Source organism: Oryctolagus cuniculus, chromosome Y (genome assembly GCF_051225735.1).
Source record: "Oryctolagus cuniculus isolate XC-2025 breed Fujian yellow rabbit chromosome Y, ASM5122573v1, whole genome shotgun sequence".
Classification (NCBI taxonomy): Eukaryota; Metazoa; Chordata; class Mammalia; order Lagomorpha; family Leporidae; genus Oryctolagus; species Oryctolagus cuniculus.
The window spans coordinates 22,267,987-22,412,165 of NC_142889.1; the positions used below are offsets into that span (position 1 = coordinate 22,267,987).

A 144,179-nucleotide genomic window follows, 5' to 3' on the forward strand; every position below is an offset into this window, starting at 1 on the left:
GTGATGCTGGCTTCACAGAGAGAATTTGGGAAGATTCCCTCTTCTTCGATTGTTCTGAATAGTTTGAGAAGAATTGGAGTTAGTTCTTCTTTAAATGTCTGGTAGAATTCAGGAGTGGATCCATCTGGTCCTGGGCTTTTCTTTGTTGGGAGGGCCTTTATTACTGTTTCAATTTCTGTCTCAGTTATGGGTCTGTTTAGGTTTTCTATGTCTTCCTGGTTCAATTTAGGTAGATTGCATGTGTCCAGGAATCTATCCATTTCTGATAGGTTTCCCTGTTTGCTGGCATACAAGTCCTTGTAGTAATTTCTGATGATTCTTTTTATTTCTGTGGTGTCTGTTGTTACGTTTCCTTTTTCATTTCTGATTTTATTGATTTGGTTCTTTTCTTTTTTTAGTCAGTTGGGCCAATGGGGTGTCAATTTTGTTTATTTTTTCAAAAAAACAGCTCCTCGTTTGGCTGATTTTTTGTAATTTTTTTTGGATTCAATCCTTTTAATTTCTTCTCTGATTTTAATGATTTCTCTTCTCCTACTAGATTTGGGTCTGGTTTGCTGTAGGTTTTCTAGATCCTTGAGGTGAATTGAAAGCTCATCTGTTTGGTGCCTTTCCAATTTCTTGATGTAGGCACCTATTGATATAAACTTTCCTCTTAACACTGCTTCTGCTGCGTCCCATAAGTTTTGGTATGTTGTGCTGTTATCCTCATTTACTTCCAGAAAATTTTTGATTTCTCGTTTAATTTCTTCTATGATCCATTGTTCATTCAGGAGCATGTTGTTCAATCTCCATGTGTTTGCGTATGCTCTAGGGGTTCCTGAGTTACTAATTTCCAACTTCATTCCTTTATGGTCTGAGAAGCTGCATGGTATGATTCTAATTCTTTTGAATTTGCTGAGACTTGCTTTATGGCCTAGTATGTGTTCAATCCTAGAGAAGGTTCCATGTACTGCTGAGAAGAATGTAAAATCTTTAGCTGTAGGATTGAAAGTTCTGTAGATATCTGTTAGATCCATTATGGCTATAGTGTCATTTAAATCTACTGTATCCTTGTTGATCTTCTGTCCTGTTGATCTGTCTATTTCTGAGAGTGGAGTATTGAAGTCCCCCAGTACTATTGTATTGGGGTCTAAGTCTCCCTTTAAGTCCATTAACAAATCTTTGAGATAAACCAGTGCCCTGTAGTTAGGTGCATATACATATAGAATTGTTATATCTTCTTGTTGTATTGATCCCTAATCATTATATAGTGTCCCTCTTTGTCTCTCTTAACAGTTTTTGTGGTGAAGTTTATGTTGTCTGATATTAAGATGGCTACACCGCTCTTTTTTCATTTCTGTTGGCATGGTATATCTTTTTCCAGCCTTTCACTTTCAGTCTGTATGGATCTTTGTTGGAAAGATGCATTTCTTGTAAGCAGGAAATAGATGGGTTTTGTTCTTTAACCTAATCAGCCAATCTGTGTCTTTTAACTGGACAGTTCAGGCCATTCACGTTCAATGTGACTAATGATAAGTAGTAGCTTTGCCCTGCCATGTGCCAAAGATAAGTTCTAATATATGCTTTGAATTCCCTGTGTTCTTTTGCTGTGAGGCTTCCCTCCTTTACCTTCTTTCATATTGATGATCGTGTTTCTGTGTTTCTGTGTGTAACACATCTTTAAGCATCTTTTGCAGGGCTGGATGAGTGGTGACAAATTCTTTCAATTTCTGTTTGCTATGAAAAGTCTTTATTTCACCTTCATTCACAAATGATAGCTTTGCAGGATATAATATTCTGGGCTGGCAGTTGTTCTCTCTTAGTACCTGGGCTATATCTCGCCATTCCCTCCTAGCTTGTAGGGTTTCTGATGAGAAGTCAGCTGTGAGTCTGATTGGAGATCCTCTGAGAGTAATCTGACGTTTCTCTCTTGCACCTTTTAGGATCTTTTCTTTATGTTTCACAGTGGAGAGTTTAATTACAACGTGTCGTGGTGAGGATCTCTTTTGGTCGTGTTTATTAGGGGTTCTGTGAGCTTCCTGTACTAGGATTTCTCTGTCCTTCTCCAAACCTGGGAAATTTTCTGATACTATCTCACTAAAAAGGCCTTCTAATCCTTTCTCCCTCTCCATGCCTTCAGGAACTCCTAGAACCTGAATGTTGGTTTTTTTAATAGTATCCTGCAGATTCCCAACAATATGTTTTAGATTTCTAATTTCCTCTTCTTTTCTTTGGTTTGACTGTATCCTTTCCTGTTCTCTGTCTTCTAAGTCTGATATTCTCTCTTCTGCTTCACCCATTCTGTTTGTAAGGCTCTCTATTTTGTTTTTCTTTTGATCTATTGAATTCTTCACTTCATTATGATTTCTCGTCACTATCACAGTTTCCTGTTGTACTAGTTGTTTCATTTCATTTTGATTCCTCGTTAATATTTCATTTTCATGAGAGAGATTTTCTATTTTGTCCATTAAGGATTTCTGTAGTTCAAGAATTTGTTTTTGAGAACTTCTTAATGTTCTTATCAATTTTTTGAGATCTGTTTCTTGCATTTCTTCTAACTCATCATCTTCATAATCTTGAATTGGGGTGTCTTTTTCATTTGGGGGCGTCATGGTGACTTCCTTGTTTTTATTACCTCGGTTTTTGCGTTTGTTATTTGGCATATTGGAGATATTTGGTTTCTTCACTGTGGTGCTTTTTCTTGTTATACTAAGACTCTAGATTAAGTGGACTGTTTTTGATGGAGCCTTAGAGGCTTGAGATGGGTGTGGCCTGAGAGCTCTGTTTGGTGTGCCAAAGGTGACACTCCCAGGTTAGGCGTGGTAGATCTCCCTCTCTCTCTCTCTTTCTTTTTTTGATTCAAAAGGGAAGTAATTCCACACAGCTGAATTAAGTTGGAGGTAGTTAACAGGCAAATGATATACCCACAGGAGCCAGAGATTGGAAGCTCTTTCCCAAGGACCACACAGGGAATCTGTTCTTCCTTCAGAGTGGGCTCAGATTCTCCTTCAGTCTCCCACTGGGTTGCCAAAGTTACGGAATTGTAGTGTCTCTGGAGAGTACTCAGGTGAATTCCGTGAGTTCTCTCCCCCACCGTCTCTTTTTTCACAGTCTCAGTTCAGTAGCACCACAAATTTACTAGATCCTAATCTCCTGTTAATTCGCCCCGGCCAGAGTCAGGTTTTTCTGCTAGGCTCAGGGCCGATGCAGACCTGAGGTCGCTCTGCTTATGATGTATGTCCAAGATGGAGCCTGCTTTTTGTCTTGTTCGCCCTTGAGAGGTGAGCGGAGAGAGAGAAGCCCGTGTCCATACCAGTCACCTTTTTTCTCTCTCTCTCTATCTCTCTCCCAGTTCGCCTGGTGAATTTTCCCCCCTGGGGTTGTTCCCTCTAGTCTCCTCTCTCCGCTTGCCTGCCGGTGTCTCAGGCTATTGAGGTTTGGCTCACCTTGCGTTCCAGCGCTGGTGTGTTGAGTCTGCCGCTGGTGTCCCGAACTGTGGGCTCCCATGCTCTCCAGGCAGGTCCACTGTGAATCACGCGTTCTGGAAGAGTTTCTTCTGCTGTTTCCTCCCCTACTCTTCCTTGAATCTGCAGTATCTCCACTTTTATTAAACTGTCTCTCCCTGGACTATCAGTGTACTCCCTTCCTATTCCGCCATCTTCTCCCGTATCGTGATTTTTATTTTGATGAAAATCCACAAAGATTGTCTATTCTAAATTAAAGGAGTGGTGAGTAATTTGTCCCAGAGACAAACACTAAATCTTTTGCATCTTGCACTTTGCATTTAGAAATATTTATTCTGTATGGTAAAACTAACTTTATTTCAACATTGAGTAAAGTGACACACTGTAAGATGTTTTCAGAAGAACACACCAAAATTTTAATTTAACATTGTAGTATGTTTAAATACAGCTTAGATTTGTTGTATGATAAGATTAAAGACATGGACAGGAACAATTGTGTAAAATAAATTTTAGTGATTTTTTTAAACAATAATAATGGATGCTTCTGTTGATGCTGTTTGTCGATGAAAGTTCTGCAGGGAGCCAGTGTTGTGGTGCAGTGAGTTAACAATGCCAACATCCCATATGGACACTGCTAGCTCCTCTTCCCATCCTGCTCACTGCTAGTGCACCTGGGAAATCAGCAGAAGATGATTCAAGTAGTTGGCTACTTTCATGCAAGTGGGAGATCCAGATGGAGTCCCACACTCCTAGATTAGGTAAGCCCCAGCCTGGCCATTGAAGCCATTTGAGGAGTGAATCAGTGGATGAAAGATTTCTCTATCTCTTCCTCTGTCTCCATAATTCTGTCTTCAAATAAATAAATAATTTTACAATTTTCTTGTGTAAATGATATACTTACTGATGATTTCACTAGATTTTGCACATATGCTTAGTAATTTATATATATAAAATTATCTTCTGTCATGATTATGAGTAAACATGCTCATGAAAACATTCAAGGAGTTCATCCATTGCAGTTTTATAAGATAAAGTGTGAATTATAAATGGCCAATCTTCTCCAATCCCCATCCCCTACACATAAACAGTGCTTAGTAGTGCCATTGACATGGGAGACCCTGAATTGCTTCCTGATTTTATTCATCTTAACTTATTTTGTGAAAATAATTCACCTGTGAATGCCCATCTACATTAGTTACACATTTCTTGCATATTCATCATTTACAAAAAATGAGGAGATTAAGAACATTCTTATAGGTAAAAGGATCCTTTTCAATGGCACATTTGTTCTTTTATTTTCATGGATAGAAGCTAATATGATTGATTTGAAATTTTAGTGACTTACATAGTAGAAACACCAGGTTTATCCTGTGTGAATATTGAAAAAGGCAGAATCAACTGACTAATGAATGTTTTCAGGAAAGAAAAACATGGGAGACATTTTAAATAGATTCAGTATAGGAAAAATTTGGATCGGTTCATAACCTAAAGTCCTTAAGTGACCAAGGATCCATCCAGACATCATTAGTAAAGGGATGCAGGAGACTGAGTGAATATAAGAAATTATCTTAATACAAAGCCTGTTACTCTCCTACTAGGAGAAGCTTGGGCTACTGTCACACCCCCTGGAAAGGGGGGAAGATGTTCTGGAATGCAGATATTAGACAAATAAAAACCTGTCTGTTAGCTGATATGGACAGTTTCAGTTCATTTCAACTTTTATTGTTCTATAAAATTATGAACTTATACGGCTTTGTAATTCTTGTCAGTCATCTACAATTCAATGATATTTGTCATTAAGCAAACTGAAATGGTGTGAATCTGATAAAATTTATTAAATATTAGTAAATCTCAGGACTTACATTCATGTTCTATGAAAGAGCAATATAAACTTTTAATTATGAAATTTGAACATTTATTTTCAAATACAAAATCATTTTAACATATCAATGGGCTGCATGCCCTGAACTGATAGATAAATTTGCAGAAAATGGCTAATATGGCCTTATCAGTTTCTATCATCCTCCTATTCCCTTTTCCTGGGCCCACAATCCTTCAGTTCTGCCACCTTTTTTTTCTATTTCTTATTTTAGAAATATATTAATGCATTTATTGCCAATCTGTGAATGACATGATTTCACTATTTTTGAAGAGTTAGTTGAGGTACCAACAATAAGCTACATATATTAAAGTACAGAACGTTATACTTTTTAATGTACAAATGCAGTAAAAATAGTTTACTGAAATTATTCATGTTCCCATTACTATTTCCTAAGTTTTACTTATTTGATTTGAAAGTCAGTTTATAGAAGATGGAGGCAGTGGAATGAGAGAGGGCAAGGGAGAGGGGGAGAGAGAAAGAGAGTTATCTTCCATCTGCTGATTCACTAACAGATGGCCAAGTTCAGGCCAGGCCAAAGTCAGGAGCTATATCCAGGTCTCCCACATGGGTAGCAGGGCTCTCAAATACTTGGGCCATCTTCCACAGCTATCCCAGATACATTAGCAGGTAGCTAAATTGGAAGCAGAGCAGCTGAGACTTGATTCAGCACCCATATTGGAACCTGGCATCATAGTCAACAGCTTAGCCTGCTCTACCACAATGCCCTCACCCATTAGAAGTATCTGCTCATTTCTTTTTTTTTTTTTTTTGATACAGCCTTCAGGGACTTGAATTTCATTTCTTGGGCATTCTTTGCCTTTCACAGTTAGTTATATGATATAGCTGTCCATCCAGAAATAATTTAATTTGCCAAAAGCCTATTTAAATACGAAGTACCAAACAATAGAGAAAAGCAGAGAAATCAAAAGGTGGTTATTTGTAAAGGTCAATAAGATGGAAAGGTTTTTGGTAGAATAATGCAGACAAAAACAGACACATCACTAATGAAGAAATGTAAAGGGCATGTTACACTAGTCTTACAGAAGTTTAAAAGGTTATAAACAGGGTCCAGCACTGTGGTAAGTAGATTAAGACACCATCTGCATTGTTGGCATTCCATAGAGGCACCAACTGTTCCAATTCTGATCCAGCTGCCTACTAATGCCCCCAGGGAAAGCAGCAGAGGTTTCCCATGAGGGAAACCTGGAAGAAGCTCCTGGCTCCAGGGTTTGGCCTGGTGCCCAGCCCTAGTCATTCTAGCCACTTGGGGAATGAACCAGCAGATGGAGGGTCTCTTTCTCTCTCTCTCCTTTTCTCTCTCTGTAACTCTGCCATTCAAATAAATAAATAAAATCTTTTGTTAAACTTATTATAAACAAATACTGTGAACCATTGTAAGTCAACAGATTAGACAATTTAGATGAAATACATATATTGCTAGAAAAGTATAAACTATCACACTTACTTAAGAAACTAAAAATGTTAGTATCCTAAAATAATAACAATAAAATAACAATAAACTGTTTCGATAATTTAAAAAATTACTCAAAGTCCAGACCCATATATTTTCCTTAGTGAATTCTACCAAGCATTTAAAAAATAATACCAATATCTTGTAATCTCTCCCAAAGTATAAAAAATATTTATGGACTCATTTTTTGAGGTCAATATCATACAGATACCACAGTTATAAACAGATACATGAAAAAGAAAGCTACAGCTCCAGGAAATATGGTGATGCACTAAGTTAAGCTCCCACTTGGTATGACCACATACTGTATTCGAGTGCCTGGTTAAAGCCCTGACTACTCTGTACTTCTGATCCAGTTTCAGATTAATGCATCTGGGAGACAGTAGATGATAGCCCAAGTGCTTGTGTTCCTGCCTTCCATATGGGAAATCCAGATGGAATTTCTGGCTCTTGGCTTTGGCCTGGCCCAACACCAGCTATTGCAGGCATTTGTTGAGTGACTAAAAAGATTTCCTTCCTCCATTCCGATCACTCTGAAACAAATAAATCTTTGAAAAAAACTACAGAGAACTTTCTCTCATGAATATGGAAACAATCCTCAAATAATGCTGGCAAACTAAATTCAACCATATGAGGTGTATGCTTACAATGGACTGCAAAGTTATCAGGTCCTAATACCTGCAGTTTGTAAATGTTATATTACTGAGGAAAAGAGATGTCTGCATATGTGATTAAATAAAAGGTTTTAGGGGCCAGAATCATGGCAAGTGGGTAAAGCCACCACCTGTGACACCAGCATCCCATATGGGCAATGGTTCAAGTTCCAGCTGTTCCACCTCTGATTCAGCCTCCTGTTAATGTGTCTAGGAAGTCAGTGGAGTACAGTCCAAATGCTTGGATCCCTGCACCCATGTGGGAGACCGGGAACAATCTCCTGGCTCTTGGTTTTGGCCTTGCCCAGCCCCATCCATTGTGGGCCATTTGGAGAGTGAATTAGCAGATGTGAGATTCTCTCTCTCTCTCTCTTTCTCTCTCTCTCTAGCAATTCTGAATTTCAAATAAATAAAATAAATCTTAAAAAATAAAATTTTAAAAAAGGCTGTAGGCTGTACAGATCATCTTGGATTCATGTGTTCCCTAAAACCCACCATTGTTTGCTATGGAGTAAACTCAAGAGGTAGACTCAATGAAAACAGAAGAGAAAGGATTGTGAATCCAGAGAAGAAAGATTTGTGCAGATCTTGGCCCTGAAGGTTGTGGAGCTGTGACCAAGAGCCCAGTAATGCCAGACGCCACCAGAAGTCAGAAGCACCAGAGAATGGTGGCTGCACTAGAACCTTGGATAGCCTTGATTTTCACAGTGATACTGATTTTGGACTTTTGACCTCTAGAACTGTAAGAACAAATTTCCTATTATAAGCCATCAAACTCTGTTCCAGCAGCCACAGAAAACAAATACAACATATAAACATAATTGTATGAATAACAGAGAATAACTGCATAAGCTATCACAGAAATGCAAGTTTATCTTACACTAAAGAACCAATGAACATCAATAAATTCTGTAACAGTCAAAAGACTCACAATCATATGAATGAATACAGAAAAAAAAAACATTTGACAAAGTCTAACATTCCTGATACAAAATTTGGATTGAAGGAAACTTCCTCACCATGATAAATTACATACATGTGGCCCTGTAGGTAACACCATGCTTGCTACTATGGGTAAGCACCAGATGGAAGGCTAACATCAGAAACAGGGCAATGGGCTATACTCTCACTGTTTCTGAACAAAATTGTACTTGGTGCTCCAGGCAGTAAAATCAGCTAGACGGCAGTGGACACAAAGTTGCTGAGGGATCCAGGGCCAAGCTGAAGTTGCTGTATACAGGGCAGGACAGGTTGTCTGGAGGCCTGGAGGAGGGGCAGGGGCTAGATCTCACCAAACAGGTGCAGGAAACAAAAAGAGAGCTGCCCCAATATCAGACAAGCGTCCCCCAATTCCAGAGCTGACCATGAGGAAGTCCACATCACCCTACAGCCAGGTCCAGCAGTTCAGCCAGCTCCATCTCCCCTTTCTTGCTACACCCAGCCCCACAGACTCACCATTTTTCAGCTTCTCAGGTGTTTGGCTTCCTCGTCCCAGAGCAGCAAAGGATGAATAATCTGAGCAGATCATCTCTGCAGCCTGGATACGACTGTGATGTGAAGATCCTGTGGGATTACACAATCTTGCCACCAGCATGCCTGATTGGACAGTTTGCAAAGCCAGTGAACTCCCACAGATGTAGCCAATCGGTATCCTCCATAGCAGGGGATGTGCTCGCTTGTGATTGTACCAAGTTTACAGATTGAAAGTCCTGGCTGGGGCTCGAGTCTGAATGCTCACGGTCCATGGCCCTGGCTCTCCCAGCAGCAGTGGTGGCAGACACCTTCGTGTTCCTGCTGGGATCCTGTGATCCACAGCTTGTGGTAGCCCACTTCTGGTGAGTTAATTTACTGATTGTTTATTGACTCCTGGGCCTTCGTTTTTCTTTGTTATTCTCAGGACATTTCTCTGTTGGGTCTTTTCTAAAAATATGTGGAAAATGTTTAAGATATTAAGTAATTTTATCATTTTTGATTCATTTCTCTTGTAAATATGTTTTTCTTTGTCTTTGGTACATCAGTATTTTCTGTTTGTTTATTAGCAGTCAAATCCAGTTAATTATCTTCTACCCAGAGGCCTCACTAAATTAACTTATCAGTTTGTTTTTTGCTTTTTGATTATGCTGAATTATCTCTGTATGTAATAGTGTCAGCCACATATGCTGACAGATGTACTGCTTAGAAGTTGAGGCTTACACTTGGTACTCACACATTTGTAATTGTTTCCCTGGCACATCTCCAGGAGAAAATCAGAGGAGATAGCATTGTCTGTGTGAGATTCCAGGGAAATATATTTCTGTGATCCTGCATTAAGTAGTTTTTTGTAGGTGTTTTCAGATAATTTTGATATATGTAAGAAAATCATTTTTAATCATTTTTCTGACAATTGATTTTATTATGGCTGGATCCTACATTTTATTAAATATTTTTATTACATTTTATGTAAATTATCATACAGTTTCTTGCATTTTTCATTTATGTATATGATTTGCTTGAGAATATTAAAAATACCCTGGCCGGTGCCGCGGCTCACTAGGCTAATCCTCCGCCTAGCGGCGCTGCCACACCCAGTTCTAGTCCCGGTTGGGGCGCCGGATTCTGTCCTGGTTGCCCCTCTTCCAGGCCAGCTTTCTGCTATGGCCCGGGAGTGCAGTGGAGGATGGCCCAAGTGCTTGGGCCCTGCACCGCATGGGAGACCAGGAGAAGCACCTGGCTCCTGCCATCGGATCAGCATGGTGCGCCGGCTGCAGCACACCGGCCATAGCGTGCCTGCCACGGTGGCCATTGGAGGGTGAACCAACGGCAAAGGAAGACCTTTCTCTCTGTCTCTCTCACTGTCCACTCTGCCTGTAAAAAAAAAAAAAAATACCCACATTTGTAGTGTATCTTGGTTCACACTGATCTAGTAGGGTTTTATATGTGGTTTAATTCATATAAAGGTATTTTGTTTAGAATAATTATAGGTTTATGACAGATTCTTTTAGTTTAATTTTTTTAATATCCTGCTCCAATTTTCTTAATCTCAGTCATACTGCCTTCCAAAAATGAACTTTAAAATTCATTTGATTTCTACTTGGAATGAGTGTGAGAACTTTAAAATTGGACTTGAAATAATTCTTTTTTATTTTTTTATTTTCCTTTTTTATTTTATTTTCCTTGTGGAGTTTCCTTCTTTGGCTTGCTTGGTTTTACAAAAATTAGCTCAAATTATTTGCCTATTTTTTCTATTTTATGGTGTATTTGTATTTGGAGAAAATAGTTTTCAAAATGAGATGGACTTTGATCTATGTAGCCAAGTTTTATTTCTAAGAATTCTACAAAATCCTCTTGGTCTCTGGAGAAGACTATAAGCTTTGTAGAGAACGGTTGTTTCAATTTCTTGAAATTTGTGTTACTTTCCCTTGTCCTCAATCACTTTTACTAATGGAATATTAGTTGTCTTTTTTTAAAACTTTTATTTAATGAATATAATTTTCCAAAGTACAGCTTATGGAGTACAATGTCTCCCCCCCCAAACATAACTTTCCTCCCACCTGCAACGCTCCCCTTTCCCACTCTCTCTCCCCTTCCATTCACATCAAGATTCATTTTCAATTATATTTATATACAGAAGATCAGTTTAGCATATATTAAGTAAAGATTTCAACAGTTTGCACCCACATAGAAACACAAAGTGAAAAATACTGTTTTTGAGTACTAGTTATAGCATCAAATCAGAATGTATAGCACATTAAGGACAGAGATCCTACATGAGGAGTAAGTGCACAGTGACTCCTGTTGTTGACTTAACAAATTGACATTCTTGTTTATGGCATCAGTAATCACCCTAGGCTCTTGTCATGAGTTGCCAAGACTATGGAAGCCTTTTGAGTTCACCAACTCTGATCATATTTAGACAAGGTCATAGTCAGAGTGGAAGTTCTCTCCTCCTTTCAGAGAAAGGTACCTCCTTCTTTGATGACCTGTTCTTGCCACTGGGATCTCACTCACGGAGATCTTTCATTTAGGTCATTTTTTTTTCCAGAGTGTTTTGGCTTTCCATGCCTAAAATACTCTTATGGGCTTTTCAGCCAGATCCGCGTGCCTTAAGGGCCGATTCTGAGGCCAGAGTGCTGTTTAGGACATCTACCATTCTATGGGCCTGCTGTGTATCTCACTTCCCATGTTGGATTGTTCTCTCCCTTTTTGATTCTATCAGCTAGTATTAGCAGACACTATTCTTGTTTATGTGATCCCTTTGGCTCTTAGTCCTATCATTATGATCAATTGTGAGCAGAAATTGATCACTTGGACTAGTGAGATGGCATTGGTACATGCCACCTTGATGGGATTGAATTCGAATCCCCTGGTATGTTTATAACTCAACCATTTGGGGCAAGTCAGCTTGAGCATGTCCCAAATTGCACATCTCCTCCCTCTCTTATTCTGCTCTTATATTTGACAGCAATCACTTTTCAGTTAAGTTTCAACACTTAAGAATAACTGTGTATTGATTACAGTATTCAACCAAAAGTATTAAGTAGAACAGACAAAAAAATACTAAGAGGGATAATGTATTAAGTTGTTCATCAACAGTCAGGGCCAGGGCTGATCAAGTCACCGTTTCTCATAGTGTTCATTTCACTTTAACAGGTTTCCTTTTTGGTGCTCGGTTAGTTGTCACAGATCAGGGAGAACATATGATATTTGTTCCTTTGGGACTGGCTTATTTCACTCAGCATAATGTTTTCCAAATTCCTAACAGGGATCACTTTTCAGTTAAAATTTAAACACCTAAGAATAATTGTGTGTTAATTACAGAGTTCAACCAATAGTACTAGAACAAAAAACTACTAAAATGGATACAGTATTACATTGTACATCAACAGTCAGGACAAGAGCTGGTCAAGTCACTGTTTCTCATAGTGTCCATTTCACTTCAACAGGTTTCCCCTTTGGTGCTTAGTTAGTTGTCACCAATTAGGGAGAACATATGATATTTGTCCCTTTGGGACTGGCTTAATTCACTCAGCATGATGTTTTCCAGATTCCTCCATCTTGTTGCAAATGACTGGATTTCATTGTTTTTGACTGCTGTATAGTATTCTATAGAGTACATATCCCATAATTTCTTTATCCAGTCTACTGTTGATGGGCATTTGGGTTGGTTCCAGGTCTTAGCTATTGTGAATTGAGCTGCATGTTTTAACATCCATTTTATCCTTCTTTATTTCCTTCTGGGGCACTCCTGTTACTACCAGCATTTCATTGATTTCTGCTGTTATGTTTTCTTCCAGCTTTTTCATGTTTAAGAAGCCAAAATGATTGTCTTCAATATTATAAAATTTTAACCTAAGTGTGTAAATTCTCTCCAAGCACTGATTTGTCTTCATTCCCTTTATTCCCTTGTGCATTTCCAAACTCTTTATTTTCAGGCCCTGGCTGCCCCATATATTGACAGATAGGTGAGAAATAAATGTAAATGTTCCTGCAGCCACTTCAGTCTTCATGTTTTCCCTCATAAGTTGTAGTTTGTAAAATCTCTGTCATCCATGTCAACTTTCAATGTCTAGTCCTTGCACCTGCAGCATGTGCCAGCTTCGTAAGTCTCCAGTCCTGTGTCTCTGCCAAATTTTTCTTTAAATGTCTTCCTTGTACCTGCATCCCATGGCAATTTCCATATTCTGAAGCTCCTCTGCACCAGGCCTGATCTCCTCTCAAGTGTCTGCATCCCTTGTCCAGAGTGATTTTGTTGCTACCTGGAGTGATGTGGTTACAGGTGTTTCTGGTTCATGAGAGCCTTTGGGTATTTCTCTGCCCTTTGTTTGAGGTTCCATCTTCCCTCAGGTGTTTCCATACCCTTTACTGTAACCATTGTCTTTCTTATGCCTCTAGAACCCCTTTGACTGCAGTCCAAGCTTTTTTTGTTTTTATTTTTTTTGACAGACAGAGTGGACAGTGAGAGAGACAGAGAGAAAGGTCTTCCTTTTGCAGTTGGTTCACCCTCCAATGGCCGCCGTGGCAGGCACACTATGGCCGGTGTGCTGCAGCCGGTGCACCACGCTGATCCAATGGCAGGAGCCAGGTGCTTCTCCTGGTCTCCCATGGGGTGCAGGGCCCAAGCACTTGGGCCATCCTCCACTGCACTCCCTGGCTACAGCAGAGAGCTGGCCTGGAAGAGGGGCAACCAGGACAGAATCCGGTGCCCCGACCGGGACTAGAACCTGGTGTGCCAGTGCCGCAAGGCAGAGGATTAGCCTAGTGAGCTGCGGCACTGGCCCAGTCCAAGTTTTTTTTTTATTCTCTCTCTCTCTCATTGCAAATAAAAATATATTTCCTCCGAACCACCTACCACAGAATATATAATTATATTATATCTATATGGATTGTTTTCTTTTGGACACTTCATGTAAATGGACACATATAATGTAGTTCTTTGTGAATGGTTTCTTTCACTTACTGTATCTGCCACATTCTCATGTTATATCATATATCAGTACTTCATTTCTTTTGACTTGAAATATTCCACTGTATGGATATCAGTTTTGTTCATTCACTGGTTAACAAAAATTTGAATGCAAGCAGCTGAGTAGATTTATTTTAGTGTCTATTGGTTTTTTATGTAAGAATAGAACTGCTGGATATGCTAAATCTATATTTAACTTTTAGAGAACTGTCAGACTGTTTTCCAAAATGTATACAGCATTTTACAGTCCCACCAGTACTGCATGAGGGCTCCAATTTCTATCCCTCCTCACCAACACTTTGTGTGTGTGTGTGTGTGTGTGTGTGTGTGTATGAAGTGGTACTTTACTCTGGTTTTGATCTTCATTTGTTGGTGGCTAATTTGTTGAGCAACTTTTCATATATTTATTTGCCATGTGTATATCTTCTTTGAAAAAGTATTCAAATCTTTGTTCATTTTAAATTGTTTTATATCATGAATTCCATTTAAGCCCATTACCAAATAAATAATTTACAAATATATTCTCCTATTTTACTTAGCAGACTTTATTTTTTGAGCAATTTTGTGCTTATAACAAAACTAAAGAAAATTATTCCCTTATATCTCTTCCTTCCAGACACATATCCTGTACCATGTGATACACTAGATATAACTGATAGACTGCACTGGGATAGTCCACATTTGGGTGGACATGCCCCACAATTTGATCATCACACAGAATAGTTTCTCTGCCCTACGAATTGTTCTCTTCCTATTAATTCCTCCAACCCTCACCTATTGAGAATCATTGGTCTTTTTACTGTTCGCATACTTCCCTCTCCTTCTTCCTCCTTGTCCTCTTCTTTAGCTATTTGAATAAATGTACAGTAATTTCACATTGTGGACTTAATTTGAGTCTTTGTGATTATTAATGATGTTAAAAACTTTTTATACACTTAGTTGTTTACCAGAAACCATATGCTTTATTTGCCAAAACATTTGTTCTTGTTTTTTTTGTGAAAGTGATTTCTAAAATTGGTTTTGCCAAAAACAAACAAACAAAAAAAAACAAAAAACAAAAAAGATTTGCTTCTCAAAGAGAGAGAAACAGAGGAAGATGCAGAGGTAAAAGGGGAGAGTGAGAAAAAAAGAGAGAGAGAGACAGAGAGAGAGACTTTTCACCCACTGGGTTCACTACACAAATAGCGGCATGAGCATCAGCCAGGTCTGGGCCAGACAAAAGCAAGAAGCTAGGAACTCCATTCTGGTCTCCCACGTGGATTGCAAAGACCAAAGGGCCTGGACCACATTACTAAGGATCCATATTGGACATGAAGGAACCAGAACTCAAGCCAGGTTAATTCACCACATCACAATGCCAGACCACAAAACTATAACTTTAGGTCAAGTATCAGAGATTTGTTACTGGAATATAATCACTTTGGTAATTAGAAAACTGTTTTACTTATTTGTGATACATTGAAGTAAAAAATTATTTATAAAGAAATATGTACTTTTATACTTAAAGAGTTATTCTCTTAGTATATCATTATCTTAGACTCAAAACTATGTTTGCCTATAACATGGTATTTTCATCTTTCCATCTAAATGTGTAGTATCAATGAAAAAATACAATTTAGGTATATACTCAGTCATCAGATTGTTGGATCTTATGGCAAGTCTGTTTCTAGTTTTTGCTGTTGTTTGTTTTTAAGAAATCTCCACACTGGTGCTTGCTTTGGAAACACATGCACTAAATAAAGAAATCTCAACAATGTTTTCCACAGTGGCTTCACTAATTTACATTTCCACCAACAGTGTATAAGTGTTCTCCTTTGTACACATCCTCACCAGCATTTGGTACTCTCATTGTTTTGGATTTTAGCCCTTCTACATGGATGAGGTGCTTTTGATTTCCATTTCCCTGAAGGCAAGTGATACTACGCATTTTTCATACATTTGTTAGCCATGTGCATTTCTTCTTTTGAGAACTGTCTGCTGAAGTCCTTTGCTCATTTCACAACTGGTTTGGTTGTTTTTTGTTGTTGCTGTTGTTTAATTTTTTAAGTTGTGGATATATTCAGTATATTAATCCTTTGTCGGATAGGGGTTTGCAAATATTTTTTCCATTATATTGGGTGTCTCTTCAGTCTTGATCATTTCCCTTGCTGTGCAAAACTTCTAAGTTTAGTATAATCCCATTTATTTAGTTTTGCTTCGTTTGCCTGTATTTTGGGTATCTTGCCAAGAAACTATACCCTACACCAATGTCTTGGAGGGTTTACCTTACATTTTCCAAGCAACTTCCTAGTTTCAGGTCTTGAATTTAGGTCTTTGATCCACGTTGAATTGATTTTTGTGTGCAGTGAGAGGAGTGGATATAATATCACTATTCTACATATATCTCCAGTTTTGCCAATATCATTTCTTCAAGGGATTATCCTTACTCCAACATATGGTCTGAGCACTTTTGTCAACAGTCAGTTGTCTGTATGTATGTGAATTAATTTCTGGGCTGGGCTCTCTATTCTGTTCCATTGATCAATGTATCAGTTTTTATGCCAGCACAATGCTGTTTTAACTACTATAGCTCTGTAGCATGCTTTGAAGTCATAGATTGTGATGCCTTCAGCTTGATTTTTCTTGTTAAGCTTTGCTTTGGCTATTTTGGGTCTTTTGTGATTCCATATAAATTTTGATTGCTTTGTCTAGTTCTGTAATGAATATCATTGGATTTTTTGATAGGGATTCAATTGAATTTGCTGATTGCCTTAGGTAGCGTAGACATTTTGATAGTGTTTCTTCTGATCCATGAACAGGAACATCTTTCCATTTTTTGTGTCCTTGATGATTTTTTCATTAATGTTTGATAATTTTCATCATAAAGATCTTTCACTTCTTTGTTCAAATTTATTCCTAAACATTCAATTTTTTGTGGATGTTGTGAATGGGACTTCTGTCTTGATTTCCCTTTCTGTGAGTTCATCATTAGCATACAAAAATAAACCTATGGAGGTTTTTTTAATGTTTATTTAGTAATCTGTAACTTTATTGACTTGATTTCTCAATTCAAACAGTTCTTTGGTGGAATGTTTAGGTTTTTCCATCTACAACATCATGTCATCTTCAAACATGGAAAATTTGACCACATTTTTCTCATTTTGATGTACTTTATTTCTTTCTACTCCATAACTGATCTTGCTAAAACTTCCAGTACTACGCTAAAAAAGAATAGTGAAAGAGGACACCCTTGTCTCATTATAGATCTGAGGGGGAATAGGTTCAGGTTTTCCCCATTCTGTATGATACTGGCTGTTGATTTGCCATACATTGCTTTTATAATATTAAGGAACGTTCCTTCTATGCATCATTTATGGAGGGTCTTTATCACGAAGAGGTGTTGAATCTTACCAAATGCTTTATCTACATCTATTGAGATGACCATACACTTTTTGTTCTTCATTCTATTGATGTGAGAATGTTTATTGTTTTGTGAATGTTGAACCACCCTTGTGTTTCTGGGATAAATCCCAGTTGATCATGATGTATCATCCTTTTGATGTGATTTTTTATTTGATTTATTTTGTTGAGAATCTTTTGCATTTAGGTTTATTAAGGGTATAGGTCTGTAGATTTCATGTATTGTGTTTTGTTTTGATATAACCAATTTAAAAAGAGTGAAATCATACCATGTATCTTCTCAGACTATAAAGGAATAAAACTAGAAATCAATAATAAAAACAATAGAACACTCATAACTACTTAGAAATCAAACAACATGCCATTGAATGACCAACAGGTAGCTGAAAAAATTAAAAAGAAAATAAAAAACCTTCTTGAAATAAATGAAAATACTATATATCAAAACCTGTTGAATACAGCAAAAGCAGTATTAAGAGGGAAGTTTGCAGCATTAAATGCTTAAAAAAGGAAATGTTTCAAATTAAGGATCTAATGATGCATCTTGAAGACTTAGAAAAACAAGAAAACAAACTAAAATCAGGAGGTGAAAAACAATAAGAATCAGAGCAGAGATAAATGAAATTAAAACTATGAAAATAATATAAAAGATTGATAAAACATAGAGGATAAACAAAATAGAAATACCTTAGGCAGACTAACAAAGAAAAAAAGAAAACCAAATAAAGAAAATTAAAGATGAAGGAGGAGACATTGCAACCAACACTGCTGAAACACAAAGGATCGTAAGAAACTACTATGAAGAACTATATGCTAATGAACTGGAAAACCTTGATGTGATGAATACATTCCTGAATTCATATAACCTACTGAGATTAAAACCAGAAGATAAAGACAATTAAAACAGACCCAAAACAAGTAATGGTGTTGTAGCAGTAATCAAAAATTTTCTAACAAAGAAAAGTCCTGAATGGCTTCACTACTACATTCTACCAAACATTCAAAGAGGAAGTAACTCCAATACTCTGCAAACTATTACAAAATATCAAACAGGATATAACTCTGCCAAACACTTTCCATGAAGCCAGCATTACTTTGATACCAACATCTATAGTATATTAACTCTTAATTTATGCTGATAATACATTTATTCAAAATGGTATTTTTAAACTCCAAAATATGTGAGGTTTTGAATTATTTATAAATTTTATTTCCTTATTTGAATTGAATTATATGTCCTTATCTGAAAGTTATTCATAAAAATAATAGAGGTAGTAGTATGAAGCTGCATCCACAACAGAATTTATTTTCACCAAAATAAATTATTCATTCATTTATTTGAAAGTTAGAAACAGAGCAGAGCTTCCATCTGAAAGCTAGGTTCTCAAATGCCCACAATAGACTTAGTATTGTAAGGGCTAAATCTGAGAGCTTGGAACTTAATTCATGTCTCCCACATGGATGGCAAAGCCTCAATTACTTGAATAATCACAACTGTCTCCCAACATCTGCATTAACAGAAGCAATATTCAGGAGCTGAAGAAAGAAATGAAACCTAGGTACTCTAATGTGGGACTTGGGCATCTTAACCATGAAGCTAAATATTCATTCCCTAATTCCACTTTCTACAATCTTCTTGAAAGATGCTTGTACTTCTTTAACATAAAATAACTGATAAAACATTGATATTATATTTACAAAATGAATTAAAATTCTAGTTATTACACTATTGACATAATACATAATCTTAAGAGCACACAGAGCATTTAATTTATATTTTACTTCAGTGTGTCTGTTGTTTTCTTCATTCATTCACAAATCCATGCCTTCCATTTCAAAATGCTTTCATTTATTCATTCTAAAATGTTTATAATAGACTTACTAAGAACAATATATGGGTGCCAGCACTGTGGTCTACTAGGCTAAGCCTCCGCTTGCAGTGCCAGCATCTCATAGGATGCTGGTTTTTGTCCTAATTGCTCCTCTTTTGATCCAACCTATGACCAGAGAAAGCAGTAGAAGATGGCAAGGTCTTGGGCCCCTGCACTCCCATGGGATACTTAGAGGAAGTCCCCGGCTTTGGATCAGCCATGGTGACTATTTGGGGATTGAACCAGAAAATGGAAGACCTTTCTCTCTGTCTCTTCCTCTGTCTGTGGCTCTACCTCTCAAATAAATAAAATCTTTAAAAAAAAAACCCAGCAAAATGTGTTTTTATGAAATGCAGCAGATTCAATGATCACATAAGTATTCAATTTTATATTATAGAAGAAGTTCACAAAGAATTGTTCTGCATTCTATGAAATGTAAAACAAACTGAAATTATACAAAACCCAAACTAGTTTTTATGTGGAAATAAATTTAATGTATTTACCTACTCACCTTTTCCAACTCAAAATTTATTTAGGTTTTAAATCAAGCATGCTTTCTCAAAGAAATGCTAGTGTCAGAAAAATTATAATAGTTTATTGCTCACATTTAGAAAATAAAGGAAAAATGAAAATTTAAATTATATTCCCAAGAATAGGCAATATAAGATAATGTTTGAACCTAAATAGCTTAATCTCCAAGTAAGGTATATGATAAATGCTGTCAAGTTAATTACATTACTATGTCATAAATATCAATGTGATGTTTTTACATTTTCCTTATAAAGGAATTATTATCTCTGTCCTTTTAGATCAGGGATCTTCAGGATTTAGTTCATTTACTTGTTTCACATTTATAATTGATAAACATGGGGTGAATTAACACAAACTGAATTCATTCTGATGCTAAAAGTCAATTATCCACTTTTATTTCAATTCACATTGCCCAAATAAAATTTAAAAAACATCTAGCTGTTTGAATATACACAAGTAGTACACACTGAATTCCTATTCTAAATTGCTGAGATATAGTAATTTCTTATATTTTTTCTATGCCTTGCTTAAAGTTTATTGAAGACATTTGAAAGTTAAGTTATTGAAAAGCTTACATATATATTTAACTTACATAATATTTACCTGCCTATATTAATTATTTTACATAAAAAATTTGCAAGCTGAAAACAATTTGGAGAACATTGTTTGTGTGTAGAGACAATTTGTTTCAAAGTCATTAATATTATTAATTTATTTTATATAGAATTATATGTACTTTAAAAATATCTTTGATTAGTAATAATTTATTTGAAACCTCACACTTATATAAATAAAATTATTATAAGATTGTGCAGGGAGGGCTGCTTTACAATTTTATTATCTTTGTTTGATTTTTGCATTAAAATATTAGGTGTGATAATTGGTCTGAACTCATCAAATCCAAGTATGTTTATATCATCAGATTCCCAAGGGTCACAAATTTCTGTCAAATCATCCATAGATATAATTATAGATGTGGATATTAATTAGAAATATAGATGTTGGTAAATCCACCACCTCTGTAATTTACTATAGAAGCAGCCATTGGAGGGTGAACCAATGGAAAAGGAAGACCTTTCTCTCTGTCTCTCTCACTGTCCACTCTGCCTGTCAAAAAAAAAATAAAAGAAACACAATCAAATATTTTTCTTTGAAGTGAAGAAAAAAATCATACATGGTTGGGGAGCCATTAATTCTGGTAGGTAGTAAATTGCAGTTAACCAGTGAGAATGAATGAAAATACTTAAAAATCAATAATGCTATAAATTTAAAAGGCAAACCAAGAAGTGAAAATTTCTTCTTTGTTTTTTTTCTCAAAAATGTAGATTATAAATACATTCTTAAGATGTATTTTTCTTTATACACTCTCTCACTTCTTATTCTCAAGATAATAAACTATCACATTTTTATTGGGAAGTAGAGAAAAATATTTCACTCAGAATATTAACATGCACAATTTTTTGAATTAATAGTTTTGCTGAAAAAAAATTGTAATAGCTGAGCTTACATTTTTAAGCATAACTATGTTTTCTGTATAATGACTTATGGCAAAGATACTATTTTATAGATAGTGGGATGTTTGTGGCAAATGGTCCTAGGGATTGTATTCATTTTGTTTCCACTAGAGCAAAAAACTTTCCCATGGGGTATCTAAACTTAGAATGAGTTTGGTATCACAACATAATTGATAATGTCTGTAGGAAAAATAAAGGATTGTTTTCCTAGACTTCAAATCACAAAACAACAGTCCAATTGACTTGTGTTTGTCAGCGGTATATCTCTGTGTTTTATAAAACATGCAATCTAAGAAAAATAGATATTTGTACAAAAGCTCACATTTGTATCATCTTTTGCTTTTTTTGTTTTCTTTAGCACTGTGAGTCTGAAATTCTTCTAAAGCAAAAGCTTACTAAATATAAGTTCATATGTGTTGCCCACAGGAGTAAATATCTTTTTCTTTTAATAAAGACTGTTGTTTTATTTTTCCCAGAAGCATTTTATTAAGGTATACAAGCTTCATGCACTTCATAAATACAACTTTGGGAACATAGAAATCAATTTCTAATAGAGCAAAATTGTTTCACTACACATGCACAGAACCTTTTGAGGATAGGCAGGTCCCAATGTTTACTAGGGAGTATTGCCTTATTCTGTTGCAGAGAGGAGCTGTCTTCCTCAACCCACAATGCTGCTTGGTTTAATTAAGGCTACTGCATTTTCAACAAGCAAATCAGGAAGGATTTCATCTATATGCCACCTCACTTTCTAGGTGTACTTGAGCCACATGCTGGGTGGGGAGGTTGCAATTTCTTTTGATAGATTTAAGTGCTAGGCAGATAAGTCAATTCTAATTTGTCCGATTCTTTCCTAGTGTGATTTAATTCAATGGAGTTATGAAAATGTTTATCAAAAGAATTTTGGAACTAAAATATTGACTGAGTTAAAAATATTGACAACCAACCATGGTAGTCAAAGAGCATACCCTATGAGTGTTCTTCATATAGAACATGAAATATTATTCTTATTTATAAGCTAAAATTATATTAAAGTACATAAAAAAGGGTTCCTGATTGTGACCAAATTTAGTTCTAATTTTTCAGCTTCCTCTGTCTCACTATGCTGGAGCAGAGATTGGAGGCATATAATGTCATTTAACTTGCTTGATTTTATTTTGCCAGTATGGCAGCTTTTTGTTTGATAAATTGAGGTAGGCCTGCTTGTTCAAACAGTCACTTCTTATGAACTGCTGGTCACACATGGGAAGGCAAATTTCTTCTCCCCTGTGTGGGTTTACCGTGTCTGGACAGTTCATCAGAACACACAAAATATCTTTCACAATCTTTCCACCTACATCAAAAAGGCTTTTCTCCTTTATGTGTTCTCATGGGGGCCATCATATGAGATATATAGTAGAAATATATAGTAGAGATATAAAGTAGATCTTGCTACATCCTGGGAGGCTACATATGGGGCTTCTTATTCTGGATCAGTGAATTTGAGTAGTGACTTTGACTACTTAAGGGGAGACACAGGAGCAGGGAAAGTGGAGGAGATCTTGGTATCATTTGCTCTCATCATTGGCAGCTTTGGGCTCTACATAATGCCCTGGGCTACACCAACCATGACAACCTCTTTGAGCACCTGAGAGCTGCATGTAGAGATAGAAATATGGACTTGTTGTGGGGACATGGACTGACTGAGACCTACAGACACCTGTCTCTGAGGCGGGCATAGAAACCTTATGAAGGGCAGCACCCACTTTCTCATCAACATCTGCCACTGTTTTGCTCACATCTCAGTCTGTGTGATGACTCAGCTGCACAGGTATTTTTTCTTGCAGTCTCAGTATTCAGGTGGACTCTTTGAAAGAGGTTAGCTTGGTGTTGGAGATGCTAGCTGCTTTTTCTGGGGAGGATCTGTGGTTCAAAAGTAGACATCAGCTGTACAATGCAGCACACATGGCTTGAATGTTTTGGAATTTGGAGTGAGACACTGGGCTCTTTTCTTCCTCTGAATGGTGCAGAAGTGAGAAGCTTGAATATCTCTTGGAATGATTTTTAGTATTTGGTAGATGGCTTGGGCATGATTAACTTTACATTTGAGAGGGTACAAAGTCAGAGGGGCTGTAATGTGGAGGCAGCAAAACGTGGGGATGAAAATCAGCTGGGAAACAGGCTCTCTTCTGATGTATAAAATACTTATATAGGGAACTGTTTTCAAGGTATTTCTTAAAATAGGACTCCCAGTTGCAAGTCATTAAGTGCTCTAAAAGCACTATCTCTGCAGTTTCATTCCAGCAATACAAACTCTCTTCTGACTTTTCAGAAATTCTTTCCTCCATTGCTTGTTGGAGAGAAGCACCAAAGTTGAGCATGGTTGGCTGCCTGGTAACTTCTGGTGAGCTGACTTCCTGTTGGGCTGTGGGCTGCCTGGTTTCATAGGTGCTTCCTGAGTTATTGTTTGCCATTCCACCTACAGCTACACTGAGTGACATCTGCTCTCTCATTCTGGTAGCTGTTTCACTGTCCTGTGCTGTGGGTGAAGGCAGAGCCTGTGGCCAGCCAACCAGTGTCAAAGGTATGTGAAGTACTGGCCAATGAGTTGGTGCAGCTATGCATGGTCTTCAGCTACTAGGCAATGGGAATCTGTTATCAGTGGAGCATGTACATAGACTCAAGAGTCACATATCTGGGCTGGCCCTGTGGCTTAGCAGTTAAAGCTGTTGCCTGTAGTGCCAGCATCCCATATGGGTGCTGGTTCAAGACCTGTTGCTCCACTTCCTACCCAGCTCTCAGCTATGGACTGGGAAAGCAGTAAAAGATGGCCCAAATCCTTGGGTCCCTGCACCCACATGAGAGATCTGGAAGAAGCTCCAGGCTCCTGGCTTCAGATTGGCCCAGCTCTGGGTGTTGTGGCCACTTGGGGAGTGAACCAATGAATAAAAGACTTCTCTCTCTCTCTTGCTCTCTCTCTCTCTCTTTCTCCCTCTGCCTCTGCTTCTCTGTAACTCTGCCTTTCAAATAAATAAATAAGTCCTAAAAAATAAATAAGCCACATGTTCCATCAGCCTTGCCCAGGGGAACTTCCACAGTCACCTGATCCAGCAATACCCTGGCCCTTGCCCACTGCTCTCCACTTGTCCCCAACCCTGGGCTAGGGAACTCTGGTGTGGGCAGGCCCAGCATCAATGGTGAGCTGGGGTTTTGCAGACTCTCAGCCCCATATGTGGAAGGAACATAGCTAGATCCTATACTTCCACTCACAGTTTAGCTTTCAAGATGTGTGTACCTATGATTTGCTTTCTAATGAAAATAATGTGAAGCAGGCATTTTCGCCTAGTAGTTAAGATCAGCTGTTCAATTCCCACTCTCACCACTGCTATTCAATATAGTTCTGGAAGTTTTAGGCAGAGCTATTAGGCAAGAAAAAGAAATTAAAGGATACAAATTGGGAAGGAAGAACTCAAACTATCCCTCTTTGCAGATGTTATGATTCTTTATTTAGGGGATCAAAAGAACTCTACTAAGAGGCTATTGGAACTCATAGAAGAGTTTGGCAAAGTAGCAGGATATAAAATCAATGCACAAAAATCAAAAGCCTTTGTATACACAGACAATGCCATGGCTGAAGAAGAACTTCTAAGATCAATCCCACTCACAATAGCTATGAAAACTATCAAATACCTTGCAATAAACTTAACCAAGGACATTAAAGATCTCTACAATGAAAATTACAAAACCTTAAAGAAAGAAATAGAAATCCAAATGGCCAACAGACACATGAAAAAATGTTCAAGATCACTAGCAATCAGGGAAGTGCAAATCAAAACCACAATGAGGTTTCACCTCACCCTGGTTAGAATGGCTCTCATTCAGAAATCTACCAACAATAGATACTGGAAAGGTTTGGGGGAAAAAGGGACACTAACCCACTGCTGGTGGAATGCAAACTGGTTAAGCCACTATGGAAGTCAGTCTGGAGATTCCTCAGAAACCTGAAGATAACCCTACCATACAACCCAGCCATCCCACTCCTTGGAATTTACCCAAAGGAAATGCAATTGGCAAACAAACAAACTGTCTGCCCATTAATGTTTATTGCAGCTCAATTCACAATAGCTAAGACCTGGAACCAACCCAAATGCCCATCAACGGTAAACTGGATAAAGAAATTATGGGACATGTACTCTATAGAATACTATACAGCAGTAAAAAAAAATGAAATCCAGTCATTTGCAACAAGATGGAGGAATTTGGAAAACATTATGCTGAGTGAATTAAACCAGTCCCAGATGGACAAATATCATATGTTCTCCCTGATCAGTGACAACTAACTGAGCACCAAAGGGGAAACCTGTTGAAGTGAAATGGACACTATGAGAAACAGTGACTTGATCAGCTCTTGTCCCGACTGTTGATGTACAATGTAATACTGTATCCATTTTAGTATTTTTCTTTATTCTACCACTATTGGTTGAACTCTGTAATTAACACACAATTATTCTTAGGTGTTTAAATTTTAACTGAAAAGTGATCCCTGTTAAATATAAGAGTGGGAATAGGAGAGGGAGGAGATGTACAATTTGGAACATGCTCAATCGGACTTGCCCCAAATGGTGGAGTTAGAAACATGCCAGGGGATTCCAATTCAATCCCATCAAGGTGGCATGTACCAATGCCATCTCACTAGTCCAAGTGATCAATTTCAGTTCACAATTGATCACACTGATAGATCTAAGAGTCAAAGGGATCACACAAACAAGACTAGTGTCTGCTAATACTAACTGATAGAATCAAAAAGGGAGAGAATGATCCATCATGGGAAGCGGGATACACAGCAGACTCATAGAATGGCAGATATCCTAAACAGCACTCTGGCCTCAGAATCAGCCCTTAAGGCACGCGGATCTGGCTGAAGAGCTCATGAGAGTATTTTAGGCATGGAAAGCCAAGACACTCTGGCAAAAAAAAAAAAAAAAAGAAAGAAAGAAAGATCTCTGCGAGTGAGATCCCAGTAGCAAGATCAGGTCATCAAAGAAGGAGGTACTTTCTCTGAAGGGAGGAGAGAACTTCCACTTTGACTATGACCCTGTTGAAAAAAGATCAAAGTCAGTGAACTCAAAAGGCTTCCATAGCCTTGGCAACTCATGACTAGAGCCTGGAGAGATTACTGACGCCATAAACAAGAGTGTCAAATTGTTAAGTCAACAACAGGAGTCACTGTGTACTTACTTCTCAGTGGGATCTTTCCTTAATGTGTTGTCCATTGTGAAGTAATGCTATAACTAGTACTCAAACAGATTTTACACTTAGTGTTTCTGTGTGGGTGCAAACTGATGAAATCTTTACTTAATATATACTAAATCAATCTTCTGTATATAAATATAATTGAAAATGAATCTTGATGTGAATGGAATGGGAGAGGGAGCAGGAGATGGGAGTGGTGCGAGTGGGAGGGTAGTTATGGGGAGGAGAAAGCCATTGTAATCCATAAATTGTATTTTGGAAATTTATATTAACTAAATAAAAAAAGAGACAATATAGGATGTGAGAAGATGGTTAGTGAACAAGCAGGGCTGGTTGGATGTTTGTTGAGTGAAGACCAAATGACCTTCTGCATAACTGTCCAGCCCTAATAAATAAGCAAGGAAGACTGCCCTGAATACATAAGGTCTCCAGAGCATTCACAGAAAATACATATTATGAAAAAAATGCATGCATTTCAAACATTTTTGCACCAAAATAAGCTTACCTTTTTTTAAATTTTTCTAGGAAATTTTTGAAGTTCTCTCATATGAATTTTTCATCAGACTGGATTTTTCTCTTAAGCTGAATCTCTTAAGGTACAGAATATATCAAATAGGTTTCATAAATGATGAAGCAGCTCAACTACTCACCACCATTTATAAGACTGTTTTAGAACCAAATCCACTTGTAAAATAGTGAGTGCCTTGGTTTCAGAAGCAAAAGTTGAAAAACACTATAATAATAGAAAAAAAAATCAGCTGTTCTTTCCAGAGGGGCCTGCTGTTGGGACCAAGTTCATGCTTTTGACTATCTCTGCCCAGCATATATGGTGGCAAGAGTTGTGAGCTTATCTTACCTTAACAAATCCCCCTACCTCTGTAGATACACACCTAAGGCTCACTTCAGCTCTGGTGGAAAACTATCATGAGGTCAGTCCCCCACCATGCAGGTGCTGTTCTACCACAGATATGTCAAGAAGGTAGTTTGAAGGCAAGAAGCCAGCCTAGGGGAGGCTAATCTGGTGGCCTTGATGGTGTTTGGGGCCCTCACTGCTACCCTGGTCTCAGCCACCATGTTGTTCAGGATGAGTTGACCGTATGGAAGCAGATGATCATTTGGATGATCAGGGGTTAACATCCTACAGGAAATGCTGATCCCCTTTACCCTCAGTCCTGCAGACAGCACAGATCTGTCCTCATAGGTCCTCCACGGTTCTGTGCTGGAGGAGGCATTGCAAAGTTGCCTCCCACAGTGGATGAGGTGTATAATTCCTGATGTGTTCAAAACACTTCAAGGATTTAGGGAGAATCATTAGGAATTTGATAATTTGCTATTGATATAGTTACTGAACTATCATGGTAATCAGTTAAGTATAAAATTTCTGATTTCATCCAGTGCCAGCATCATTTTTCATTACATTTTATTTTTATTTCCAAAAAGATGCAAACATGACATTTTGATATAATGTTTTTTTCAGCATTAATCCATTCATTCATAAAACTTTTAATTCAAACGCAACAAATTGAGGCATTTAAGAATAAATATTCAGGGCCGGTGCTGTGGCACAGTAGGTTAATCCTCCACCTGTGACACCAGCATCCCATATGGGCTCCAGTTCTAGTCCTGGATGCTCCTCTTCCAATACAGCTCTCTGCTGTGGCCTGGGAAAGCAGTAGAAGATGGCCCAAGTGCTTGGGCCCCTGCACCCGTGTGAGAGACCAGGAAGAAGCTCCTAACTCCTGGCTTCAGATCAGCGCTGTTTCGGCCATTGTGGCCATTTGGGGAGTGAACCAATGGAAGGAAGACCTTTCTCTCTCTCTTTCACTGTCTGTAACTCTACCTGTCAAATAAATAATATAAAAATTTTTTAAAAAAAGAATAAATATTCAAAGCTATATGATTCCAGAAGAAAAAAATCAGCATCTGAAATCATTTCAGCCTATCTGTGAATTTTCTTACATAATATCTCAATAAATTAGATGTTAACATCAAGGAAGCTGGCACTGTAGCATAGCAGGAAAAGCCACCACCTGCAGGGCTGGCATCCCATATTGGCACTGGTTGGAGACCCAGCTAGCTGCTCTACTTCTGATCCAGCTCTCTGCTATGGCCTAGGAAAGCAGTACAAGACAGCCCAAGTCCTTAGGCCACTGCACCTGAGTGAGAGACCTGGAAGAATCTCTTGGCCCCTGGCTTTGGACCAGTGCAGCTCTGACCATTGTGGCCATCTGTAGAGTAAATCAACAGATAGAAGACCTCTTTCTCTGTCTCTGTCCCTCTGTAATTCCGCCTTTCAAATAATAAATAAATAAACATTTTTATAAAATCAAGAAACCTCTTGCAAAGCTGTCACTTTGCCAGGATGTGTAATTAATTCATTTTATAATTTTAAAAATAAAACATAAATTACATTGCTTAATAGAAAATGCCTCAAGAAATCCATCTTGTAAATAAAGAACTTAATGTGAAAGTCAATGTTATTGGATGAATGCAGGGCATCCGTCACCTGACTCTCTCTATATCTCAAGTGAGAGACACCAGTTATTGCAAAAGGAAAGAATTACTTATGTGGCCAAAATAATCCACTGCACTGTACAATGCCAGCCCTTCACCCAGACTATTTAAATTACAATATTGGCCAGAGGAGTCAGGTCAGAATATTTCCAAGGCTTCCAAGTTGAAATATAACATGTAGCCAGGGGTGAGAACTCAGGTCCTGGTCCTCTGTCTCATGCTGTTTTTTACCTCCACATTCAGTTAGCATAGTATTGCAGTAACAAGAACAATTAAAGAAACCACAATCTTGAAAGAACTAGAACTAGCACTCAGCAGTATCAGTCAAAGGCCCAAAATGTTGGGTTTGTTGTTGTTGTTGTTGAGTCTTTCTTTGCTAGTGTTCTGCAATGTTCATCCTGCCTCCTGTCCTTTCCCCTCTAGCCTCTTTAGAGCTCCTCAAAGTCTGAGTATTTGCAAAACCACTCAAATCACATTAATGTAAGTTAACATATGATTGCACTACTTGAAAATTATACAAATATACAGGCATAAATTAAATTTCCATCAGTAAGTTTATGGAAAACATGCATTTTTCCAATAAGTTCCTGAAGACTCATATCCTAAAAAAATATTACCTATACTATTAATATTACCAAAGTGTAATTCCTTGTTTCATTCAATACAATAAATATTTTTTGTTTTATATATGAAATGAAGAATTTGCACAATAACAAAATTGAGCTTTCGGTACCACATTTCTTATTAAGTTATTTTAAATAAATATCTGTACTTCATTTAAAAATTATTTCCTTTGAGGCTGGCCACATGGCATAGTTGTTAAAGCTGTTGTCTGCAGCTCTGGCATCCCATATGGGTGCTGATTTGAGATCCAGCTGCTCCACATCTGATCCAGCTTCTTGTTAATATGCCTAGGAAAGCAAGGAAGGATGGTCCAAGTACTTGGGAGACCTGGAAGGAGCTCCTGGCTCCTGGCTTTGGTCTGGTCCAGCCCTGGATATTGGAGCCATTTGGGGAGTGATCCAGGGAAGATCGATCTCTCTCTCTCTCCCTCAATCTGCCCTTCAAATAAATAAAAAGAATCTTTAAAAAATAAAAAAAATCCTCTAATTGAGAGGCAGAATAACAGAGAGAGAGTTATGTTTTGAAACTCTAAGGACTGGGATAGGTAAAAAGTAGGAGCCTGGAATTCCATCTGGGTTTTGGACACAGATGGCAAGGGCCTAGGCATATCTGCTGCCTCTTAAGCTGCATCATGAGAAAGCTGGATCAGAAAAAGAGCAGCTGAAACTCAAGACAGCACTACAACATGGGATTCAGTGTTCCCAAGTGGTGGCTTTACCTGCTGTGACATGTTTTACCCTTTTATATTCTTTTAGAATCAAAAATATACATCCCTTCCTTTTAGATTCCATTAAATTTACTGCTAGTGATAAGTCATGCATGGATATACAGGTAAATAAATTGATATTGTTCAGAAAGTTAGAAATCAGGCCGGTGCCGCGGCTCACTAGGCTAATCCTCCACCTAGCGGTGCCGGCACACCGGGTTCTAGTCCCAGTTGCCCCTCTTCCAGGCCAGCTCTCTGCTGTTGCCAGGGAGTGCAGTGGAGGATGGCCCAGGTGTTTGGGCCCTGCACCCCATGGGAGACCAGGAAAAGCACCTGGCTCCTGGCTCCTGCCATCGGATCAGCGCGGTGCGCCAGCCACAGCACGCCGGCTGCAGTGGCCATTGGAGGGTGAACCAATGGCAAAGGAAGACCTTTCTCTCTGTCTCTCTCACTGTCCACTCTGCCTGTCAAAAAAAAAGAAAGAAAGTTAGAAATCAAACTGCTTGCTACATAGATTTCATTTGAAAGATATAAATAATATAGTGTGAACTTATTTTGCCTGACAATTTTATTTATGGTAGAAAGTAAGCCCTACAAATGTATCAAAGATGATATTAATGCTAACCAAAATATGTTATTTCTATCTTAGAATCTAATTATTCCATTCTCCATTTTTTTTTGGACAGGCAGAGTTAGACAGTGAGAGAGAGACAGAGAGAAAAGTCTTCCTTCCATTGGTTCATGCCCCAAATGGCTGCTACAGCTAGTGCACTGCACCGATCCGAAGCCAGGAGCCAGGTGCTTCCTCCTGGTCTCCCATGCAGGTGCAGGGCCCAAGCACTTAGTCCATCCTCCACTGCCCTCCCGGGCCACAGCGGAGAGCTGGACTGGAAGAGGAGCAACCAGGACTAGAACCCGGGTTGCCAGCACCACAGGCAGAGGATTAGCTTAGTGAGCCGGCCCCATTCTCCATTTTTCTGACAAGTCACTATTCATGAATGTAGTGAGTCTCAGCAGGGGCGAGTGTTGCAATACCTCAGGGATACTGAAAACCTGGCAGTGACTGAGGAAACTGGCAGCACTAGATTCTCATTATCAGGCAGTGTTTCAGGACATTGCTGCTGTCACCAGTTATGCAAACTGAGTACCTTGAAGCAACACATTGATTTTCTTACAGTTCTGTAGGAGTCCAATAGAGAGCTCATGTGTTTAACATCGATGTGAGCATGACTGTTGCTGTTGATTTCTGAACAATGTTGCAGTGGATTCGTTTCTGAGAGGAGCAGCGTGGTGGGGGCAAGAGGCATGGAGTCACCACACAGACCCCGGGAGTCAGGTGAAAGCAGGCTTGAGGCGAGCAGCCCGCAGTCTCGTTTATTTCAGTTGGAACTACATCTTATATAGCCCAGACCAGCCAATCTGGTCAAGGGGTGGTCTATGTCCCAACCAATCACTGCCTGTTGCCAGGCAGTTTAAAAAGCCATCCAATAGCAGCCTGCTGCCAGGCAGTTTCAAATTCATCCAATCACAGCCTGTTATCAGGCAGTTTCCAAAGCCATCCAATCACAGCCTGTTGCCAGGCAGGCTCCATTGCCAGGTGGGTTTCAAAGCCATTCCTGAGTAACTGACACTCGCTTGCCAGTGGCCACCTTGGCATGGCCTTCTCATTCCACCACACATGACTACCTTTCTTCTCAGAGTTTCTGAGAGTGTCTAGGGGGAATATCTATTCCTTGCTTTTCCCAGCTCCCAGAAGATTCCTATATTATCTTGTTAGAGAGCATTTAATCTATTTTTTAAATATATTATTTGTTTACTTAAAAATCAGATTTATAGAGAGGCAGGGGCAGAGAGAGAGAGGGGCCTTCCATCTGCTGGTTCACTCCCCAATTGGCTACAATGGCCGAATTACACTGATCCAAAGCCAGGAGCCAGGAGCTTCTTCTAGGCTTACCACACAAATGTAGGGGCCCAAGCACTTGGGCCATTTTCTACTGCTTTCCCAGGCCATAACAGAGAGCTGGATTGGAAGTGGAGCAGCCAGGACTTGAACTGGTGCCCATATGGGATGCCGGTACTGCAGGTAGCAGCTTTACCTGCTACAGCTCCACCATTTTTGAAGGTAGAAAAATGATAACTTTCATTGTCCTTCTGTAGTCACAGAAGGGAAAGCCGTTAATGACACCCATAATTGGATTTGGTCCACCTACTTTATCCAGGCTAACCGCCTTTCTCCAAGGACTTCATGCAATCACATTTGCACTCTTTTTTTATGATTTATTTATTTACTTGAAAGAGTTACACAGAGAGAAGAGAGGCAGAGAGAGAGAGAGCGTGCAAGAGAGTTCTTCTATCCAATGGTTCACTCCCCAATTGGCTGCAACGGCCGGAACTGAGCCAGGAGCTTCTTCAAGGTCTCCCGCATGGGTGCAGGGGCCCAAGGACTTGGGGGCCATCTTGTACTGCTTTCCAAGGCTATAGCAGAGAGCTGGATCTTCTGGGTCTTGAACCGACACCCATATGGGATGCCAGTGCTTCAGGCCAGAGTGTTAACTCACTGTGCCACAGCAATGGGCCCTGCACTCTGTTTTGCCATGTACATTAACAGGTTTGGGGGATTTGGACATCTTTGGGGGGGACTGTCTGTTACATGTGCGAGGAAGAATTCTCCCACTTATTCAATAGCTCCTCCATTGAGGAACACTGCATTGCAGGCAGAATGTAGTGCCTCCAAGCCAAACTGATAATCATCAAGTTTTTTTTTTTTTTAAATCTGCACTCAATTCACTTACATAGCACTCAGGATTTCTTCACTATCTTTATTCACTTATTTTGTAGTTTCTGCCTGGAAGAAGCTAAAATGGCAACATTACAAGATGAATCATCATGACATTGGAGATGCTAGGACATAGATCTAGTGCTCTGAGCAGGCACATGATGTCTTCCATTTTCAATCCCTGAAGAGGTCTGCTGCTGCTGTAGTCTATCATCCATGATGCCCACTTGAGGTCATATTTATGGGTGCCTCCTAACTAACCATCTTTTTCTTTCCTTTCTCCTACCTATTTTTTAAATGTATATACAAGGCAGAGGCTGGTGCTGTGACACAGAAGGTTAATCCTCCACTTATGGTGCTGGCATCCCATGTGGGCACAGGTTCTAGTCCCGGTTGCTCCACTTCTGATCCAGCTCTCTGCTATGACCTTGGAAAGCAGTAGAAGTTGGCCCAAGTACTTGGGCCCCTGCACCTGTGTGAGAGACCCAGAAGAATCTCCTGGCTCCTGGCTTTGGATTGGCTCAGCACCTGCCATTGTGCCCATTTGAGGAGTGAACCAGCAGATGGAAGACCTTTCTCTCTGTCTGTCCCTCTCACTATCTGTAACTCTACCTCTCAAATAAATACAATCTTTAAAAAGAAGTATATATACAAACTAATAATAAGATTAGAAAAATAAATACAATCTTTAAAAAGAAGTATATATACAAACTAATAATAAGATTAGAAAAAAAGAGCACAACATATGAGACAGCTTGAAGATATAAAAAAGGTATCTTTTCCATTACTTACTTTGGTGATGAATTTGCACTTAATTCAGGAAACCTAACATGATTGCAATGTTCTCATCAGAAATTTCCTTAGTATCAGTGGCTTTCAGGATATTATCTACATACTGAAATGTAGTTCTTTGTATTTTTAAAGATTTATTTATTTATTTGAAAGAGTTACACAGAGAGAAAAGGAGAGGGAGAGAGAGAGAGAGAGAAATCTTCCATCTGCTGGTTCACTCCCCAATTGGCTGCAATGTCCAGAAATGTGCTGATTTGAGGCTGGGAGCTCAGAGCTTCTTCCGGGTCTCCCACATGGGTGCAGGGGCCCAAGGACCTGGGCCATCTTCTATTCTTTTCCAGGCCATAGCAGAGAGCTGGTTCAGAAAAGGAGCAGCCGGGACTCGAACCGGTGCCCATATGAGATGCCGGCACTGCAGGCAGTGGCTTTACCCATTATTCCACAGCATCAGCCCCAGTTCTGTGTATTTTACTTCTCTTAATGAAAAACCTAGGATTTCTTTGAAGATAGTAATTGTCAAACACTTTGGGTAAGACAGTCCAGCAGTACTATTGCTTCTGGTGGGAGTCTAGGTCCTCCCACTCTATAGCAAATTTCCTTTGGGATTCAGAATGTAAAAGGATGAACAAAAGTTTTCTTGTTAAATACAACATTGTATAGAACTCACTATCCTTGGGTAGATTTGCCAAAAAAGTGTAGGAATTAGGTACAAAAAGATGTATGTCAAGACCATATTGCTGAAATTCCAAAGATCTTGGATAGATCTTTCTTCTTGAATTTATGGATTATTTTAAAAGATTTTTTTATTTATCTGAGACAGAAAGTGACAGAGAAAGGAAGAGATCTTCCATCCTTTGTTTCACCCCTCCCCCCATTGGCCATGATCATTTGGGGTTGTCCCAGGCCAAACCCAAGAGTAAGGAATTCAATCTTGGTCTTCTCACATGGGTGCAAGGATACAAGTACTTGCGCCATCTACCACTGCTTTCCCAAGCACACTAGCAGGAAGCTGGATCAGAGGTAGAACAGCTGGGACTTGAACTAGCACTCCTAAATGAGGTCTAGTATTGCAGGTGGCAGTTTAACCCACTGTACTGCAATGCCAGCCAAGTTCTTGGATTTAAAAAAGCCTTTGAAATTAATTTTATTTGTGATAGATCTTCCATCTGCTGATTTACTCTCCAAATCCATACAATAGTGCAGTCTAGGCTAGTGCAAAGCTAGGAGCTGGGAACTCATCTTAGTCTCCTATATGAGTGGAAAGCACCTGACTACTTGAGCTATTACCTGCTGCCTCTCAGGAATCTGGAATTAGAAACAAAGCTGGAACTTGAACCCAGACACTCCCATATAGCTTGTAGGTACCCCAAGCAGCCTATTAACCACTATGCTAAAAGCCTCCCCTGTATTTTTATTTTATTTTTAATGATTTATTTTATTATTTATTTGAAAGGTGGAATTACAGAAAGGCAGAGAGAGAAGTCTTCCATCTGCTGGTTCACTCCCCAAGTGGCCATAACAACTGGGGCTGGGCCAATCTGGAGCCAGGAGCTTCTTTCAGGTCTCCCACATGGGTACATTTACTGCTTTCTCAGGACATAGCAGAGAGCTGGATTGGAAGTGGAAGACATGTGACTCAACCAGCACCCATATGGGATTCCAGCACTGCAAGAGGCGGTTTTAATGGCTACACCACAGCGCCGTTCCCAATCCATCTTTTTTAATTCTACTCTTACTGGAATGGAGCTGGCTACTCGTCACACAGCTTGTGCTCATACTTCCAAGTTAATTCTGCTCAGGATGCTTGGAGGAATCTCTTCCTGTTCAGAGACCAGTATATTCACAAAATAGACATGAACTGAAACCCTTAAGTTTTAGGGACTTGAATCTCAGTGCTATCCTAGTCCCAGTTTATTGAGTCCCCTAACTTAGATGATGTCTCTTTCTTAAAGAGAGCAGGAGCTTCCGGTGTATGCAGAAGGATGGCATTCATGTTTTTACCCTTATTTCCCTGGTAAAGACCTCCAGAAACCTGTTAGTCTCTCATTTTCCTGATAGTCTTTTTATATTATTTGTTTTATCACAGAGATATTCCTTTAGGGTATTTAACACTGCTAACATGGCACCAGTACTGAGCATAACTTTACCTTTGCTACCCACTAAATTTACATCGGATCCTCAGAGAAGGTGAGAATCTAGTGGTCTGGAGCCAACTGGAGAGTCCCAAAGCCCTGTCACATCTCTTTTCATTCAAAAGAAGTTGGCATGACTCAGTCCTACCTGATTCCTCACCTATTTGGGTGAGCATTTCAGTTCCCACTGTCTTTGTTTGCAATAAGCACCTGATTATCTCTCAACTTTTTAGTAGCCTTCCTTGTGATCCTTTGGTGGAGGCCATGGTCACTCACCCTGGCATCTCTTCTGTCTCTGTTATCTTCAATAGAATGGGGGCCACAGATAACAGGGCAGCATTCTTCTGTATTATCTTTTTGCCTTCTTTTTCTTCAGTCACACCTCAGTTGCTAAACACTAAAGAGCACCTCAACTGAGTAGGGTTATCATCAATCATTGAGGCTTTCTCCAGATGTGTGGGATACTCTGAGATACAAAATACATGTAAACATTGTGGCCAGTGTTGTGGTGCAATGGATAAAGCCATCACTTACTACACCAGCATCCCATATTGAAGTACTTGGTAGTCTTGGCTGTTCCACTTCTCTTCCAGATCCCTACTAATGTGTCTGAATCAACGGAATCTGCCCCAAGCACCCATGTAGGAGACCTAGATCAGTTCCAGATTCCTGGCTTCAGGCTGCTGTAGCCTTGATTATTGTAGCTGTCTGGAGAGTGATCAGAATATGGAAGATCTCTAACTCTGTTACTCTGCCTTTAAGATAAATAAATAAGTCTCTTTAAAAAGCCACTGCACTTTCCTGGACCTCAGATGCCTTCTCTGCATATGGTCTGAGGTGGTCCTTCAGGCTCTGTAAAAAGGTGAGGAGATTCTCTAGGGTGCAGCTGGACCTCTCTCAGCTGAGGCCAGTTGATGGGTGGGTGGGTGAGCAGCGACATTGCCTTCTGGTAGAGGACCCTAAAGTGTCCCAATTTTTCTTATTCCTTGGGTTTTATTTGGATCCCATTTAGAGTATGTCCCTGGCATGGCCTCCTTATTGAGTCTCTTAACTCCTAATTCCAGCTGGTATTTACCATCCACTTCATCTTTGGCTTTCAACAAAGCAGCCAATTTCTCTAAGCAAGGAAGAGAGGAGTCACCAGACTAGGAATATGTGTCCAGGTTGGATTGTGTGGGGAGAAAATTCCTTTGTTAGGTTTATAAATTTCTCTGGCTCTGTGCTTCACCCTAGATTGTGTATCTTTAAATTACATACTCAGTTATGGAGAGCATGACATCACCATTAATAAGTCTCCCTTCCACACCAGGCATCTGCCTCAGAGAGGGCAGTCCAGGATTATAGCTGGTTTCTAGTCAATTGACTTTTCCTCATACATTCATATTTTGATTTAAAATAATCACCAGTGACTTTTCCCTGGGTCTCTTTATTAGCAAATCTTAAAATATAAGTTATTTCTAAATAAATAATTCTGTCAAATATTCTTATGGGTTTCTTACTTTAACCAAAAGAAAACCCATGATTATCTTTGGGATCATCATTTTTTCAAGTGTCTTTGACATCTCAAAGTTCCTGGCTCTTTAAAGTAATCCAACATTTTTTCATAGTGTCTTTGGCAACAACAATGTTGGCACAGCCAAACACTCCACCTATCCATGATCCTCTCCTTTGATTATATGTTATCTTGACATTCTCATGCATTTATTCAGTTGCTTCAACTTCTTTTATTATCTCTATGAAGTAAATGTCAAAAAACTCATTTTAGATTTGCATTTTAAGATTAGTATTAAGATGTGTATTAGAGGCCATAAAAGGAAGTATGATGGCACATAAAAATCCCCATGAAAAACAGAAATGAGATACAAGTTTAAGGGAAATAATTTAATCTAGTATTTTGGAAATTTGCATCCCATAACAAAATGCCTCCATTCAAATCTCGTCTCGGATACCAATGTCAGATTCCTGACCATGTGCACCCTTGGAAGCAACAGGTGATGATTCAAGTTCTTTTTTAGCCAGGCTTAATCCAGCTGTTGTGGTGTTTGGGAAGTGAACAAGCAACTGGGATATTTGTCCCTCTTTCTCTTTTAAAAATATTATATATATGTATATATATATAATTTTATGTCATAAATAGTCCTTTCTCAATACGCACTTCATGGACTTTTTGAAGAATCCTCATATTAATTGATTTCAAAATTATGTTACACCACAATAAAATGTTCTTTTTGTTATTTAAAAGGCAGAGAGGTACAGATGTAGGACCAGGTAGAAATCTCCCACTCACTAGCTCAATGTGTAAATAACCAAAAATAACCAGGATTGGGCCAGACCAAAGAAGGAGCCTAAAATTCCACCCAGGTCTTCTATAGGGGTAGTAGGAGCTCAAACAATTCATCAACTGTGGCCTTTCAGAGTGCATTACCAAGGACTGGATCAGAAGCAGAATAGCTGAATATGATCTGGCATTCTGATAAGGGTTGCAGGCATCCCACATGATGGCTTAACCTGCTGTGTTCTAACATCTGCCCTTTTCTTTCAAGAATTTGGACATTTTGTCAAAATATATATAATATTTCACATCATTAGATCAAATATGAAAGTGCTTTACTGTATATTTTCATGAAGACTTTTTTTTTGGCAGGCAGAGTGGACAGTGAGAGAGAAAGACAGAGAGAAAGGTCTTCCTTTGCCATTGGTTCACCCTCCAATGGCCACCATGGCTGGTGCACTGCGGCTGGCGCACTGTGCTGATCTGAAGGCAGGAGCCAGGTGCTTCTCCTGGTCTCCCATGCAGGTGCAGGGCCCAAGGACTTGGGCCATCCTCCACTGCACTCCTGGGCCACAGCAGAGAACTGGCCTGGAAGAGGGGCAACTGGGACAGAATCTGGTGCCCCGACCGGGACTAGAATCCGGTGTGCCGGCACCGCTAGGTGGAGGATTTGCCTATTGAGCTGTGGCACCGGCCATGAAGACTCCTAAATCAAATGTTAAACCTCAATATTACACTCAAACACATACACATTGTCAAAATTCACATAATACAGTGTTCTGCTAACAGCTCGTCTTCTAAACACACACCACTGCTTCCTCAGATCCAACAATAAACAACTCTATCCCAATAATCCTTCTACATTTCAATGCCCAGCACACATGTATGACAGTTTTGCAAAATTGTGCCACACAGTAATGAGGTTTATGTTTCCTTATTTCAGACCATGCTTTCCTCATAGTCATGTCATTTGTGTACAATATTAGGTTTTGTTTTTTAAAATCTGAAGAGACTGAATATGCATTTACACTGAAATTTTGTGTGACTTTAACATGTTCATTTCCATATCCATGAACCAAAGCAATCACTATATTTTTTAAGATTTATTTGTTTATTTGAAAGTCAGAGTTACACAGAGAGAGGAGAGGCAGGGAGAGAAAGACAGAGAGGTCTCCCATCCGATGGTTTACTCCCCAATTGGCCACAAAGACTGGAGCTGTGCCTATCTGAAGCCAGGAGCCAGGAGTTTCTTTCAGGTCTCCCACATAGGTGCAAGAGCTGAAAGACTTGGACCATTTCTTACTACTTTCCCAAGCCATAGCAGAGAGCTGGATTGGAAGTGGAGCAGCTGGGTCTTGAACCGGCGCCCATGTGGGATGCCAGCACTTCAGGCCAGGGCATTAACCTGCTGTGCCACAGTGACGGCCTCCCAAAGCAATTACTCTTGACAAGTTTACATGAAGCACATAGTTATTTCAAACCTGATGTAATCTTTATTCTACTTCAGAGCAGTTCAGGAGTGACTAAGGATGAGGTGAATGTTTCAAGCCAGGTAACTGTAGGCAACACATGGCAGGCAAGAAAGGCATATTATTATACCCTCTATTAGCTCTAAGGCACAGTGCAGGACAATAAGAGGATTTATTTAATTGGTAGCCATGGGCTCTCACTCTATGTCCTTTCACTAAATCATTTTAATTTAAATAATAATATCATTTTAGATACTCAAGCAGAAATAGAGTCCATAATCCAAATCATGATGAGAACTGATGGAGGAAATTAAGCAAGATGTTCACACACAAAGTAAACTACTATTATAAATACCAGGAAGGAAAACTTAGAGTGTAAAAGAAAAATAATAGCATTAACAATAACAAAAATGAGAAAAAGGGGACATGTCATCTCTATCTATAGAAAGAGAAAGAGAAAGAAAACAAGGATGACAATGAAGTAAAGAATAAGAAGTGAACTATAAATTCAGGGCCATGTATGCAACTATGTGTGGCAAAATTATGAAAACCTATAAAAGAAAATAAAGAAAATCTAAATAAATGGAATAGATGCTTTCTTAATGACTGACAGACAGAATATTATGAAGATATTCCTTCTTCCCATTTGGACCAACAGATTCAGTACAATCTAATAAAAATCATAGCAGGCTATTCTGGAGAAAATGACAAACATTTGTCCAAACTTCAGAAGTCTAGACAATACTGAGAAGTGTAGAGAAACCTTGAGGAATCTACATTTCTTCATTTCATGGCTTTTTGTGAGCCTACATGATACTAGACAAAGATTAGACATATGGATAAGTGGAAAGGCATAAATACTTATGTTTAACTGATCTTAGCCAAAGGAACAGAGTCAGTCCCTAGAGAATATTAGAATATGTAGTCTTTCCAATAAATGGAGATGGTGCAAATGGGTGACCATGTGAATAAAAAAAAGATGAATGCTTTGTGCATAACATATAAACTCATTCAGCACGATGTAGAGACTCCCATGTAGAGTGGAAAAAATACTAAATCCAGTAGAAAACACATGAGAAAATTTCTGTTATGTAACGCACTGAATGTATTATCCATAAAAATGTCATGTGATGTCTGTTAAATTAAAAATGCCCTCTCAAAAATACCATTGAAAAAATGGAAGCTAGATCTCACACTAGGACATATTTCAAAATACTTGCTTACAGGAATTGAATGCAAAGTTTATTAAGGGCTTGTAAAACTCAGCAATAAGGCAATAAATTCTCCAATTTAAAACACCAAATTAATAAAGAATAATCTTCATATTGAATACACACAGATGCAAAATAGGCACACAGAATATACTGAACATTAGAAAATATGAGATAAAAGACTGAATTGTGAATTAAAATGCAAATTAAAAAGCAATTAGACAAATACATTAAAATGGTTATAAAGAGCAAAAAACGTGGTAGTGCCAAAATTTGTGAATATGGAATATTAAAAAAATTCATTCATTATCAGTCAGAACACATAATGGCAATTTACAAGACATCTGGTGATGATATTGTAAAACATCCAACAGTATCACCTTGCAACACAGCAAATATGTCCTTCTGGGTTTGGCTTTGTGGTGCGGTGGGTTAAGCCACCACAAGTGATGCCGGCATCCAATATGGGCTGAGCCTTTTGTTGTGGCTGCTCCACTTTTGATCTAGCTCCCTGCTAATTGCCTGGGGAAAGCAATGGAAAATGACCCAAGTACTTGGGCTCCTGTTACTCATATGGGAAACCCAGAAGAAGCTTCTGGCTCCTGGCTTCAGCCTGGCCTAAACCTATCAGTTGCAGTCATTTGGTGAGTGAACCAGTGATGGGAGATCTCTGTCTTTCACTGTAATTCTCCTTTCAAATAAATAAATCTTTAAAAGAATGTTGTCCCTGGGGCCAGCACTGTTACACAGCAGGTTAATTCATTGCATACAGCACTGGCATCTCATATAGGTGCTGGTTAGGAGTCCTGGAAGTTCCATTTCCAATCCACCTCTTTGCTAATGTGCCTGAGAAAGCAGCAGAGGATGTTACACATTCTTGGGCCCCTGCATCCATGTGGGAGACCTGGGAGAACCTCCTGGCTCCTGGCTTTGGCCTGTCCAAGTTCCAGCCATTTAGAGAGTGAACCAGCAGAGGGAAGATCTCTCTCTTTCTCTTTCCTTATATGTAACTCTGTCTTTAAAATACATAAATAAAATCTTTAAAAAAGATGTCCCTATAAAGTTCCTCAGTTGGTGTGAAAACATACCCACGTACAATTGAGCAAAAAAATGCATGCAACAATTTTATTTATAATAGCTCTCACTCATATGAAATCATGATGTACTTCAGCAAATGAACAGATGACCAAACTGTCAAAGAAAGTGGGAGCACTTGATGTACAACAGTGGATAAGGACACAGAAGGCCCTTGTGGTGTTGTCTGAGATACATAAGAAAAGGCATGGATTGGTGTCAACAAGATAGTAAGAGTGTTTTCTGAAATATTTAAAGGCAAAATTTATGAAAAAGAGTCCAGTTTCATACCCAGACTTACAGAGCATTCTAAATAATTGAGGAAGAAAAAGTTCTCAACTTCCCAGGTTTACCCACAGTGGCAATAAGTAGGAACTAAGTTTGAAATTCTTTTCTGAATCCAACATTCCATAGATGATATGGTCATATCAACATGAAATAAAAAGGTAGAAATGGAAGGGGAGAGGGAGTGGGAAAGGGGAGGGTAGTGGGTGGGAGGGACGGTATATGGGGGAAGCCATTGTAATCCATAAATCATACTTTGGAAATTTATATTCATTAAATAAAAGTTAAAAAATAAAATTAAATTAAGAGGTACGAATAAGGCATGAAGTTTAGCAACATCACTAATGTAATTATTATATGAATGAGTTCATTAATTATAACAAATTGACTATACTAAAGAAGCTAAGAATAGGAAAAACAGCACAAGGGGTGTATGACCATGCTCTGTAACACCAGAAAATATTCATAAAATGCGAAAACAATCCTAAATAAAAAAATAAATAAAAAGGTAGAATAAAATATTACTTTTTATAAAGGCAGATACACTATTTTGAGAAAAACATTTTATTTAACCAAATATGAAAACATAATAGATATGTAACAAGTAAAATATACCACAAAATGCAAAAGTAATTAGCATTCAAAAATAAATCATGTGGATGAAAAACACAAGAAAATAACATGATCATCTGGATTAAATGTTAAAATGTATTTAATAAAATTAAGCATCCAGCAAAAAAAAAAAAAAAACTGTTAGCAGAAGAGAAAAAAAGAACAATTCTTAGGGCCATCAACATGGCACAGCAGATTAAGCAGTTGTCTGCAGTGCTAGCATCCCATATGGATGCGGCTGCTCTGCTTCTGATCCAGCTCCCTGCTAATGCACCTGGGAAAGCAGCAGAGAATGACCAAAGTATTTGGGCTCCTGCACCCACTTGGGAGACCTAGAAGCTCTTGGCTACTGGCTTCAGCCTGTCCCAGTCCATGTTGCTACAGCCATTTGGGGCAGTGAACTAGAAGATGGAAAATCAATATTTCTCTCTTTCTATACCTCTTTCAAATAAATAAATAAATAAATGTTAAATAACAAAAGTAGCTATTCTCTTATTATGGTTAAAATGGTCTACAATAGATCTATAACAAACAGTATAATAAACACAGAACATTTAAAGATGCTTTCTTGGGATCCCACACACCTGGCAAGGCTGTGTCCTCTCACTATCTCTCCTTAATATTGTTTTGAAGTTGTAATAAATGAAACTAAACAAGAAACAGATAAGTGACCTTTTTTTTGAGAGTTATTTTATTTGAAAGGCAGAGTTACAGAGAAGCAGAGGCAGAAAGGGAGACAGAGAAATCAATCTTATATCTGCTGACTCACTCCCCAAATAGCCACAATGGCTGGAGCTGCGCAGATCTGAAGCCAGGAGCCAGGAGCTTCTTCCAGGTCTCCCACATGTTGCAGGGGCTCAGGACTTGGACCATCTTCTACTGCTTTCCTAGGTTATAGCAGAGAGCTATATTGGGAGTGGAGCAACTGGGACTCAAACTGGCACCCCTAAGGGGTGCCAGCACTGCAGGTAGAGTCTTTACCCATTATGCCACAGCGCTGTCTCCCAAGCAACTAAATTTCTCTTTCTTTTTTTGACAGGCAGAGTGGACAGTGAGAGAGAGAGAGAAAAGTCTTCCTTTTACCGTTGGTTCACCCTCAATGGCCACTGTGGCCAGCACACCGTGTTGATCCAAAGCCAGGAGCCAGGTGCTTCTCCTGGTCTCCCATGCAAGTGCAAGGCCCAAGGATTTGGGCCACCCTCCACTGCCCTCCTGGGCCACAGCAGAGAGCTGGACTGGAAGAGGAGCAACTGGGACAGAACCCAGTGCCCCAACTGGGACTAGAACCCCAGATGCCGGCGCTGCAGGTGGAGGATTAACCTAGTGAGCCGTGGCACAACTTTCTATACAAGAATGACACTATTGGGGCTGGTGCTGAGGCATAGCAGGTAAAACCACTGCCTGCAGTGCAGACACCCCATATGGGCACTGGTTTGAGTCCTGGCTGCTCCACTTTCAATCCAGCTCTCTGCTATGGCCTGGGAAAGCAGCAGAAGATGGCCCAAGTCCGTGGGCCCCTGCACCCATGTGGGAGCCCTGGAAGAAGCTCCTGGATCCTGGATTTGGATCAGTGCAGCTCTGGCTGTTGCAGCCAATTGGGGAGTAAACCAGTGGATGGAATACCTCTCTCTCTCTCTCTCTCCCTCTCCTTCTCTCTCTGTGCAACTCAGCTTTTCAAATAAGTAAATCTTTAAAATATGACACTATTATACATAGAGATAATCAGATACAATCAAATTAAAAACAAGCTGATAAGAGAATCAAGCATTGGGGCTGACGCTTGTGGTGTAATGGGTAAAGCCACCACCTGCAGTGCAGACATCCCATATGGGCACTGCTTCACTTCCAGTACAGCTCTCTGCCATGGCCTGGGAAAGCAGAAGATGGCTCCTGTGTGGGAGACCTGGAAGAAACTCTTGATTCCTGGCTTTTGATTGGTGCAACTCCAGCCATTGTGGCCATCTGGGGAGTGCAACAGGGGATGGAAGACCCCTCTCTGTCTCAGCCTGTCTATAGCTCTATCTTTCAAATAATTAAATAAATAAAAGTTTTATTAAAAAAGAATTAAGCACTATTACTGGATACAACAGCAATACCTATCTTCAGGGGTGTTACTACACACCACCAAGAAACAAATAGAAAACAATTTTAAGGAACAAAATATAGAGTAGGAAATGAATGTAAGAGAAATGAGGCAAAGAATGATGAATCGAGTAGTCTTCAAGTCGGTATTAAAAAATCTTAAATAAACTCCCTGAAAAAATATATAAAGGAAAGACCCAGAATCCAGTAAATATTTGTCAAGTATAACTCACCTTAAGAAGTCACAAGAGCCTAGCAGGATCAGAGAAAACGGAGGAAGGAGCTATCTCAAGAGGGGAGCTCGTCAGGAGGTGACAGCACCACCTACTGTTGGGAGTATCCATCCAAAGAATCCGAGTCAGCCGCAGCTGTGCGCTCAAGCCACAACCCTTAGTTTCCGAAGACACCACAATCCCCATAGAGCGCCCTCCTACCACAGGCGACACTGATTGGCTGCGTCTTCTCTTTCATCGCGCATGCTCACTGGCTGTGTGAATGATCCGTTCCTTCAGCCTCACCTGGGGAGCACTGCACATGCGTCTTCCTTCTGAGAACCGCCATTCTCCGCTTCCCGGTGCTGTTTCTGGTGGTGGCTCCAGGCGGCTTCGCTTTGCCTCTCTGTGAGCTTCGATCGTTAGGGTCGTTACCGAGTTCTTAGGACAACCAGATGCCTCACAGCTGGAAAATGGTGAGTGTGGGCCCAGTTCCCTCTGAGCTGGGCCAGCAGCTGGGCCCTGGGCATCTCCTCCCATCACTGCAGTCCGTGGCTTTGGCTCAGTTCTCAAGTCTTGCATCTTCCCCAAATGTGTGCGAAGGACAGGAGGGTCCTTAGACTCCAGACTTTCCATATGGTCTTTGTGTGTGGGGGGGCTGTGATCTGGGGGTCCTCTGTGCTAGGAGGGTCCTTAGACTCCAGACTTTCCATCTAGCCTTTGTGTGTGTGTGTGTGTGGGGGCTGTGACCTGGGGTCCTCTGTGCCACCTTTCTGCCCCGGGGTGACCTGATTTTTCTGAGTTGGAAACAGGGTTTCATGTTGGTAACCAGTCCGGTCAGTGCAGTTCTTCCTGGGAACCTGAGTCTCCTTTCTGTTGATAATAACCCAGTATCATAGACTGGGTAAGTTATTAGAAATAGTATTTGCCTTGTGGTTTTTCTCTGAAGTTCCAAGGCAGCCTCTGGTGATGGTCTTGTGGCAGAGGCCTGGGGTAGCACAGAGACCACGTGGCCAAATAAAGGGAGAGCAGGGAGGCCAATACAAGGTATCTAACAGAACAGAGCCTCCGAGAGGTGACCCCATTACCCCATTCATCACGTGAATGGATTTGTCTTAGTCATCACCTATGAGGTCCCACCTCTTAATTTCTAAAATTGGGATTAAATTTTTCCATTAGATTGAGGGGGATAAACTGTGTTCATGGGAAGCATTAAGCCTGGCAAAAAAAAAAAAAAAGTCTCTAAATATCTAGATCTTCCACGTTGCCAAATGCCAACTGTCCTCTGAAGTTCATGGTACTACCAAGTATTTAACCTATGTTACATTTCATTCAGCTTCAGGTAAAATATTATTATTAATATTTTTTCTACAAGAAAATTCTGTCACTCTTTAAAAGACTTATTTTATATCTGAGAACATATATATTATTTATGTTACATATGACAGGGAAACAAAGAATGCCTACCTGACACCACAGTGTAAAAAATAAAAAAAAAAGCAGTGGTTAAGATGGGCCATCTTATACTGATTTCCCAGGCACATTAGCAGGGAGCTGGATCAGAAGTGTAACATCCAGGACTTGAACCAAAGGTTACAGGTGATGCTAGCAGTGCAAACAGTGCTTAGCCCTCTATGCCACAGCCCCTCCCCCCTCCTTTTTTTCTTTTGCCTCAGTTTCATCCACGCATACCACAGTCTGAGGGTGTGATTCTGCCAATTCATTTAGTGCTTTCACTACATGTGACTTGAATAATATGAAATTAATTTTTTTACATTGCTGACAATACATTTTTTTAAGATTTATTTATTTATTTGAAAGTTAGAGTTACACAGAGGCAGAGAAAGAGAAAGAGGTCTTCCATCTGATGGTTACACCCCAGATGGCTGCAACCCCTGGAGCTGTGCCGATCCGAAGCCAGGAGCTGGGACCTTCTTCTGAGTCTCCCACATGGGTACAGGGGTTCAAGTACTTGAGCCATCTTCTACTGCTTTCCCCGGCCATAGCAGAGAGCTGGACAGGAAGCATAGCAGCTGGGTCTTGAACTGACACCCATTAGGGATGCCGGCGCTTTAGGCCAGGCCATTAACCCACTGTACCACCCTGCCAGCCCCACCTTTCTTTTTCTTTTTTCAAGATTTACTTATTTGAAAGACAGAGTTATAGACAGAAAGGGAGAGACAAAGGGAGAGAAATAGATGTTCCATCTGCTGATTGACTCCTCAAATGCCTGCAATGGCTGGGGTTGAGTCAGGTCAGAGGCAGGAGTCAGGAGCTTCTTCTCAGTCTCCCATGTGAGTGCAGGGACACAGGCAGTGGGGCCATCTTCTGCTTCTTTCTCAGGCACATTAGCAGGGCGCTAATCAGAAGTGGAGCAGCCAGGTCTCGAACTGGTGCCCATATGGGATGCTAGTGCTGGTGTTGCAGACAAAATTTTTACCTGCTTTGCCACAATGCTGGCCCTGACAGTATCTCCTGGTTCATGTTTCTCAAGTGCTAGTTTATGGTAAATTATTTAAAATAATGGGAAAATATTGTTAAATTCTGATTCTGTAGGAAGTGCTGATACAGTAGATGGATTAACTGTCTAACTTGTCATGTGTTTACTTATTTGTGACTTGCCAACACTTGGGGTGACCTTATTTATTTTCTCCATCCACTGTTAATTGATATTTCTGTATGATTGCATATTGCTAACTGCTAAAAGCCACTGATTAAGCATGTATACTATTGTATTTATTTATACTGATCACCAGTGGTGGATGTATTTCTCCTTGGAGTTCTGTACATTTTTTCTTATGTAGTTTGATGCTCTATTTTTTCTTATGTAGTTTGATGTTAGGTACTTTGGTAGACTCATTGTAATATCTTCTTGGAGGACTGGCTGCTGCTTCACTTGTAATTTTTCTGATTTAAACACTAATTAGTCTGAAATGAATATTCAATTTCCAGATATCATTGTAAAGGTGTTATAATAGACTGAATGTTTATGTTTAATCATCTATGCCTTCATGTTGACCTTTTAAATACATACTTACTCACTTTATGTTGACAGAATTGAACATACAGCACATAAAATGATGTTTAAAGATATTCATGCACTGGTAACGAATAAATCTAATCAATTGTCACATTCATTACGTCACATACCTCTTTTTAATGATGAGGACACTTAAAATCTAATCTCTTTGTTATTTGCCATAGTACAGTATATTGTGATTAAATATTGCCACCATGTTGTACAACAGACTTCTTTATTTCTCCTATGCCAAAGAAATTTGTTGTTCTTTGACCAAAATGGCCTCAGATTTCCTCTGTATGTCTTTATATTTCAATGGTTTTCCAGGATACAACAAAAAGCTGGATCTCGATTTTAATTTTCATGTGTCAGTCTCTACCTTTTAAATGATTTATTTAGACAATGGATATTTTAAATACTTTTGATATAGTATAATTAATATGTAATTGAATGATGGAGAGTCAGAGACAGAGGGAGAGAAAGGCTATCTCCTTGGTACATTCTCCAAATAGTCACCATGGCCAGGGCTGCTAAGAACTCAATCTATGTTTCCTATATAGGTGATGGGGGCCCAAGGACTTAGACCATGTTCCCAGGGAGCTGGATCAGAAGCTGAGCACCAGGGCTCAAACTGGTGTTCAGATATCAGATACTGGAATCAAAGTTAGTTATCCACAATTCCAGCCTTTTGTTTTTAAATTGTTTTATTCATTTATCTTATTTATAAAGCGCAGACACACAGTAAGCGAGAGACAGTGATCTACCCTCTTGTTTTACTCTTCAGATGCCTGCAAGATCTGGAGATGGCCCTGGCCAGAATGGAGGAACTTATATATTCCAGATCATGTTAGCAAAGACCTGAGTACTTGAGTATTCTGCTTTCTTCCAGTGTATGCAGTAGTGGAAACCTGGAATTTGGGGTAGAGCCAGGACTCAAGTACAAGCACACCAAGGTGAGAGGAGGGCATTCAAAATGACCTCCTTACCACTATGTGAAAGCGCACACCTCTCCTATTTTAATTGAGGATTCTGGAGGAGTCCATTTTCTGTCTTCAGTTAAGATACCAAGGAGGGGCTGGTTCTGTGGTGTAGCAGGTAAAGCCCCTGCCTGCAGTGCTGGCATCTCATATGGGCGTGGGTTTGAGTCCCTGCTCCTCCACTCCTGATCCAGCTCTCTCCAGTGTTGACAAGTCACAAATAGAGTCACTTACAGTGGCTTGGGAAAGCAGTAGAAGATGGCCCAAGTCATTAGGCCCCTTCACCCATAGGGGAGACCCAGAAGAAGCTCCTGGTTCCTGGCTTTTGATGGTCCCAGGCTGTTTGGGGAGTGAACCAGTGGATAGAAGACTTCTCTTTCTCTCTCTCCCTGCCTCTACCTCTCTGTTACTGCCTTTAAAATAAATAAATTAAAAAAAAAAATAAAAAGGAGGAATCAAATCCCCAATTGGCTGCAACAGCCAGAGGTGTGCCAATCTGAAGCCAGGAGCCAGGAGTTTATTCCAGATCTCCCATGGGTACAGGGGCCCCAGGACTTGGGCCACCTTCTACTGCTTTCCCAGGCCATAGCAGAGAGCTGGATTAGAAGTGGAGCATCTGGGACTTGAACTGGTGCCCATATGGGATGCTGGCACTGCCGGTGGTGGGTTTACTCACTGCATCACAGTACTGAGCCAACATGGATTCCTTATATAATATTAGATTTGAACACATACACGCAACAGGATTTGAACAAACCAGAGAACTATCTTTTAAATACCTTTTTCTTTGTGTTTAGGTCTTACCAGCTGCTCTCTTCCAGTGCTTTTTCTCCCCTTTCTTCCAGCTCTTTTTACAGAACATCATATTGTGAACTACAGGCACCATACTGTGTTATGAAACTCTGGAACTTGTTACTTCTGTCTCACTTTGTTTTGGTGATTGCTATTCAAACTCCTTCTTCCCAGAGCCCTCACTCTTCCCAGTCTCTAGTAATCATAATTCTGTTTTTTTATTTATTTGAAAGGCAGAATTGTAGAGAGAGAGAGAGAGATAAAGAGAGAGGGAAAGAGAGATCTTCCATCTGCTGGTTCACTCCCCAAAAGGCTATAAAGGCCAAGACTGGGCCATATTGAAGTCAGGAGCCAGGAGCTTCATCTGGTCTCCTACATAGGTGCAGGGTCCCAAATATGTTGGCCTTTCCCCACTACCTTCCCAAACCATTAGCAGGGAGCTGGATCAAAAATGGAATAGCCAGAGGGCTGGTGCTGTGGCATACTGGGTAAAGCTTTTGCCTGCAGTGCCAGCATCCCATATGGGCAGCTGTTTGAGTCATAGCTGCTTCTCTTCTGATCCAGCTCTCTGCTGATGGCCTGGGAAAGCAGTGGAAGATTGCCCAAGTCCTTGGGCCTCGGCATCCACAGGGGAGACCCAAAAGAAGATCCTAGCTTCAGATTGACCCAGCTCCTACCATTGTGGACATTCTGTAAGTAAACCAGTAGATGGAAGACACCTCTCTCTCTTTCTGTGTGTGTGTGTGTGTGCGTGTGTCTTCCTCTGCCTTTCAAGTAAATAAATAGATCTTTTTTAAAATAAAGTAAAGTGGAATATCCAGGATTTGAATTAGTGTCCATGTGGGATGCTGGTGCTACAGGAACAGCTTAACTCAAGGTGCATATAGTACCAACTACATTATCCTGTATTTTGATCCATTATTGTTTAATGTAGAGAACATTTTTTTTTCTGTATCTGGCTTATTTCCATTGACTTAATGATCTCCAGTTCCATTCATTTTGCAGTAAACAATATTTCATTCTTTTATGGCTGTATTATCTTAGCTGTTGTCAGCAGTGTTTAGTCAACATGGTAGTGTGGGTAGTTCTTTGCTATGCTGATTTCGTTTCCTTTTTACCCTGGAGTAGAATAGTTATATGTTATAGTAGATTGATTTTTAGTTTTTTTCTTTTACGAAGGACCATACTGTTTTCCATAATTCCTGTACTAATTTCCATTCCCATTAACAATATATAATGACTTTTAAAAATCTGCATTATTACTAGGCCCCTCCCCCACCCTTTTTTTTTTTCTTTTTGGAGTAAGATGATATTCTTGTGTGTGTGTGTGTGTATGTTTTAAGATTTTATTTATTTATTTGAAAGATAGAGTTTTAGACAGAGAGAGGGAGAAACAGAGACAAAGGTATTCTATCCACTGGTTCACTCCCCAAATGGCCACAATGGCTGAGGCTGGGCTGATCTGAGGCCAGGAGCCAGGAGTTTCTTCCAGGTCTCCCACATGGGTACAGGGGCCCAAGGACTTAGTCCATCTTCCACTGCTTTCCCAAGCCATAGTAGAGAGCTGGATTGAAAGAGCAGCAGCCGGGACTAGAACCCATGCCCATCTGAGATGCTGGCACTGCAGATGGAGGCTTGGCCCACTACACCATGGCATCAACCCTCCCCACTCAGTATATTTTGGTAGGCATTTCCTTTATGACAAGTGATATTGGCATCTCTCAACATACTTATTGACCATTTATTTGTATTTCTTCTGAGAAATATCTATTCAAGCTCTTTCCTAACTCTTAACTGTATTTGGATGTTCTTAACTCTCCATATATTTCTCCCAGCAGGTTGTGGTGCAGACTATCCTGAAGTATATACTCAGGCAAATAATTTCATTCTACATGTGTACTTTAAGCTACTCAAAGTAGTCCTTATTTGAATATTTTTTTAAAGATTTATTTGTTTATTTGGAAGGCAGAGTTACAGAGAGGCAGAGAGAGAGATATCTTCATCCTAGTCCCTTACCCAAATGCCTGCAATGGCCAGAGCTGAGCTGATCCAAATGCAGGAGCCAGGAGCTTCCTCTGGGGCCCCCACATGGGTGTAGGGGCCCAAGGACTTTGACCACCTTCCTCTGCTTTCCCAGGCACATTATCAGTGAGCTTGATTGGAAATGGAGCATCGAGGACTTGAACTGGTGCCCATATGGGATGCCGGCAGTACAGGTAGTTGCTTTAATCCCTGAGCCACAGAGCTGACCCCTTAATTCAGTTATTAAATGTATTAATACTGAGGAAGGGGAGTGCATGTCACACAGACAACAGCGGGGAGAGTTGGGATGTCCAGGGTTCCGAGTCCACACATCGGCTCTGGAAGGGGAGCTTGCTATTGGTGAGTACCCTAGGAGGCAGTGGTGATGAATCAAGTGTTTGGGTCCCTTATAAGGACATCAAAGACCTGAATGAAATTCTGGACTCCTACATTGGATCTGACTCACTGCTAGCTTGGATCTGTAAGCACCTGGTGAGTGAACAAGCAAATGGAAGATCTGTCTGCCTCTCTCTGCCTCTCTGAATTTCAAAAAAATAAATATTAGTTAATATCTAACAAAACACTTCTATATTATAATTTTACACTTTAAAAATAGTTGATAAATCTGTGGAATATTGCATTACATAGCACATATATTAACACAAGAAACTAAGTATATCTACCCAGTTCATTAAGTATAGATATCACACAAGTTTCTTAGCTTCACTTTCAGATTTTCCAAATGATAAAATTTATTATGAAAAATGCTATAAATATTGTTCTGGAGCAATCTGTTCCTGAAACGTTTTTGAGAGAAATATTGAAGTTTGTTGTTGCTGTTGCTTTGTGGACATATGTCTTGATATTGATTTTTGATTTACTCCCAAGGGTGAGCCAAAGGTCTAGTTTTCTGAAGTATCATGAGTATATTCTTCCATCCATGAGGTACTTGTGCTTTTACAATTGCAACACACTTCCTTTTCACTGACTTTAGAGAGTGAATCCTCATATTGCCTTCCCTCAAACTCTAATTCTTTTGAGCACTGTATTCAACTTTAATTTACATTTTCCTGAACATTTTTGATTTTGCAAAGAACAAATACAGTCAGAAATGACTGGAATATATCCGTTAAAAAATTATGTGCAGTTCTCTCTCCATTTGCAAAAAGAATTTAATTATGCTTTCATTTAACTTCTTCACATGCTTCTAGAAAGTCAATATTTCACTATACATACTGTAATAAGTTATTCAGTGAAAGATTGTTTAATTGAAATTAGAAGAATTATATGAAAGCTTCTCTGTATCTAGTTTGTTTCTTTGTTATCTGAAGCCCAAAGGTCAGGGGATTTTAATTAATTTTCCATCACTGTCATCAACTAAGAGCTATACAGTAAGAGGTAAGATTAGGTAAAGACCATTGGCTGACAAATCTATGGCTAATAAATTCCTTTTCCATGAAAGTCAAAACACTTTTTAAAAATTTTCTCTTAGAAAATAATTGAAAAATGAGCATCTCCTTCCCTTATTTTCTTTCTTTCCCTGGTTTCTCTTACAGTCACCATTGTTTTCATATTTAAGGTCACTTTTCTAATTTTATGACACCCTTCTTCAGTGCAACTCAGACATTATCCACAACCTATCTTCTAGCAATGAACAATTCTTTTATTTCTGTTCCTGGTTTTCAATGCTTGTTCTATACATAGAAATAGGAAATGCCCTGAATGTAATGTGTAACTTAAAGAACATGGAAAAAGACTGTGCTGAATACTTTTGGTTCTATGCCATTAGATAGATAGATTTCAAATTCATTCTGTATTAACTTGTCCTACTTCAAACTGCAAAAATTTTTATGAGAAATGTTTTTGATTTATCTGACTGCTGACATTAATGCAAATGGTCTAAAAACTTCCATACACATAGCTTAGATCATGTTATCACATTAGTGGGATCATCATTTGTTTTAACTTATAGCTGATTTTATATAGTCTTGAGAAATAAATTATTGTGCAAATAAAGAACCCATGAGAATTTGAAATGAGTAACAAGGAATAAAGATGTTTTACCCCCCCAAAAAATGTATTAATACTGTCAAGTATTGTCTAAGCTGAAGACTATTCTCTAGACTTTGCCTTACTGATTCTTTGCCATATTTTGAACTGTGATATTTGAGAAGTAGAAAGATTCCAGCATTAGTAGAAACCTGTAATCAAGAGCTATACCTGGAAATCAAATCAAGGCACTCTGTATTATGATTAGGTTATCTTGACTGACATCATAAGCAAAAGGCTAAATTCCTGTTTCTAATTTAAACTGCTTTTCTCAACTGCTGTACATGATCTTCTACTGAAAATTGTTTTCTCTTTGTCATGATACCATTGATGGTTTCTTTTTTGCTTTGAATTCTTCTATTTCTCATCACTCATGCAAGTATCCCATGTGATCTCTCATTAATAAATTTCTGTAATTGTCCTTAATGAATCTGACCCTTTGTACTCTGAAAATCCTGTTTCCCTCCATCATGGGCCTCTTTCACAGCCTTCAGACTATAGTCTCTACTTCTTGTTGGACATTTCTTTGTAGCTTTGCAATTTGCAACTCAAGATCAACAAATCTAAAACTAAAACTACATCAGGCCAGTGCCACGGCTCACTAGCCCAATTCTTTGCCTGCAGTGCTGGTACTCTGGGTTCTAGTCCTGGTTGCTCCTCTTCCAGTCCAGCTCTCTGCTGTGGCCTGGGAGTGCAGTGGATGATGGCCCAAGTGCTTGGGCCCTGCACCTGCATGGGAAACCAAGAGGAAGCACCTGGCTCCTGACTTTGGATCAGCACAGCACACCAGCTATAGTGGCCATTTGGGGAGTGAACCAACAGAAGGAAGACCTTTCTCTCTGTCTCTCTCTCACTGTCTAACTCTGCCTGTCAAAAACAAACACACAAAAACCCAAAAAACTATATCATTCATTTCTCCATTTACTTGTTTAAGGATTTACTATGAGCAAGCCTTTGCCAAATCACAAAATAGAATATTTTTCCTGGTCTCCTGCAACTTTCTCATGTTTAATTTCATCTGGTGTCAAATGTTGCTACTTTTATTTCTGTTTCTGTTTTTCAATCTTTATTTCAATGTTTGTATGCAGTGTGGAAAAGAAGAGGTGCTATTCACTGAATCTTTTTTTTTGACAGGCAGAGTTAGTGAGAGAGAGAGAGAGAGAAAGAGAAAGGTCTTCCTTTTCCATTGGTTCACCCCCCAAGTGGCCCCTAAGGCCAGTGCATTGTGGCCGGGTGTGGCTGGCGTGCTGTGTTGATCTGAAGCCAGGAGCTAGGTGCTTCCTCCTGGTCTCCCATGTGGGTGAAGGGCCCAAGACTTGGGCCATCTTCCACTGCCTTCCTGGGCCACAGCAGAGAGCTGGACTGGAAAAGGAGCAATGGGGACAGAACTGGTGCCCCAACTGGGACTAGAACCTGGGGTGGTGGCACCACAGGCGGAGGATTAGCCTAGTGAGCCACAGCTGCAGCCCCAGCCACCCAGTGTTTACTTGTAACAATTTAAATTCATAATCATAGCTTTATATCATGACATAAACTCTGAGGTGATTGTTATTTGAAGTTAAAAATCAAAATAAATTAAACTGTTCAGTTAGAGTACTATTCTTTACCCATAATAACTTTCTCATTGTTCCAAATAGACTAACTTCTGTTAGCTAAGCAAATTGCTAAGGCCGGCCCACATTGAATGTGCATTAGGTTCTACTTCAAAGATAGGAATAGGGAAGACATTTTGGACACTACAAATGTACAACTAATGTCATTGCTTGGTTCAATATGCTAAATGTATTTTCGAATTTCCTTTGTGATTTCTCCTTTCATTCATAGATTATTTAGAAGTCTGTTATTTCTTTTTTTCAAATTTATTTAATAAAATTTTTTCAAATTTATTTAATAAATGTAAATTTCCAAAGTACAACTTTTGGATGCAACAGCATCTCATATGGGCACCATCCATGTTTTGGCTGCTCCTCCTTCAATCTAGCCTCTGATATGGCCAGGGAAAGCAGTAGAAGATGGCTCAGGTTCAAGGGCCCCTGTCCCATGTGGGAGACCTGGAGGAAGCTCCTGGCTCCTGCCTTCAAATCAGCATAGTTCTGGCCATTGGGGCCAGTTGAAGGGTGAACTAGTGGATGGAAGACCTTTCTCTCTTTCTCTTCTTCTATGCCTGTAACTTTACCTCTCAAATAAATAAATAAATCTTTAAAAAAAATAAAGAAGAAAAACAGATAGCCAGATCCCACAAGGGAGTTCCGAGTGACAGGATTGCACAGGGCCTAACAATGCATTGCAGCAAATTTGCATGAGAGGTCAGTGCTGCTGTCCAGGAGCCACAACTTGAGAATTACTGCTTTAGCTTTCTGAAAAGTAGCACAAATATTTCTGCTTTAAATTGTTCATATTATTAAGCCATCTCACAAGTAAAAAAGGAACCGGAAAGCTATTATTTACTGAAGTCTTTACTTAGAAATACCAATGTGATTACTGGCAGTTATTACCAACATCTAATTTGGCATGTCCTTGTCAAAGAATGTAACTTGCAAGACAATTACCCTATTTCATGATGAATAACTAAGGCTGAGCATGCCAAAGCTAAGTGACAGGACTATAATTCACTAGGCTTACAGTCTAGCAGTTGAGAACATACCAGAATGTGCCTGGCACAGTGTCAGCTACATAAGAAAAAGATGAATTAGACAGAGGCCTGTACTCAGATGTTCATTCTGGCAGGAAATGCAGCTTAAAAAAAATAAAGCACAAAAGAAAAGCAGATGGAAGAAAGTTCACATCTACTTCAAGGTCAGTAAACACCATTAGTGATTAAACTATGAACTTCACTATTCATAATTTATTAGATTCTTTTTTGACTTTTGATTCCAGTAGTCTTACTTCTTAAACCTGATGGTCTTTTCTGAGATAAGAACCCATATTTGCAAAGTTCATAAGATTCTGAAAGGAGTTCTAGAAATACTTATAAAATGACAAGTTGATGGGCTGATCTTCCAGTCCATCTTGTTTATCTGACACATACTTGGGTGTGGGCATTTGTGGTTAAGAAGCCTGTGTCCCCCTGAGGTTGACACCTGTCTCTGGCTCCCAACTCCAGCTTCCTGTAAGCATTAGGGACAGCCCAAGCAATCCAGTCTGTTATCTACATAAGAGATTTGCAATTAGGTTCTTGGCACCCAGCTGCAGCTAGTTCACTTTTTTGTGGACCTCTGGGAAGTGACTCAGTGGATACAAGACTTCTCTTTCTGAAATAAATCAAAAAGAAATGTATTTGAAATGGGAGGGTACTTCAGAAAATTCATAAAAGATGGAATTAAAAGGCAAATTTAGTTTGATGCACAGACTTTGAAGTCCATGCCTTTTTTTAGTAATATGCATTGTCCAAACTTTATGAAGTGCCCTCTTATAAATAAGGACCAATTTTTTTGAAAAACATAATATTCTTATTACTACTACCTCTCCTCACTTAAATATTTCCAATTTTAGTATATGTGTTGCCACAGTAAGTACTGCAACTACAGTTGTCTTTAAGGGTGGTTAGTTAGGGTGTCAGTATTATGTGGCATAGCAGGTAAAACCTCTGCCTACAGTGCTAATAGCCCATATGAGCATCAGTTTGAGTCTTGGCTGTTCCATTTCTATTGCAGCTCTCTGATAATGTGCCTGGGAAAGCAATGGAATATTGCTAAAGTCCTTGGGCCCCTGAACCCATGTTGCAGACCCAGATGAAGCTCCTGGCTTCTGAATTCAGCCTGGCCTGGCTCTGACTGTCACAGCCATTTGGGGAGTTAACCATGAGATGGAAGATTCATTCTCTCTCTCTCTTTCCCTACCCCTCCTTGTAACTCTGCCTTTCAAATAAAAATAAAATTAAATCTTAGAAAAGGATATTTAGTTAGTTTGTTTTTAACTTGAAAGGTAGAGACCGAAACATCTTGTATCCAGTGGCTCATTCCCCAAATGTCCACAATAGTCTAGGCTAGGCCAGATTGAAATCAGAAATAAGGAACCCAATTCAGATCCACCACATAGGTGTTAAGTACCCAAGTACTTGGGCCACCACGTGCTCCTTCCCAGGTTGTACAGTAGCAGGAAATGAAACTGGAAGTGGAGCTGGTATTAGACCCAGGCACTGAAATATAGAATGTGGGTGTCTCAAGTGGCATCTTTTTTTTTATTTTAAAGATTTTATTTATTTGAAAGAGTTACAGAAAGAGGTAGAGTCAGAGAGAGTGAGGACCCCATCCACTGGTTTATTCTCCAAGTGGCCATAACCACCAGGGCTAGGCCAGGTCAAAGCCAGGTGCCAGAAGCCTCTTCTAGGTCTCCCATGTGGGTACAGGGGTGTAAGCACTTGTGCAAACCTCCACTGCTTTCCCAGGCACATCAGCAGGGAACTGGATTGGAAGTGGAGAGCCCAGACTTGAATCACACCCATATGGAATTCTGGCACTGCAAGCTGGAGATTTAACCCACTATACTACAGCACTGGCCCCATCAAGTGGAATCTTAAGTGTTGTGTCACTCACCCCAAATATGTTTATTTTAATATACAGTATTCCTGACTTCACTCAAGACATGAGTGTTCAAAGGAATTTCAACAACTTTTTGATAGAGAAGACAGAGACAGTCACAGAAGCACCAGTTTTCAAAAGTGTGGAAGAGTTAAATAATCAGAAAACAACAGGAGTGGAGGGTCAAGAAGTTGAGAAAGGAGTTTCAAGAATGATGCAGTCAATAGCATCAGGTATCTAATTGAGAAATCTGACAAAAAATGCAATAAAAAAAAAACTCATTTAGGTGCCCTGGTCATTATATCCTAAGAGTACAGAACCCATAACTGGATTAAGCTGGAGAATTATTTGAGATGAGGAATGAGAGACAGCAAGGATAACTGGTTTGAGAAGTGTGACTGTTGAGGGGAGTCACAGGGAGGGTTTTAGTACTAGCAGGATATTTATGGAAGGCTGAGAGACAATTGCTCTTTTGATTTGTTTTCAAGAACTATGACCTTGAAAGCCTTTGTTTCTATTGATGTGTACTAATACTATGATAGCAATCAGAAATCTTGCTTTCATTCCAGCAAAAAGTACTACCATATACCTTTTTAATTCCTTTGAACTGAACATAAAGGTCTCACTTTGCTGAGCAATGAATAGAAAGGACCAAGGTTATCTGATGATGATTCAGTTGTTTTCTTAGCAACATTAATTTCTTCAGATAGGAGAATCTCTTTCAGCTGTTATTCCTAGAAAATACTGGTATTTGGGCCTTGACATTTCCAGTCATGGTACATTTTAGATGATCTTTAATACTTTTTCTCCTATTCTTATCTGAATTTGTTCTGACTTTAGGAGAGAATTAATCATTTTTCTGGGGTTGCTTCTATGTGATTAAGGGACAATTCTTCATTTCTAGACTTGAGACAGGTTACATTCCTATCCCTTTCTTTAGGTCACCGACCACCGCAATCATTTGAAGAGTTCTGCAAATTATCAAAGTATAAAACCTGTGAGGAAGGCATATGTGACAAAAAACCAGTTCCATTTTTAACAGGGGTATCTTTAGGTCTATTCTGGTTCTTTGTGTGCTCCTCAGTTTTTAGTTCAGTAAAGTTGCCCACAGTGGGGATGCTGAGTTTGTTTTCATTACTTTCTTAACAAAGATCACCAGTGGCAAAGTCTGTAATGTGTTTCCTATGTTCAGGAATTTCCATATATTTTTGTTCCAGGTCATCAACATGACCTAAAAAGTTTTCAGTAAAGCTGTCATAATCACCAAACATGTCTTCACTGTCATTATGCTCAATCAGTTGCATAACCCACAGTTTTCCACCTCTGGCGCTGGGCCACCATCTCCTCCTCCCCCTTATTATCACCTGCCTTGAGCTCCACAGCTGGGTGGCAAAAATGATTGGACCATTTCTATTTCAGACAGACACCTCCCTGTGGATGTGGGAACCACCTTTATCCATGACATGAGTTGAGAGATCTGCCACTTTGTCATCCCTAATGACCCAGCCACCATGCTCAAGGGGACAGTGGAAGGTGGGGTGGAGGTAGTTACAGGGGCACACTGTGCCAGAATCTCCAACCAACATTGCTAAAACACCTCAAGTTAATGCCCAGGTACATCAGACAGGGCACAAGCATAGGTGCCCAGCCTTTCCTCATCCAATCAGGTCTGGATTTCTTTTTTCTTATCAATTTGTAACCAATTCCATGTGATTAGGTAGAATAATTTGTGATTTTAGTCTTATTTATGGGTCAGCATATGTGCTGTCTTTGTGTGTGTTCCACAGGGTGGTCTAAAAATATTAATTAGGTCAACATTTTGTCACTCACATTTATGATTGATTCATCTTTTTATCAATTATTTCATATATTACTATAAACTGAGTATCAATTATCAGATAATATTTGATTTAAAAATTTTTTTTTTCTTCTGTGAATTCTGTCTCGTGTCCTTTGAGGTTGTTTTTAGGCATACTGACATAATTATGTTATCATGAAATATTATTTATTATGACAAAAAGTCTCTTAATACCTCTGGTCTTCTATTTCTTCTTGATAATTTGCTGCTAAATAAGGCATCCAATTGAGTTTTTTATGATTAGTGTTTTTATTGTGTATCCTTTTAAATTTAATTTATTGATTTGGGAGGGAGAGAAGACATACACACTTCCAGATATACATAGGTAGGTAGGTAGATAGATAGAGATAGGGAGATAGGGAGGAAGAGAGAAGTCTTGCTTATGGGTTTACTTCCCAGATAACTGCAATGTATGGGAATATGGCTGGGGCTGGGTTTGCCTCAATCCATGAGCTGGGAGTTCAGTCAGCATCTTTCCTGTGTGTGGCAAGAACCTAATTCCTTGAGCCATCCTCACTAGGTTATTCGCATGCAGGAAGTGGGAATCAGGAACTAGAGTGGGCATCAAACCTCCAGTGTGATTCATAGACATCTTAACTGATACTCTAAATTCTATGTTAAATGTGTACATCCATAAAACATTTTAAATATTTAATTGTAGTGCTCCTATTGATTGTTTCACTCAGTGTCATAGACTAAGGAGTGTACCTCCACAAATCTGTATTTGGATATGTTAAACTCCATGTGTCTGCATTTGGAAATAGAACCTTCAAATGGATAATTAAGGTTGATTGAGATTCTATAGGTGTGCCTTAATCCCATTCAACTTGGTCTTTGTCGGGGAGAAACCAGTGATGAGAGCATACAAAGAAGAGGCCATATGAGGACATTGTGAGAAGTTGGCTATTCTTAAATTGTAAAGACCTCAGAAAAAACTAAATCTGCAAGCACCTTTTTTTTTTAATTTAAAGATCTATTTATTTATTTCAAAGTCAGAGTTCAACATAGAGAGAAGGAGAGGCAGAGATAGGTCTTCCGTCTGCTGGTTCACTACCCAGTTTGCCACAATGGCTGGCGCTGCACTGATCTGAAGCCAGGAACCAGAATCTTCTTCTGGGTTGCTCAAGCAGGTACAGGGTCTCAAGGACTTGGACTATCTTCATCTTCTAACTGCTTTCCCAGGCCATAGCAGATGGATGGGAAGTGGAGCAACCAGAACTCTAACTGGTGCCCTTATGGAATGCCCACACTGCAGATGGCAGCTTTACCCACTAAACCACAGTGCCAACCCCAGCATCTCATTCTTAAACCATCATTCTACAGAATCATGAGAAAATAAATTTCTGTTAAGTTGCCTTCTCTATAGCATAGTATTATAGCATCTCTGTTAAATGAATACACTACTTTGTTGCATTAATTTATTTTGATGCATAATACTGATATGATTTATTTGTTACTCATAGCTTTAAAAATTACATTGAAAATAATTTATCCCAATATCTTTGGAGAAATACTGTACTGCTTCATATGGAATATAGATTTTTCTATTGAATAATTCAATTTTTTCCAACTTTTATTTAATACATATAAATTATCAAAATGCAACTTTTGGATTATAGTGGCTTTTCCCCCCCATTACCTCACTCCCACCTGCAACCATCTCATCTCCCACTCCTGTACCCACCCCATTCTTCATCACAATTCACTTTTTTTTTCACTTTATACACAGAAGATCAACTTAGTATATCCTAAGTAAAGATTTCAACATACTGCACCCACACAGACACACAAAGTATAGAGTAATGTTTGAGTAGTAGTTTTACCATTACTTGGCATAGTACAACACATTAACAACAGAGGTCCTACATGGGGAGCAGGTGCACAGTGACTCCTGTTGTTGATTTAACAGTTGACACTCTTACTTATGATGTCTGTAATCACCCAAGGCTCTTGTCATGAGCTGCCAAGGCTATGGAAGCCTCTTGAGTTCAGAAACTGATCTTATTTAGACAAGGCCATATTCAAAGTGGAAGTTCTCTCCTCCCTTCAGAGAAAGGTAATTCCTTCTTTGACGTGTTCTTTCTGCTGGGATCTTACAGGGATCTTTCATTTATTTATTTATTTATTTTTGCCACAGTGTCTTGGCTTTCCATGCCTGTGAAACTCTCATGGGCTTTTTAGCCGGATCTGAATCCCTTAATGGCTGATTCTGAGGCCAGAGTTCTGTTTAAGGCATTGCTATTCTATGAGTCTAATGTGTATCCTGCTTTCCATTTAGGATTATTCTCCTTTTTAATTCTATCAATTATTATTTGCAGACACTGGTCTTATTTATGTAATCCCTTTGACAATTGATCCTATCTTTTTGATCAATTATGAACTTAAACTGATTGCTTTAACAAGATGGCATTGGTACATGCCACCTTGATGGGATTGAATTGAAATCTCCTGGCACGTTTCTACCTCTACCATTAGGGGTAGTCTGAGCGAACATGTGCCAAACTGTACATCGCTTCCCTCTCTTATTCCTACTCTTATATTTAACAGGGCTTACTTTACAGTTAAATTTAAACACCTAAGAATAATTGTGTGTTAATTACAGAGTTCAACCAATAGTATTAAGTTAAAGAAAAAAATACTAAAAGGAATAAAATAGTTAAGTTGTTCCTCAACAGTCAGGACAAGGGCTGGTCAAGACATTGTTTCTCATAGTGTCCATTTTGCTTCAACAGGTTTCCTTTTAGGTGCTCAGTTAGTTGTCACCGATCAGGGAGAACATATGATATTTGTCCCTCTGGGACTGGCTTATTTCACTCAGCATGTTTTCCAGATTCCTCCATTTTGTTGCAAATGACCGGATTTTATTTTTTTTTACTGCTGTATAGTATTCTATAGAGTACATGCCCCATAATTTCTTTATCCAGTCTACTGTTGATGGGCATTTAGGTTGATTCCATGTTTTAGCTATTATGATTGAGCTGCAATAAACATTGAGGTGCAGACAGCTCTTTTATTTTCCAATTTAATTTCCTTTGGGTAAAATTCAAGGAGTTGGATGGCTGGGTTGTGTGGTAGGGCTATATTCAAGTTTCAGAGGAATCTCCAGACTGTCTTCCAAAGTGGCTTTACCAGTTTGCATTCCCACCAACAGTGGAATAGTGTCCCCTTTTCCCTACATCTTGCCATCATCTATTGTTAGTTGATTTCTGAATGTGAGCCATTCTAACTGGCATGAGGTGAAACCTCATTGTGGTTTTGATTTGCATTTCCCTGATGACTAGTGATCCTGAATATTTCTTCATGTGTCTGTTGGCCATTTGGACTTCTGCTTTTGAAAAATGTCTATTTAGGTCCTTGGGCCATCTCTTATGTGGGTTTTTTGTTTTGTTGTGGTGGAGTTGTTTGATCTCTTTGTAAATTCTGGTTATTAATCCTTTATCGGTTGTATAGTTTGCAAATATTTTTTTCCCATTCTGTTGGCTGCCTGTTCTCTTGCCTGACTGTTTCTTTTGCAGTACAGAAACTTCTCAATTTGATGTAATCCCAATTGTTAATTTTGGCTTTCCCTGCCCCTCTGAGGTCTTTTCCAAGAAGTCTTCCTATGCCTATATCTTGCAGCATTTCTCCGATGTTCTCTAATAATTTGATGGTGTTGGGTTGTAGACAGGAGACTTTGAATAGCTAAAGCAATTTTGTATAACAAAAGCAAAGCCAGAGGCATCACAATACCAGAATTCAAGACATACTACAGGGCAGTTATAATCAAAACAGCATGGTACTGGTACATAAATAGATGTATAGACCAATGGAACAGAATTGAAACACCAGAAATCAATCCAAACATCTACAGCCAACTTATATTTGAATAATTCTATTTATGTCTCCTATACACTGTACTATTTTTGTCTCTTTATATATTGAATCAATATGTGAATGTTTGACATTCTGTAATAATCACTTCAAATAATCATGTCTTTAATCAGTCAAGAGAATAAAAATGCTTGAAGATCTTTATACTTACAGATATTATTACCATTTTTAGTGGTCCTAATTCTTTCCTGTAAATCAGGGGTGGTAGATATCTGACCTGTTACCCATATACAGCCCATGAAATCATTTGATCTGGTTCAGCCAAGACAATCCCAGGTGGTAATCTTAATTCAGTAAATCTATAGCTGGCTACTTTTTACATTGATAATTCTGTATGGCCTTAAAATAATGTTATAAATATCCAAATGACGGTTGGCAGAAAAATGGTTCCCAATCTCTGGTTATCCAAATAATCATCTTGAATCATTTTCTTTCAGCCTGGAGAACTTAACATCATATAGCATAGTAGGTTTTTGTTACATGTTAGTTGTTGTTAGTGTTTTGTTCAGAAAATTGTCTTTGTCCACCTTTATATATTAATTTTTTTTGAAAGACAAAATGAGAGATCTTCTGTCTGATCATACACTTCCCACATCCTTGCAACAGTTGCAGAAGGGCCAGGCCAAAACTAGGAGGCTGAAACTCAATTCAGAAATCCCATGTGTCTATCCAGCCAGGAGCCAAGTAATTGCTATCACCTGCTGCCACCATGGGTGTGAATTAGCTTGAAACTAAGCCAGAAGCAGCAGCGGGTACTCTGATATGGGACGTGAGTATCCCAAGAAACAGCTTATCACAATGAGACAAAATATCTGCCCTTGCTTATCTCATACTTTAGAATTTCACTAGATAACCAGGGATGAATATTTTCCTTCAAGACACTCAAAATTTATTTTCATTTTTCCTGAAAAGCATGCCATCATTCATGGGCAATGGCAGCCAGTATGTAATAGGCTGTTGTTTCATTAACTACTTCCTAGGTTTTTTTTTTTTTTTTGCATTTGACTTCCTTCAGTTTCTGATTTAAAGATTAATTTGTTTGAAAGAGAGGAGAGACAGAGAGACCTTTCATCCAGTGGTTTACTACCCAGTTGTCTGCAGTGGTCATGCTGGGCCAGGTTGAAGCCAAGAGCCTGTAATTTCATGGGTGGAAGGGGCCCAAATGCTTGGGCTATGCTGCTTTCCCAGAAACATTAACAGAGCACTTGATCAGGAGTAGCTGGGGCACAAACTGGTGCCCAGATGGGAATCTGACATCATAGGTGGCAGCATAACCCACTACACCACAATGCTGACCCCATGAACTTTTTCAATTTCAATTTCTTCAAGCTTTCTAATTTAAAATGCTTTGCTTTCTAAATTGTTTTGTGGGCTTCTAAATAGCTTAATATTCATATTTTCTTTTTCATAAGTTAAAAAACAAACTGTTGGTCTATTTTCTGTCTCAGTCTGTTTTGTGATAAATATGTAATACAATAGGTCATTTAGAAAAAAATTGTTTCAAAATTTATTTTCTTGAAAGGCAGAGCAGTAGAAAAAGGAGAGAGAGAGAGAGATTCTAATATTCTTTTTTTTTTTTTGACAGGCAGAGTGGACAGTGAGAGAGAGACAGAGAGAAAGGTCTTCCTTTGCCATTGGTTCACCCTACAATGGCCGACGTGGCTGGCGTGCTGTGGCCGGCGCACTGCGCTGATCCAATGGCAGGAGCCAGGTGCTTATCCTGGTCTCCCATGGGGTGCAGGACCCAAGGACTTGGGCCATCCTTCACTGCACTCCCAGGCCACAGCAGAGCTGGCCTGGAAGAGGGGCAACCAGGACAGAATCTGGCACCCCGACCGGGACTAGAACCTGGTGTGCCAGTGCTGCAAGGTGGAGGATTAGCCTAGTGAGCCATGGCGCTGGCTCGAGATTCTAACATTCTTTCACTCACCGAATGGCTACAATAGCTACTATTGGGCAAGGCCACTGCCAGGAGCCAGGAGCTCCGTCTGGACCTCTGACATGGGTGGAAGGAATCTAAGTCCTGGGACAATTATACATTGCATTCCTAGGTGCATTAGCAGGAAGCTGAATTGAAAGTTGAGCAACCAGGAATCCAACCAGCATTGTGGTATGAAATTTCAGCTTCACAAATGGTGACATAAGCTATTGTGCCAACAACCAACCCCAAGAAAACAAATCTTATTTTTTACAGTCTGGAAGCTGGGCAGTCTAAAGTTAAGGGGACTGATCCAGAAAGGGCCTTCTTCCTGGATCATAATGTGGCCAGTGACATCACATGGTGAGAGAAACTAAGAAGTAAAACTCATAGCTTTAGATCTTAGACAGAAACTTGAATGAGGATTAAGTTTCCAAAGCTTGCTTTATGCAGCTATATTAAGGTTCTAACATATTTCATGTTCCATTAGATTATTTTTATTCCACTTCTAGTATGTTGATTTAACCTACAAGTAGGTTTTATTTCTTTTTTTTTAATGTTATTGATTTGAAAGGCAGAGTTACACACACACACACACACACACACACACACACACACACAGAATATCTCCCATTCACTGACTGATTCATTTACCAAATGGTCACAACAGCCAGAGACTGACCAGTCTTAAGACAGGAGCCAGGATCTTCTTCCAGGTCTCTGACATGAGTGCATTCTTTATCTAACTTGCATATAATTTTAACTATAGGAAGAAATTTGTAGACTGTTTAACCATATTGTCTTCCTGAAACACATGACTTAAATTTCTTTCTAGGTATTTTTTTCCCTTGAGTGTGAGTCAAATTTTCCTTTTTTTTGATTTTTTTTTAACTTTTATTTAATGAATATAAATTTCCAAAGTACGGCTTATGGATTACAATGGCTTCCCCCCCATAACGTCTCTCCCACCCGCATCCCTGCCCTTTCCCACTCCCTCTCCCCTTCCATTCACATGAGGATTCATTTTCGATTCTCTTTATATACAGAAGATCAGTTTAGCATACATTAAGTAAAGATTTCAACAGTTTGCTCCCACACAAACATAAAGTGAAAAATAATAGATGATTTTTTAAATGATGATGAAATCAGATCAGACCTATTGTCATGTTTAATCCCAGTGAGAGTCAAGTTGGGAGGTTGGGAGTTGATAATTTCTTTTCTTTCTTTTTTTTTTTTTTACAGAAGATCAGTTTAGTATACATTAAATAAAGATTTCAACAGTTTGCACCCCCATAGAAACACAAAGCGAAATATACTGTTTGAGTACTCATTATAGCATTAAGTATCAATGCACAGCACATTAAGGACAGAGATCCTACATGAGGAGTAAGTGCACAGTGACTCCTGTTGTTGACTTTACCAATTGACACTCCTGTCTATGGCATCAGTAATCTCCCTATGCTCCAGTCATGAGTTTCCAAGGCTATGGAAGCCCTCTGAGTTCTCCAACTCTTATCTTGTTTAGACAAGGTCATAGTCAAAGTGGAGGTTCTCTCCTCCCTTCAGAGAAAGGTACCTCCTTTTTGAAGACCTGTTCTTTCCACTGGGATCTCACTCACAGAGATCTTTCATTTAGGTTTTTTTTTTTTTTTCCAGAGAGTCTTGGCTTTCCATGCCTGAAATACTCTCATGGGCTTTTCAGCCAGATCGGAATGCCTTTAGGGCTGATTCTGAGCCCAGAGTGCTGTTTAGGACATCCACCATTCTATGAGTCTGCTGAGTATCTCGCTTCCCATGTTGGATCACTCTCCCCTTTATTTATTCTATCAGTTAGTATTAGCAGGTACTAGACTTGTTTATGTGCTTCCTTTGACTCTTAGTCCTTTCATTATGATCAATTGTGAACTGAAATTGATCACTTGGACTGGTGAGATGGCATTGGTACATGCCACCTTGATGGGGTTGAACTGGAATCTCCTGGTATGTTTCTAACTCTACCATTTGGGGCAAGTCAGCTTGAGCATGTTCCAAATTGTACATCTCTTCCCTCTCTTATACCCACTCTTATGTTTAACAGAGATCACATTTCAGTTAAATTTCAACACTTAAGAATAACTGTGTATTAATTACAGAATTAAACCAGTCATATTAAATAGAACAGAAAAAAAAAAAAACTACTAAGAGGGATAATGTATTAAGTTGTTCATTAAAAGTCAGGGCTATGCTGATCAAGTCACTGTTTCCCATAGTGTCCATTTCCTTCTTGGTGTTCAGTCAGTTGTCACTGATCAGGGAGAACATATGGTATTTGTCCCTTTGGGACTGGCTTATTTCACTCAGCATGATGTGTTCCAGATTCCTCCATTTTGTTGCAAATGTCTGGATTTCGTTGTTTCTTACTGCGGTGTGGTATTCTAAAGAGTACATATCCCATAATTTCTTTATCCAGTCTACCGTTGATGGGCATTTAGGTTGGTTCCAGGTCTTAGCTATTGTGAATTGAGCTGCAATAAAATTAGGGTGCAGACCGCTTTTTTGTTTGCCAATTTAAATTCCTTTGGGTAAATTCCAAGGAGTGGGATGGCTGGGTCAAACGGTAGGGTTATCTTCAGGTTTCTGAGGAATCTCCAGACTGACTTCCATAGTGGCTTGACCAGTTTGCATTCCCACCAACAGTGGGTTAGTGTCCCTTTTTCCCCACATCCTCGCCAGCATCTGTTGTTGGTAGATTTCTGAATGTGAGCCATTCTAACCGGGGTGAGGTGAAACCTCATTGTGGTTTTGATTTGCATTTCCCTGATGGCGAGTGACCTTGAACATTTTTTCATTTGTCTGTTGGGCATTTGGATTTCCTCCTTGGAAAAATGTCTATTGAGGTCCTTGGCCCATCTCTTAAGTGGATTGTTGGTTTTGTTTTTGTGGAGTTTCTTGATCTCTTTGTAGATTCTGGTTATTAACCCTTTATCTGTTGCATAGTTTGCAAATATTTTTTCCCATTCTGTCGGTTGTCTCTTCACTCTCCTGACTGTTTCTTTTGCAGTACAGAAACTTCTCAATTTGAAGCAATCCCAATAGTTGATTTTGGCTTTGACTACCTGTGCCTCCCGGGTCTTTTCCAGAAATTCTTTGCCTGTGCCAATATCTTGAAGGGTTTCTCCAATGTTCTCTAGTAACTTGATGGTGTCAGGTCATAGATTTAGGTCTTTAATCCATGTTGAGTGGATTTTTGTGTAAGGTGAAAGGTAGGGGTCTTGCTTCATGCTTCTGCACGTGGAAATCCAGTTTTCCCAGCACCATTTATTGAATAGACTGTCCTTGCTCCAGGAATTGGTTTTATATCCTTGATCAAATATGAGTTCGCTGAAGATGTTTGGGTTGATTTCTGGTGTTTCAATTCTGTTCCATTGGTCTATCCATCTGTTTCTGAACCAGTACCATGCTGTTTTGATTACAACTGCCCTGTAGTATGTCCTGAAATCTGGTATTTGTGATGCCTCCGGCTTTGTTTTTGTTGTACAAGATTGCTTTAGCTATACGAGGTCTCTTGTGCCTCCATATAAATTTCAGCACCATTTTTTCCAGATCTGAGAAGAAGGTCTTCGGTATTTTGATTGGTATTGCATTGAATCTATGAATTGCTTTTGGGAGAATGGGCATTTTGATGATATTGATTCTTCCAATCCATGAGCATGGAAGATTTTTCCATTTCTTGGTATCCTCTTCTATTTCTTTCTTTAAGGTTTTGTAATTTTCATCGTAGAGATCTTGAACGTCCTTGGTTAAGTTTATTCCAAGGTATTTGATTGTTTTTGTAGCTATTGTGAATGGGATTGATCTTAGAAGTTCTTCCTCAGCCATGGCATTGTCTGTGTATACAAAGGCTGTTGATTTTTGTGCATTGATTTTATACCCTGCTACTTTGCCAAACTCTTCTATGAGTTCCAATAGTCTCTTAGTAGAGTTCTTTGGGTCCCCTACATAAAGAATCATGTCATCTGCAAAGAGGGATAGTTTGAATTCTTCCTTCCCAATTTGTATCCCTTTAATTTCTTTTTCTTGCCTAATAGCTCTGGCTAGATCCTCCAGAACTATATTGAATAGCAGTGGTGAGAGTGGGCATCCCTCTCTGGTACCAGATCTCACTGGAAATGCTTCCAACTTTTCCCCATTCAATAGGATGTTGGCTCTGGGTTTTTCATAGATTGCTTTGATTGTATTGAGGAATGTTCCTTCCAAACCAAGTTTGCTTAGAGCTTTCATCATGAACGGGTGTTGTATTTTATCAAATGCTTTCTCGGCATCTATTGAGATAATCATATGGTTTTTCTTCTGCAGTCTGTTAATGTGGTGTATCGCATTCATTGTCTTGCACACATTAAACCATCCCTGCATACCAGGGATAAATCCCACTTGGTCTGGGTGGATGATCTTTCTGAAGCGTTGTTGCATTCTATTCGCGAGAATTTTATTGAGGATTTTTGCCTCTATGTTCATCAGGGATATTGGTCTGTAATTCTCTTTCAGTGCTGCATCTTTTTCCGGCTTAGGAATTAAGGTGATGCTGGCTTCATAGAAACAATTTGGGAGGATTCCCTCTTCTTCGATTGTTCTGAATAGTTTGAGAAGAATTGGAGTCAGTTCTTCTTTAAATGTCTGGTAGAATTCAGCAGTGAATCCATCTGGTCCTGGGCTTTTCTTTGTTGGGAGGGCCTTTATTACTGTTTCAATTTCTGTCTCAGTTATGGGTCTGTTTAGGTTTTCGATGTCTTCCTGGTTCAATTTAGGTAGGTTGCATGTGTCCAGGAATCTATCCATTTCTGATAGGTTTCCCTGTTTGCTGGCATACAAGTCCTTGTAGTAATTTCTGATGATTCTTTTTATTTCTGTGGTGTCTGTTGTTACATTTCCTTTTTCATCTCTGATTTTATTGATTTGGGTCTTTTCTCTTCTTTTTTTAGCTAGTTGGGCCAATGGGGTGTCAATTTTGTTTATTTTTTCAAAAAACCAGCTCCTCGTTTGGCTGATTTTTTGTAATTTTTTTTTGGATTCAATCCTTTTGATTTCTTCTCTGATTTTAATTATTTCTCTTCTCCTACTAGATTTGGGTCTGGTTTGCTGTAGGTTTTCTAGATCCTTGAGGTGAATTGAAAGCTCATCTGTTTGGTGCCTTTCCAATTTCTTGATGTAGGCACCTATTGATATAAACTTTCCTCATAACACTGCTCTTGCTGCGTCCCATAAGTTTTGGTATGTTGTGCTGTTATCCTCATTCCAGAAAGTTTTTGATTTCTCTTTTGATTTCTTCTATGACCCATTGTTCATTCAGGAGCATGTTGTTCAATCTCCATGTGTTTGCATATGCTCTAGGGGTTCCTGAGTTGCTAATTTCCAACTTCATTCCTTTAGGGTCTGAGAAGCTGCATGGTATGATTCTAATTCTTTTGAATTTGCTGAGGCTTGCTTTATGGCCTAGTAACTTCATAGTGTCTTATTTTCAGTTATCTTTTTTTCCAGTTTCTGTATTATGCTTATAGTATATTTTTCTCATACATAATGACAAACGACCCTACACATTTTACTCTTTGTTCAAACGGTCATTGGCATAGAGTGTTTGAAAATGCAAGGGCAAAGTATTTGTACCCTCATTTACTATTTCTACTATATGTATTTACTCAGATTACTATCTTATTTTGATTATTTGTAGGTTTTTTAAACATCACAGTAATACTTGCTAGATGTATTTATTTGTTGTTTTATTAATTTTTATTATTTATGTGTTATTTACTGATGCATTATAAAGAAGTATATATACATTTGGCTTTTAAATTTTGCTCACTTTTTAAAGCATGCATATTTTGTATGTATAGATTTAGGAGTTTAGTGATGTTTCTCATTATACCCTCCCTTTCATGTCTCTGCACTTCCTTCTCCTTCCCTTTTTTAAAATTTATTATTTAAGGAATTCACACTTCATGAGTATCCTTTAGAAATATAGTGATTCTTCCCACCACACCCACACTCCCAACCACACTCCCTCTCTCCTCCTCCTCTTCCTTTCCCCTGGCCAGTCCCATTCTGCATTAAGGTCCATTTTCAACTACGTTTGTACAATGGTTTTACCATGATCTATTTTCAGTTTATTTTATACTCAGAAGATTAACCCTACACTAAGAATCCAATAAGTAGTAAGAAGAACAAAAGCTCTGTTTTTCAACAATAGATACAAAGGCTGTAAACAATCATTGAATCTCAAAATGTGAATTTCACTACTTTTTTACTCTATTAGTTACCACAGATCAGGAAAAACATATGGCATTTGCCTTTCTGGGACTGGATTATTTCAGTGGTTATAGTGGTTATAGTGGCTTCTAGTTTCATCCAGTTTGTTTCAAAAGACAAGGTTTTATTCTTTTTTAAATCTAAGTCAGATTACATACTGTATATGTACCCCAATTTCTTTATACAGTCATTAATTGAGGACATCTGGGTTGATTCCATATCTTGGTTGTTGTGTTTCAGTAAACATGGACTATTCATATGCTAATTTCATTTCATTTGGGTAAATTCTCAGGGCTAGGATTGCTAGGTCATGTGGTAGATCTATTTTCAATTTTGTATCATTGTTTTTTGAATCTCAGTTCTGCTTTCTTGTTTTCTTTTTTATTTTTAAGATTTATTTATGAATTTGAAAGGCAGAGAGAGAGGTCTTCCATCTGCTAGTTCACTCCCACAGATGCCTACAATGGCTGGAGATGTGCTGATCTGAAACCAGAAGCCAGGAGCATCTTCTGGGTCCCCAATGTGGGTGCAGTGGACCAAGGATTTGGATCATCTTCCACTGTTTTCCCAGGCCACAGCAGAGAGCTGGATCAGAAAACAAGCAGCCAGGACTCTTACTGGTGCCCATATGGGGTGCTGGCATTGCAGGCGACAGCTTTTACCCACTACAGCCCAGTGCTGGCCCCATTTCATAAGTTTTGCATGTTGTAGTGTCATCTTCATTCATTTCCAGGAATTCTTTGGTTTCCCATTTGATTGCTTCTGTGAATCACTGTTCATCATTCAATATTGTGTTATTCAGTCTCCATATATTTGCATATTTTCTAGTGATTCTTACATTCTAAATCTCTAGCTTTATCTCATTGTGGTCAGAAAGGACACATGGTATGATTTCAATAATTTGGGTTTGCTGAGACTTGCTTTATGGCCTAGCATATGGTCTATCCTAGAGAAGGTTCCACATAGTGATGAAAATAATGTGTATTCTGCAACTGAGATATTCAGTAGATATCTGTTCAGTCCATTTGATCCACAGTGTTTTTTTTTTTTAAGATTTATTTATTTGAAAGTCAGGATTACACACAGAGAGAGGAGAGGCAGAGGGAGAGAAGTCTTCCATCTGATGGTTCACTCCCCAATTGGCTGCAATGGTCAGAGCTGTGCCAATCTGAAGCCAGGAGCCAGGAGCTTCTGCTGGGTGCAGGGGCCCAAGGACTTGGGCCATCTTCTACTGCTATCCCAGGCCACAGAAGAGAGCTGGATTGGAAGAGAAGCAGCTGGGACTAGAACTGGCACCCATATGGGATGCTGGCACTTCATGCCGGGGTGTTAACCTGCTGCACCACAGCACTGGCCCTGGCCCATAGTGTTGATTAGCTCTGATATTTCTTTGTTGGTTTTCTGTCAAGTTGATCAGTCGATTGATGAAACTAGATGTTGAAGTCCTCCATTATTGGACTCCATGTTTCCCTTTATGTCAATTAAAAATTATTTTAAATAGCCTGGTGCTCTGGCATTGGTGTATATATTGGATGTTTATTATATCCATGTCTTCCTGTTAAATTGATCCCTTAATTATTGCATAGTACCCTTCTTTGTGTCTTTAAAAGAGAGTTACACACAAAGAGAAGGAAAGGTACAGAGAGAGAGGTTGTCCATCTGCTGGTTCACTCCCCAGTTGGCCTCAACAGCTACAGCTGAGCCATTCTGAAGCCAGGAGCTTCTTCCAGGTCTCCCACACAGGTGCAGGGGTCCAAGGACTTGAACCATCTTCTGCTGCTTTTTCAGGCCCATAGCAGAGAGCTGGATTAGAAATGGAACAGCCAAGACTTGAACTGACACCCATATGGGATGCTAGAACTGCAGATGGTGGTTTTACCCACTATGCCACAGCACCAGCCCCTGATGACATATTCTTTCAATTTCTGTTTGTTATGGAGAGTTTTTTTTTTTTCACCTTCATTCATAAATGAGAGCTTTGCAGGACATAGTATTCAGGGGTGACAATCTCTGCATTCTCTCCTAGCCTGTAGAGTTTCTGATGAGAAATCATCTGTGTCTAATTGGATATGTTTCTGAAGGTAATCATGTTTCTCTTGTGTACATTTTATAATTTTTATTAATGCTTTACTGTTGGAAGTTTGACTGCAAAGTATCATGGTGAAAATCTTTTTAGGTCATGTGTATTAGGAGTTCTGTGTGCTTCCTGTACATGAGTGTCCCTTTCTTTCTCCAGGTTAGGGGACTTCTCCATAATTACTTCACTGAATACACCTTCCAATGTAATCTCTTTCCATACTTTCAGAAAATCCAAAGATCTATTTATGTTGGGTCATTTGATAGTATCCCATCAAAAAGTTTTTAACTTACAATTTCATCCTTTTCTCTCATCCATGACATTTCCTAAGATTTACCTTCCCACTCAGATACTTTTTATTCTGCTTTACATGTATGTTGTTAAGAATTCCACTGTATTTTTTATTTGACATTAACTTCTCTAGTTATAATATTTTCTTTGGTTTCTCTTCTAAATCTCTATTTCACAGATATGTTTTTCTTCCAAGTTATATATGGATTTCTTTAATTCATTGGATTTCACATTTCATCCACTGCATAAAAAAATCAGAAGTGAATTCTATTCCTTTTTAAACATATCCCCAATGTTTTCCCTTGGATATCTAGTTTCATGCTTTGGAAATCTAGGAATATATAATATTACTGTTGACTAAAATTCCTGTACAACTTTTTCTGATACAATGATTCCTCTCCCTTTCAAGAATTGTTTTAAAACTTTACAATATTGTTTAGTCTTGATCTTTAAATCCTACCCCATTACTCTGGGTAAAGATAAACTCCATTCACAAAAGTTATGGTCATGACTGCATGTTTGGGCAGCCTTCTCCATTAAACTTTTCATTTTCATTTGTTTGAGGTGATCCTTCCTCGTCAGGTCCCTGTTCAGGTGCCCCTTGCTGTGAACCATGCAGCAAATATGCAGGTTGAAGAGGTGATGGTGTGCAATGAAAGGAAAATAAAAGATTATAGAAAAGTAGGGGCCAGCAGGACTCTCTCCAAGCAAGGAGCAGGAACTTCTCTCTGTCTTGCCCTGTGGCTTTTATTTTTGCCCTTTTTGTTTTAAATTATTTGACAGGTAGAGTTACAGACAGTGAGAGAGAGAGAGACAGAGAGAAAGGTATTCCTTCCATTGGTTCACCCCCCAAATGGCTGCTATGACTGGTGCTGTGCTGATCCAAAGCCAGGAGCCAGGTGCTTCTTCCTGGTCTCCCATGCAGGTGCAGGTGCCCAAGCACTTGGGCCATCCACCACTGCCTTCCTGGGCCACAAAAGAGAGCTGGACTGGAAGAGGAACAACTGGGACTAGAACCCAGTGCCCATATGGGATGCCAGCACTGCAGGCAGAGGATTAACCAAGTGAACCATGGTGCTGGCCCTATTTCTGCCAGATACCCTTGGTGACACCAGGACAAGCCTCTGCTTAACTAAAAACAGCATTCTCTACATGCAGATCTTGACCAGATATCATGTGATCACCACCTGACCCAGAAAGAGGAAGAGAATAGAACATTTGAGTAAAAAATTTCCTTGAACTTGCTACATCCCTGGAGGTGAGTGGGCCGTGCCCCACTACTGGCTTTCCAAGCTGCAATGTCCCAGATTAGACTGTTCACATAACTCCCAGCTTCATTCTGCTGCATTCCTCAAATGGCTGCAGTGATATTTTCCACCTGGCCTCTGGCAATGTCTCTCTTTGGTCTCTTCCCCTCTAAATAGCCATTTAGTCCTTCCCCATTTGCCTCCAGTGGAGTCTTCTTTGCACTTCAGAGTGCAAATATCTTTAAGTAACTACCACATTCTATTGAAGCACCCTGTGCCTGAGGGAGTGAGTACTCATTTTCATGTAAAAATAATAATTATTCTAATTGTTGCAGGATACATTATGATGCTTATGAACATAGTTTATAAACAAGTTTACAAAAGTAGCACATAAAATTTTATTGGGTCAAGTATATAAATATTAATTATCAGTTCCTTGGACCATTTTTTAAAAAGATTTATTTATTTATTTGAGAGGTAGAGTTACAGAGAGAGGGAGAGATGAGGAGACAGGTTTTTTATCCACTGGTTCACTCCCTAAATGGTTACAATGGCTGGAGCTGGGTCAATATAGAAATGAGGAACTAGAAGCTTCTTCCGGGTCTTCCACATGGGTGCAGGGGCCCAAGCACTTGGACCATCCTCTACTGCTTTCCCAGGCCAACACCAGAGAGCTGGAAAAGAAATGGAGCATCCAGGACTCCACCCGGCACCCATACAGAGTTCCAGTGCTAACAGCAGAGGCTTGACCTACTACATCATAGTGCCAGGCCCTCCTTGAGCACTTTCACTGTCTTCATCTCATCATAGCCCAGGACCACTCACCTAGATGTAGTGGAGTTTTTTTTTTTCCCCAGTACCTGGCCTGTGTTCTTTGCTATTTACCACTATTCTTGTTGCATCTTAACATAAACACATTCTTGCATAAGATGTCACCATCTTTGGTGTTTCAATGAACAGTAATCAGATAATAGAGACAAATATATTGCTTTAAATTTTTGAAAAAGGATTTATATTACTTGAACCATAATTAAGGAGAGATCTTCAATCCATTGGTTAACTACTCCAATGACTACAATTGCCAGCTCTGGGCCAGACCAAAGCCAGGAACCTAAAGCTCCAACTGTGTCTCTCACATGGGTGGTAGGGTCCGAAATACTTGCAACAGCTCCTGCTCCTTTCCCAGGCACATTAGCAGGAAGCCAGATTGGAAGTATAACAGCCATAACTCTAAACATTGACCTTAAGGGATGCCAGCATCACAGGAAGCAACTTAACCCATTGAGACAAAACATTGCTCCCTCCCCAAATCTATTTTAAAGGAATTTTCTTTTCACCTTGGTCAATCTTGAGCATGTGTCTTTTTTAGTTCATCTGGCATGCTAGTTTTGTTTTGCATTTATACTTATGTTTACTGATTACCATGTGAACAGCTTTCAGAATCATTAGAAGAAACCCCAGTTCTAGAATATTAAGGGAAACTCTATTGTGATTTTGGAATTTTAAAATTATTTTAAGGGTAGGGTAGTTTCATTGTGATTTTGCTCTCTGTTGCCATATAGATTACAGAGGAAACTGTTATATATAAGTAGCAAATAAGACACTCAGAAAAATCCACTTCCAGTCTTTGTGATTAGTGATCCAGGACTGATATGTTGAAGATGAATGTGCTGTTACAGGTGTTGGTGTCATTTGAAGACCTGGCTGTGGACTTCACCAAGGAGGAATGGCAGAACATGAATCATTCTCAGAGGACCCTATACAGGGATGTGATGCTAGAAATCTATAGCATCCTACTGTCCTTGGGTAAGTAAAAACCAGCTTGTACCCAGGTAGAATTATTTTTTCTCAGTTGAGAATTCAACAATTTATAAGGTTTCATATCTGGTTGGTATAGGATTTCAGGCCGTGAAAAATTTTTCCCTCTAGAAAGCAATTCAACTTGGCCTTTTTCTGGCACTGCTTCTGGGCCCAAGCTGTTGTCCCTCAAAACCCAAAGTTAGTGGTTTCACAAAGTCAAACATGATTTCCTATTAAAAGGGCACTGCATAAACAAGCCTGAGGTGATCTTCAAGTTGGAACAAGGAGCAGAACCATGGATGGTGGAAAAACCCGTGAACCAGAGCCTTTCAAGTAAGTGAGCACATGTTGGTCAGGGTGACTGGGACAGAAAGCTCAGCAGATGCTGACTGCAGCATTACTCACTAACTTTTCCTAAATCCCAGAATTTCTGCCAGCTGGTATCATACATGCAACAAAGGCATTCTACAGCCTCCAAGTAAGGCTGCCTTGCAAATATCCATCTAGCTGCTTTCCTGCTCTTGCTGAATATTTTCTTAGATTAACCAAAATGCAAGTGTTTTCTGGCTTTTATAAAGCTGTTTTCTCAGTTTGATACATCCCCTGAATTCTCACTTTTCTTTCTTCCTACCTTCAAAGCCTGTTCTGTGACATTTATTCAATTATTTATTCATTCTTTCAGTGCTTATTAATTGGCCAGCTCATAGACAATGTTTTACTACTTGCTGAAATTGAATTTCCACTTCTGGCTTTGAACAGACACAGGCCTTGTTATTGCTCAAATTTGTGGATGAAACGAGTGAATGGGAGCTCTCTCGTTGTCTCTGTCAAATAAATAAGAAAATAATAGGTTTTGCAAATATTTAAAAGGTGAAATGGCTCTGTCCTTATTCTTTCTGGCTCTCATTCTCTCATTCTCTGATCCATAAGTAAATAAAAAAAGAGCCTTTGTATTGTGACATCAGAAATCACGATACTAAGCATGACCTTACATAGGAACATGAAAATTGGTGGTCCTATGCTCACCAGGAGATTGACATCTAAGGACAAGTGTACCTGTGAATTTTATTGAGCAGCTCATGTTTGTTTGGGAGGAGAGTTTGAACTTAGAATTCCTCTTTCTTTTTCTTTCTAAAAAGATATACTTTATTTTTTGAAGGCAGAATGAAAGAGAGACAGAGGAAGATCTTCATTCTGCTGGTTCACTCCTCAAATGGCCATATTGGCCAGGGCTGTACTAGGCTGAAGCCAGGAGCCTTAAACTCCATCTGGGTCTGATACATGCATGGCAGGGGACCAAGTGCTTGAGTCATTTTCCATTCCTTTCCCAGGTCCATTAGCATGGAGCTGGATCAGAAGCAAAGCAGCTAGTTCTCAAACTAGCATTGCAAATATGGGATGCTGGTATTGCAGAAAGTAGCTTGTGCTGTGCCATAATAACCCTCTCTTTTTTTAAAATATAATTCTAAAATGGAAAAGAGATAAATGTATAAGGGACTCAGCTTTTCTTTGAAAGGAGTTGACAAGAAATCCTCCAACACAGAAATCAAAAACATTCAAAACTTCAAATTATCAAACAGCAGTGTATAGAAGAAAAATAATAGGGAAAAGTAATGTCCACTGGAAAGTATTCAACATACTATTCCATTTAGAAAGTGAGTGGACATTTTTATGAAATGCTTTTCCACCTTCAAAAATGGTTATTTATCAGAATATTCTTGCAGCGTAGTGGGTAAAGATACCACCTGCAATGTTGGCATCCCCTTTGGAGGCTAGTTTGTGTCCTGGATGCTCTACTTCCTATCCATCTACATGTTAATGTGCCTAGGTAAGTAGTGGAAGATGGCCCATGTGTTTGTAATCCTGCCACAAATGTGGGAGACCCAAAGTTCCTGACTCTTGGCTTCTTTCTGGTGTGGCCCATGTGCATTATGGCTATCTGGAAGTGAACCAGCAGATGGAAGATCGATCTCTCTCTCTCTCCTATTCTCTCTCTTTAACTGCTTTTCAAAGTTTGAATTTTCAAAGTCAGAGTTACACAGAGGAAGAGATAGAATCATGTTCTCTACTGGTGCACTCCTCAAATAGTTGCAATAGCCAGGGTGAAGCTAAGAGTTCAGGGACCCAAGCACTTGTACTATATTCCACTGATTTCCCAGACACAGTAACAGAGAGCTGGATTGTAACTGGGGTAGCATGGCCTTGAACTGACATAGCAGGTGGTGTTTTTACCTGTTGTGCCACAATGCTAGCCCCAATAAATCTGAAAATATACAAATTAAATTATTTTAGTTATTTTCATCCACTTGAAAGAATGTCAGTGAGAGCAGGAGAGAGTAATATCTTCCATTCTTTGATCTGCTGCCAAATTTCCTGAACCATTAGTAGTAGACCAGTCTGAAGCAAAATGTCTGCAATGATATCTAGACTTTTCAAGTGTATATTCAGGTATTTCAAGTGAGTGGCAGAGTTGCAAGCACTTGAAGCATTATTCACTGCCTACAAGGATATATGATCAGCAAACTATATTGGAAACAGAGTAGCCGAGGCTCAAACTAGCACAGTTATGGGAAGCAGCCATCTCAAGCAGTGGCTTGACCCACTTGCCCAACTTAAAAAATATTTAAGGTAGTTAAGAATATTTTTGAATATTGGGAAAACTATTGTAAAAACCACCAAATGATCATAAATGAATAACGTCTACTGATGTTAAATCCATGCAACTAAGATAACAATAAACTTGCTTTTCAACAAGCATTCCAAAAGAAACAGTTTGATATGGTTCATGAATTTGGTTACTTTTTTCTCATTGCAGTTGCTAACAGAAAGGATGACCTTATCAAAACCAACCAGAAAAGTGAAGAAGTAAATTTGAGGCAAGTTGTAATTACAAAAGTATCTCAACTCCCAACAGAGTTGAATTCAGAAAAAAAAGGAAAAGATTTAATTTAACCTCAGGACATATTTGTAACCTGATTATATAAAAGGAAAATAGTTTAGGAAAGAAACCTGAAGTATATGACTTATTGAATGTTCTACTCTCTAGGGGACCTGATGAAATACCAGCTGGAGAGAAACCTCATGGACCTAATGTCACTGGGAACTCACTCCAATACTTGGAACATCTTAGTCAACATCACCAGATTCAGAATATACAGCAGGCTTTTGAACACAGTGGCCAAGGGAAATGCTATAACAGGAAGAGACTATCCTTTGAATGTGAGAGGATTTGTGTGGAACACACCTCTAATAAATCAACTGTCATTTCAGGAAACAAAACTCTGGTTGAAAGTAAAAATTTCCATAAAAATGTCTATCTCAGTAAATATCAAAAAGCAGGAGAGAATCTCCATGGATCTTTTGAGTATGATGAATCTCTGAATTACAAATCAGATCTTACAATGTATCAGAGAACACATATGGGGAAAACTGTCCATATATGTAAGCACTGTGGGAAGTCTTTCAGCTGTAAATCCTGCCTTACTATCCACCACAGAACTCACATAGGGGAAAATCTCATTGAGTGCATTGAATGTGGGAAAAGCATCTACCAGAAGTCAGACATCACTGAAGACCAGAGCATTGCCACAATGGAAAATCTTCATGAATGTAGTGAGTGTGGAAAAGCCTTTTATCAGAAGTCATATCTCGTTAAACACCAGAGAATCCACACAGGAGAGAAACCTTATGAATGTAAGATATGTGGGAGAGCATTTTGCCAGAATTCACAACTTAGTACACATCAGAAAATTCACACAGGGGAGAAACCTTATGAGTGCAATGAATGTGGAAAAGCCTTTTATCGGAAGTCACATCTCGTTATGCATCAGAGAACTCACACAGGGGAGAAACCTTACAAATGTAATGAGTGTGGAAAAGCCTTTTCCCAGAGTTCAGTCCTCAATAAACATCAGATAATTCACACAGCAGAGAAACCTTATAAGTGAAATATATGTGGAAAAGCCTTTCGTTGGAAGTCAAGTATCATTATACATCAGAAAATTCACACAAGGGAGAAATCTCATGAATGCAATAATTGTGGAAAACCCTTTTGCCCCAGGACTGCCCTCATTAGCTGTAAGAGAAATCATACAAAGGAGAAACCATGATTGTAACGTGTTGAAAATCATTTTGCCACAGGTCTGCCCTCATTAACTATCAGAATTCACAGAAGAGAGAAACCTTATGAATGTAATATGTGTGGAAAAGCATTTTGCCAGAAGTCCCAACTAATTTTTCATTAGAGCATGCTCACAGGGGAAAAAAAAAATCTTATAAATGCAAAGAATGTGTAGAAACATTTTTTCCAGAATTCAAGGCTCAGTAGTCATAAAATTCACACAGAAGGAAACATTTTCAATTGACTAAATATAAAAAGGACATATTTTCCAGGAATACATGTCAGCATACATGATAGAATTCACACAAAGAAGAAAACCATGATAATGGAATCTTTGTGAACAATTACTTTGACAGAAGTCTTCAGCACACATGAGAGAAATCACAGGAGAAAAGATACATGGATATAGATGAAAATTTTCTACCATAGGCCAGCTGTTATTATCAGAGAACTTACAGAGGAAAATCTCTACACATGCAATGGAAGTGGAAAATCCATTTACTCAAAGGCAATCTTCAGCAAAAATTACTGAATTTTGCAAAGAATGCACTGTATACATGTATTGGATGTGAAAAAATGTTTTTGCAAATCAAACTTCAACAGATTTTAGGGTTTTCACAGGAGGAAGTAACAAGGTATGAAGACCTGCTATATGTTCTTCAAAATCATCTTCCTTTGTGTCATACAACCTGCATTTTTAGCTTCCCTACTGTGAGTAGGACAGTGGAAATGAGCTCTGCTTTCACATGTGAGTGTTAATAAATATTGCCTATAATATTTACTTAAGGTGCCATTCTCATTTACAAAGTTACTTGATGCAGATGTTGTGTTGTCTGCCTATGATTTTCCCCCTACATTATTCTGGTACAGAACAGTGTTATGATCACAGTCACATCACCTCACTCATTTACGAGCCATATGCTCTATTTTTAGCTTTGGATAATGAGTATTTTGCCTAGGGTAGGGAGTGAGTCTCCTGTAGTCATGAGTCTCTGAAGCCAGCAGAATCCCAAACTTTACTTTGTGTATGTCTTCTAGACTGCTGCTTTTTCCAGCTTCTGTGCTTTTCCTACTTCTACTTTTTTATTTATGTTTAATTTTATTTGTTAAACAAGTTTCATGTATTTCATATTGTACATATTGAGAACTATAGTAGGATTCCCTGCATTCTCCCTCCCCCCACAGTACAATCCTTCCTGCCCCTGCATCTGAGATACCCAGTCTTAATTTTACCATAATCTATTTCCAGTATACTTAATGATCATATAGTTAACCCTGCTCTAGGTAAAGGCATTCAACATGTAGTATGGAGAGAGAGAAACAATACAGAACAGAAGTAAAGAAATACTGTTACTCAATGGAAGAAGCAGGGCTATAAACAGTCCTCAGACCTCAAAATGTCTGTTTCACTCCAATACATTATATTTCAACTATTCTATTAGTTACATTGGATCAGAAGAAACATATGGTATCTGTCTTTTTGAGGTTGGTTTATTTCACTAATTATAATAGGTTCTAATTGCAACCATCTTGTTGTAAAAGACAGGATTTCACATTTTTTACAGCTAAGTAGTACTCCATAGTGTATATACACCATAATTTCTTTATACGCTCCACAGCTGATAAATATTTGGGTTGACTCTGTATCTCTGCTATTGTGAGTTGTGTTGCAGTGAATGTGGGGTTACCGATAACTATTTCAGATGCTGATTTCTTTGGTTTGAGTAAATTCCCAGAGAGGGATGTCTGGATCATATGGTATGTCTATATTCAGCTTTCTGATGTTTCTACATACTGTTTTCCACAGTGGTTACACCAGTTTACATTCCCACCAAGCATCAATCAGGGTACCTTTTCCCCACATCCTCTGCAGCATTTGTCATTTGTTTATTTCAGTACTCAAACCATTCTAACTGGAGTGAGGTGAGACTCTGGTTTTGATTTGTATTTTGCTGTTGCTAGTGATCCTGAGCATTTTTCAAAAATGTGTTGGCCATTGGAATTTTCTCTCTTGAGAAACTCATTTTTAAGTCTTTTGCCCATTTATTCATGGGATTGTTTGTTTTGTTGAATTTTTTTAGCTGTTCATAGATTCTGGATGTGAACCTTTTCTCAGTTGCATAATTTGCAAATATTTTCTCCCATTCTATGGGTTGTCTCTTCTGTTTGCTGAGTATTTCTTTTTTATTGCAGGAGCGTCTCAGCTTGATGTAATCCCAGTTGTCAATTGTGGCTTTGATTGCATATGTTTTGGGTGCCTTTTCCAAGCAGTCTTTGCCTGTGTCAATATCTGTAGAGTTTTTCCCATGCTTTCTAATGATGTGGTGGTTTCCAGTCATAGATTTAGGTCTTTGATCCATTTTGAGTGGATTTTTGTTTAAGGTGTAAGATTGCATCTTTTTCAGATTTAGATATTAAGGTGATGCAGGTTTCATAAAAGGAGATTGGGAGGGTTCCTTTCAATTGTTTTGAATAGCTTGAGAAGAATTGAGATTAGTTCTGCTTTAATGTCTGGTAGAATTCAGTGGTGAAACCATCTGGTCTGGGCTTTTCTTTATTGGGAGAGTCTTTATTATTGATTCAGTTTCCATCTTGGTTATTGGTCTGTTTAGGTTTTCTATATCATCATGACTCAATTTTCATAGGTTGTATGTTTCTTGAGATCTATCAATTTCTTCTAGGTTTCCTAGTTTATTGGCATGCATAATAATTTCTGATGACACTTTTTGTTTCTGTGGTATCTGTTATATTTATTTTTTGTCTGATTTTGTTGATTTGGGTCTTTTCCTTTTGTTTATGGTTAGTTGTGCCAATGGTGTGCCAATTTTTGTTTATTTTTTTCAAAAAACAGCTCTTCATTTCACTGTGTTTTTTTTTTGTATTTTTTGTTTCAATTTATTGTTTTTCTAGTTTCTTGGGATGCATAGATAGCTCCTTTATATGGTACTTTTCCAGTTTCTCTATGTAGGCACCAACTGTTACACCAGTTATTACAAACTTTTCCTGTACCGCATATGTTTTGATATGTGTTGTCACCTTCATTTATGTCTAGAAATTTTATTTATTTTTTATTCTGTTACCCACTGTTCTTTCAGCAGCATGTTGTTCAGTCTCCATGTGTTCTATAGGAACACATCAACTAAATACCTTTGCAGTCCTGAGATCTTCCCAAAAAGAACATAAATGTGAGCAGCATTCAAATACCACCCAAAACTCCAACTCATTTGAATATCTGATTAGGAATTGCCTCAGAACCATCCCAACTCTAGAAAGGGAAAACACCCAATCTTGTATTGCAACAATCATTTTCTTCTTAGGTTGCTCACCCTCTTATCTGGGAGTGTTCTGTTCCTTTTATCATTAATTTACTTCTGTTCCTGGAATTTCCTCACATTTGGCAATAGGAAATTGGAGTACAATCTAGTTTTGGAATTCCTTCTTTAATGTAGACACTAGTACAGAGCTTCAGGGTTGTCTGATATGGTAGCTTCAGATTCTGTTTCTCTTTTTCATTACTTTTTCATTATCCTCTCCCTTCCAGGTGACCCTCAGTCTTTTTTTTTTTTTAATCTCTGTGAATTTCCCAACTCACAAAGTTTTTTCTGGCTGGACTCTAACTGGATTTACATTCAATTCCTATCTCATCTTGTGCCCATTCAAAGTGGACACTTCAACCATATGGAAAGGCCATTTCTAGGTGACTGGAGTACAAATGTGATAACAGATGCTCTGTTGGCAGGTCCACCTTTTAAAATTTTTTTAAAGATTTATTTTATCTATTTGAAAGGCGGAGTTACAGAGAGGCAGAGGCAGAGAGAGAGAGAGAGAGTTCTTCCATCTGATGGTTCACTCCCCAGATTGCTGCAACAGCTACAACTGTGCCAATCTGAAGCCAGGAGCCAGGAGCTTCTTCCATGTCTCCCACATGGGTGCAGGGGCTCAAGCACTTGGGCCATCTTCTATTGCTTTCCTAGGCCATAGCAGAGAGCTGAATTGGAAGTGGGACATCTGGGACTTGAACCAGTCCCCATATGGGATTCTGGCACTATAGGTGCCAACTTTATGCATTACACCACAATACCAGCCCCATCTCTACCTTTTTTATTTAGTATCCTGAGGACAGTCTTACAAGTGATTCTCTCCACTTAAAATGCAACAAGTTGAGACACTGCATTGGCCCTGGGCATAGCCCATGGGGATATTCTAATGCTATTCATGAACTGCAAACCTCAAATCCAAAAATAAACATTTTAAGGGAAACCTATGCTTGCATTGAAAATATAATCCAAATAATGGCAAAATTGTAATATTATTCCAGAAAGTGTTGACTTTAAGATCAAAGCATTTTTAGAAACAGAACATTCAGTATTGATAAAGGATTCAAACTATCAGGATGATTTAAGTATTATAAACAGTGTTTGCTGACCCAACTGAATCCTACCGTAAATAAAATTATTTTGGGTAGTGTAATGCGGTAGACAAATCATAGTGGGAGACACAGTCACCTCTCACTGTGGGATTTAGACAGATATCTAATATGTGGACATGCAACCATGTCAATTATTATCATTCAAAGTACAAGCTCCAAATATTTGCTTTTGTTGATTTTTTTTTCCCACCAAGCCAGCAAAGTATAATCCATAAACACAGGAACTATCCCACATTAAAGGAGAAGTTAAATTCTAAGTACATGAGAGTTTGCCAGAGTCCATGCTCTGTACAACCCTGGGAATTATGTGTTGGGTCTATTACTGGTCCCATCCTGGAGCCTCTTTCCAGAAGAGTAGGCTTTTACTGGCTGCAGTAACCACACTTTTCTACATAGAGTCATCTTTGGGTAGTCAGGGGACTTCCAAATTCCAATGAGAATTAGCTCACAAAGGGATGGAAGTGTGTATTTGAGTGAACTTGGGAACATTCTAATAGAGTAAGAGTTAACTGTGTAGTCTCAATTCTGGGTCTCAGTTCTTGAGTCTGCAAACTTCAGGAATGAGATGAGGAAGATGGAAGAGTGAATGGAGATGCTATGATGTATTGTGCAAATTAAAGATTATTTTGATGCAAAGAAACATGAAACTACATGTAGTATTTCATAATATATTTTCACATATACTTATTAACTAGCCCCATATTTTTTTTTTATTTGACAGAGTTACAGACAGTGAGAGAGACAGATAAAAAAGTCTTCCCTCTACTGGTTCACTCCCGAAATGGTCGCTACGGCCGGCGCTGCACTGATCCGAAGTCAGAAACCAGGTGCCTCTTCCTGGTCTCCCATGTGGGTACAGGGCCCAAACACTTGGGCCATCCTCCACTGCCCTCCTGGGCCACAGCAGAGAGCTGGACTGGAAGAGGAGCAACTGGGACTAAAACCGGTTCCCATATTGGATGCTGACACCACAGGCGGAGGATTAACCAAGTGAGCCATGGCACCGGCCCCTAACCCCATATATTTTTAACATTTTTGCATAGTAAACCTATATTTTTGTTCCATTTTCCACAAATGTATTTAACTATGGGAGATATAAACATTCTGTCCATAACCTTACAGGAAGATGCATTTGTTGTGATAATAGTTTGAGCCTTGGTGGGTGGATGTTCATGATGAAAAGCTACAATAGGACAGCAAGAGAAAAACAGGAAACATAAATTCCCAGGGAATGGAGTCACTCACAGACAAGAGGGAGTTGACTCCTGGTGAAAAAAATCTTCACTGGTCATTAGAAGGGCACAGATGGTAGCAACCTCTGCAAGGTTTATCTTTTAGGCATAGAAGGATTCCCATTTTGGGGGGAGTTCAAGAACTATCCCAAGACCTTAAACAATTTTGCAAAACTTAAGCAATATTGAATCTGGAAGACTGTTTTCCAACTTACTCTGAAATCCAGTGGCTTTAAGTGTACATAGCTAGTAAAGCCGATATTGATGTCTATGTTACTGTTGTAGCTCAGGACTCGAGAAGCCATAATGTGGAATTTTGGTCCAAAGATGTGATGAGAGGAATTCTATTGCAAATAGGTTTTAAAACACTTTTCCAGCCGGTGCCATGGCTCAGTAGGCTAATCCTCCACCTTGTGGCACCGGCACACCAGGTTCTAGTCCCGGTCAGGGCACCGGATTCTGTCCCGGTTGCCCCTCTTCCAGACCAGCTCTCCACTATGGCCTGGGAGTGCAGTGGAGGACAGCCCAAGTCCTTGGGCCCTGCACCCACATGGGAGACCAGGAGAAGCACCTGGCTCCTGGCTTAAGATCAACGCGATGTGCCGGCCATAGCACACCAGCTATGGCGGCCATTGAAGGGTGAACCAACAGCAAAAAGAAGACCTCTCTGTCTCACTCTCTCTCACTGTCCACTCTGCCTGTCAAAAAAAAAAAAAAAAAACTTTGCCAAGGGGCCGGTGCTGTGGCACAGTGGGTTAGAGCCTTGTCCTGAAGTGCTGGCATCCCATATGGGTACCTGTTCTAGTCCCATCTGCTCCTCTTCTGATCCATCTCTCTGCTGTGGCCTGGGATAGCAGTAGAAGATAGCCCAAGTCCTTGGGCCCTTACACCCACATGAGACCTGGAGGAATCTCCTGGCTTCGGATTGGCCCAGCTCCGGCCATTGCAGCCATCTTGGGAGTGAACCAGAAGATGGAAGACCTCTCTCTCTCTTTGTCTCTAACTCTCTGTAACTCTGTCTTTCAAATAAATAAATCTTAAAAAAAAACACACTTTGCCAGGACTGGCATTGATGCATAGCAGGTAAAGCCACTGTCTGTGACACCTGCAACCCATATGGGCACCAAGTTGTGTCCCAGCTGTTCTACTTCCAATATAGCTGCTTTCTGATGGTTTGGGAAATGCAGAAGTGCTAGGGCTCCTGCCACTCATGTGGGAGACCTGTCTGAAGTTCCTGGCTCCCAGATTGAGACTGAGCTAACATGCATTGTCACAGCTATCACAGGAGTGAACAGCAGATATAGGATTCCATCTCTCCCTCTAACTCTTCCAAGCAAATAAATCTTTGAAAAACAAAAACTAAATCTTTGACATTCTGATAGACAACATTAGGCTAGTTGTTCTGGCTTTTGAAGTTATTAGTCTAGTCACAAAATCTTTGAATGATGAGGTTTGTATTTGCCAAAATTAATTGCTTTTGGTTGTGATCTTTGGTTCATTTCATGGCTTTCCTTTAATGCTTGGGTCATTTTATTGCAAGTCAATGCATATTTTCAGACCAGAACATGGTGTGCAGCTGCATTTGAAGGATGTTTGCTTTTGGGTGTTGGGTGATGAAGCAGAGACATCAGACATTGGAGGCCATCATATCTGGCAGGTAGAATATTCTAGAGTTCCCAGATTTGGCTCCATCATATATTAAGGAAACCTCAGTAACCATGTTAAGGTTTCTGTTTCCTGTCTCAGTCGCCAAAGTCATAGTTGGCAACTGTGCATGGAAAGATAGGCTTGAGACATGTAGGAGACTATTCCTAAAACCAATTTTACTTTAGTTGTGTGCATCATTGTTCCAAGGAAGCAGTTTCTTGCATCACATACCTTGAGAACTTATGGCCATCATAGGTATTTCAGGGAATACAAAAATTGTGAGAGGAAGTTGTTGAAATCTACAGAGAACAAGTAATTGACACCAGTAATGACAGTACCTCTTGATTTTCATTTTAACTGATTTGGGGCATTAATTTTAAGGGGGCTTTAGTATGTGCTGAGTTTTAAAGTAGCATCATCAAGATTAATCTTCATTTGCAAACATGAGCACATTGCCATCAAAACTCAAGACAAAAAGGTATTAGACATGTCTGTTCTTTTTGACTGTGCCAAATGAATACTTTGAGGAAGTATGACAATAACTTGATGCCATATCTATACTCCTGATGAAATTTAAGTTTAGTTAATGTCTTTGCAAAGATTATAAATAATGGTAAAGCTGTTGAGGTATCAAAATATAAAATTGTAGAGGTGTAACTGTGTCCTTTCAAGAGGAAGGCAACCTGATTGAGGCCTCTACAAAATCACTGAAAAAAAAGAAAAAAACAAAGTGTTTTGCCCTGATTTGACATAGCAAGACATTTACTCATTTTTTATTGGATGGTTAAAAATTATTAGTGTTTGGTAGAAGGTGTGTGGGGACATAATTATGGCATAGTATTAGCATTAGTATTATGAACTATAAGGTTAAAATCTATATCTAGGCTGAGAACATATGTGCTTGGGAAAACAGGGGCAATAATCTTCCCTTTGTTAATTAGATTGTGCATGGTAAGTTTAAATCCTTGAAGGATTTGAATTAATTCTCCCTGGGCCATCTTAATTATTTTCACTTGGAGTCAGTGGAGTCTCATTTTATTGAACAAATATATGACTCCTAACACTTGGTTTCACAAAAAATAATGTTTTTTTTTATCTCTTCACCCTGACATAACTCATTGAATTTAATCAACAGTATTCTCCATTCTACTGGGACTTCAATATTCAGAATCACCTTAAAAAAACAATCTAACCACAAGGAGTTTATTCAAGACAAAATCTATAAAGAATTCAAGAGCACTAGCTAGAGAAGAGCTTAGAGAAATGAGTATTATTGGAATAAATACGTGGCACCTATAGTGAACACATAGGGAGAACTATCACTCATTAAACACAATCCAATATGTTTGAGAAATCATTCCACTGGAGAGACATGTTTTCTCTTTTTGCCCTTCACAAATCTAAGCAATGTTTTGTGATGAGTGGCCTTTCAATTAATACTTCCTGAAACAAGTAACCACTCAAAAAAAGCGTATGCATACGCTTATGTTTATTTATCAAATACACATATGCCACCCCCTTGTATATTTAGTAATGTTTTTCCTTAAATATCCTCATTTTGGCTCTACAAGACTTTATATCCCTAACCTGGTAATCTTTCATCCCTAACTGATAATCTATCAGCCAACACAAATTTGTTACATAACTAGATTTCACTCTTCACTAATAAATTCCAAAACTATTTAGCTCTATCCAAGGCATGAATCCCAACCACACAATGATGAAGGTGCCCCAGGCCCAGCAGCTATGTGTGCTTAGATATTTTCAAGCCACTTGCATCTCAGTCCCCATTTGTAGTTTAAGATTCTGAAAAAAACTTTTTTTTACTTGTTTTATACCTTTTATTGATAATTGAGTTTTTTCTCTTTTAAAAAATTTTGCTTAAGTTACGTGAGTTTTATGATTTTATATAACAGATTTAGGAACATATTGGTACTTCCCACCCTATCCTCCTTCCCACCCACACTCCAACTCTTCTTCCTCTCCCCTACCTTGTTCCTATTATTAATTTTTACAAAGATCTATTTTCAGTTCACACAATACCAGTAAGATTAAAGCTATACTAAGTAAAAAAGTTCAACAAATGATGTGAAGGAAAAAACACAGTCCCTCAACAGAAGAGACAAGAGCTGTAATCAATCTTCAAATTTCAAAGCATCAATTTCACTCCAATAAATTACATTTTACATACTCTATCAGTTACCCCACATTAAGGAAACTGTATAATATCTGTGTTTTGGGGACTGGATTGTTTCCAGTTGCATCCTTTATATTTTATTTTTTTTGAAAAAACAGAATTTCATTTTTTCTACAACTAAGCAATACTATATTGTGTGTGTTTGTATGTGTGTATGTATCATAATTTACTTATTCTATCTTCAGTTATTGGATATCTAGTTTGATTACATTTCTTAGCTATTGTGAATTCAGCTACAATGAACATGCAGGTACAAATAACTGGTTAATATGCTGATTTCTTTTGGTTTGGGAAAATTCCCAGGTGTGGGAAGGCTGGATCTATATTCAGATTTATGAGATATCACCATAATGTCTTCCACAGTGGCTACACCAGTTTACATTTCCACCAACAGTGGATTAGGGTACCTTACCCCCACATCATCTGCAGAATTTATTGTTTATTGACTTCTGTATGAGAGCTATTCTAACTGGAGTGAGATGAAACCTCATGGTGGTTTTGATTTTCATTTCCCTGATGGCTAGTGATACTGAGAATTTTTAATGGTTCTATTGCACATATAAATTTTCTCTTTTTTTTAAAAAAGATTTATTTTACTTGAAACTCGCAGTTACACACAAAGGAGAGACACACACACACACACACAGAGAGAGGTCTTTCATCTGCTGGTTCACTCCCCAGATGGCCACAATGGCTGGAGCTTTGCTGATCCGAAGACAGGAACCAGGAGCTTCTTTCTATATGGGTGCAGGGGCCCAAGGCCTTGGGCCATCTTCTACTGCTTTCACAGGCCATAGCAGAGAGCTGAGTGGGAAGTGGAGCAGCTGGGTCTCGAACTGGTGCCTATATAGGATGCAGGCACTTTACCCATTATACCACAGTGCTGGCCCCTAAATTTCCTCTCTTAAAAAATGCCTATTCAATTCCTTTATCCTTTTCTTAACTGATTTATTTGTTTGTTGTTGAGTTTCTTCAGCTCTTCATAGATTCTGGATATTAACCCTTTAACAGTTGAAAATTCACAGATATTTTCTCCTGTTCTGTCAGCTACCTCTTGATTTTGCTGAGCCTTTCTTTTGTAGCTCAGAGGCTTTCAATTTGTTGTAATCCCACTTTTCAGTTTGGACTTGGATTGCCCGTGCTACTGGGGTCTTTTCCAAGAAGGCTTTGCCTATGCAGGGTTTCCTCAATGTTCTTTAATAATTTATGATATTGAGTTGTAGACTAAGGTCTTTGATTCATTTTGAGTTGATTGTTGTGTAAAATGTAATGTAGAGGTCTTGTTTAACACTTCTGCATGTGGAGATCCAATTTTCCCAGCACTGTTTGTTGAAGAGACTGTACTGGCTCCAGAAATATTTGATTTTAGCTCTTTTGTCAAAGATAGGATGATTGTAAGTGCATGGACTGATTTCTGGAGTTTCTGTTCTGTTCCATTGGTCTCTATCTTTTTTTTTTTTTGCCAATACCAGGCTGTTTTCATTATTATTGTTCTGCAGTATGTATTTTTTCAAATGTTCATTTATTTATATGGGATGTATGGGATATAGAGTTATAGACAGAAAGGAGGAGAGTCAGAGAAATGTCTTCTCTCTGCTGGTTCACTCTCTAAATGGGTGCCATAGGTAGAACTGGGCCAATTTGAAGATAGGAGACAGGAGCTTCCTCCTGATCTCCCACGTGGGTCCAGGGCCCAAGAAGTTTTTCCATCGTCTACTGCTTTTCCAGAGCATAGCAGAGAGCTGGATAGGAAGAGGAGTATTTGGGTAATAAAACAGCACCTAGGGATATTGTTGCCATAGTAGGAGGTTTAGTCTACTATACCACAGTGCCAGCACCCTGTAATGTCTTGGTAATTGATATTGTGATGCCTCCAGCCTTACTTTTTGTTGTATAAGATGTCTTTAAAAAGATGTTGGCTGTGAGTTTATATAAATGTGTTGATTGTGTTCAGGAATGTTCCTTCTACATTCAATTTGCTTAAGATTTTCATCATGAAAGGCTGTTGTAGTTTATCAAATGATTTTTCTGCATCTATTGAGATAATTGTATAGTTTTGTTCTTCAGTTTAATGTAATATGTCACATTTATTTATTTGCAGATATTGAACCATCCTTGTATACCAGGAATAAATCCCACTTGATCTTGGTGAATGATCATTCTGATGTGTTGTTGGATTAAATTAGTTACTATTTTGTTGAGGGTTTTTGTATCTATGTCCATCAGAGAAATTGGTCTATAGTTATTTCTCTGTGGTATCTTTTTCTTGTTTAGTAATTAAGCTGATTAAGGAAGTAATTAAGGAAGTGGAGCAGCCGAGACATGAACTGGCACCCTTATGGGATGCTGGTACTGCAGGCAGAGGATGTACCTACTATGCCACAGTGCTGGCCCCTCCTTAGGTTTTCTATGTCATTGTGACTCAATCTTGGTAGATTTTATAACTTCAGGAATCTGCCCATTTCTTCTAAATTTTCCAATTTGTTGACATACAGTTCTTTGTATTAATTGCTGATAATTGTTTTCCCCCCTGCAGTATCCACTTTTACATTTCTTTTTTTAATCTATGATTTTATTAATTTAGCTCTTATCTTTTTCTGGTTAGTTGTTCTAATGGTATATCAACTTTATTTTTTCAAAAACTTTGCTATCCATTTCACTAGTTGTTTTGTATTTTTGGTTTCAAGTTTGTTTATTTCTTCTCTAATTTTAATTATTTATTTTCTCCTACTAATTTGGGGTTTGGTTTGTTGTTTTTCTGGGTCCTTGAGAGGCATCAATAGCTCATGTAGTGGATACATTTCCAATGTCTTCATGTAGGCACCAGTTGCTATAGCAACTTTTCTCTGAACACTGCTTTTGCTGTATCTTATAAGTTTTGATATGATGTAGTGTCATCTTCATTCATTTCAGTTTTTTATGATTTTTTCTATGACCCTCTTTTCATTAAGGAGCATGTTTTTCAATCACAATAAGTTTTCATTTCTATAGACACATGAGTTGTTGATTTCCAGTTTCACTGCATTGAGGTCAACAACATTGCATGGTATGGTTTTGAAGGTTTTTGTTTTGTTTTAAATATTTATGTATTTATTTTAAAGATCAAGTTACTGTGAGTCAGAGGTGGAGAGACTGAGAGAGAGAGAGAGAGAGAGAGAGAGAGAGAGAGAGAGAGGGCTTCCTTCTGCTGGATCACTCCCCAGATGGCCACAACAGCTGGAGCTACACCAATTTGAAGCCAGGAGCCAGGAGCTTTCTCCAGGTGTCCCATGTGGGTGCAGGGGCCCAAGGCCTGGGGCCATCTTCTTCTGCTTTTCCAGGCCATAGCCAAGGGCTGGATTAAGTGGAGCAGCCAGGACCTGAAACAGCACTCAAATGGGATGCCAGCACTGCAAGTAGCAGCTTTACCCACTGCGCCACAGTACCAGTCCCTGATTTTGATGTTTTTGAATTTGCTGAGACTTGCTTTATGGCCTAGAATATGGTCCATCCTAGAGAAAGTTTCATGCACTGTGGTGTGAAAAGTTCTATAGGTATCAGGTCCATTTGGTTCACTGTGTCAATTAGTTCTGTTGTTTCTTTGTTAATTTTATATCTAGTTATCTGTTCTTTGATAAATGTGGGAAATTGAACTCCCCCAGTTATTATTATATTGGAATCTATGTCCCTCTTTTCAGTCCATTGATGAAAGTGGGAAATTAAATTCCCTCAGTTATTATTGTATTGGAATCTATGTCTCTCTTTAGATCAATTAACATTTCTTTTAAATACCCAAACACCCAATTACTAGTTACATGTACATTTATTATACTCACATATTCCTGTTGAGTTGATCCCTTCATCATTACATAGCGTCCTCCTTTTTCACTTTTAGTAGTTTTCATGTTAAAGTGTATTTGGCTGATATTATGATGGCTTTACCTGCTATATTTTTATTTCCATTAGTATATAATATGTTTTCCATTCTTTCACTTTCAAAAGGTCTGTGTGTATTGTTGTTGGTGAAGTATGTTCCTGTAGGCAGCAAATAGATGGGTATTGTTTTTTAATCCATTCAGCCAGTCTAAACTTTCTAACTGAAGAGTTAGGGCATTTACATTAGATGTTGCTATTGATAAGTAATGACTTGGCTCTGAATTTTTCATAAATATTCCTATTGTTTACTTTGAATTTCCTTTCTGCACTTACTGAGATATTTTCAGCCTTCACATTCTTTCCTACTGTTGAATATATTTCTGTTTCTGCATGTAGCACACACATTAGCATATTTTTAAGGCTGGCCAAGTGGTGCCAAATTCTCTGCACTTATGTTTGTAATGGGAGGTCTTTATTTCACTTTCATTCAAAAGTAAGAACTTCACAAGGTACAGTATTCTAGGTTGAGATTTTTTTTTTTTTTAGTCACTTAAGACTTAGACTGTGTTTCTCCATTTTCTCCTAACCTATGGAATTTCTGATGAGTAGTCAGCTGCGAGTCTAATTGGAATTCCTTTGAAAGCAATCTGGCATTTCTCTCATGCACATTTTAGAATCTTTTCTTTAGGATTTATTGTGGAAATTTTGACTACAATGTGTCTTGGTGAAGGTCTTTTCTAGTCATGTCTACTAGGAATTCTTTTTGCTTCCTGTATTTGGATGCCCCATTCTTTCTTCAAATTGAGGATGTTTTCTGGAATTATTTCACTTAATAGCCCTTTTAATTCTACCTGGGATATTATTTCTTCTGTTCATCAAGTCTGTTCTTAAAGCTTTCCAAATCATTTTTATTTCATGTATTGAATTCTTAATTTCTAATATTATTTCAAAATTTCAATTTCATGGGAATTATTTTCATTCATGTCATGTATAGATTTAACTCCTGGATTTGCTTCTGATTGCTTTTGAGTAGTCCTATTATTAATCATTTGAACTCCATTTCAGGTATTTCATCATTCTCTTCATTTTCAAGTTCTAATACTGAAATATTGTGTTCATTAGGGGCATCATGTTGTCTTCCTTATTTTTATTTATTGAGTTTGCATGTATTTTTAGACATTTGTAGAGGTACCTGGTTTTTTCTTCTGTTGGTCTTTATATTTAAAATGTGCCTCTGTGGCTTACTGAGATATGTGTACTTTAGTGAGTAAACAGTTATGTGCTGGATGTGGCAAGGGCACTCACTCTGTTCAGTACTGCCAGGTGGGGTGAGTATCTCTGGATGACTCACTTTTGGATATAGTAGACATCCATGAGATGAGGGTGGAGCATGCCTGGCAGTAGACATTCATAAGATGAGAATGGAGCATGCCTAGGCAAAAATGGGGAAATTCTAGGCCCAGGGAAGAGGGAGCTCATTAGGCTCTCTACCTCCTTCCCCTTTCCTTTAGGGGCCAGTGCTGTGACGTAGTGGGTAAAGCTGCTGCCTGCAGTGCCAGCATCCCATATGGGCGGTTCCAGTTCTGGCTGCTCTACTTCCAATCCAGCTCTCTCCTATGGCCTGGGAAAGTAGTAGAAGATGGCCCATGTCCTTGGACCCCTGCACCCACAAGTGGGACCAGAGGAAGCTCCTGTCTCCTGACTTTGGCTGGGCCCAGCTCCAGCCATTGTGGCCATCTAGAGAGTGAGCCAGCAGATGGAAGACCACTCTCTCTGTCTTTGCCTCTTCACCACTACATGAACCTGGATACTCCGTGAATCCATAGTCTAATACACATACAATTGATATATGAATTTCAACATATAAAATAAACTGCAAATAGAAAATAATATTAAAAGACAATAAGCAGACAAGGAAACACATATGTACAAGAGGAATAGTCCAAAGTATTGATTTTTGTCAATATTTAAAAACAAAAAACAATGACCCAACAGAAAAAGTCAAAAATATGATAAAAAAGAAAAGCCCAAAAGCCAATAAATCTCTGTTAAATTGTAAATCACATACAGCAGGTTATGGCCAGCTCCAGATAGTATTCCTGCAGGAACCCAGGTAATGAAGTCCTGGAGTGATCCCAGCAGGTAGCATGATCAGGGACCTGACAAAGCCTCCAGCTCCATGAAGGAAAGCACCCTGGAGGTCTGTACTCAGACCTTGCCCTCCCTCTTCCCACTTGGTGTGAACTCAAGTGAGGCCTCCATGCTAGGCTGGAAATGATTGACTGTGCCTTTGTGATGTTGCACAAGCTCACTTCTGGACATTCTGCCCAGTCAGGCTCCATAGCATCAATATATAATCTCATGGGATTTTAACATCATAGTCATATCTGGGCTGCTGTTAATCTTATAGAACATTAAAATTGAGATCCAGGCTTATGGCTTTGGCATGGCCTAGCCCTATTCATTCTTGGGGAATGCACCAGCAGATGGAACATCATTTGCTTTCTGTTCTATCTGTCTTTTGGTCTTCCAAATAAATAAATGTTTAATAAAAATGTCTCTTCTGTGCCGGTGCCACAGCTCACTAGGCTAATCCTCCACCTTGTGGCACCGGCACACCGGGTTCTAGTCCCGGTCAGGGTACCAGATTCTGTCCCAGTTGCCCGTCTTCCAGGCAAGCTCTCTGCTGTGGCCCGGGAGTGCAGTGGAGGATGGCCCAAGTGCTTGGGCCCTGCACCCCATGGGAGACCAGGAGATGCACCTGGCTCCTGGCTTTGGATCAGCATGGTGCACTGGCCGCAGTGGCCATTGGAGGGTGAACCAACGGTAAAAGAAGACCTTTCTCTCTGTCTCTCTCTCACTGTCCACTCTGCCTGTCAAAAAAAGTCTCTTCTGATAATCACATAACCTTAGAGCATTAGATTATAAGTATTTAACTGAGTGGTAGTCATCTCCAGGTGTTGACCCAGCCAGGTGGTTCCATGATCTTCTACCATCAGTGAAGCAGTAAAATGTTCTTACACTTGTCTTTTCCAGTTGTACTCTTCTGAATTGTTTGAGAATTCAACAGTTTGTTGAACAGCGTTGGTCAGGCAGAAATTCTGCTGTCAGGTGTAGAATGCTTCTAGCCCATCAAATGAAATCTCTGGGTCAGTTAGTAAGAGTTTTTAATTTCCTGTGTAGACAGTGACAATACCCTCCCATAGCATGGAGTTACAGCAGATTTACCTTCTTCCCTTAAACTCTTTATTTTTAGTTTTTGACAGGCAGAGTTAAACAGTGAGAGAGAGAGACAGAGAGAAAGGTCTTCCTACTGATGGTTCACCCTCCAAATGGCTGCTATGGCCGGTGCTGCACTGATCCAAATCCAGGAGCCAGGTGCTTCCTCCTGGTCTCCCATGTGGGTGCAGGGCCCAAGCACTTGGGCCATCCTCCACTACCTTCCTGGGCCACAGCAGAGAGCTGGACTCGAAGAGGAGCAACCGGGACAGAATCTGGCACCCCAACCGGGACTAGAACCTGGAGTACCGGCACTACAGGTGGAGGATTAGCCTAGTGAGTTATGGCGTTGGTCCCCTTGAACTCCTTTAAACATTGTACAAAAATCTCAGAGTAGAGGAAAGATAGGCTAGTAACTAGCAAGCTCTTGGATCTGAGAATTCCATCATCAACTGTGCTGAAGACAACCACTCCCTAAACCCCACACCTGATATGCATTTGCCAAGATTGTGCTGAATAGAATCATCCAACATGGTTGCAGGCTTAGGACACTCACTCTGTCTTAGGCACTCAAGCATCATTTACCATAATATACCAGATGCCATGACACTTAGGGATTTTTTTTTTTTTTTTTATTTATTTTTTTTTTTTTTATTTTTCTTTTTTGACAGGCAGAGTGGACAGTGAGAGAGAGAGACAGAGAGAAAGGTCTTCCTTTGCCGTTGGTTCACCCTCCAATGGCCGCCGCAGCCAGCGCGCTGCGGCCGGCGCACCGCGCTGATCCGATGGCAGGAGCCAGGAGCCAGGTGCTTTTCCTGGTCTCCCATGGGGTGCAGGGCCCAAGCACCTGGGCCATCCTCCACTGCACTCCCTGGCCACAGCAGAGAGCTGCCTGGAAGAGGGGCAACCGGGACAGAATCCGGCGCCCCGACCGGGACTAGAACCCGGTGTGCCGGCGCCGCTAGGCGGAGGATTAGCCTAGTGAGCCGCGGCGCCGGCCGGACACTTAGGGATTTTAACATGTGCTGCAGTCACAGGCACCAGATACCATGATACATTTAAGAGGTCCCTAAAAACATGGAATTGGGTAGCACTCAAGCCCCACCCTAAATGCACTCAATTGGAATATTCAATTAGAGCCAGCTTCATATCCTATAAATGAGAACACAAAATCTTTTAAATTGCAATAGTCATTTTCTCCTGAGGTTGCCTACATTCCCATCTGAATGTGTTCTCTCTCTTTAAATAAATTTTGCTTTCTTTATGCCTTTGTCTACTTCTTTGAATTCTTTTTCATCTACAGACAAGAATATGGAGTAAAGCATAGCCTAGCTTCCCCACCCCCACAACAAAGACACTAGTACAAAAATGTCTACATTGTCTTATAGTATTGTAGCTTTAAATCCATTTTAATATAGTCTTATTTGGTTTCATTATTCTCCCTCACTTTAAGGTGACAATTTTTTTTTAATTCTATGTACTTCCCTTCCCCATTCACAAACTCCTTTCTGCCTTCTCCTTAGATTTATAATTAGTTCAAATCTCAGCATGTATTCACTCAGGATGGACAATTCATCAAGGTGGCATGACACTTTCTAGGTAACTTGGCTACAATTGAGATGACGAATGATCTGAATATAGTTGTTGTTTTTCTATTTCCCACCCTGAGGACAGTCTTGAAACTACCTTTTTCCACCTCCACTGCTATTTATTGGCCATAGGCATGTGCCCTGGGCATATTTCAAGTGTTAATCATGAGATGAAAACATGAAATGCAAGAATAAGATTACAAGAAAAAAAGATGCTATTCATTTATACACTTGCATGTTTAGACAAATTTACTTTCTTGAAAAGTAACCCCCCAAAAGATAAAAAGTGTTGACTTCAGGGTCAAAGTATTTTAAGAGACAAAATAATTTAATATTGATAAAATCTTTGACCTACTAAGATGATTGAAGAATTATAACTGATTTTGTACCTCCCAACTTGACCTCACCAAATAGACAATTAAGGTTGAGCAATATAATGAAGCAGACAAATCATCGAGACTCAGTAATATCTCTTAATATCTCCAAAGTCATATTACTGATCCCATCATGGAGTTTGTTTCCAGCAGAGGAGCCTTCTACTGGCTGAGGTAACCCCTCTGCTGTCCACAGGGTCTTTCAGGCAGTCAGTCCCAAGCTCCAAAGGGTCCCATCATTTGAGGGAGCATTTTAGGTACAGCCATGTCTATGTTCATGGAAATAGTGGTCATTGCATAGCTTTCTGGGACCTAGTTCCTGGAGCTGAAAACTTAAAAAATAAGATGGGGATACATGGAGTGACTGTGGTTGATATGACACACTGTGCAGGGTGCTTGGGTTGTGCACCTTGGTGTATGTTTGGCCTCACAAATCCTATCTAGTTTGTGAGTCTGGTGTGTGTTGTGATGAAGTCCTGGATGCCTATGGAGCACAGTTGGTGCAGGGAGCACTGTGGATATGAACTCACTTATTTGTTTTCTTTGATGGAGCTGGACTAAAGTTTGGAAGTACTTGTTTCTATTATCAACCATGCATGCAACTTATGTCTGGACCCCTTGTGATATCCCTGGGTCTTTAGACAGATAGGTGATCTCTTTGGAGTTAAAATTGCTGGAGAGTAAGCAATAGTCATTTTCCTTGAGTGTAAATATCAAATATCCTTCCAGAACCCATGAGATCTAAATAGACTCAGAATCTGCTTATAACTACAGCATGGTCTACATCCAACAAGCTAAGCTATCAAATCAGTGGACAAATGCAAGTGGGTGTTGATGGCTGGCCTATCCCTCTTATGGGTTCAGGGAACACAGCAAAGAGTAGGGAGAGTGTAGCTGTTTTTGCAGGGTCCAGAGTTCAGAGAGGAGGCAGAAATAAGTAAAGTGTAATGGAATCTACTATAGAACCTGGAGTAGTAGGACAGAGGTCCTACACGGGAAGTAAGTGCATAGTGACTCCTGTTGATTTAACAATTGACATTCTTATTTATGATGTCAGTAATCACCCAAGGCTCTTATCATGAGCTGCCCAGACTATGAAAGCCTCTTGGGTTTGCCAACTCTGATCTTCTTTAGACAAGGCCATAGTCAAAGTGGAATTTCTCTCCTCCCTTTATTACTGATTCATATCTGTCTCAGTTATGGGTCTGTTTAGGTTTTCTATGTCTTCATTATTCAAATTAGGTAGGTTGTATGTGTCCAGGTATCTATCCATTTCTGAAAGATTCCTCTGTTTGCTGGCATACAACTCTGTAGTAATTTCTGATGACTCTTTATTTCTGTGGTGTCTGTTGTTACATTCTTTTTCATTTCTGACTTTATTGATTTGGGTCTTTTCTTCTTTTAGTTGGGCCAATGGTATGTCAATTTTATTTATTTTTTCAAAAAAATCCCTTCATTTTGCTGATCTTTTGTAAATTTTTTTGGATTGAATTCTGTTGATTTCTTCTCTAATGAAGTCTTCATGACCTATTTTATTTTTGCCTGTGTGACTCATTAGTCAAACTTGGAACAATTTCCTGCATTGTAGAGAACACTGTATCCTATTAGGTACTCCAGTTAAAATAAATTTTCATACTCCTTAGAAAACCATGTAACACAGTATTAAATCCAATATTTTTAATTCAAATGAGACCAAATTGAGTAAGTTGACATAATGCAAGTCTCTAAAAAAGAAAAGACATCATTATAAAAATTTCAGCCTGGCTTTTTTTTGTTGTTGTTGAGAAAATGTGTTCTTCATGCCAACTTTTCTTTTTTTTTTGGATTTTTTCTTTTCAACTTTTATTTAATAAATATAAATTTTCAAAGTACAACTTTTAAATTATAGCAGCTTTTCCCCCATAATCTTCCTCCATCCCTCAATCATCATATCTCTCACTCCCTCTCCCATCCCAACTTCATCATGATTCATTTTCAATTATCTTTATATACAGAAGATCAACTTAGTGTATACTAAGTAAAGATTTAAGCAGACTGCACCCACAAAGACACACAAAGTATGGAGTAATGTTTGAGTAGTAGTTTTACCATTAATTTGCATAGTACAAAACATTAAGGGCAGAGGTCCTACATGGGGAGCAACTGCAAAGTGACTCCTGTTGTTGACTTAACAATTGACACTCTTATTTATGACATCAGTAATCACCCAAGGCTCTTGTCATGAGCTGCCAAGGCTATGGAAGCCTCTTGAGTTTGCCAACTCCTATCTTATTTAGACAAGGCCATATTCAAAGTGGAAGTTCTCTCCTCCCTTCAGTGAAAGTTACTGCCTTCTTTGATGGCCCATTCTTCCCAGTGGGATGTCACTCACAGAGATCTTTCATGTAGGTCATTTTTTTTGCCACAGTGTCTTGGCTTTTCATGTCTGCGGAAATCTCATGGGCTTTTTAGCCAGATCAGAATGCCTTAATGGCTGATTCTAAGGCCAGAGTGCTGATTGGGACATCTGTCATTCTATGAGTCTGCTGTGTATCCTGCTTTCCATGTAGGATCATTCTCTTCTTTTTAATTCTATCAATTATTTGCAGACACTGGTCTTATTATGTAATCCCTTTGACACTTAATCCTATCTTTTTGATCAATTATGAACTTAAACCGATTGCTTTAACAAGATGGCATTGGTACATGCCACCTTGATGGGATTGAATTGGAATCTCTTGCACGTTTCTAGCTCTACCATTAGGGGTAAGTCCGAGTGAGCATGTGCCGAACTGTACATCTCCCTCTCTTATTCCCACTCTTATATTTAACAGAGATCACTTTTCAGTTAAATTTAAATGACTAAGAATAATTGTGTGTTAATTAAAGAGTTCAACCAATGGTATTAAGTAGAACAACAACAATAAAAAGCACTAAAAGGAATAAAGCAGTAAGTTGTTCCTCAACAGTCAGGACAAGGGCTGATCAAGTCACTGTTTCTCATAGTGTCCATTTCACTTCAACAAGTTTCCTTTTACATGCTCAGTTAGTTGTCACCGATCAGGGAGAACTGATGATATTTGTGCTTATTTTTCTCCTTGATGCTAATTTTTCAACATCTACTTAGATGCCAGAATATTATTCTCAAATTGTAAAGAAATCATCAAAAATCTGGGAACTAGAGCTACTGGATATACTTACACAAAATAAAATCTTCAAATACAGTGCATCTATTTTTGGAAAAATGGTAGACAATAAATAGCAACCTTTGTTTAATAACATGGCAAAAAATCACACTTTAATGAATAAGTGATGACATCTGAGCTCTTCGGGAATCGTGGATGTGTGTATGTCTTCTCTAAGGGAGAAGGGATGTCAGAGATGCTATTATCATTGGCTATGAATTTCTACTTCTAATACATATTCAGCACAGTTCTGAATATGGCTCAGGCATGGGTTGTATGTGATTGAAATAGAGACAGTTTTTCCTTCTTGATTCTCCATAATAAAAAGATATGTTCATGCTTCATCTTCATATTTACAAGTATTAAATCTTTCAATACTGCTTGTTTCTGATTTGTTTGATGTGTTTCTGCTTCTCTTTAATGTCATTTGAAATATTTCAAAAGTAAGTTTTACATCTGGTATTGGCATTTGCTCCTATACACAGCTAATGATACAATTAATCAAGCTATGTACATCCTTCCATGTTAAGAAACCATTTTGGCCATCTGCACAGTGCTTTTCCATGACAAGTTTTTCCTGTGACTAGAATGATATCAATTTCAGTTTACTGTGATTGCCTCACTGAAAGATGAAAGGGAAATTTTGATGTTTTAAATTCAGTTATCCCAAGAATCATTGAGGTTAATAGCACACAGAATTTCTGACCTTGAGTATGTTTCTAATTTAGTGGAGACAAAGGTATAGTTGAGATTCTAAATGTGGGAAATTTAAATACCTTGCATTAATAGGAGAGGAGTGACTGGAATATTTGTGCTTTGCCTATTTGTAGAATGGCCTTGTTTATTTTTATTTCCGAAGCACATTTTACATAAGGTTAGTCAGCTAGTCCATGCTGTGGCAGAAGAGGACAAACAGTAACAACTTTTTGGAGCCAGCATTATGCAACAAGTTCTGTTATTGCCTGTAATGCTGGCATTGGAAATGGGTGTTGGATCAAATCCCAGCTTCCTCATTTATGGTGAAGTTTCCTGATAATGTGTCTTTGAAAGCACCAGAAGGTGGTCCAAATCATTGGGTTCCTGCATCCGAGTGGAAGACCCAGATCCTGTTCCACATTTTTGCCTTCAGGCTACCCCAGACTTCCCATGGTTACCATTTGGGGAGTGAACAAGTGGAATAAATATTTATCTCTTATCCTTGTCTCTATGCATTTAAAATATAAACAAATGATTCAAAAATAAATAACAGCTTTTTATGTTAGAACAAAGAAAATCCATCTGTTGTCTATTTTTACATTTGTTAATGTTTGCACTACTAGAGAATGGGCAATTTCATGATTATTTCTATATTAATATATCCATTTTATCTTGTCCAACTTGTCCCAGGCTAGGTAATTCACAATATGCAGAAATTTATTTCCTCACAGTTGGGGACAAGGAATTTTTAGATTGACTCTTCACTGTATCAGTGGTTCCAGGATGACACCTGTTCTCTTTAGGGCAAGACTATGTCTTCACATAGGAGAAGACTCAGGTACCTGAAATGGATGAGTCCCCTCTTAGTTATTTTTACACAAATAACCCACTTACACATAAGTGTGTATTCAGTGACTCTAATCACCTGAAAATGATCTTCCATCTTAACTCTATTGTCTTGCTGATTGGGTCTCTACATGAATTTTGGAGGGAGACATTCAGATCACACTATTCCCTTCCCTGTGAATACTTCCTTTAATCTTAGAAAAGAACAAAATTAAGAACAACTCCAAAGATCTAAAATGACATACTTCTTTAAGTGGAAAGTCCCAGTATTGGCTGAGAGAATGACCATATAATCTGCTCACTGTTAGGATAACAAATCTAGAACATTCATAAATTTTAAATAATTACCTATTCAGTAAATTTTATGATAAATTTATATGATAAAGCTTAAGGCAGGGCCAGAAGTGTTTGGACTTTCTTTCTTTTTTAAATTCTGGAATATTTACATGAAAATTCTCCCATGGTTTTCCATGGGATATGTATGGGAGACAGATTGCTTGGATTGCTTTAAGGATTTGGTCCCTTGGAAATGCTGAATGAACCATGCATTGTACCCCTGTTTTGAATATGATCCATCACATGAGGTTACATGTGAAATTTCCAGTACTAGCATCATGTCAGCACATAAAATGTCTCAGATATGAAAGCTTTTGAGATTTTATGCTTAGGAATACACAATCTAGAATGTTGAAGCTTTTTACATTGAACTAGTTTTACATTTTGGTCCAGAAATATCTAACATGTTCCCTGTTTCAGCACCAGAGGCCTCACTCTCTAAATTTCTTCCCAGAAGCTTGAATCACAACTCTATATCGAGTCTGTCTTATTTCTTCCTGGTCTTCATGTCTGGGTTCCTAAATTCAACCATGTATTCGTAGATACAAATTGGTTCCTGGGCTCTGGGTACATTCCTTCAATCCCCAGTCCTAATCACCAGACATGACTCTACAACTTAAATTCATTATTCTGTTCCTGGGAGTATTTTCTAGAAAGACAAGATCCTCATTTATAGCTTGGATGTGACTCCACATCCTCAGCTTCCACCTTGAGGCTAGAACACTGTCCCCTGAACTTAAGTTCCTATGTGCAGGATAGTCCCTTGCACTCATAGAGTCCTATTGTTCATTTCATGCACTGCAGTCTGGAGTATCAGAACTGGAACAGTTGAGTATCCAGTGTTAACTCTTACAGGCAGGGGTTGGGAAGGTGGATTGATCCTTTGTGCACCAAATTGGTTCAGCTGAGCAAGGAAAAAGCATAATTTCTCTGTGCTCTTATTTCTTGCTTTTTCCCTTTCCCCTTGAATTTGCTCATATGCACATGTTCAAGGTTACATACCAGCTCTAATTGCAAACTGTGGCCCCATGGAGAAAGTGTCCCCCAAGAGAACTGCCAATGCCCTAACATGCAGCTGTGGGAACATCAGAAAAAGTAATGAAATGAGACTCAGCCCTTGGGAATCTGATATGTGACTGAGATGAGAAGGAACAGTACTCAAGGAGGTGGGCTGGATGAGCCAGAAGGGACAGAAGGCCTTTTCAGAGAACTGGAAGTTGAAATCATTTCCTTCCTCCCACAGGCAAAATGCCACCAATGCTGCAGCAATTGCCATAATTGTTCACATTATTTATGACATCACATGGATGGTTTATTATATATGTTTAGAATATGATGCCAAAATGGTGAATGATATCACAATGATTTATGACTTAATAATGGGTGCTTTATGACAACACAAATTTTTTTAACATGCTTTGGGTTGATTTATATCACCATGTTCCATGACATTATGATGATTGTCACAATGGTGAATAATATCACAATGTTTTGTGATACCACAATAGTTACCCTATGACATCTCTGCCTGGTTTATGAAATCTCAACTGTGAATGGCATGATATAACAAGTTTTGATTTATTACACATGGTTTGTGACATGATTTAAATTCTATCACTGTAAATTCTGTCACTGTAGTTCACAACATCACAATGGTTATTCTAGTGCATCACAATTCTGAATTTTTATGACACCACAATATTTCATATATGACATCATGAAGTTGAATGACATCACAGTGGTTTGATAATGTCTGAGTGGTGAATGACGTAAACTATTCAGTTTTATCATCTCAATGCTTGGTTCATAACCTCACATGGGTGAATGACATATTTTTTTTTGACAGGCAGAGTGGACAGTGAGAGAGAGAAAGGTCTTCCCTTGCCATTGGTTCACCCTCCAATGGCCACCACGGCTGGTGCACTGCGGCCGGTGCACCACGCTGATCCGAAGGCAAGAGCCAGGTGATTCTCCTGGTCTCCCATGGGGTGCAGGGCCCAAGGGCTTCGGCCATTCTCCACTGCACTCCCAGGCCACAGCAGAGAGCTTGCCTGGAAGAGGGGCAACCGGGACAGAATCCGGTGCCCTGACTGGGACTAGTACCTGGTGTGCTGGCGCTGCTAAGTGGAGGATTAGCCTAGTGAGCCGCAGCGCCGGCCTGAATGACATAATTTTAAAATCATGATGGCTTATGACATCAGAATGTGATTGACAAAATTTTACATCATCAAATGGTTTATTTACGACATCACAGAGGTGAAAGAGATCACAAATCTTCATGACATTGCAATGTTTGGTTTATGACTTCACAATGGTACAAAATATTACAAATGATTTTGACATAACTTTTAGGGAATCACAATGGTAAGTTTATGGCATTGCAGTGCTAAATTATATCAAACCAGATTATTACACCACAATGGTTTAACAGCACAATAATTCATTTATGATATCACAGTAGACTAACCACAAATATTTATGATATCACAAAAATCAGTTTAGGACATATCAATTGATGGGAACTTACATAAAAATATGAATGACATAATATTCTATGACATCACAATGATTTCACTATGGCATGTCAATGTTTGATGTCACAAAAATAATCACATCACACAATAACATCACAATGTTAGTTTATGATCTCAAAATCCTTTTTATGACTCTAAAATTGATTGTATCAATGCTAAGTATTTTAAAACACAATGGTGGGAAAAAATTTAGGCCGCGGGACCAAGCCGCGGAAGCCGCAGGGTCTGCGCACCAGTGCTCGAAGGGGAGTGCGTGCCACACAGACAACAGTGGGGAGACTTGGGATGTCCAGTGCTCCGAGTCCACACATCAGCACTGGAAGGGGAGCGGACCTGCGTGGAGAGCATGGGAGCCCACAGCTCGGGACACCAGTGGCAGACTCAACACACCAGCGCTGGAACGCGAGGTGAGCCGAACCTCAATAGCCCGAGACACCGGCAGGCAAGCGGAGAGAGGAGACTAGAGGGAACGACCCCCGGGGGGGAAACTTCACCAGGCTAACTGGGAGAGAGAGAGAAAAAAAAAAAGGTGACTGGTACGGACACGGGTTTCTCTCTCTCCGCTCACTTCTCAAGGGCGAGCAAGACAAAAAGCAGGCTCCATCTTGGACATACATCATAAGCAGAGCGACCTCAGGTCTGCACCGGCCCTGAGCCTAGCAGAAAAACCTGACTCTGGGTGGGGCGAATTAACAGGAGATTAGGACCTAGTAAATTTGTGGTGCTACTGAACTGAGACTGTTAAAAAAGAGATGGTGCGGGAGAGAACTCACGGAATTCATGTGAGCACTCTCCAGAGACGCTACAATTCCGTAACTTTGGCAACCCAGTGGGAGACTGAAGGAGAATTTGAGCCCACTCTGAGCGCCGAACAGATTCCCTGTGTGGTCCTTGGGGAAGAGCTTCCGATCTCTGGCTCCTGTGGGTATATCATTTGCCTGCTAACTACCTCCAACTTCGTTCAGCTGTTCAGAATAACTTCCATTTTGAATTAAAAAAAAAAGAAAGAGAGAGAGAGAGAGAGGTTTACCACGCCTAACCTGGGAGTGTCACCTTTGGCACACCAAACAGAGCTCTCAGGACACACCCATCTCAAGCCCTAAGGCTCCATCAAAAACAGATAGTCCACTTAATCTAGAGTCATAGTATAACAAGAAAAAGCACGACAGTGAAGAAACCAAATATCTCCAATATGACAAATAACAAACGCAAAAACCAAGGTAATAAAAACAAGGAAGTCACCATGAAGCCCTCAAATGAAAAAGACACCCAAGTTCAAGATATGAAGATGATGACATAGAAGAAATGCAAGAATCAGATCTCAAAAAATTGATAAGAACATTAAGAAGTTCTCAAAAACAAATTATTGAACTACAGAAATCATTAATGGACAAGATAGAAAATCTCTCTCATGAAAATGAAATATTAAGGAGGAATCAAAATGAAACGAAACAACTAGTACAACAGGAAACTGGGATAGTGACTGAAGTGAAGAATTCAATAGATCAAATGAAAAACACAATAGAGAGCCTTACAAACAGAATGGGTGAAGCAGAAGAGAGAATATCAGACTTAGAAGACAGAGAACAGGAAAGGATACAGTCAGACCAAAGAAGAGAAGAGGAAATTAGAAATCTAAAACATATTGTTGGGAATCTTCAGGATACTATTAAAAAACCCAACATTCGGGTTCTAGGAGTTCCTGAAGGCATGGAGAGGGAGAAAGGATTAGAAGGCCTTTTTAGTGAGATATTAGCAGAAAATTTCCCAGGTTTGGAGAAGGACAGAGAAATCCTAGTACAGGAAGCTCACAGAACCCCTAATAAACATGACAAAAAGAGATCCTCACCACAACACATTGTAATTAAACTCTCCACAGTGAAACATAAAGAAAAGATCCTAATATGTGCAAGAGAAAAACATCAGATTACTCTCAGAGAATCTCCAATCAGACTCACAGCTGACTTCTCATCAGAAACTCTACAAGCTATGAGGGAATGGCGAGATATAGCCCAGGTACTAAGAGAGAAAAACTGCCAGCCCAGAATATTATATCCTGCAAAGCTATCATTTGTGAATGAAGGTGAAATAAAGACTTTTCATAGCAAACAGAAATTGAAAGAATTTGTTGCCACTCGTCCAGCCCTGCAAAAGATGCTTAAAGATGTGTTACACAAAGAAACAAAGAAACATGGTCATCAATATGAAAGAAGGTAAAGGAAGGAAACCAAGGAAGGAAACTTCACAGCAAAAGATCACAGGGAATTCAAAGCATATATTAGAACTTATCTTTGGCAAATGGCAGGGCAAAGTTACCACTTATCATTAGTCACATTGAACGTGAATGGCCTGAACTGTCCAGTTAAAAGACACCGATTGGCTGATTGGGTTAAGGAACAAAACCCATCTATTTGCTGCTTACAAGAAACACATCTTTCCAACAAAGATCCATACAGACTGAAAGTGAAAGGCTGGAAAAAGATATACCATGCCAACAGAAATGAAAAAAGAGCGGGCTTAGCCATCTTAATATCAGACAACATAAACTTTACCACAAAAACCGTTAAGAGAGACAAAGGGACACTACATAATGATTAAGGGATCAATTCAAAAGGAAGATATAACAATTATAAATGTATATGCACTTAACTACAGGGCACCAGTTTATCTAAAAGATTTGTTAACGGACTTAAAGGGAGACTTAGACCCCAATACAATAGTACTGGGGGACTTCAATACTCCACTCTCAGAAATAGACAGATCAACAGGACAGAAGATCAACAAGGATACAGCAGATTTAAACGACACTATAGCCCAAATGGATCTAACAGATATCTACAGAACTTTCAATCCTACAGCTAAAGATTTTACATTCTTCTCAGCAGTACATGGAACCTTCTCTAGGATTGATCACATACTAGGCCATAAAGCAAGTCTCAGCAAATTCAAAAGAATTAGAATCATACCATGCAGCTTCTCAGACCATAAAGGAATGAAGTTGGAAATTAGCAACTCAGGAACCCCTAGAGCATACGGAAACACATGGAGATTGAACAACATGCTCCTGAATGAACAATGGGTCATAGAAGAAATCAAAAGAGAAATTAAAAACTTTCTGGAAGTAAATGAGGATAACAGCACAACATACCAAAACTTATGGGACGCAGCAAAAGCAGCGTTAAGAGGACAGTTTATATCAATATGTGCCTACATCAAGAAATTGGAAAGGCACCAAATAGATGAGCTTTCAATTCACCTCAAGGATCTAGAAAACCTACAGCAAACCAGACCCAAAACTAGTAGAAGAAGAGAAATAATTAAAATCAGAGAAGAAATCAACAGGATTGAATCAAGAAAAACATTACAAAAAATCAGCCAAACGAGAAGCTGGTTTTTTGAAAAAATAAAGAAAATTGACACCCCATTGGCCCAACTAACTAAAAAAAGAAGAGAAAAGACCCAAATCAATAAAATCAGAGATGAAAAAGCAAACGTAACAACAGACACCACAGAAATAAGAATCATCAGAAATTACTACAAGGACTTGTATGCCAACAAACAGGGAAACCTATCAGAAATGGATAGATTCCTGGACACATGTAACCTACCTAAATTGAACCAGGAAGACATCGAAAACCTAAACAGACCCATAACTGAGACAGAAATTGAAACAGTAATAAAGGCCCTCCCAACAAAGAAAAGCCCAGGACCAGATGGATTCACCGCTGAATTCTACCAGACATTTAAAGAAGAACTAACTCCAATTCTTCTCAAACTATTCAGAACAATCAAAGAAGAGGGAATCCTCCCAAATTCTTTCTATGAAGCCAGCATCACCTTAATTCCTAAGCCGGAAAAGGATGCAGCACTGAAAGAGAATTACAGACCAATATCCCTGATGAACATAGAGGCAAAAATCCTCAATAAAATTCTCGCCAATAGAATGCAACAACACATCAGAAAGATCATCCACCCAGACCAAGTGGGATTTATCCCTGGTATGCAGGGATGGTTTAATGTGTGCAAGACAATCAATGTGATGCACCACATTAACAGACTGCAGAAGAAAAACCATATGATTATCTCAATAGATGCCGAGAAAGCATTTGATAAAATACAACACCCGTTCATGATGAAAACTCTAAGCAAACTGGGTTTGGAAGGAACATTCCTCAATACAATCAAAGCAATCTATGAAAAACCCACGGCCAACATCCTATTGAATGGGGAAAAGTTGGAAGCATTTCCACTGAGATCTGGTACCAGACAGGGATGTCCACTGTCACCACAGCTATTCAATATAGTTCTGGAAGTTCTAGCCAGAGCTATTAGGCAAGAAAAAGACATTAAAGGGATACAAATTGGGAAGGAAGAACTCAAACTATCCCTCTTTGCAGATGACATGATTCTTTATTTAGGGGACCCAAAGAACTCTACTAAGAGACTATTGGAACTCATAGAAGAGTTTGGCAAAGTAGCAGGGTATAAAATCAATGCACAAAAATCAACAGCCTTTGTATACACAGACAATGCCATGGCTGAGGAAGAACTTCTAAGATCAATCCCATTCACAATAGTTACAAAAACAATCAAATACCTTGCAATAAACTTAACCAAGGACGTTCAAGATCTCTACGATGAAAATTACAAAACCTTAAAGAAAGAAATAGAAGAGGATACCAAGAAATGGAAAAATCTTCCATGCTCATGGATTGGAAGAATCAATATCATCAAAATGCCCATTCTCCCAAAAGCAATTTATAAATTCAATGCAATACAAATCAAGATACCGAAGACCTTCTTCTCAGATCTGGAAAAAATGGTGCTGAAATTTATATGGAGGCACAAGAGACCTCGAATAGCTAAAGCAATCTTGTACAACAAAAACAAAGCCAGAGGCATCACAATACCATATTTCAGGACATACTACAGGGCAGTTGTAATCAAAACAGCATGGTACTGGTTCAGAAACAGATGGATAGACCAATGGAACAGAATTGAAACACCAGAAATCAACCCAAACATCTACAGCCAACTTATATTTGATCAAGGATCTAAAACTAATTCCTGGAGCAAGGACAGTCTATTCAATAAATGGTGCTGGGAAAATTGGATTTCCACATGCAGAATCATGAAGCAAGACCCCTACCTTTCACCTTACACAAAAATCCACTCAACATGGATTAAATACCTAAATCTATGACCTGACACCATCAAGTTACTAGAGAACATTGGAGAAACCCTTCAAGATATTGGCACAGGCAAAGAATTTCTGGAAAAGACCCGGGAGGCACAGGCAGTCAAAGCCAAAATCAACTATTGGGATTGCTTCAAATTGAGAAGTTTCTGTACTGCAAAAGAAACAGTCAGGAGAGTGAAGAGACAACCGACAGAATGGGAAAAAAATATTTGCAAACTATGCAACAGATAAAGGGTTAATAACCAGAATCTACAAAGAGATCAAGAAACTCCACAAAAACAAAACAAACAACCCAATTAAGAGATGGGCCAAGGACCTCAATAGACATTTTTCCAAAGAGGAAATCCAAATGGCCAACAGGCACATGAAAAAAAGTTCAAAGTCATTAGCAATCAGGGAAATGCAAATCAAAACCAAAATGAGGTTTCACCTCACCCCGATTAGAATGGCTCACATTCAGAAATATACCAACAACAGATGCTGGCAAGGATGTGGGGAAAAAGGGACACTAACCCACTGTTGGTGGGAATGCAAACTGGTCAAGCCACTATGGAAGTCAGTCTGGAGATTCCTCAGAAACCTGAAGATAACCCTACCGTTCGACCCAGCCATCCCACTCCTTGGAATTTACCCAAAGGAATTTAAATTGGCAAACAAAAAAGCGGTCTGCACCCTAATGTTTATTGCAGCTCAATTCACAATAGCTAAGACCTGGAACCAACCTAAATGCCCATCAACGGTAGACTGGATAAAGAAATTATGGGATATGTACTCTTTAGAATACTACACCGCAGTAAGAAACAACGAAATCCAGACATTTGCAACAAAATGGAGGAATCTGGAACACATCATGCTGAGTGAAATAAGCCAGTCCCAAAGGGACAAATACCATATGTTCTCCCTGATCGGTGACAACTGACTGAACACCAAAAAGGAAACCTGTTGAAGTGAAATGGACACTATGGGAAATGGTGACTTGATCAGCATAGCCCTGACTATTAATGAACAACTTAATACATTATGCCTCTTAGTAGTTTTTTTGTCTGTTCTACTTAATATGACTGGTTTAATTCTGTAATTAATACACAGTTATTCTTAAGTGTTGAAAATTAACTGAAATGTGATCCCTGTTAAACATAAGAGTGGGGATAAGAGAGGGAAGAGATGTATAATTTGGGACATCCTCAAGCTGACTTGCCCCAAATGGTAGAGTTAGAAACATACCAGGGGATTCCAATTCAACCCCATCAAGGTGGCATGTACCAATGCCATCTCACCAGTCCAAGTGATCAATTTCAGTTCACAATTGATCATAATGAAAGGACTAAGAGTCAAAGGAACCCCATAAACAAGTCTAGTACCTGCTAATACTAACTGATAGAATAAATAAAGGGGAGAGTGATCCAACATGGGAAGTGAGATACTCAGCAGACTCATAGAATGGCAGATGTCCTAAATAGCACTCTGGCCTCAGAATCAGCCCTGAAGGCATTCAGATCTGGCTGAAAACCCATGAGAGTATTTCAGGCATGGAAAGCCAAGACACTCTGGCAAAAGATCTCTGTGAGTGAGATCCCAGTGGAAAGAACAGGTCTTCAAAGAAGGAGGTACCTTTCTCTGAAGGGAAGAGAGAACCTCCACTTTGACTATGACCTTGTCTAAACAAGATAAGAGTCGGAGAACTCAGAGGGCTTCCATAGCCTTGGAAACTCATGACTGGAGCATAGGGAGATTACTGATGCCATAGACAGGAGTGTCAATTGGTAAAGTCAACAACAGGAGTCACTGTGCACTTACTCCTCATGTAGGATCTCTGTCCTTAATGTGCTGTGCATTGAGATTTAATGCTATAACGAGTACTCAAACAATATATTTCGCTTTGTGTTTCTATGGGGGTGCAAACTGTTGAAATCTTTACTTAATGTATACTAAACTGATCCTCTTTAAAAAAATAAAAGAAATTATCAACTCCCAACTTGACTCTCACTGGGATTAAACATGACAATAGGTCTGATCTGATTTCATCATCATTTAAAAAAATCATCTATTATTTTTCACTTTATGTTTCTGTGTGGGAGCAAACTGTTGAAATCCTTACTTAATGTATACTAAGCTGATCTTCTGTATATTAAGATAATCAAAAATGAATCTTGATGTGAATGGAAGGGGAGAGGGAGTGGGAAAGGGGAGGGTTGTGGGTGGGAGGGACGGTATGTGGGGGAAGCCATTGTAATCCATAAATCGTACATTGGAAATTTATATTCATTATATAAAAGTTAAAAAAAAAACACAATGGTGGAGTACAAAATCCCAATTGATTATTATATTGAAATGCTAGCTTTAGAATTCACAATTATTTTTATGAAATTACAATGGTTAGTTTATGACATCAGGATGAGTTTACATCACAATGATAAATTTGACATCACAATTAATTTTATGACACACATTTGTTTATGATGCTACAACATTTTTTGATGCTACAATAGATTAAAACATCATAAATTCAATTTGTGACATCACAATTGGTTGTGACATCACAATGCCTTTTATAGCAGCAAAGTAGTGATTTATAACATCAAAATTATTTGACATTACAATGCTTTTTTTTTACAACAAATTTGTTATGGCACAGCAATGCTAAGCTTATTACAACACAATTAGTGTTTTAATATTATAATTAAATATGGCATTACAATGGTTTTTATTGCATCATATTTTTAGATGACATCACAGCACTCATTTTCCAATATGAGTTGTGCTTTAATGCATCACAATTCAATATAACAGTATTACATTGATGATATCACAACAGTTTTTATACAATTAAAATTTCTAAATGGTTTCTTTGGCTTCATAATTACAATGTAACAGTCATAGCATTATGATATCACAGTGGTGGGTTATCACATTGCAACTGATTATTATATCAAAAGCAATTTTACACCATAACAATTATTTCATCACTACATTAGCTCTAGGATATCATGATGATATTTTGACATCACATAAATTTTGACAATACAAATATTTTTCATGAAATCCCAGTGCCATTCTTATGGTATTGCAAATGTTTACAGCAAAATAATGGTATTTGTTTTCATAGTTTATTATGACCTAATTGTAGCTTTATGACTAAATAATGTTTTATTTAATCACAATTGATAATGAGATCCCAATGCATTTTGCACCACAATTTTTATGACATCATAATTGGTTCTAACATTTCTAAGGTATTTTATGGTATCATAATGGTTTACAACATCACAAAAGTAGTTTATGACACCAAATTTTGGCTTATGACATCATAATTGGTTATAACATCACAGTCATTTTGATATCACAATGGTAGTGTATGGATTAACAATGTTAGTTTCTAACATCACAATTTTATTTATGATATCACAATTGATTAGAACAACACAAGGTTAGTTTCATGATTTCATGACTCAAGTTTTTGTGACTTCACAATTTATTGTGACATCACATTGTTAGCATTATAACATCACAATATTTTATGATGTTGCAGCAGATTTTGACATCACTGCTTTTGATGACATCAGAAAGCATCACAGTAGAATATGGCATTGCAAATATGGTTTATAACATCACAATTGTAGTTTGTGACATCACAACAGTGATTCATGGCATCTTATTATATCACCATGGCAGTTTTTGACATCAGATTGATTATGTTACAGTTTTTGTTTATGACCCCATAGTTGATTACATTGCAATAGTATGTTTTTGCTTTCATAAAAGTTTTATCACATTGAAATCAGTTATGACAACATGATTCATCAAGACATCACATTAGGTTTTATGACAAAAATTTATTGTGACATCAAAATGTAGTATATTACATAATTAGAGCTTGCTTTTGATATCAGGGGTCTCTTTATAACATCACAGTTATGACCTCATCATGGTACTTTTATGACATCACAATTTATTATGATTGTACAATGATTGGTTTAAAACATCACATTTGAATGTTTAGTATATAACACTAGTTGTTTATATCATTGTAATTTTATTACATAATGGTTATGTTGTCACACTATATTTCATGACAATAGAATCACTCATAATCACAGTTAGTTTGTGACATCACATTTGATTATGACATGAGAATGCAAGGTTTACACCATAACATTATAATAATTTTATGACATCAAAATTATTTATAACAATAAATTTTTATGATATGTAAGTTTAAGTAAATTAAATTTCAGTTGATCATGATATCACAATTGTGGTTTTGATATCACAATAGATTATGATGTCATGGTGGGTTTCTGATATCACAATAGTTGGACATTACAGATATTTCATAACATCATATTATTATGAAATTATGCCAGTTGCTGTACAACTTTACAATGGTCAGTTGATGGCAAACTAATGTTAGTTTACACATCACAATGATTTTATGATATCACAATTGATTATGACATTACACAGATAATCTATCACATCTAATTGATTATGACAAGTGTTTTATGACATCAAGTTGATTATGTATCACAATGGTAGGTTTCTTTTCATGAAGGTGGATTATCACATTGAAATTGATTACAAAAATAATAGTTACTTTATGAAATCACAATGGCTTGTTTTATATTCACAATGATGGTCTATAATATCAATGGTTTTGTGACATCAAAGTGATAGACTTCATAGCAGTGCCTTATGACATTACAAACGATTATGACAAAACAATGGTTTATGATATCACAATGGTAGGTTGATGGCATACCAATATTGATTAATTCAGTGGTTTTTAATATCAGAAATAATTATGACATCACAGTAGATGATTTATAATACAAGTTGATTTATTACACCAATATTGATTATGGCATCATACAACTATTAATGATATTATGATTAATTTTGACATCATAGTTGTAGAGTCAGGATGTTACAATGACTTTATAACATCAGAATTGATTTTGCCATCATAATCATTTTCATAATCTAACAATTTTAGTTCTGTGACATTGCAATCATTAAGTTAAAACAATATATGAATTTTGTACATGCCATTACAAAGATTGTGACATCACAATAGTTCTGTATGATCACAATTCATTAATATCACCTGCATTTCTTTTACATCACAGTTGCTTATAATGTCACTAGGTAGGTTTATGGCTTCACAATGGTCTTTTGGTAATTAAAATTGTTTTTATAACAATTCATTTTGACATATCAATGGATTCTATGACATACCAATGAATTATGAAATCATAAATTTTATGATACCATACCACAATAAATTATGAATTCACATTGGTGTTTGATGAAATTATGATTGATTACTGTATCACAATCTTGAGTTTATGACATCACAATGATTTTATGACACTAAAGTTGATTATGATATCACAGTCATTTCATGTCACCACACTTTATTATAATGTACAATGCTGGTTTATGACATCACATGTTATGTAAAATAGGGTTACAATTACAATGGATTTTATGAAACTATAATGGTATTTTACCACATCCCAATGGTGATATCACCATTGATTATGATGTCAGTGCTACAGTAATGACATCTAACCGTTTATTATTTTGCAAATGATTATGACATCTCCGTAAGTTTTATGGCATCACAATTGATTCTGTGAGAGTCAGATACATACGCTCAAGGTCAACCCATCCACTCAGGCAATACCAGCATGCCACATCTCCACTCCTCCCCTATCCACCAGAGCAGTTGATATTCTTTAACACTGACACATTTATGGCTCTTAAACTAAGGAGACTGATTCACACATGTTGCTCTACTAAGGGGCTCTACTTTGCCTCACCCACATATTCTAACCAACACATACCAGGCTTGTACTTCTATCAAGAATAGGATCAAGGGCCTTATGTTGAAATGGAAGCCCATCCAATGGGTGCCTCCTTTGCCTGCACAGGCTCACATATTACAGTGGCAGCCAAGGGCACCAAAAAGCCAGAAGTGCACTCAGCCACCTGGGCAAGAATCCCAGCACTCAGTGGAGACATCAAATCTATTGGACCAACTGCTTTTCAGCCTGAGGTTTTGTGAGAAGGCACAAACCTTTGGGTATCTAGGCCTCTAGGAGCAGGACCCTCCAGTAGAAGAGCCACTCCTTAGTTATGATTTATTCCAGGATCTAATTGAATTTCAGCAGACCTCACCAGTGTGATAAGCTTTGGTCACTAGGCATCCTGGCCAGAGATGTGATGCCCTGCCTTCCTCAACTTCATGGGGAGGCAGGATGATCTATTAATATACAGCACTGGTAAAAAGGAATATATCCAACTGTCCTGTCCTTTTCAGGATGAGTTGGGGAAAAGCATTCAAGGCTTGGACCACAAATAGGTGCCTTCTGAGTCAACAGTGGGCTTGGGTGGCTTAGAACATATTGAGGCACTAACTGGTCCCTGCCATATTTGCTGGCCTCCAGCATCCCATGCCAGATCCCACAGACAATGGACCCAGAGCCCAGTGGCGGATCTCAACACCAATGAATATTCACCATTTCCTTCCCATAATCATACCCAATTAGGGGTTCTGTGGCTAGATTTGCCAAGAACCAGACTGGGGCCAAGCCTCTGGGTTGTCAGGATCCACAAGAGCACAATGTTATTTCTTGCTACCCAGGTGGCCTGCTTGTAGGGGCATGATCATGGTCTCCATACTAGCAGTTCACATTAAGGAATTCATTACCACTCAGAGTATTGTCCATAAAAGGGAGGGGGTGTCAGGGCATGTGTTCAGGATCCATAATGCCTCTCATGTAATGATCAAATGAACTTATCCCGAACACTGTGGAGCCTTCCACAATGGATTAACACCTTGCACATCTAAAGTGGACAAATGATGATGGACAAGCATAATATAGGTAATCCAGTGTCTCAGAGAGAAAAGCCTGTCATGGATGAATGGACCACAACCTCTTGCATTATACTTTCTGTATCTTGACATGCATCCCTTTCCAGAAAGATGTCTTCCCATGTCATGTCAATGACATGTGACATTGAAGATTTAGTGGCATCCCACCATCTGCATATTACCCTATCTCCTTTTAGGATATGCTCTAAGAACATCCTGGCACCCACAGCCAAGCTACAGGAAGGCATGACCACCATTGTTCTAGGGACTTTGGCAGGGAGAGGAGCAATGTGGGGTATTGGCAAGATGTCTCATTTCATCTGGGCTGGACAGCAAGATCCCTGAGCCCATTGACTGCACTTTTATGATCTTTTGCTGATGGGCAAAAAGTGGGACAGTCCATGCAGCCCCACCCCGGGGTCCTGCTTCACTTTGAAGGCTCCAGTTCCTCATAAACTCCTTGATTTTTGTCAGGTTGTGTTTCATACAGAAGAGTTGAGAGTTGTAATGGTGGAATCAGATGTGAGTTTGGGCTCAAGAAACGGGCCAAAGTAGTGTCTGAGACCCTGTGATGATTAGAAGCTTGTTTGTGAGGGAAAGGGGGACAACTTGTACAGTGCTGGAGCCTTAGATGTTTGATGCTTAAGGAGTCAAAACTGGATGGAGTGGAGTTTTAGGTGTAGGGCCAGGGTACAGAACACATGTTAGCCACCAAACAGGATGTATGGGATCTCATGAGAACAGAGTGCAATGCCAAGACCCATGAAAAGCCTTTGGAAGACATACCTCCTTGGGCCCAGGAGGCCTTTTGCACAGAAGCCAGGGGAACATTTTCCTAGAACCAGTCAGCATGTGGGGAGTTGTCAGAGCAAATGGAAGTCACAGTTGCTTGTTGCAGGTGGAAATCTAATGGGATGAGACCCTCTGCCTGTGGCATGTGTCCAGGTTGAAGTCCTTGGAGGTCCAGGGACCCAATCCACCCCGCAACTTTCAACACAACCCAAAGCCCTCTTCTTCCTCCTGGTCACCCATCTTCCATGAACTCTGGGCTAAAGGCTACAAGCTCAGTTCAAAGCTTTTGTAGTCAGTTTCTGGACCAAATCTGGTGTCCCATACTGTCCACCCCTCTAAAAACTAGCCACCTAGCCATCACCTGTAAAACTCTGAAACCGGCATAGAGGTGAGGCCCCATCTTCTGGGCCTCTGGGGCCAACTAAGTACTCAGTTCCTGGCTTTTCAATGGTAGTTGGTTTTGAGCTGCATGCTTCAAACAATACTAGGTCCTTGTTGTTTACTGAATCTCCCATCTCCCTACCAAACACCAACACTGACCTTGACCCTGGCACCCATCATGCTGGTCTACTGATTTCAAGAGGCCCCAGACTAAATACCCCATCCCTAGTGAGTCAATTCTCCATATAGGGCCCTTGGTTCCAACCATGACAGGATTGTTGTTCTCCAGCTCATGTTCCCAGCAATTCAGGGAGACAGCTTTCCAGCTCCCCACACAGGCCACTGGCATGGCTCAGCCACACTGGTCACACTGCAAGTCTATTAAGCTCACTCAGTTGAAGTGGGTAAAGCAGTTCACGTATGTCCCTCACAGTGCCTGACTCATGCATTCTCCACTGTTTAGGCAAACAAAACACCCTATGGCTTGAAGTGTGACTACTAGCCTACAGGCAATTTGTGTGAAGAGCAGATACCTTATGTCATGTGATCACTTCTTCACAGGTCCTGTGGGACACATCCAAAGTCCTGCAAACTTTGCTATGGTATTGCTTTCATTCCATGCAGTTATCCCTAGCTGTCTCCCAATTGCCTTCCTGCCAATTGCTCTACCATTTCCTATCTTTATTTCTACAATTCTCAGCAACCCAAATTGCTTTGATCTAACTGTGACCCTGGAAGTTGTACAGGTCCCTTGCTCCAATCCCCACTCTACTTTTCCCTCTACACACACACACACACACACACACACACACACACACACACACACACTGCATGCCGTGCAATAGCCCAGCCTCACTTCTTCACCATCACTGCCATGTTTTTTTATTTACTTAACATTTATTTTGTTTGAGAGGCATAGTTACAGAGAGAAGGAGAGACAGAGAGATTTCCCATCTGCTGGGCCACCCCCAAATGGCTGAAATGTCTGGAGCTGGGCAATTCCAAAGACAAGAGCTTTGGAAGACATGGGTCTTCATGTGGATGCTGGGGTCCAAGAACTTGGTCCATCCTCCACTACTTCCCCAGGTCATCAGCAGGGAGCTGGATTGGAAGTAGAGCAACTGGTACTCAAACCAGTGCCCACGCGGTATGTTGGCATCACAGGCAGATGCTTAATCTACTATGCCACAGCACCAGCACCTCTACTGATTTATAATGTGTACAGATGAAGTTAGTAAATAGCATATGCACATATTAATGTTTGCCATTCATGAGCATGATCTGGAAAGCCTGAAGAGCTCTGGCCTTTCAAGTATACATAAAACAAATTCAGCTTCTTTGCCTCTGCTCCCCAAGTGTAAACAAAATAACTTTCTTGGCTCCAGTGGTGTTAGCTGCTTCACCTTATCATCTCTAGACTTCCTCCACAATCAATAACATGTTACGACTCTTGTTAGAAATGACTTTTTCCTTCATTATTACAGTGTTACTTTTCTTAACATATATTTTATTTATTTGAATGGCAGAATGATGAAGGGGATAGAAAGGAAATGAGAAAGAGATTTCCATTCACTAATTCATTCCCCAAACTGTTGCAGCAACAAGGTTTGACCAGGCCAAAGCCAAGATCCTGGAACTCCATTCAGGTCTCTCCCATGGGTGCCATGGCCCAAGGATCTGGCCATATATCACTGCTTTCTCAAACAGTCACAGGAAGATGGATTTAAAAGTAAAGCAGCCAGAGCTCATACTGGAACTCTGACATGGGATGCCAGCACTGCATGTGGTGGATTAACCCATTGTACTACACCACTATCCCAGAAAGCCTGTTTTTGTTATCTAAAACCTGAGCTCCTCCAGAGGGCCATATGCCTCATTTAACACTATGCTTCCCAGGATGAGACTGCTTTAGAAACACATCACTAATAGACATTTCTGTTCATCCTGCCTACCATAACTGAGTACATGCAAATGTGCCATACTCTGAGTTAGAGCTGTAATTGAGCAAGTGGCTTGCTGGAGGAGACTGACATCACACAAATAACTGCATGGAAGTGTGTGTAATTTTCACTGTTTGGAAAAGAAGTCCAGGTTTTTTTAAAGAGTAAATCAAGAGGGTCCATCTTGCTTCCAGGTTGGGAAGACTGCAGGTGGGATTTGCAAGGCTTTTATGAAGAAGCAGTACTAATATCAAGAACTGGGGACTGTACTGTCTTAGGCAGGGGGAAGAGTCAATGCACAAGTCCTGCACCTCCATGTGACTGGTAGAACAACAATTCAGATGGGGCTGGGGTGTGGCAAGAATGGAGGAAACTGAGGGGGACAATGAATGGATCTGAAATGTTTAAATGATCATATTAATGATTTGGATTTTATCCTAAGATTGAAGAATAGATAGGAAATGTTTGATTAGGAGATTGCTATCTTGTTTTAAAATCCTCATATGAGCCCTGGGACTCTTCCAGGGTGGGAGATGTATGGCAGCTCCTAGAAAGAACAGGGGTGTGCAACTGAGGGTGGGGTAGAAGCTCCTGGCTGGCTCCCTTCATCCATTGGGAAGAGTTAAGAAGAAACAACAGATGGTACAACTGCTTCCTTGTCACACATAAACTTTCAAGGAGTGTGTGTATGTGTACACTCACAGGCATGTGTGTCTCTTCCTACTGCTTTACCTGGTTCATTCACCCATTTAATGAAGTAACTTTTGATATGGCTTTAACATTGTTCCATGAATGAGACAGATATAGATTGTGCTTGTGGGACTTCATGGTCCACAGGGGATAATTATTGAATAAGAACTGACATCATTTTTGTAATTGATCATTGAAACATAATACCATAGACTGGGAGGCTTAAGAAATAGACAATTATTCATAGTTGTAGAGACTGGGAAGTACAAGGTTGTGATGTTGGCAGATTCTGTTCCTGAAAAGTGATTGTTCCCTGGTATGCAGACATCAGCCTTTCACATCCTCATGGGGTAGAGAATAAACTGTTGTCTCTATTGTCCTCTCACAAAACCATTAATTCTATTATGGTGCCCACCGTGATTTCATCTAAAACTAGTTATAGTTCCCCAAAGGCCTCAATACCAAACAGCATTCCTTTTTATGTTAGAGGTTCAACAAATGAATTTTTGGGGTAGGCAAACTTGTATTCCACAGTAGTTGCATCTCATTTTATGTTGCTTAACAATTGCATTCTATTCCAGAGATGGAACATTCTAGTTTTTCAAAAATTAAATACATATTAAGAAGAACCTGAGTCATATTTTATATTTTTCCTCAGCAGAAAGCAACAGACCCTTATGAATATGATTGATAATTATATAAAATGGCTAAGGAGAAATTACATCAATGTTTAAAATACTTCTCCAGAAGATGGACACAAAGAGGATATTTTCTTTTTTCTTTTTTTTTTTTTTGACAGGCAGAGTGGATACTGAGAGAGAGACAGAGAGAAAGGTCTTCCTTTTCCATTGGTTCACTCTCCAATGGCCACCGCAGCCAGCGTGCTGCGGCTGCTGCACCACGCTGATACGAAGACAGGAGCCAGGTGCTTCTCCTGGTCTCCCATGGGGTGCAAGGCCCAAGCACTTGGGCCATCCTCCACTGCACTCCCTGGCCACAGCAGAGCTGGCCTGGAAGAGGGGCAACAGGGACAGAATCCAGCGCCCCGACCGGGACTAGAACTCAGTGTGCCGGCGCCACTAGGTGGAGGATTAGCCTATTGAGCCATGGCACTGGCCCATACTCCTTCTTACTACTGTTTTTAAACATCCTCCTGGAAGTCCTAGATAATGCAATAAGATAAAAAATGGACATAAAAGGCATATATCTTGAGAAGGATAAACAGTATATAAGATACATAATTATTGATTTGAAAAATTCTAAATGATCAACTAAATTATTCCTTGAACAAATGATAATTATACCAAGATTGTATATAATTTTGATCAGCAATAATCTAATTGAGTTTTAAATAAAAGCACACTACCATTTACACTAACCCCCCAAGATATATCTTGATATAATTCTAATAAATTAAGTAAATGTAGGTAGAGTATAACAAAATACATAAAAGATCTATATGAGAGAGAACTTGTAAGCCTTTGATGAATGTTGTTTCAAAGAATTCAATATTTGGAGACACATTTTAGGATTTGCATATATATATGTGTGTGTGTGTGTGTGTGTGTGTGTGTGTTTATATATATATATATATATATATATATATATATATATATATATATATATATATATAAAACATAAAACATAAGCCCAACCGAATATTGGCAATTGATTTTGTGATTATAAATTAAAGCTGACTCTAAAGTTAATGTAGAAAATTCAAAGATACAGAATAGCCACCTCAACTCATTAATGAAACAGAATACACTTGGAGGATCCGGAATATACAACTTCAGTGCTTACTAGAATGTTAGCCAAGACACTGCAGTATTGGTGAAAGAATTGGCAAACAGATAAATAGCATAACAGAGACCCAGAGTTGACCTTTCCAAGTATAGATAACAGATAATTGACAAAGCAGTGAATGCAGTGTAATGGAACACAGATATCCTTGCTACAAACATTGAACATATCATACAATGAAAATCTATGCATAGATTTAACAAAAATTAACTTAATTAATATAGTGGGTTATACATCTAACCACAGGAAATCAAAATTATTAACCTCCCAGAAAATAATTCTGCAGAAAATTTTAGGTAATATTGGGTGTGATGCTGAATTTTTGATACAACGCTGAAGACATAATCCATGAACTAAATGATTACTAACTAGACATCATGAAATTTGGAAATATCTCTTCTGACTGACAATTTCAAGGGAAAACAGTCAAAATGGACAGAAAATATTCAAGAAAGTAATTTATTGTAACAAATATATGCATTATCCAAAATAAAAAAAGCAACTTTTAGAATCAATGAAATAAAAATGAAAGCAGATATAAGAAGGGCCCCCACAAAGGAATTATGTGCATACTGAGTAGACCCAAGATGAGTAGGGGTACCCTGGACTACTGCAGCTGAGGACAGATCAGGATATGCATGGAAGATGACCACTTGAAGAGAATCATCCATAGAATCACAGGAAACAACATCAGCATAACAGATGGACGTGGGGCCTTTTCCCTCCAACCAAGTTAGAATCGTCAATTCCAGAGGCATGCACTAGTATTTTAAGAATATATTTGCCTTGATAATGGGAAAATTAATGCAGAATTTAACACTGATCTCTAACACCCACAAAAGAATAAAATTAAAACTCTAGAGAATGCAACTGGTTTTAAATGACTTAAGTGATTCCCAGAACAAATCTAAAATATTTGGACAAACATATTAAAAAGGATCATAGATATAGAATTTACACAATTTAAATTGAAATGAGTAATATCCTTAAATTAAAAATGTGAAAGAATAAAATGCCTACATCAAAAAGGATGACCCTGTGTTTGATAATTAGATTTCAGTGTTGCACCAATAACACATTTCCTAAAAAAAAAAAAGGAACTGTGTGAAAGTTAAACATACTTTGTTGAAAGATACTATTAAAAATGACGAGAGATTACAACTAGAAAATACGCCTATGTCAAGACTGAGATAAAAGATTGTTCAGGGAAACACTGCAAGGCAATTCCATAGGGGAAAACTTCTTGGAAAAGACCCCAGAAGTACAATCAAATAAAAAAAAATAGAGAAATGGGATTACAATAACTTTAGAAGATTCTGCACAACAAAGGAAATGCTCAACAAAGTAAATTGGCAACCAAGAGAACAAGTGAAAATATTGGTAAACTATGCAAATGATAAATTATTAATATTCAAAATCTGGAAAATGCTGAAGAAACACAATAACAACACAACAACCAATGCAGTTTGAAATAGGCAAGTGACATGAATAGGTATTTTTCAAAGGATGAAGTACAAATGGCCAAGACACATGAAAAAAATGTTCAGGATCATAAGCCATCAAAAAATGCAAATCAAAACCATAATGCAGTTTGACCTCACCCTAGTTAGAATGGCTATCACACACAAATTAAAAAAAAAAAAAGGGCCAGGGTTTTGGTGTAGTGAGTAAAGCCACCACCTCTACTGCTGGCATCCAATATGGATGCCAGTTCTGGTTTCCAACTGTTCCATTTATGATACAGCTCTGTGTTATGGCCTGGGAAATCAGTAGAAAGATGGCCCAAGTCCTTTGACCCCTGCACCCAGGTGGGAGACCCAGAATAAGCTCCTGGCCCCTGCCTTAAGATTCGCACAGCTCCAGCTATTGCAGCCAACTGCGGCAGGGGGAACCAGTGCATGGAAGACTACTCTCTCTCTCTGTCTCTCCTTCTGTCTCTGTATAATGCTGAATTTCCAATAAATAATAAATCTTTAACAAAATAAAAAAATAACACTGGTAAGGTTGTAACAGAAAATTACCCCAATTGACTTCTGATGGCACTATAAATTAATACAACTATTATGGAAACCAATATCAATGTACCTCATAAATCTGAATATAGACCTACCATAAAACATAGTCATCCCATTCCTGAGGATTTACTCCAAATGAAATGAGCATGTGAAAGTGTTATTTGTTACACCATGTTTATTGGAGATCAATTTACAGGAACTAAAATATGGAATCAATACAGCTGTCCTTCAAATGATTACAGGATAAATAAAGCATGGTGTGCACACACTTGCACACATACACTATGGAATCCTACACAGCCATAAAATGCATAAAATCCTCTTTCACAGCTAAATGGGTGAAACTGGAAATTATTATGCTTACTGAAATAATATATTCCCCAAAAGAAATATATCACATGATTTCCCTGATATATGGCAGTTACTATAGGATACAAAAAAGATATAGGGATGAAATGAACACATTTTTATTTGATTATTATTTTTAGCTCTCATTTACCTCTCTTGTGGAACTGTGCTCTTACTACTTTCTACTTGTTGAACCTTATGGTTATTGGTGCATTAAGCCTGTGATTATTGAGCAGATTGAAATTATGTTTTTGGAAAAATGATGAAAACAAAAAGCAGAAGAAGGAAGGGGATTGAGGGAGGGAAATATGTTTATATTCTTAGAACTGTTACCTATGAAATGCATGAAATCTGTTCTACTTATGTTAATAGTATTTTCTGAATAAATTGTTATAAAATAAATTCCTTAAAATAAAACTATAAAAATATGCATCCAAACTGAAACTGGGTAAATATCCAAGAAGTATCCACATTATATTACAGCAATAGATTCCAATAAAAACATGGACAGATGTTTACCATCATATTTCCCTAGGAAATTACAAATGAAAATCACAGTAAGATATCAGTACATATGCTTCACAAATAAAAAAGTAAATACTTGACAAAACAAACAATTGGCAACAAATAGGAATCATGTTCATAGCTGGCAGAAGTGCAACATGGTAAAGCAACTCAGATTTCAGTCACAAAGTTTCTAATATTTTTCACTTTTTAATATCTTTTGAAAGGCAGAGTTACAGAAAGAAAGGAAGAGACAATGAGATGTTCCATCTGTTAGTTCACTCCTCCAATATCCACAACAGCCAGGGCTGGGTGAGACTGAACTCAGGAGCCAGGAGCTTCATCCAAGTTTTTCACATGGGTGCAGACACTGAATTACTTGGCCCATCTTCTACTGCTTTCCCAGGATCATTATGAGGGAGATGGATAGGAAGTGGAACATCTGGGACTAAAACTGGTGCCAATATGGGATGCCAGTTTTTTGGGTGTCAGCAAAACTCATTATGCCTCAGTGCCAGCCTGTTTTTAGCATTTTTAGTTATTTAGAATATCTATTTGAAATACAGAGATACACAGAGGCACAGAGATAGAATAATATACCCCAATTGCTAGTTCACACCCAATATGCACAATATCCAAGGCTGAGACAGACAATAAAAAGGAGCAGGAAACTCAATTAGATTTTCCCATTGGAGCCAAGGACTCAACTACTTCAATCATCACCAACTGCCAACCAGGGCCTGTACTAAAATGAAGGAGGAATCAGAAGCGGAGGCAGGACTTTAACCCAGGAACTCTGTCCAAAGTGGTGTATCCACTAGTATGCAAAATGAATACCCCACAGTTGAGCTGCTTCCTATGTAGATTTTAAAATGGCTTGAATGAGGATCACATAATTTGTATAGCTAGAAAGTTACCTCAGTGATTCAAAAACTTGAGTCAATACTAGATCTTGCCTGCTTGCAAATGATGATGCCCACTTTATAACCACCAAGAATCAAAAGTCAGGGTCCATGCTGTGGCTCGGTTAAGCCATGGCCTGCAGTGCTGGCATCACATAGGGACACCAGTTTGAATTCTGGCTACACCACTTCCAATCCAGCTCCCTTCTGGTGCTCTCAGGAAAGCAGTAGAAAATGGAACAAGTCCCTTGGACCATGTAAACATGTGGGAGATCCAGAGGAAGCTCCTGCCTTCTGACTTCTCCCTGGCACAGCCCTGGCCTTTGTGGTCTTTAGGGGGACTGAACCAGTGGATAGAAGTTCTCTCTCTCTCTCTCTCTCTCTCTCTCCCCATCACTCTCTCTTCTGGGTGTGTGTGTGCATATGCATGTGTCTAGCTCTCCTCTCTGTAAATCCACCTTTCAAATAAATAAATGACACTTAAAAAAGAAATCATAAGGCACTGATGTGTTTTCATAGGTGCATAAAAAATAAACTCCAGGACACCCATACAAGTTAATTCTCTTCAGCAATATAAAGGAAATGGCTATCATGTCACAGAAACCCAGCTGGAATCTTTAAATGTGTGTATCTCTGTGAAAGAGTAAAACCAAAATAATGAGGAACAAATTAGTGTTTGTGACATATGCAGAAAAAAAGATGTGTATGTGGAGCACAGGGGAGTGTTAAAGAATGCTGAAACTACCCTGGGGCCTGGTGCTGTGGCACAGTGTGGTAATGCCCTGGCCTGAAGCTCCAGCACCCACATGGGCACTGGTTCTAGTCCCAGCTGCTCCTCTTCAGATCCAGCTCTCTGCTATGGCCTAGGAAAGCAGTTGAAGATGGCCCAAATCCTTGGGCCCCTGCACCAGCACAGGAGACCCGGAAGAAGCTCCTGACTCCTTGCTTTGGATCAGTGCAGCTCTGGTTGTTGTGGCCAACTGGCAAGTGAACCATCGGATGGAAGATCTCTATCTCTGCCTCTCCTCTGTGTAACTCTGACTTTCAAATAAATAAATAATTCTTTAAAAAAAGAAACTGCCCTGGAGGATGACAGTACGTTATGAACTTGTCCAAATCTATAGATTTTAAAGTCTATAAATCAAAGATAAAGAATGCCAGGAAATTCAGGAACTGAACACAGAATTTCAAGAAACAGGCATAATGTATTATAAATGTAAGAAACCCCACTGAAGGACACATGATTGGTGCTAACTTAGGTACCTGTGAAGGCGTGTGGAAGGGCAGACATTGTGGCAAAGCAGCTAAGCTGCTGCTTGTGATGTGTACATCCAAACTGGGTTGTGTATCATGTCTTGGCTGCTCCAATTACAATCTAGCTTCCTGATAATTACATGGGAAAAATGGAAGTATGCCCAGGTGTTTGGGCCCCTACCATCTATGTGGAAACCCTAATGAAGATCCTGGCTCTCACTCTGGCCTGGTCAGCCCTGGCCATTGCAATCAATCACCTGGGGAAGTGAATCAGCAAGTGGAAGATTCTGTGTGTGTGTATGTGTGTGCTTGTAGGTCTGTCTACCTTTCTCTCTCACTGTAATTCTTTAAATAAACCAATAAATCTGAAAAAAAATGTGATTGGAGTCTGGCAAACTAAGGCTAACTACTATTCTCTGGTGCAGCAAGTAATTAACTACCAGAGTTGTGGTTTCACAATTTTGAGATGGTTAAGTAAATGGACTAAGGTGCAACAAATAAGTGGAATAAGACAGACTTGTCATTTTTGGAGTGGGACTTCATAGGGAAGCAAGGGAAGCATCCAGAAGGATACATGTGTTGGAACAGAGTTGAAGACATCAATATTGATCCATAGTCACTTGAATATATGCAGAATGTTACATAGAAACCATTTGTAGATCCATGACATTCATGAGTTATTAACTACACATTTAGTTCCTTGTTGTCAAAAAGCCTAAAAATGCAGTACTCCCCATATGAAGAAGAATGCCCAGCTGAATGGTCTTTCTGGTGAGTTGACTCCCATTTGGAGTCACCTCATGTCCTTGCATCAAACCAAGTAAGACACAATGAATGACAGGCACTGAAGTTGCTCAGAAAACTGAAAGATTAAAGAACCTGAGGAACAGGTGTCAAAGAGAAAACATAGTTTAATGACTTAACAACAGACTCAGTGGGGCTTAAGAACAGCTGAGCTGGAAGACAGTTTTTGAAATAGCTCAGGCAATAAAGCAGAAGAAAAACTTAGGAAGAAAACAAGATGGTGTTTGGGATTTATGGGGCAGCACTAAGCAAAAAAGTAAACATATCTTGGGCAAACATATCTTGGAGAAGCAGACCAACTCAGAACTCATTCAGTAAAAATAACTGATAAAAATTAGAAAAGAAATAAACAAATTTTTAATTATTTTTAACTTTTATATAATAAATATAAATTTCCAAAGTACAACTTTTAAATTATAGCAGCTTCCCCCCCATAGCTTCCCTCCCACCCACAACAATCCCATCTTGCACTCATTCTCCCACCCCATCCTTCATCATGATTCATTTTCAATTATCTTTATATACAGAAGATCAACTTAGTGTATACTAAGTAAAGGTTTCAATAGACTGCACCCACAAAGACACATGAAGTATAGAGTACTGCTTGGGTAGCAGTTTTCCCATTAATTTGCATAGTACAACACATTAAGGACAGAGATCCTACATGGGGAGCAGGTACACAGTGACTCCTGTTCTTGATTTAACAATTTACACTCTTATTTATGACATCAGTAATCACCCAAGGCTCTTGTCATGAGCTGCCAAGGCTATGGAAGCCTCTTGAGTTCACCAACTCTGATCTTGTTTAGACACAGCCATATTCAAAGTGGAAGTTCTCTCCTCCCTTCAGAGAAAGGTACTGCCTTCTTTGATGGCCCATTCTTCCCAGTGGGATGTCACTCACAGAGATCTTTCATGTAGGTCTTTTTTTTTTTTTGCCACAGTGTCTTTGCTTTCCATGCCTGAGAAACTCTCATGGGCTTTTTAGCCTGATCAGAATGCGTTAAGGGCTGATTCTGAGGCCAGAGTTCTGTTTAGGGCATTTGTCATTCTATGAGTCTGCTGTGCATCCTGCTTCCCATGTAGGATCATTCTCTCCTTTTTAAATCAGATAATTAGTATTTGCAGACACTGGTTTTATTTATATAACCCCTTTGACACTTAATCCTATCTTTTTGATCAATTATTAACTTAAACAAGTAAGATGGCATTGGTACATGCCACCTTGATGGGACTGAATTGGAATCCCCTGGCACATTTCTAGCTATACCATTAGGGGTAAGACCAAGTGAGCATGTGCCAAATTGTACATCGCTTCCCTCTCTTATTCCTACTCTTATATTTAACAGGGATCACTTTTCAGTTAAATTTAAACACCTAAGAATAACTGTGTGTCAAAGAGTTCAATCAATGATATTAAGTAGAACAAAAAATAACAAAAGGAATAAAATAGTAAGTTATTCCTCAAAATCAGGACAAGGGCTGATCAAGATATTGTTTCTCATAGGATTCATTTCACTTCAACAGGTTTCCTTTTTTAACTTTTATTTAATGAATATAAATTTCCAAAGTACAGAATATTGATTACAATGGTTTCCCCCCCATAACGTCCCTCCAACCCGCAACCCTCCCCTTATACACTCCCTCTCCCCTTCCATTCACGTCAAGATTCATTTTCAATTCTCTTTATATACAGAAGATCAGTTTAGCATATATTAAGTAAAGATTTCAACAGTTTGCACCCACATCGAAGCACAAAGTGAAAAATATTGTTTGAGTACTAGTTATAGCATTAAATCACAATGTACAGCACTTTAAGGACAGAGATCCTACATGAGGAGTTTAGGTGCTCAATTGTCACCAGTCAGGGAGAACATATGCTTTTGTACCTTTCGGACTGGCTTATTTCACTCAGCATGATGTTTTCCAGATTCCTCCATCTTGTTGTAAATGACCAGATTTCATTTTTTTTACCCCTTTGTAGTATAGTATAGAGTACATATTCCATAATTTCTTTACCCAGTCTTCTGTTGATGGGCATTTAGGTGGTTTCCATGTCTTAGCTATTGTGATTTGAGCTGCAATAAACATTGAGATGCAGACAGCTCTTTTATTTGCCAATTTAATTTCCTTTGGGTAAATTCCAAGGAGTGGGATAGCTGGGTTGTATGGTAGGGCTCTCTTCAGGTTTCTGAGCAATCTCCAAACTGTTTTCCATAGAGGTGGCTTTACCAGTTTGTATTCCCACCAACAGTGGGTTAGTGTCCCTTTTTCCCCACATCCTCACCAGTATCTGTTGTTAGTTGATTTCTGTATGTAACGCATTCTAGCCGGAATGAGGTGAAACTTCATTGTGGTTTTGATTTGCATTTCCCTGATGGCTAGTGATCCTGAACATTTTTTCTTGTATCTGTTGGCCATTTGGATTTTCTGCTCTAAAAAATATCTACTTAGGTCCTTGACCCATCTCTTACATGGGTTGTTTGTGTTATTGTTGTGAAGTTTCTTGGTCTCTTTGTAAATTCTGGTTATTAATCCTTTATCAGATGCATGATTTGCAAATATTTTTTCCCATTCTGTTGGATGCCTCTTCATTGTCCTGACTGTTTCTTTTGTAGTACAGAAACTTCTCATTTTGATGTAATCCCAATTTTTAATTTTGGCTTTGACTGCCTGTGCCTCTGGGGTCTTTTCCAAGGAGTCTTTGCCTGTGCCTATATCTTGCAGGGTTTTTCTGAGGGGCAGAAGCATGAAGCAAGATCCTACCTTACAACTCACACATAAATCCACCCAACATGGATTAAAGACCTAAATCTATGACCCGACACCTTCAAATTTTTAGAGAAATCAACAAATTTTAAATCAAAAAATGATGCAAAATATCAGTGAAATAGAATCTCTGTTTTCTGGAAAAAATAAGCAAAATCAACAAACCACTGGCCCAACTAATAGAAAAAGGCAGTAGGCTCAAGTTAATAACATTAAAAATGGAAAAATTCTTTTAACTGATGGCACTGAAATGAAAATAATCATTAGACTTATTACAACCAGCTGTATGGCAACAAATTGGAATATCTAAGAATTAGATTTCTGGATATATACAATCTATAATTGAAACATGAAGACACAAAAACTTGAATAGACTAATAACCAAGATGGAGGCTTAATCATTAATAAATACCCTCCCAACAAAGAAAAGTCCAGGACTGGATGGCTTCAGTGTTGAGTCCTAGCAAACCTTTAGAAACCTATCTAAATTCATCTTAAACTATTTGGAACAGTTTAAAAGGGAAGGAATCCTGCCAATATCCTATCAGGCCAGCATCATCGTAACTCCAAAACTGTAAAACATACAACAAAAAAGGAACAATAAATGGATATGCATAATGAATGCAGGCACAAAGTTCCTCTAAAAATACTAGATAACCAAATCAAACAGCACATCAAAAAGATCATACACCCAGAGCAAGTGGGATTTATGCTAGAGAAACAAGTATACAAGGATGGTTCAACACAAAAAATTAATAATCATGATACATATCATTAACAAATTATGAAGAAGAACTGCATAGTTATCTCAGCAGACACAGAGCAAGTATTTGATAAAATACAAATTCCATTCATAGTAAAAAATAAACTTAAGCAAAATGAGTACAGAAGGAAGAAAATCAAGGCAGTGTATGACACACTCACATCCTGCATCACATTAAATGGAGAATAATTTTAAGTATCCCCACTAATATCCTGAACAAGAAAATGATGCCTACATCCACCATTGCTATCCAATATTGTTCTAGATTTGTTCACATTGGAAAAGGAAAACTAATAAAAGGATGCAATGTGGAAAGAAGGAGTCTAATTATTCCTATTCTGTGGATGGCATGATATTATGTATTGGGAAAAAAAAAACAAAACAAAAGAAAAACCACTAAGGCAATATTATAACTCATAGAAGAGTTTGACAAAGTTCAAGATATAAAATCAACACTCAAAAATCAATAATATCCGTATAAAAAAAACAATCCTATTGCTGGGAAAGAACGTGTAAGATCAGTATAACTCACTATACATATAAAAATTTAAATAGATGGCTATAAATTTACCAAGGATGAGAAAGATCTCTACAATGAAAATTACAGGGGCCAGCGCTGTGGCTCACTTGATTAATCCTCTGCCTGCTGCACCAGCATCACCTATGGGCACTGGGTTCTTGTCCCAGTTGCTCCTCTTCCAGGCCAGCTCTCTGCTGTGGCCCAGGAAGGCAGTGGAGGATGGCCCAAGTACTTGGGAACCTGTGGGGAGCAACTGGGAGCAACTCTGGACTAGACTAAGTTACTGGAATTAAGACTTATTCTATGCATCTGCTCTCCCACAATATGGCGCTGGGAGAGGAGGAAACAGCTTCTACACAGCTGCCTCCAGTTCAACCAATAAACTGTAGGACCTGCTCCTGATTGGAGGAGAGCAGCGTACTCGGCATGTGGGTAGCAGAGTTGGGATTGGTGGAAGAGGACTATAAAGGAGGAGAGAGACAACATGCACCAGGAACATCTAGGAGGAACATCTATCTGAAGGAACACCTGTGCAGCCCCAGAGAGAGCTGGCTGGTGGTGTGCCGCTCCCCTGTGGAAGTGGGGAAAGTGGCAGGGGGCCCACCCCTCCACAGAGGTGGAGGGACGGTAGCCAACCCAGGAAGAACCAGCAACAAACACGGGGAGGGCAGAGAAGACGAAAGAACAGCGCAGGGTCCTGTGTCATTCCTCCACGAATACAGGGAGTGACATAATGGTGCCGTGACTCGGATACGAAGCCTAGGCAGGGTTTAGTGTCGTTCCTCCATGAAGAGGGGGAGCGACATAATGGTGCCGTGACTTGGATAGGAAACTTAGGAGGGAAGAAATGGGAAGAAGTGGGAAAATACCGGCGAGAGGGACTAGCAAAGAGCCTAGGGAAAAGCCGGACGGAAAAGGTGCCAGAAGAAGCTATTGAAAGCCTAGACATAGACTCAGATACAGACTGTGGGAAAGAAGCTAGGCTTTAAAGTGAAAGCAAGAAGAAACTTAGACTCAGATACGGACTGCAGGTTGAAAGCGAAAGTGAAACCTAGAAGGAACTTAGACTCAGATACGGACTGTGGGGAGAAGCCAGGAGAAATGAGAGGGGAATATTGTTGGAAGAAAAGTTAAGAAACATACCGGGTAGAGAAAAATATGTTAGGGAGGATGAAGCTGCGGGGGCAGGCCAAGGTGGAGACGTAAGCTAGCTTGGAATTCTTCAAGTCAGCCCGGGGAGCAAAAGGTGAAAATCTGGAATCAGAGGCAGAGACGTTGGCTGCCAGGTTGGAATCTGTAATATTGGCCCGGGGAGCAAAAGACGGGAAGCCAGGCCGAGGGGCGCAGATGTGAGCTGGGTTGAGTTCGCCAGGTTAGCCCGGGGAACTTGGACTGAATGCCGGTGGCGGAAACGTGAGCTGGGCTGTGTGATTCGCGGAAGCTGCCACGTGCAGAGAGAGCACGGGGCGTGAATAGATAGGGAACGCAGGGCTGGCACGAAGGCCGTGGTGTGGGCGCGAAGGGCATGGAGACCGCGGAGCGCGCAAAGCCGAGCCGCACAGAGCCAGGAAGCCGCCACAAGGGAGGCGCCGAGAAGTAGCCTCGGGGCGGGCGCCGGGAAGCCGCGGGGATAAGAGAAACAGAAGTTTAGAAGTAAAATGAGAGAAATAGGAATGCTGGTAGATAGAAGTAAAATAGGAGAAATAGGAGTGCCCGGAGATAGAGAAATAGAGAAAAATAAGGCCTCCCCACAACAATGGCAATGAGAGAGCTTGGATTCGGTCTGCCTGATTAGTAAGACGATAAGCACCTGTGGGCGGCTGCAGGTCACCGAAGACAGGCACGAATTAACATCAATAAGTCTCCCCACAATACAGCAATGAGAAGGCTTGGATTCGGTTTGCCTGATTGGTAGGGCTTGTAAGCACCTGCAGGCAGTTCTAGCAGAGCAGAGCATGCGCTGCAGGGCACCGAACACAGGCATGCATCAGTGCCTAAAAACCTCCTTACAACATGGCGAAGAGAGGACCCGGATTCGGTTTGCCTGACTGGTAGGGCTTGTAAGCACCTGTGGGCAACTCTAGCAAGCAGAGCAGAGTGTGTGCCGCTGGGCACCGAAGACAGGCGCGTATCAATGCCAAAAAATATAAAGAAAGGGGGATCTGTGGGGGGCAACTGGGAGCAACTCTGGACTAGACTAAGTTACTGGAATTAAGACTTATTCCATGCATCTGCTCTCCCACAATATGGCGCTGGGAGAGGAGGAAACAGCTTCTACACAGCTGCCTCCAGTTCAACCAATAAACTGTAGAACCTGCTCCTGATTGGAGGAGAGCAGCGTACTCGGCGTGTGGGTAGCAGAGTTGGGATTGGTGGAAGAGGACTATAAAGGAGGAGAGAGACAACATGCACCAGGAACATCTAGGAGGAACATCTATCTGAAGGAACACCTGTGCAGCCCCAGAGAGCCGGCTGGTGGTGTGCCACTCCCCTGTGGAAGTGGGGAAAGTGGCAGGGGGCCCGCCCCTCCACAGAGGTGGAGGAACGGTAGCCAACCCAGGAAGAACCAGCAGCAAACCCGGAGAGGGCAGAGCAGATGAAAGAACAGTGCAGGGTCCTGTGTCGTTCCTCCACGAAGACAGGGAGCGACAGGAACCTGCACCTGTGTGGAAGACCAGGAAGAAGTACCTTGCTCCTGGTGTCAGACTGGCATAGCTCCAGCCATAGCAGCCATTTGGGGAGTGAACCAATGGAAGGAAGACCTTTCTCATTGTCTCTCTCTATCACTAACTCTATCTGTCAAATAAATAATAAAAAAAATTAAAAACAGAAAATTACAAAATATTAAGGAAAGAAATAGAAGACACAAAAAATGGAAAAAATCTTCTATGTGTATTCTAAGAATTAATGTCATCAAAATGCCCATACTACCCAAAGCAGTTTACAGATTTAATGTAATCCCAATCAACATATGAACGATATTCTTCATAGATCTAGAACAAAAATGATAAAATTGATATGGAAACAAGAGACTCCAAATAACTAAAACTTAACCACCAAAACAAAGCCAGAGGCAAAATACCAGATTTCAAGACACACAGTATAGCTGTAATGAAAACAGCCAGAGAGGTAGAAAATTTTTATTGGAATGGGAATGGGAGTAGGAGGTGGGATGAGAGTGGGGGTGGGAGGCAAGAATGGGGGGAAGAAACACCATATCCCTAAAAGCTATACATATGAAATTTGTGAAACCTCATTGTGGTTTCTATTTGCATTTCCCTGATTGCTAGTGATATTGAACATTTTTTTTCATGTGCCTGTTGGCCATTTGGATTTCATCTCTTGAAAAATGTCTATTGAGGTCCTTGGCCCATCTCTTAAGTGGGTTGTTTGTTTTGTTGTGGAGTTTCTTGATCTCTTTGTAGATTCTGGTTATTAATCCTTTATCTGTTGCATAGTATGCAAATATTTTTCCCATTCTGTCGGTTGCCTCCTCACTTTCCTGTTTCTTTTACAGTACAGAAACTTCTCAATTTGATGCAATCCCAATATTTTTTTTTTTTTTTGGCTTTGACTGCCTGTGCCTCCGGGGTATTTTCCAAGAAATCTTTGCCGGTGCCAATATCTTGCAGGGTTTCTCCAATGTGCTCTAATAATTTGATAATGTCAGGTCAAAGATTTAGGTCTTTAATCCATATTGAGTAGATTTTTGTGTAAGGTGTAAGGTAGTGGTCTTGCTTCATGCTTTTGCAAGTGGAAATCCAGTTTCCCCAGCACCATTTATTGAATAGACTGTCCTTGCTCCAGGAATTGGTTTTAGATCCTTGATCAAATATAAGTTGGCTGTAGATGTTTGGGTTGATTTCTGGTGTTTCTACTCTGTTCCATTGGTCTACCCATCTGTTTCTGTACCAGTACCATGCTGTTTTGATTACAACTTCCCTATAATATGTCCTGAAATCTGGTATTGTGATGCCTCTGGCTTTGTTTTTTTGTTTGTTTTGTTTTTTGTTTTTGTCTCTTGTGTCTCTATGAATTTCAGCATCATTTGTTCTAATCTGGTAGTTTTATTGGTATAACATTGAATCTATAAATTGCTTTTGGGAGAATGGACATTTTGATGATATTGATTCTTCCAAAACATGAGCATGGAAGATTTTTCCATTTTTTGTTATCCTCTCAATTTCTTTAAGATTTTGTAATTCTCATCTTAGAGATCTTTAACGTCCTTGGTTAAGTTTATTCCAAGGTATTTGATTATTTTTGTGGCTATTGTGAATACGATTGATCTTAGAAGTCTGTTCTCAACCATGGCATTGCTTGTATATACAAAGGCTGTTGATTTTTGTGCATTGATTTTATATCCTGCTACTTTGCCAAACTCTTCTATGAGTTCCAATAGTCTCTTAGTAGAGTTCTTTGGATCCCCTATATAAAGAATCATATCATCTGCAAAGAAGGATAGTTTGACTTCTTCCTTCCCAATTTGTATCCAAAATTATAATCTATACATATGATGAAATATTAATATCAATGATACATAATGTCAGGAAACTCAACAACAACAAAACAAATAATGCAGTAGAGAAATGGGCAAGGGAAATGAAAAGGCATTTTTCAACTGATAAAATACAAATGGCGAACAGAATCATGAAATGCTCAGGATCACTATTACGCAACTAAAAATCACAATGATGTATCCCATCACACCAATTAGAAAGGCTATCTTCCAATCAAAAATGTTGGTGAGCATACGGGGATAAGTGGACTCTAATATCCTGTTGGTGGGAATGTAACCCATTATGGAAGACATTATGAAGATTCCTAATAAATCTATAGACCTACCATATAACACAGCCACTCCTTGGAATTCCCACTCCTTGGAATTTACCCAAATGAAATGACATTGGTATAAGAAAGGACTTTTTATACCTAATTTTTATAGCAACTCAATTCTCAGTATCTGAGATATGGAATCCATCCCCATGTCCATTAACAGATGACTGGATGAAAAAACATGAGGGGAATTCCAAGATGTGTGGTGCACCACACTTGGCTAAGGATTAATAGTAAAGGCAGTAAGTGCAGAAGTAGAAAGAAAACTGAAGAACTGGTGTTGGCATCTCCTATGTGCACCATTTCAAGTCCTGGGTGCTCCACTTCCAATCCAGCTCCCTGCTAGTGACCCTGAGAATGCAGAAGATGATGGCCAAAGTCTTTGGTTCCATGTAGCAATATGGCAGACCAGGAATGCTCCTGGCTCCTCCCTTTGAATAAGCTCAGTTATGGCTGTTTCAGCCATTTGTGGAGTGAAACAGTAGATACAAGACCCCTCTCTCTGTATGTCTTATTTCATTTGGGTAAATTCCCAGGAGTGGGATGGTTGTGTTATATGGTAGGTCTGTAGATTTATTATCCTGTACTTCTTCCATATATATATAAAATAAAGAAAGATAAAGAAAAATCCACAGTGGAACTTCTACGGAAGGAAGGGGAATGCCCTGGACCTGTGTGGAATTTGTGGATGTGCAGAATGATCATAGACACAGCATATGACTCCAGCAGTAGCAATCCAGAACAGTTACCAACTTGGAGATGGATTTTAGGTCAGACTGCAGTGATCTTTGGTGATTCTGCCAGTGTGATTTTAGCCATGAGTCCAGACAGGAGCCCTAAGCACTAGAGGGTAATCTTGGTTCCAGTGGATGGAAGGGGCATGTTTCACTGATCCCAACCTCCCCACCATGGTGCCTGCTTCAATTAGGGGAGAAGGGTGCCATTTTAGGCTAAAGTAGCTGCTGCTGCAGAAGCCTTTATGCACATACTCAGCAGCTGGATGAGACAGGATGGCATCTTCTAAGCAGTGCTGTCAGCAGTGGTGGGGAGACAGCAAGATTCAGTCAGCAGCTCCTGTGTACATGTATAATCGAGATATTGTAAATAGAGGGAAAAATCCATGGTTGTCACTGACTTTGAGCCTGACGGGAAAACTGATAGTTGACTGGTCACCCATACAAGATTGTGAGATGCTCTATTCTCCTAACATACCACAGGCTATGGGGCTCAAGCCACCTAAGTGGAGCACCCACAGAAAGCTGGCTCAGGGAATGTCTTCCACTCTGTGGGTCAGAAAGTCTGGTGAGGCAAAGTGGAGCTTCTGCACCCAATGACTTGGAGCCTTGTGTCCTGAGACTGTAGGAACTCTGTGCTTGGAGGGGAGGGTACATGTTGTAGCTGGGTCTTTGGGTAATTGCTGTGTGCAGCTGCACATGCTCAGAGCTTCCTGGTTGCCTGAGACCACTCACTGTATTGGGATACAAGCCTGAAAGGAAGATTCTGTAGATCATTTGTGTAGTTCACATGGCAGTGCACATGAATGTTACACCCACTTGGGGTTAATACCTAGACATTGATCACCTTAGAGGAGAGGAGGTAAGAGTGTGATCACACCAACAGAGATGATCATTTCCCACCCTTCTGTTATCAAGAAGAGACTTATCCTAGATATTTGCCTCATGCTTGAGCACAACAAGAACTCTCTGACTACAACCAGCACATGTAAGGGCATTCACTGAAAGTGCAAATATTCCACTAAGCCACAAAGGCACAGTATAAAAATCAAAGCCATCAGAGAAAAAAACAACAAGTGTATCCACAAATGCCTAAAAATAAGTGCAGAAATTCAATAAACAAGAATAAGGAAGAAAACATGACCTCCCCAACAAAGGAACACAAAATCATTTCAAAATTAGATGATGAAGATGAAGAGATTGATGAAATGTCAGAAATTGAATTCCAATGATTAACCACAGGATTACTCAAAAATAACCAGAACCAAATTCATGAAATAAAGAAATTCATGGTTGAAATGAATGAAATTTTCCCTTGAAATTGAGATTTTAAAGATAAATCAAAATGAAATTTTAGAAATAAAGAATTCAATAGATCAAATTAAAAATATGGGAGAAAGCATTAAAAACAGATTCACTGAAGCAGAAGAACAAATATCTAAGTTGAAAGACAGTGTTCTGGAATTTTCACTGTGAGATAAAAACTGAAGAGAAGACCCACATCAATAAAATCAGAGATGAAAAAGGAAATATAACAACAGATATACAATTAACATGAAAAAAAACAATAACCTTTGTATACACAGACAATATAATATTAAAAAAGTAATTTTAAGCTCAATCTCATTTACAATAGCAACAAAAGTATAAATACTTTTGTGGTGGAATGAGAAGGCCATGCCAAGGTGGCTGCTGGCAAGTGAGTGTGTTACTCAAGAATGGCTTTGAAACCCACTTGGCAACATAGCCTACCTGGCAACAGGCTGTGATTGGATGGATTTGAAACCCACATGGCAAATGGAGCCTGCCTGGCAAAAGGCTGTGATTGGATGGCTTTGGAAACTGCCTGGCAACAGGCTGTGATTGGTTGGGGCATAGACCGCACCTTCACCAGATTGGCTGGTCTTGGTTATATAAGATGTTGTACCAACTGAAATAAATGAGTCTGCAGGCTGCTTGCCTCAAGCCTGCTTTCACCCGACTCCTGGGGTCTGTGTGGTGACTCCACACCTCTTGCCCCCACTATGCTCCTCCTCTCAGAAATGAATCCACTGCAACATTGTTGAGAAATCAACTGCAACATACTTTGTTATAAATTTAACCAAGGTTGTCTAGGATCTCTATTTTAAAAAATTATAAAACATTAAATAAATAGATAAAAACATAAAAATGGACACATCTTCCAAGTTCATGGGTTGGAACAATCAATATTTTCAAAATGTCCATACTGATGAAAGCAATTTTCATATTCAATGGAATCCAAATAAACATACCAAAGACATTTTTTTGAGATATTGGAAAAATGATGCTAATATTCATATGAAACACAAGAGACCCCGAATAGCAAAATCAATCTTACACAACAAAAATGAAGTCAGGTGCATCACAATACTAAATTTCAGGACATACTACAGTGCAGTTATAACCAAAAGAGTCTGGTACTTGTACAAAACAGACAGGTAGAGACAAATGGAACAGAATAGAAGTTCCAGAAATCAATCCACGCAAAGGAGCTAAAATCAATCCTCAGAACAAGGACAGTCTCAACAACAAATGGTGCTGGGAAAACTGGATCTCCATATGCAGCTGCATGCTACAAGTCCACAACCTAGGCCTTGCACAAAAATCTACTCAAAATGTATCAAAGATCTAAATTGACAACCTGATAGAATCTAATTATGAGGAAACACTCAGGAAATTCTTCAAAACATTGGAATGGGCAAAGACTTACTGGAAAGACCCCAAAACACAGGCAATCAGAATTGAAATAGACAAATAGGATTACTTCAAGTTGAAAAGCTTCTGCATTTAAAAAGAAATACTCAGCAAAATAAAGAGGCAATTGACAGAATGGAAGAAAATAGCTGAAAACTATGCAACTGATAAAGGGT

At 39.2% G+C, this 144,179-nt stretch overlaps 1 protein-coding gene and 1 pseudogene across 4 annotated transcripts; one reads left to right on the forward strand and one right to left on the reverse strand.

Moving 5' to 3' along the window:
• The first annotated feature begins 45,240 nt into the window (after window positions 1-45,240).
• On the forward strand, window positions 45,241-82,810 carry LOC149119367 (uncharacterized). Of its 4 annotated transcripts, none has more exons than XM_089325044.1 (4): window positions 45,241-45,675; window positions 77,798-77,924; window positions 80,734-80,794; window positions 80,965-82,810. In XM_089325044.1, exons 1-4 carry the CDS (start codon window positions 45,655-45,657, stop codon window positions 81,863-81,865), a joined length of 1,110 nt encoding a protein of 369 aa, XP_089181170.1. In that variant the 5' UTR covers window positions 45,241-45,654; the 3' UTR covers window positions 81,866-82,810. The 4 variants fall into 4 exon arrangements, 2 of the variants coding, with proteins under 2 accessions (XP_089181170.1, XP_089181171.1); XM_089325045.1 differs by lacking the exon at window positions 45,241-45,675 and adding an exon at window positions 75,898-76,129; XR_016228591.1 differs by lacking the exon at window positions 80,734-80,794 and having other exon boundaries at window positions 45,436-45,675.
• LOC103346118 (helicase POLQ-like pseudogene) lies at window positions 59,093-77,474 on the reverse strand (annotated as a pseudogene).
• Window positions 82,811-144,179: the final 61,369 nt, after the last annotated feature.

Excerpts from the sequence above, each read along its gene's own strand:
- LOC149119367 (XM_089325044.1), top strand. The coding sequence starts at position 45,655 with ATGCCTCACAGCTGGAAAATG. Across the intron at positions 45,676-77,797 it reads TGCCTCACAGCTGGAAAATG|GTGTTGGTGTCATTTGAAGA; the intron begins GTGAGTGTGGGC and ends GTGCTGTTACAG. Across the intron at positions 80,795-80,964 it reads AGTGAAGAAGTAAATTTGAG|GGGACCTGATGAAATACCAG; the intron begins GCAAGTTGTAAT and ends TCTACTCTCTAG.